The 132760-nt window shown below is 38.9% G+C and overlaps 4 protein-coding genes and 1 pseudogene across 9 annotated transcripts; 1 reads left to right on the forward strand and 4 right to left on the reverse strand.

Moving 5' to 3' along the window:
* Positions 1-24866: 24866 nt before the first annotated feature.
* TMEM267 (transmembrane protein 267) lies at positions 24867-55945 on the reverse strand. Of its 4 annotated transcripts, XM_060146050.1 has the most exons (4): positions 52752-52808; positions 44533-44655; positions 43409-43796; positions 24867-26314 (listed from the first exon to the last, which is right to left on the reverse strand). In XM_060146050.1, the coding sequence occupies exons 3-4, from the start codon at positions 43718-43720 to the stop codon at positions 25979-25981; spliced, it is 648 nt and encodes a 215-aa protein (XP_060002033.1). In that variant the 5' UTR covers positions 43721-43796; positions 44533-44655; positions 52752-52808; the 3' UTR covers positions 24867-25978. The 4 variants fall into 4 exon arrangements, with proteins under 4 accessions (XP_060002033.1, XP_060002031.1, XP_060002034.1 ...); XM_060146048.1 differs by lacking the exons at positions 44533-44655; positions 52752-52808 and adding an exon at positions 55813-55945; XM_060146051.1 differs by lacking the exons at positions 44533-44655; positions 52752-52808 and adding an exon at positions 45861-46841.
* Positions 45670-48117, forward strand: LOC132518298 (kinetochore protein Spc25-like). Its single transcript, XM_060146299.1, has 2 exons — positions 45670-45698; positions 47367-48117. Exons 1-2 carry the CDS (start codon positions 45670-45672, stop codon positions 48115-48117), a joined length of 780 nt encoding a protein of 259 aa, XP_060002282.1.
* A 1888-nt stretch (positions 55946-57833) lies between the features above and the next one.
* Positions 57834-89582, reverse strand: C3H5orf34 (chromosome 3 C5orf34 homolog). Its single transcript, XM_060146052.1, has 13 exons — positions 89513-89582; positions 85622-85855; positions 85380-85469; positions 82412-83055; positions 80225-80326; positions 76606-76729; positions 70765-70856; positions 69521-69590; positions 68691-68861; positions 68179-68273; positions 66478-66576; positions 63199-63239; positions 57834-58102 (listed from the first exon to the last, which is right to left on the reverse strand). The coding sequence occupies exons 2-13, from the start codon at positions 85814-85816 to the stop codon at positions 57909-57911; spliced, it is 1917 nt and encodes a 638-aa protein (XP_060002035.1). The 5' UTR covers positions 85817-85855; positions 89513-89582; the 3' UTR covers positions 57834-57908.
* Positions 89583-94368: 4786 nt separating this feature from the next.
* Positions 94369-123799, reverse strand: PAIP1 (poly(A) binding protein interacting protein 1). 3 transcript variants are annotated; one of them, XM_060142927.1, is made up of 11 exons: positions 123777-123799; positions 122264-122433; positions 115710-115895; positions 112222-112334; positions 108355-108466; positions 106598-106723; positions 105332-105438; positions 102337-102454; positions 101526-101580; positions 97011-97104; positions 94369-95546 (listed from the first exon to the last, which is right to left on the reverse strand). In XM_060142927.1, the coding sequence occupies exons 2-11, from the start codon at positions 122360-122362 to the stop codon at positions 95453-95455; spliced, it is 1104 nt and encodes a 367-aa protein (XP_059998910.1). In that variant the 5' UTR covers positions 122363-122433; positions 123777-123799; the 3' UTR covers positions 94369-95452. The 3 variants fall into 3 exon arrangements, with proteins under 3 accessions (XP_059998910.1, XP_059998907.1, XP_059998908.1); XM_060142924.1 differs by lacking the exon at positions 123777-123799 and adding an exon at positions 123027-123543; XM_060142925.1 differs by lacking the exon at positions 123777-123799 and adding an exon at positions 123273-123542.
* On the reverse strand, positions 104119-105170 carry LOC132517874 (phosphoglycerate mutase 1-like; annotated as a pseudogene).
* Positions 123800-132760: the final 8961 nt, after the last annotated feature.

A 132760-nucleotide genomic window follows, 5' to 3' on the forward strand; every position in this document is an offset into this window, starting at 1 on the left:
TGTGGGGCAAAGTCAGTTGCGCTGGGCACGTCTTTCCTACCTTCGTTAGTGTTTTGGGTGCTTGATCTATCCGTTTCTCATGCACATAGGTAAGAAATCTTACACTGTTGTTGAGATTATGTCAGATTTTTTTTTTTCCTTGCCAGTCTGTCAGCTTTTACAATGCATCGCTTGGGGTTATATTTTCAAACGCGTACAAGTACCCTTCCGGTATGCAGCCGGGATTGGAGTAGAAGCACTAGCCTCGGTTGCCAAATTTAAAGGGGCGCCAAAAAACTCAGTAACGAAGACAAGTCACATTTTAATGCAGCATTTTTAAAAATAAGAATACAAAGACATATATGATGAATGAAATACTGCAATTTTAAATAAAAACAAAATTCGACCCTGCGCTTGCACGACTCATCTCGGTCACATCACTTCCCCACCCTATTCTCAGCCTTGGGTGAACCTTCTTGGTGAATTGATTGTACTTATCCTTCCCTAAGATTCCTCTAGGGCTATTACAGACTTTTGCGTAAATTCTGTTTTTCTGATATTAATAGCGTGACACTAAACTTTTGGTTAAATTTATCCATCTTATTTTGTATTTTCAGTCATCTTTTTTCTTTGCTTTTTTTCCCCTTCGGTTGGATTGATAAGTTTAATACATTTCCTTCAAAAGTTTTTTTAATGAAAACTTAGGCTTGGTTAGGTCAAGAAAAAACTTCCCTGGGAGAAGAGCAACAATATCTCATACAAATCTTTTTGAGTTTGAATCAAGTATTATTTTACAATGAAGGTAATTGCCACATCAGTACAATTCAGCAGCGTTTATTGAGCGCCTGCCTTGTGTCAGTCATTGTTCCAGGCACTAAGTATACAAAAATTAGTGAGTCACTGTACCTGAACTCAGAGTCCCTACCTTAGCAATTTCCTAATATCTTAGAAGACCTCCTTGCTGCATGTGACATTTTTACCCTTTCCGTCCTAGAAATTTTCCATATCCCTGATTTTCAAGACATTAAATTCCTCATTCCCCTAATACAGTCATTCCTCTGTATCCAACTGAGGACGTTATCTCCTGCCACTTTAAACTTACTCCTTTTCATTTTCTCATCTCATTTAACCATCGTTTACAGTTACCCAAGCCAGAAACCCGTGTGTCTTTCCATCCTCCTGCACTCCACAGCCAGTCACAAACACCTGTAAATTTTACTCCCTGGACATTTCTCAGATTTGTCTCCCCCTTTTCGTCCCTGTTACCACTGCCCAAGTTCCAAACCTCATCAGTTTGCTCCTGGCCAACTGACCCTCCCAGTTGCCTCTGTTTTCCCAGTCTTGCTCTTTCCCCACATGGATCTGAGGTCTCACAACGCCCTGTGCTTTTCTGTCTTTACCATATATAAAATTAAGCGTTTACACGACTGTCTTTTGACTGTGAACTCCCTCAGCATACCTTTATACCCACACCACATAGCACAGTGCCTGGCATTAGTGCTGAATGTCTCTTGAGCTGATCTAAACTCTGTTGTAGTCTTATATCATGTTTCCTTTTATCTTGTTTTAAGGCTTTTAAATATTTTTCCTTTTTTAAAAAATAAGATTATCGTTTTTTGATCAAGGTCTTATGTCCCAAGTGTCCTAAAATTACACAGTGCTTTTCAGAAACATACCATCAAGTAATTAGGGGTCAATTCAGTATGATGAATCATTTGTCCATTATATTTAATTTTATATAATTAAATATTATATTTAATATTTTAAAGATGATGATATTAGTATCATTAAAAGCATTTTGTCTTATTATAGTGTTATTGCCGTTGATTCTGTTGGTTTTGGGTTGTCATCATTGTTTCCAGTATTAAGTGTCAGAGTTGGATGGTTAATGGGAATGTCTGTCCCTGATTTGATTTTATGTCTATGATCCAGTTTTAGTCAGTAACTAGAAGGCTTTAAAGATTTCCCTACTCAAGACCTTTTAAGACCAGCACTAAAACACTGCACATCAAATTTGGATATAAAGATTAGATTCTGGGTTTTAAGGAAAGGATTCTGTTAATGTACGGAGGTGACCCAGTTTCCTGTCTTCCTTAGATGGATGGCTAAGTACGGTTCCCAGAGCTCCAGTATGGTTGTCCCTTGGGGGCTTATTAGAAATGCAGTTTGAAAAGTACCAGTACAAAGAATTGTAAGATCGGATCTTAACAAACGGCACCGCGAAACAGAGGAAAGCTTCAAGTGAGCTTTATTAGGGAGCGCTGCCGGGCGAGGTTCACTGGTCCGAGAGAAAGGGGCCAGAGAAGTTGCACCCGGGCGAGGGTTGGGCAAGATTTTATAGGGGAAGAAGGGAAAGGGGTGTGGTGAATCTGGGAGGGCGCAGGGTATTCCTTATTTGGTGGTCTTTTCGGGTATCCTGGGGGACCGTTAGTCCCGCCCCTCGAAAGGCGGGAAGGCTGGGCCGGGTTCAAAGACCCCAGGTCAGTTCCTGGAACTGGGTGGTCCGGAGAGTTTCGGTCTGATGCAACCTGTGAATCCGATTGTGTTCCCCTGCTTCGGGCCAGTTAGCCTTACAAGAATACTTTATGGAACACACAAGAAAGGAAACAGAACAAAGGTACATGCCATTGTTAGAGAAATATTCCCAGGATAAAGATAAAAATGATAAGAAAGATTCACTTGGCTGCTGTCAGTATCTCAAGTCCATAAGTGTAACTTAAGAATGGCAATAGGTACAAAAAATTTTTTTTTAATTATAAAAAGAATGATAGTAGTTAAAGAAATGTTCCAAATATGGTTGGGGACACATTTCCCCTTCCAGTGAACTTCACACCTTAATGGAGCCACTCACACTGTGGATGCCTACAGACAAAGGTGTCCACTGCTGTCACCATATAGGCAAGAAGGGGTCACGAAGATATGATGCATGAAGCTGCTGTGCCCAAATAAAGTTCTCCCAGAGACTTCTTAGAGCCCTGAGATAATGTTTGTGTAATGGAGAGTGAATGAGGGTTTTTCTTTAGTTAATCTGAACAGATTTGGTCACCAGTACTTCTTACATCATGGACACTGGAGTGCTCAGGGGGTAGTCTTGAAGGGGGTTAGGTAATTTTTTGCCATAGAGACATGCTGACAGGCATTACTGCACAGTTATTAGGTGTGTGGAGACAGACTACCAGGTTCAAGCCCTGGCTCTGCCACTTACTAGCTGATGTTGGGTGAGTTACTTAATACTCTGTGTCCCAGTTTCTTTATCTGCAATATGGAGATGGTAATACACCTACCTCATGGGGTTGTGAGGATTGTATGAGTTTATACATTTAAGTGCTTAGAACAGAAGTGACAAATAGTAAACAATAAATGGAAACAAAAAAGACATCATCTGGAGGTCAATATACAGCACAGTGCCAGCTCCATAGTAGGTATCCCGGTGTCTGAGTGTTTGTGGAATGTGTCCATTGTCAGTGTATTGCCCCTTAGCTTCAAATTCACCCTTAATTGCCTATTCTATGAAATTAAGATGGGCCCTTGTAGTGTAAGTGCCTGAAAGCCACCTTTTTTGATTGTAATGTAAGTGCCTGACATTAAGCTTTTGATTGCCAAGGCACCCATTTCAGAGGCATCCACAGAATAAACATATTGTCAGCTGCACAACTAAAGAGCCAGACTGCCCCATCCTTGGCCCCCTCTCCCTCCAGTGAGACACCTCCCTGTGAAGAACTTTCCCCTGCAAACTGGAGGGCAGACCTGGTGGTTTTTTTTTTGCCATTCAGTGAGCATGGCTGTGCCCTCCAACAAGGTCTTGGTCTCAGCTGGGCAGGGAAGGGGTGCAGGATCTCTTCCCTGAGTACTCTATTTTGTCCCGGGAAAATCTGCTATTCCTGTATGCTTTTAGTGTCCTCTTTCTAGCCTGTCTCTTGTTATAGTTGATAATTTGTTGTATTAAACTTCTGCTGTTCTAATTATTGTCTGGTTTCTGTCTCTTGATAGGACTCTTAATTGATAATGAATGAATGAAACTTTAATGTTCCAAGAAGTTTGTTGTCTGTTAAGATGAATGATGCAAACTTTTAAGAAATGACTATATGTGTTGTACAGATATGCTGTTACCTATGATTAAGTGGAACAAAATATAAAGCAGTATGTAGATTGTGTTCTGTGATTTATAAGAAATATTTATATTTGGACATTCAGACAACCAAAATATAGGTCATTCACATGACCAAAATATATTTCTCAGATATATTTGATCTTCAAATATACGTGAGTTCCTGGCTCACAACTCCCAAAACGCTTGGAATTGCCTTTTAATAAGAGCAATGGGAGCATCTTTTGTTAAAATATTTGGTTTTCTTGTCCTCAGTTCCCGAAAATGCTTCAAACCATAAAGGTGAAATGAGTGTCTGGTCATTATTGGTAATAAGCCCTTTCCACCACAACTGGGTTCATGTTAATGAAGGTAACTTTTGCAAAGCGCCTAAGGATGCGGGCTGGTTAGGGTTGGAGCTTTTAGTTCCACCCGGATTTACAGGGAGGAGAGAGGGGCTGGAGGTTGAATCAATCACCAATGGCTGGGAATTCCCTGGCAGTCCAGTGGTTAGGACTCCTCGCTTTCACTGCTGAGGGCTCGGGTTCGATCCCTGGTCAGAGAACTAAGACACCACAAGCTGCACAGCATGGCCAAAAATAAATAAATAAAAATCACCAACGGCCAATGAGTTAATCAATCATGCCTATGTAATAAAGCCTCCATAAAAGCAAAAAAAAGGAGGGGGTTTGGAGAGCTTCTATGTTGGGGAACCAAAATGCTTCCATGTGCTGCCGTGCTGGGCCCAAAGCTCCACAGGACAGAAGCTCCTTTGTTCGGGACCTCACCCTATGTATCTCTTCACCCAGCTGTTGATTCATATCCTTTGATATCCTTTGTGATAAATCAGTAATCTGGTGAGTAAGCAGGTTTTCCTAAATTCTGTGAGCCCTCTAACAAATTAATCAAACCCAAGGAGGGAGACCATTGGAACCACCCATTTATAGCCAGTTGGTCAGAAGCACAGGTAACAATGTGGGCTTGCAATTGGCACCGGAAGTGGAGGGCAGCCTTGTGGGGCTGACCCCTTTGCCTGTGGAATCTGATTCTATCTCTGGGTAGATAGTGTCAGAATTGAGAGGAGTTCAGTGTTGTTTGTTGGTCTGGGGAAACCTACACACATGTTGGAATTGGGTACAGGAACATTTTCATGGTCCTATTTAATGTTTTTAAAAATCTTTGTGGTTATGCGTGGTTAAGCAGTTCCCCAAGTTCATGTAGTTAGAATTCTGACCTGGCGTTTTGGAGTCCAAAGCTCACACTCTTCCCAGTATGCCAGCATTTCTTAAACTGGGTTTCATAGACGTCTGGGGATGTGTTCTCAGGATCCGTGAGCTCTCCAGACAATGCCTAAATTTAATATTTCATCTCAATGATAATCTTTACATAGACATGTTCTGGACCTTCTGGAAGACCATCTTAAAGGAGCACTTGCAGGACATTTGAATTTTGCTTTAAGTTTATGCTAGTGTTGTTACCAAGTCAGATACTATCTTAATTGTCCCAGGCCAATAAGAAGAGAACAGAGTGGAGTTTCAAAATGGATTCATGCTAAGGGAGGGGCAAATTATACCATCAGGGTTCAAACAGAAAAAGATGGTGGGGAAAAAAACACTTCTTATTCTGAACAGGGTAGTTAATGCACATGAAACTCAAAACCTGCACCTCGAGTATCAGTGCTATATTCATGTTTGGAATAGCGATTTTCGTTTTGGCCAAACATTAACATTAGGTTAAATTAATATTGTTGCATTTAAATCTTCTTGGCTTTGTAGTTGTGGTTTTATTTAAATTTTAAATTTATTTTGGTTTTACAGTTGCAGAAGATACATACATAAACACATATATATGGGGTTTATACCTAGTTATATGTTTATACATCAAGTGATGTAGTAAAATAATTTAAAAGTCATCATTGAGAATAAAGAGAATGTTTTTCTTTAAAGGGGCCCATATATGACTGAAATTTGAGAAGATTGCTATTATAAGAAGCCAGTCTGCTTCTCTAGATATAGAAAAGGACATTAAAAAAAACCAAACAAACCTGAACTACATTATAAAGATGATGATTGGGTTTTTTTTAACCAAATCTAGATGCTAAATCCAATAATGTTATTGAACTCAGGGAAATCAGGACCTATTGTTTTAACTAAAGGGCACACTTGGAGAGAAACTGAAGGGCAGATTTACTGGGCACGTCTTGTCTGGCTTCTCAGGAAGCACTCCTGGTGAAACAGAGTCCCAACTGTTCAGAACAACTTTCAAGCACAAATGTATATTCTTCCAACCCTCCTTAGTGAGTCTTCTATGATTAAAACAAACAAAAGATAAAGTTTTCTTTTAGGATGCAAGCAGCAAGTCCCTAGCAAGTATCTCTAATCAGGAGCCATCCTGCACTGAGAAAGTAGGTTGTCACAGGAAATTGGAAGAAAGCCAATTTGGGACTTAAGCAAAATCCCCCAACTTGTATCTGCTGGACAAAGTGGACCCTTAGTCTTTAACGCACAATAAAAACAACAAGGCCCACAAAGCCCTAGGTTGTGGCTTTAAATAATCTGGCTCTTGGCCACTGGATGATAGACATTTTTATGGAGTCGGAATTGAGTTCTGGGAGCCGGCAGCCACGTCAGCAGGTGTGGAGTATGCCCTATCTTTGAGGAGAATCCAGGGCTTCTAATTATGGGTAAGTCAACTGCTCCCTGATTTATGCAGAATATTTTGGGGATGCCAGTTACTGAGCCATCACATCAAGATGGACACTTCAGGCACCATTAAGAGAATGGAACATTTAATGCCTCAAAAAACAAAATGTATTTCCCAAAGTCCCACACTGCCATGGGCCACTTCCCTATCCCCTCCCTCAGCCTGAGACAATTGCCAGGGCCATGTATACCTCCTTCCCTGCGCTGCTCAGTATTCACTTTCCTCCCTCCCTCCCTCCCTCTCTCCCTCTCTCCCTCTCTCCCTCCCAACCTGACCTTTCTCCCAGCCTGAATTCATTACAACCTCCCGCAAGGCACCTGAGACACACAGACACTTGAATGGACGTTTGGCACGGAAAGCAGTGGGCTTGCCCCTCAGTTCCACAACTGTTCTCAGGCCTACTCTCATGATTTTAATCCCGACATCACTTATTTTTAAATAAGAAAGCTGGAGCTTCCCAGACAATGTGATTTCCCTGTGACCCAAACTGCCTTAGGAAAAAGCCCCAAGACGAACCCAGAAAGTTACTGTTGGGTCTCCTCAGCTCTTTCTTATCATCACCAACTGTTCCTTTTCAAACACCTCTGTGTTTTGTGGTCCCACCCTCTCTGCCAGAGCTCAGTCCCATGCAGACCTTGGCCTTGGGTCTGGCAGGCTTCCCTCATTACCCTGCCCCCTCCGCCGGCCCCTCCCTCCCTCCTCTCCTGGAGGAGGGCGGCTGCTGCTCCTGCGGCTGGATTATAAAATAGGCCCGGAAGCTGAACGGGGAGTTGTATACACTTTTATTTCAAAGCTTTATGTGAGAAAAAAAAAAAAACTGCATTGCCAAGACTAGGAATAAAGCCTTAGCTGGTAGACTTTTGTTTAACAATGGGGGTGAGTCCTAAAATTTTAATGGTGAAATTGTCTGAAAAATTTACAGAAACATATAAACTGAAAACCTTTTTGTTTTGCTAAGATAAGTGGCTAGAGATGAAGAACTGTGCTCAGTAATAAAGCTCAGTAGATTGGGGCACTCTATTGGGAGTCAGAATGATAGCCACCTCCAGAGTAGGACAGAGGCTGGTCTGCTCTAGCTAGTTCTTGCCGGGGAGTGTGGAACCATTGTTGCCAGACCTGACTTTTCAAGAGAAGCTCTAAAATCTAATTCATATGTGTGTATATATGAGTATGTGTATTTGGAATCTGTCAGTTTAAAAACGTTGTCTCGGGACTTCCCTGGTGGTCCAGGGGTTAAGACTCCGCGCTTCCACTGCAGGGGGCACCCGCTCGATCTCTGGTAGGGGAACTAAGATCCCACAGGCCGCCCGGTGCGGCCAAAAATAAATAAATAACATTTTTTTTAATTAAAAAAAAATGTTGGCTTAATTTTTCAAAAAGCAGACCAAACAAAACTTACATTTCACCTTTTCTGAATTTAGAGACTCTATTCAGGGTAAAGTTTCAGAAAAGAAGACAGTGGAAAAGAGTCAAATCAGTCAAGTATTAAATACCTATATTTAGGGTTTCCTAAATACAGTAGAAAAGATTGCCTCCAGTCCAGACGCAGTTATAGTCTCCATATATATGCTAGCAAATCACAATAGAAGTTCTCTTTGATATAATTTGTATGGTTCAATCATCTCCTTTATCCTGTGTCCCTTTGGTTTTCAGTAACCACAGGGCTGACTTTGATCAGAAAGCTTGCAACTTACCAAAACATAAACCAGAGGTGCAGTCTGTCTTTCTTCCAGGAATATGCACACTTGTATTCAGACAGTTCAGCAGGTCAGGGTAAGGGGGAAGACAGTTGAATAATAGGGGCTTTCCTCCAGCCTCTACCCAGGGATTCTCTTAAGATACTATCATCAGAAAAGAAAGCACTGCTCAAAGTTGCACTGGTGGCAAATTACTGATATTTAAGTGCAAATGAGGTTCCTTCCTGAAATTGCCTCTTGGAGATGAGGAATTTAAACCAACGCCACTCTCACGTAGATAATTGGAAATCTGACCCCTAACTGCAGAAGTACCTCACTCCTTCCAGCTCCATCTTGGAAGGCAGCCCCCCTCCTTCCCCTGGAGGCTTAGATAGCCAGCCGGCCACTCACCTTCCGAGGGCTGAAGAGCCACCCAGGCAGCCAAGGCCACGAGAGCGAGTCCTGTCCGCTGCATTCCTGCCTGCCCCAGCAGCTCGACAGCACCGCAGGTGAGCCTGTTAAGATCAGGAAATGAGGCTAAAAGTGCCCTTGGGTGCAGAGAAAGAGCGTGGAGGAAAGCAAGCCAGAAAGCTCCACCCTGGTAGGTGCTAGGGTACCTCTTTCTCATGTTTCTTTCCTTGAAACCAGGCTCTTTCTTAAGACCAGACCTGTGTTCAGCCACCTGAGGGATCAGGTGATGTCTGTGGTGATCTGACCTCTGGTGAGATTGCTGTGAGTTTGGAGGTGTGCATCAGTTTGGGGACCATTAAAAATAGCTACCTACATGAATTCCTCCACAGTTATAAATCAGAATTTTGCAGTAGAGAACCAGTGATTTGAAGTTTTAAAAAGCTCCGTAGGTGATTCTGATGGATACCTCTATTGAGAACCATTGCGTAAAGGAATCAGTTTTTTAGTAGCTTATTGAAACTGAGTTTCTAGGGACAAAGGTGGCAAGTCATAAAAAACATTATCTGGTGGAAAGATGGGAAAATTCAACCCCATTCTGGTCTTGGTCTGCAGCCAAAGTGTTTCCAGTGAGGCTGTTAGTTTATTTAGGAGAAAGGTAATAAGACAGGTAGAGGGGCTATGCCTGGTAAAAAAGAGCCCCAGAGCAGGTGTGAGCAGGCATGAGGAGGTGTGGGCTGTAGTCCAGCTTTGTCACTAATCAGCTTTGTGAATACAGCTATAGGGTAGGCTGAGGGTAGTTGGGTTCTAATCCTGCCTTTTCTACTAACTGGTTACATAACCTTAGCAAATGTTCTTAACTTTAAATAAGAAGGCAGGCTGGATGACCTCCAAAGTCCTGCCGTGCTTCCTCTAACTGCACTGTCTCATGCAGTAGCTTCTTGTCCATATGTGGTCCTTTAGCATTTGAAATGTGCTAGTCCAAATTCACATGTGCTATAAGTGTAAAATACACACAGAATTTCAAAGACTTGGTACAAAGAAATATAAAATATCTCGTTAATAATTTTTGTATTGATTATATGCTGAAATGATAATATTTGATATATTGAGTTTCACAAACTATATTATTAAAATTATTCACCTGCTTTTTTACTTTTTTTAATGTGACTACTCAGAAAATTCTAAATTACTTATGTAGCTTACACTATATTTGCATTGGGCAGCGCTACTTTATAAGGTCAAGAGCTCGAGGTCAGAATTGTCCCCCAGCTGTCAAGTTGTGGTACTTAACCAAGCTCTAATTTCACTATCAAGAACTGGAGTTATAATACAATAGGAAATGGGTGCTTTGTGGGCACAGGGCTAGGCCAAGAATGGGAAGACCTAGTCATGCAGAGCAGCCGTTCCAGACTCTGCCACTAAGCAAAGGTCTTAAGACTCTTGCTGAAGTTCTCGGCTGCAGAGGTGACTGTCAAGGCCCATGAAGCTATATGCACCCACCACAACTGAGCAGCCTCTGGACCTAGCAGAGGACCAGGTGCTCTGAAGGTGAGTCAGGGAAGCTGCACAGAAGTTATGTTCTGAAACAGCCACAGTTAAGAAATTATTTTGATTTACAGAAACAACACAGGTACATAAACATTCAGTCACCAGCCTGCCACTGTACCTGAAGTTCCTGCCCTAAGAGGCCTTCTTGAGGGTGGCTTCTGTGCAGTAGAAAAAAGCCTCTGTTCAGATGAAATGAAGGATGACTATTGGGTAATAGGAGTGATTTTAATCAAACAGGAAGGCTGGGCTCGGTTTTGATGAACCTGGGATTAGACAGACCCTGTGTACTTTTTCGAGAACTCTTACTTGTTTCTCTATTTAACAGGAAAGCTTCCCTTTCACTGTGTGCCTCTCTCCTCTGCTAGGAAATGTCACCATGGGCCTTCCAGGAAAAAGACCTAGGGACAGAATCTGGACTTGGAGAGCACAGGGGCCCCTCCTTGAGTGTCACAGGTTATTAGTACTTTCCCTCTCCTTCCTGGGGGTCACTGCTGAGGTGGTGGCTTGGGTAGTGGTAACCTGAAGACAGTTGGTGTGGTTCGTGGAACCAAAAGCATTAAAGCTTGCACTTGTGAAATTACCACCTTTAGAATGGCAGCCTTGGGGCAAGGCATTAAGTCAGCCTGGTGTTAAAAAGCAAACCTGACATCCACCAGCAGATCAGTTTGACTGGGGTGAGGGCAAAATTGGGATGGGACTTTGTCTGGAGAGAACATGGTGCAAGCTGTAATTCTGGGGTGTGTAGGTCTGTGTGTGACAGGGTGTTCACTAGGCAGATGTGGACCAGAATTAACTGGGAAGGAGTTTCAGGAGTGGTATCAGGGCTTCCCTGGTGGCCCGGTGGTTGAGAGTCCGCCTGCCGATGCTGGGGACACGGGTTCGTGCCCCGGTCCGGGAAGATCCCACATGCCGCGGAGCGGCTGTGCCCGTGAGCCATGGCCGCTGAGCCTGCGCGTCCGGAGCCTGTGCTCCGCAACGGGAGAGGCCACTTGTGTGAGAGGCCCGCGTACCGCAAAAACAAAACAAAACAAAACCGAGTGGTATCAGAGCAACTTTGATTATTTAAATATTGTTATCTGGGCTCAGGGCTTCTACAAAACCAAATGAGGAGGAGCCTGGGAAACGTATGCCTTTAGGACCTAGGGGAAAGGTAGTTGGAGGGTAGAGCAATAGAATGAAACAGTTTGAGTACAATCTAAAACTGTATGGTTTTGTGTTTTCCATTGTCCTTGGCAAAGAATACCAGGTTGCAAACTTAAAAAAAAAAAAAAATTTATATATACACTCACACACACACACACACACACACACACACACACACACGTGCACATACATATATTTTACTTTACCCGGAAAAACCAAATCGTTTTCACTTTAAAGAGAAGTAAAGTGTGAACCTCCGACTGTCATAAAAATACTTGATGCCATCCAGGCCCTAGAAATGGCCAGTTTGGGTTAGGGAGATGAAGATTTCTAAACAGTAGCTTTCACAAAATAAAATTAATTTCCCTTGAAGATTTGTCTTGAAATAAGTATATAGATTGATATTTTGAAAATCATGTCAACTTTTATTTTTGTTTTATTTTTATTTTTTGGCCACATCACACGGCATGCAGGATCTTAGTTCCCCGACCAGGGATCGAACCCCTGTCCCCTGCAGTAGAAGCGTGGAGTTCTAACCACTGGACTGCCAGAGAAGTCCCCATGTCAACTTTTAAATGTCCTAGAAGAATTTAAAATTTAATGGGCTCCTCCATTAATCTTTGGGTGATGAGAATAATCACCTTTTAACCTCTGTGATATGAAGAGCCAAACAGGGGTCTCTGTTTCAAAACTGAGCTTCAAATACTTTATGGTAGGCTCTGAGTTACCATTTTTGAATATAGTATGTTGTTCCTTCTGATTATAAAATTATATTGGGTCCACTGTAAAAAAATTGGAATATGTAAAAAAATATAAAGAAGGAAAATGTTTAAATATCCAGAAATAAAGTTTCTTAACCTTTGGTGCATATTCCTCCAGTGTTATTTCTGTGCATATTCATTCATTGAATAAACCTTTATTTGGGATCTACTCTTTTTTTTTTTTTTTTTTTGTACGGTACGCGGGCCTCTCACTGTTGTGGCCTCTCCCGTTGCGGAACACAGGCTCCGGACGCGCAGGCTCAGCGGCCATGGCTCACGGGCCTAGCCGCTCCACGGCATGTGGGATCTTCCCGGACCGGGGCACGAACCCGCGTCCCCTGCATCGGCAGGCAGACTCTCAACCACTGCGCCACCAGGGAAGCCCAACATTTGGATGTTTATCTTTTTGATTTTTTATCTGTAAGTATAGTTTATTCTTACAAAAATAGAGTCATATAACACTTTCTGTTTTGTGACTTAAAAAAAATTGAAGTGTAGTTGATTTAGAATATTTTTATAGTAGTTTCAGGTATACAGTATAGTGATTCAGCATTTTTATAGATTACTCTCCATTAAAAGTTATTACTAGATAATGGCTATAATTCCATGCTATGCAATATACCCTTGTTGCTTATCTATTTTAGACATAGTAGTTTGTATCTATTAATCCTACGCCCCTATTTTGCCCCTCCCCCCTCTGTTTTGTGACTTTATATTAATCAGGAATAGCTCTCCATAGCCAAACCTATGGATCTGCATTGTTGTTGTTTTTTAATAAATTTATTTATTTATTTATGTCTAAGCTGGGTCTTTGTTGCTGCACGCGGGCTTTCTCTCGTTGCAGAGAAAGGGGGCTACTCTTCGTTTCGGTGCGCAGGCTTCTCATTGTGGTGGCTTCTCGTTGCAGAGCGTGGGCTCTAGGCGTGCGGACTTTAGTAGTTGTGGCACACGGGCTTACTTGCTCCACGGCATGTGGGATCTTCCCAGACCAGGGCTCGAACCCGTGTCCCCTGCATTGGCAGGTGGACTCCCAAACACCACCACCAGGGAAGCCCTGTATTGTTTCTTTATCTTGCAAGGGTTTAATAGTATTCAATCACATGGTTTTGCCGTAGTTTATTTAGTAGATTCTACTCAGTTTTTGGATATTTAGGTAGTTTGGTTTTTCCCTTTTCTGGTATTTATTACTATTACAGAAATGCTATGATAATAAGTTCTATACACTTTCTTCATTCATCTCAAAATTTTCTTAAATAAATTCTTAGAAATGGAACTTCTCAAAGGGTATGCCCATTTAAGTCACTTTTTAATGTATATTGCCAACTTATCTCACACTGTTTTATATACGTGTGTGCCTCTGCCCTCCAATAGAGTGGGGCTCAGTTAGGACAGGGCCTGTATCTTACTCATCATTATACCCCCAGTGCCTCATTCAGTGCTCAGCAAATACTAGAGGCTTAGTGTTGAATGAACAAGAAATTGGATTATTCGAACAAGCTTTCACTACATGGGCAAAATCTTGCCAATGTGGTCACAGATGTCCACGGTTGGTACTTGTGGCCTCTTCTGAATATCTATAGTCTAATTGGTAATAATATTTCAAATATACATTTCTCAGAAGGAGTTGTTTTCTATACCACACAGAAAACAAAAAAATTATGCATTGAGTTTTCCTTAAAGCATGGAGGACGGTTAGTTGTAAAAATACATATCACCAGGGAATTTGTATGCTTGAAACAAGGGTCAAGGGTGAATGATTGAGTGAGTGAGAGAGTGAGTATGTGATATTTCAGAAACTTGTATTCTTTAGAAATGAGTTAGAACATCTTTCAGCTGAGATGGCTTTTAGGAGAGCCATGCTAGGTCTCTTTCAGTGCCACAGTTTCTGATTTATACTCTTAACTAAATGTTTGATGGGGCTGGGTATCAGGTATGCCAAAGTAAACAGAGCAAAGAATGCAGGACTAAGTAGAAACAGTATAACCTGAGAGCCTCAGTAGGGAATTTCCTTCTCACTGGATTTCTTATTCCTGGTTAACACTGTAGTTTCTGTTCCAGACTTAAATTTATAACTTTTCTTTTTTAGCATTCATGCTTTCCATATATATAAATAATCCAGATTCAGTCCAGTATCATCAGTCTTTTATGATGGTGAGGTACAGAAATATAGTGACTTGCCTAAGATTAGTCAATAAATTGGGAATCAAAACAGAATAAATACCTCAAGCTAATAAAAACAAAAAGAATCTCCTCAGGAAAGTCTGAGAAAGAAGAGCTGTGAGTGATGACTAGTCTTTCTGGATGTTAAAATATATTGTAAATCTACTATCATTAAAAGAGTTACAGTAGACACAAGACACCAGTGCATAAATCCAGAAAATATAACGAGTGAATTTACTACGTAGTAAAGTTAGCATTTTACATCAGGAAAAACTGGATTATTCAATGAATTGTTTGAAACAACTGGTTAACCATGTGAAAAAAAAGTTGAGGCTTTGAATTCCAGATGTATTACATATTTAATGTAAATAAAATATAAAGGTATCCAAAGGAAATATGAACTTAAAAAAATAGAGCAGGAAACAACTTTTTAAGCATAAAACAAGACTCAGAAGTCATAAGGAAAAGAATGAAAAATCTGACTGTACAAAAAAGTGAAATTCTGTCATGGAAAAATAAAACTCTATAAAAGACAAATGGCATAAAGTTGCACGTGGAGGGGGGTGACATTGGTCAGACAACAGACAAAGGGCTATTATATAAAGAGATCTTGTATATCAATAAGGAAGAGGCCAGTGACTTAATGGAAAATTTGGCTGTGGATATGAACATATAGTTCACAGAAATAAGGCTTATAAACATTATTCAACATTATTCAACATTCAAAACTATGTAAACAAATAAAAAGAAAACAAAGTGAGATACATTTTTCACCTATGAGAGTGACAAAGGTCAAAGTGTGTTAGCAAGTATCTATTTATCACAAGTGGTTAGAAGGAGTGTGATTTGGTGCAAAGTCTTAGGACGTTAGTTTGGTAATACCTATCAATTTAAAATGAAGACGTAAGAGTTTGACTATTGGAGTTTATACTACAGACACATGTATGCAAAGATGTAAGCATAAGAATCTCATTGTAGCATTTTTTAATAGTAAACTATTAAAGACAAGCTGCATACCTATCAGTAGGGTGCTAGAAAAATAAATCATGGCACACAACACGATGGACTTTACTGTAGCAGTAAAGATAAGGTGTTGTAAGTAAAGGTCTCTGGTCTGTAAGTGAAAGGAAAAAAAAAGTGGAAAGCAGTGGAAAAATAGTCTTTCTTCTCTACTTTGGCAGACTAATGCCCAACCCCATCACACATTTAATTACAGAGTGTAAATCATGAAACCACCTAAGCACTTAAGAGGACCTATCCTGTCTCTCCTAAAAGCTGTTTCAGCTGGAAGATGTTCTATATTGTTTCTAAAGAATACAGATTTCTGAGATAACATACTCACTCACTGCCCTTGGCCCATGTTTCAAGATATATATCCATATTATATATATATATATGTACACTATATATATATCCTTGTGTGTGTGTGTAAGAAGGAAATACAGATGCATGTAGATGTTTTCATATGCATAGAAAATTTCTGGAATGATGAGACACAGGTTTTTCCTAGTGGTTGCCTCTGAGGAGGATGAATGTCCAGGGTGGTAGAAAAATCTACTTTTCATTGTATATACTTTTTTATGGTTTGAATTTTTACCAATTATATTTGTTTTTATTGCTGAATAAGATTAGCACAAACTTACTGACTTAAAACAACATCTGTTTATTTATTGGCTCACAGTTTCCACGGGTCAGGAGTCAAGTATGATTTCTTACCTGGATCCTCTGCTCAGCATCTCACAAGCTGCAGTCAAAGTGTCAGCCGTGGTTGCAGTTTCTCCTGAGGCTGGGGGTCCTTTCCGAGTTCCTGTGGTAGTTAGCTTTCATTTCCTCACAGTTGTTGAACTCCTGGTGGCTGGCTTCTTCCAGGCCAGCAAGAGAGTCTGATCTCTAGGTCCTCTTTTAAAGAGCTCTTTTTAAAGAGCTTACCTGATTAGGTGAGGTCCACCCAGGATAATCTCCCTTTTGATTCACTTAAGGTTAGTTTTAGGGACTTTAATTACATCTATTGACTAGAAGCAAGTGACAGGATTCCATGAAGCAGGAGTCACTGGGGTTTTAGAATTCTGCCGAACACACCAACATTACCAACTATAAGACCACCATCGCCACCACAGCAATATCCAATCCTTATGTAGAGCTTATTTCATAGTGGGCACAGTTCCAAACACTTTGCACATATTAAGTCACCTAATGATTAGCGCCATCCTATGAAGTAGGAACTGTTGTTACCTTCATTTTATAGATAAGGAAACAGGCATGAGGTTAAGTGATTTACCCAAGGTTGAAAGCTAGTAAGTATTGGAGCTAGCATTGGAACCCAGGCATTCTATGTTCAGAGTTCTGTGTTCCTTACTACACTATGTATACATTTTTCAAATACAGTGGTAAAAAAAAAAGTTTTTGACTGAGGCTGCATAACAAATATGCCAACACTTGTGGCTTAAACAACCACAACATTGGGGAATTCCCTGGTGGACCTGTGGTCAGGACTCCATGCTTCCACTGCAGGGGGCACGGGTTCGATCCCTGGTCGGGAAACTAAGATCTCCTGCATGCCACGTGGGGTGGGAAAAAAAAAAATCAGCGTTTATTTTGCTCATGAATCTGCACTTGGGGCAGTGGGTGACTCACATCTGCTCCACTCAGCATCACCTGGAGTAATTTGAAGGCTGGGAGCCTGAATCATCTGGAGGGCTTATTCCCATGCCTGGCAGTTCATGCTGGCTGTCAGCTGGGGACCTCGGTTGGTCTCTGCATGGGTCTCTCCATGTGACTAGTTTGTCTTCCTCACAGCCTGGTGGCTGGCTTCCAAGGAGTATCCCATGAGCAAGAGAGTGAACCAGGTGGAAGTTATATGGCCTTCTATGACTTGTCTTGGAAACTTATGCAGGTTCATTTCTATTGCATTCGATTAGCTGGGGCAGTCACAAAGTTCTACACAGGTTGAAAGGAAGGAGAAATAGACTTTACCTCTCGATGGAAAGTGGCAAGGCTCTGGAAAAGCATGAGAACCTGAAATATTGCTGTGAACTGCCTCTAAATGGGTGATTAATGTATTCCTCTATCTCAGTGCTAGCTTGTACCCAAACCACCCCAATAATTTAGCAATTCTTTAAAAGCATCAAAACAAAGGCCCCACAATCTTAAATAATAAAACATCAAAGTAATGTCCATCTTTCTTTTTCCTGTGTTTGTGCTCCTAGGTCACCTTTCCCCTTGCATTTCCCTTAGGGTGGAGAACAAATGAAATTTTAAGCTCCCACCAGGTCTTTGCTGCTGGCTTTGAACCTGGATAATTATATTTTCCTTTTTTTGGCTGACATTTCAGGAAAGAGTCCTGAGTTAGGACTGTCAAGGACATGTCAGCGCATATCTTCTAAGAAAATAGGGAAGGGTGAAATAGATATAACCATTCAGTCATTCATTCAACAAAAAATGTACAGGCATACCTTGGAGACACTGGGTTCTGTTCCAGACTGCACAATAGAGGAAGTACAACAATAAGGTGAGTCAAGCGAATTCTCTTGTTTCCTGGTGCATATAAAAGTTATGTTTAAACTATACTGTAGTCTATTAAGTATGCAATAGCATTATGTCTAAAAAAAATGTACATACCTTAATTTTAAAATACGTTATTGCTAAAAAATGCTAACCATTATCGGAGCATTCAGGGAGTCATAGTAACTACAAAGATCACAGATCACGGGCCACCATAACATATAATAATGATGAAAAAGTTTGAAATATTGCGAGAATTACCAAAATGTGACATAGAGACACATAGAGTGAGCAAATGCTGGTGGGAAAATGGCACCAATGGACGTGCTCAACGCAGGGTTGCCAAAATCTTCAATCTGTAAAAAATGCAGTACACATCTGCAAAGTGCAATAAAGGGAGGTGTGCCTGTATTGAGTCCCCACCTTGTGTTGAGCACAGCTCTAGGGAAAGAGTAAGAGGTGCAGACAGTGTGTTTGCCCTCAAGGAATCCTTGCTGGTGGAGGGAGAGTGAAAGAAAATCAAAAATTACAATGTTAATTCCTGTGATAGGTTCTGTCCTATTCTGTTCCTCAGGGTGAGCCCTAGGTTACTCTGAAGTGGGGCAAATCAAAACAAGCACCCTTACAGGTCTTCGGTGAATCTTCGTCTTGTCTGGGATTGATGCTTCCTAGAACCCAAGTCCTCAAAAAGGAAGGCTGCTCTTGCATTGGTAATGTAGTTCCCAAACTGTGTGCTGAGGCCCACCCAGGTGCTGAAACGAACTCTTAGAGGTGCTGTGGGATATTCTCAATTATTGAGAGACATACAAGGACAACTGTCGGATGCCACTCAACTACCACTGTGAAGTCATTTGGATCCAACCAAATAACAGGCACTATTTGGTATTTCTTTTGGCCTAGTGGTATGTTGAAAAAAATTACTGAGACATTAAGGACATCAACTGTAAACCAAGAAAGTTTGGGAACCTTGAGTACCTCATCTATCAATTTTCCTGATATTTCTCTCCGCAGGGAACACATTGTTTGAGCCATTCCTTCTCAGGGGCAAGGCTTATCACCTGGGCCTCCTTCAGGGCCTTCTCCCTGGGCCTTCAGAGGGCATCCTCATTTCCCACCTCAGTGCCCCGTTTCCCTCCCAGCAGCCCCCTCCCCTCGGCGCTCTGCCGTTTCACGGTCCTCCGCACAGGCGCCAGCACCTCCCTATGGAAATAATCCAGTCTCTGTCCTCACCAGTGCTTTGAGACTTGCAGATTTTGCATCCCCGTCCTTTCCTCCTCTGCCCAGTTACTGCTGCCCAGCAAAGATGGGTGTGGGGGAGAAGCTGTGCAGGGTTAGGGTTGGTTCAACACCCCAAGATTAATTCCCATGCGAACCCCTGGTGAGATGAGAAAGTCCTAACACTTTCATTCACATATCTCTGAACTGGTTTCTTGTTAATTAATATCCTGGGGCTGCTATACTAAGATAGCATTCGCCTTGCCAAGCATCCTGCATTGGTAACAAAGGGTGCACATCCAGATCTGTTCTAGTTACAAGACTTCTCCTCTGGACTTTGTAGTGGTCGTGGTGACGGGGAGTAGTAGGACCAGGAAAGCATTTAGCCTGCATCGTAGTGTGATAGCCACAAAACAGAGGGAGGCAGAACACTTTACTGAAGTGGAACCCTAGCTCAACCTTGGAGGCTGAATTGAGAGGATTTAAATGATTTACTGATAGGACACACTTGTGGTGAGTCTTGAAGGGAGAGTAAGAGCTACCCTGACGCCTGAGCGGGGAAGGAAATGGCTTCCAGTCCAGCATGTGCACAAAGGTGTTGTGGAGCACGGTTCATTCCAGGCACCGCAGAGAGTCCAGTGCTCCATGTAAAGGGGCCAGACCCGAACCAAACAGCTGCAATCAGCGGGAGAGGGACCACATCCCTGGTTTGCTTAAGGTAGGGGTGATTTTGCTTACGTAGTATTTCTAGTGTTTTATTCTTAGATTATGAGTAGCCAGATTCAGAGGCAAGTGGCACCAAGAACATAGGCTTCTTTTTTTTTTTAAATGTTGAGCCTTCTTTCAATTTATTTTATTTATTTTATTTATTTTTGGCTGTGTTGGCTCTTCGTTTCTGTGCGAGGGCTTTCTCTAGTTGCGGCGAGCGGGGGCCACTCTTCATCGTGGTGCGCGGGCCTCTCACTGTCGTGGCCTCTCTCGTTGCGGAGCACAGGCTCCAGACGCGCAGGCTCAGTAGTTGTGGCTCACGGGCCCAGTTGCTCCGCGGCATGTGGGATCTTCCCAGACCAGGGCTCGAACCCGTGTCCCCTGCATTAGCAGGCAGATTCTCAACTACTGTGCCACCAGGGAAGCCTGAACATAGGCTTCTTATTGCTGTTGTGCCTCTAACCTCCAAAGTTCTTCATGGGAAGGCCGCATGATTACGTGACGGCAGTTAAAACGCAGGAGCCCTTGGATTGAGCTCCCAATTAGAGTCTCCAGGAAAAAAGGCAAACCTGATCATGCCAACCTCAGGCTTAAACCTTTCAATGCTTCCACATTGCCCTCAGCATAAATTCCCAACTTCTTAACAGGTAAACAAGGTTTTCCAGGCCCTAGTCATGGTCAGCTGACTGCCATCAACCCTCACCACTCTCCCACTTCAAACACCCTGCTCCAGCAATGCTGAATTACCTACAATCTGGAGTCTCCCAGGCTTCTGTAAACACTGTTCCCTCTGCCTGTGGGGATCTTCCCACCCACCTCCCATCACCTCACTCTCACCTTCACTGGAGCTCTCCTGCTTTTCTTTTAGTTTCAGGGAACCCCCCTTTCTTCCATAGTGGGACCTCAGAGGCCCTGCGCTTGCTTATTGCAGCACTTAACACGCTGTACTGAGATGTGCTGTCTCTTGTATGTCCCCACTACTAGCCTAGCTGTTCTTTTAATGTAGAGATTGTCATTTTCACCATTAGAACATTAGTTTTTAATTGAAAGCCTGCAACACAGCAGGAATACATTAAACATTTGTTTCAGAGCTGACTGAACCGGTGTTATGTGAGGGTAGGTATTGTGTTCATTTTCACCCAAAGGAATGCTGAATGTTTTACTGGCTAAGAATTTTATGAATTTAAATTCTGCCCCCCCCCCGCCGCCGCCACGGAGCATAGAGAAAGGGTATGTATGAAGATTCAGTAGTTCCACACGGAAAAAAAAAAGAGAAGTAACAACCAAAGGTGTTAATAGCAGGGGAGAAAAGGACATTATTATCCCAAGGTTAAGCTTAACTCTGACAAGTTGGAGGTCATTTCCCCAGAAACTGAGGATGCCCATTACTAGGACAAGGAGATGAAGATTATAGAAAGAGCAGGAAGGGAGTCTTGGAAAGCACCTGGCTTATTCCTGATTGGCTTAAAAGAGGACGAATGACTTGTTCAAAGACACCAGGGCTAGAATCAAAGAGTAAGCGGAATAAATGGCCCCAAAGCTCTCTACATCCTAATCCCCGGAACCTGTGAATGTTACCTTACACAGCAAAAGAGGCTTTGCAAATGTGATTAAGAACCTTGAGATGAGGCGTTTATCCTGTATTATTCAGATGGACCCAATCTAATCACATGGGCCCTTAGAGCAGAGAATCTTCCCCAGCTGTGGTCAGAGGGAGACATGACTATGGATGGAGGATCAGAAAGATGCAATGTGAAAAGGAAGCTGACCTGCCATTGCAGATGGAATAAGGGCACCACAAGCCAAGGAGTGCAGGCGGCAACTAGAAGCTGAAAGAGGCAAGGAAGCTGAGCCTCCCCTAGAGCCTCCAGGTGGAAGGCATCCCTGCTGATGTCTTGATTTTAGCCCAGTGAGAGCTGTGTGGGATTTCTGACATACACAACAGTAAGATAATACATTTGTTTCAAACCACTGAGTTACAGTAATTTGTTACAGCATCAAGAGAAGAGTAATGCAGGCTACACACATCGTAAGCAGGCCAAATAGGCAGGCTTCCCATCTCTTGTCCATAATTTCTTCTCACTCTTCTGTAGTGTTCTTATCCTTTAGAGATCTTGTGGGAGTTATCTAATCCCATCTCACTTGGGTTGATATGTCGAGGTGGGAGCAGAGGGCTTGCGGAGTGATTTGCTCTGGGTTTCACACCTTAGAAATGGCAGAGCCCTTTCTAGAAAGATTGGCCTGGGGCTTGTACAACATTTTGTGAGTCCAGATTGACCAAAGGCAGCCTTGTGCCAATCAGTTTAGAATCTAGAGAAACGACACAGTCTTTGCTGGCCATGGAACAGGCCTAACACTGAGAGACTATTGTTATTGACTCTGGGCAAACAGCCACAGAGCTCCAGGAAGAGGGAAGTATGGTATTTACACATGGCTTTCCAAGAGCAGGGCCTCTGCCGCATACATTGTGGTCCTGATAGGATCTCTTATGAAACTTCCAAAAGCTCCAGTTACTCCCTGCGATTGCGTGAAATAGCTCAGGGTAGCGAGGTTATGACCACTGTCATTTAGATATGCCACCCCTGTATGCGGTCTGTTATGTAACCACTATACCACATATTTACACTTTATTTAACACCACCCAGACATTTATGGAAAATTTTCTCTGACTTCCACTTTACGTGCATGGTATCAATATTGCTAATCTGAGAACCTGGACAGTGCTTAAATTAAATCAAATGAATATTGAATGAGTAAGGATGTGTGAATTCAGTTGGGTGCTTTCTTTGCGAGCTCACACAGGTATTTGAGGAATATCAGAGTGTTAGAGCCCTAATCTGACATTCCCCTCCTTTTCAGGCCATCATGGGGCAGACGGAATTGGAAGGCTGCCCAAACCTTGAAGCAGCGTTAATTAGCGCTGCTGGGTATATAAGCCAAATAACTCCTTGCAAGATCAGTCAAAAGGGTAATATGCTTCAGAAACCCTTTGATTATTATCATGATCCCTGGGAAGTAAAGAAATGCCAAGGGACGCATGTGGCAATGCTGTGGATTTACGCAAAGTGCAAAGTAACTGTGGAGATGGATTATTAACAAGAGTTTCTCAGATCAGTGAAATGCTGTGCACTTCCTGGCTTGTGGCTGGATCTAACGTGGGCAGATATTCTGAGGCTCGGCTTGTCTAGTACAATATTTGGGAAAAAGTTGTTGGGCAGCGAGCAAAGTATTATTAAGTACCCAGTCAAAGTTAGATAGTATGAATTGTAGTAGGCCAAGTCAGCATGGATCCATAACTACTTTAAAGACATGTAATCTAAAGGAGAAATGGGGAAAGCAGGCTGTGGATTATTCTGGGTTGGCTAATTGGATAGCACACAAGAAAGTCTGGGGTATTAGGGTATTGACATAGTAACTTACACACTGCATATGTGGAGCCAGGACAGAATTAAATGTACCCAGAAGCGGGCTGGTGGACCTGCTGACAAAGGAAGGTTAAGAAAAATTAAACATATCAGTAAGGCAAAGAGTTGGCTCAATGAAGAGAAGGGAGGGGAGAAAAAGGAAGTTAAACAGGATGTGTCTAGAGCAGTGGCTCTTAAAGGATGGTTCCTGAACAGCAGCATCAACATCAATTGGGACCTTGCTGGAAATGCAAATTCTCAGGACGTACCAAGTCAAAATTCTGGGGTGGGCCTCAAGCAATCCCTGTTTTAACAAGCCTTATAGGTGATTCTGATGTATGTCAGTTTGAGAACTACTGGTTTAGAAAAAGGAAACAAAGTTGGAGCTCTCCTAGATGAGCAGTGTCACCTAAAAAGGAGGTACAGAGGCCTACTGTGCTGGTGGATGGCTGATATGATGTGATGAGAGTTAGTGGTACAGAAGAAGAGGAGATACTGAAGTCCCGATTTCAGGTGAGTCATCTGATGACTGAGGATAAAATCAAGGGTTAGAATAAAAGGGAAAAAAGTGATCCAGTTGCTCATATCATCAAAGAAGGTGAAACTGAGTTTTAGAGGGTAGCATGTGAGGGTGAAGAGGGTTTGGAATAAATAATGAGATATCAAAGGAAGAAGACAGAATTGTGTTGGACAAATGGTTTAGCTGTGACAGTGAGCAAGTACCAGAATAGCCCCTATTCCTCTACCCTTCAGTTGGGAAAAATGGGAAAAACAAAGTAATTGTTCCACCAGCCAAAAGAGAAAGGAGCCAAGAAGTATGTGTCTGATTGGGAGAAAGAGGGTGGCTGCCTGGGAGAAGAGAGGTCTAAGTTAAAGAAAGGAGGTGAGGATAAATGGGAGTTTTAACCATACACAACTGAGGTTCTTAGCCCACCACTAAAAGAAAGTAGGCTTGGGATGAGTAGAAAATAGTTCAGTGGTGGAAGTTCTCCTGAGTAGCCAGCATAATGAACATGGCTCAAGAAAACAGTAGATCGGGAGGTCAGATCAGTGAAACAGCCAAGAGAGAACACTAAGTGAAAGGAGGACGTCTGGAGAATGGAGAAAACACACCTGTGCAAAGAAGATACAATCCAACTTTCAACATAAGTTGTACTGAAGCAAACTCTTTCTCTAAGAAAGGGGACAAAATGGCGGCATGGGAAGTTGCTTACTATAGCTCTAGAGGTTACAACTACAGCTTTCAGAGACCACTTAGAGAACAAGGAACATTTCTGATGAGGTAGGAACAAAGATAAAGATAAACCCACACTTAAAATTTTCAGTTATTGTTTAAGCAAGGACTCATGGTCAAAGTGAGTTCCCATTCTAATAAAGTTAGGACAACCCCCAAAATGTCAATGTGACATTCTTAAATAAGGCCTTATATTTTTATGATATTCATTTGTTTAATATGGAGAAATTAAAAAAGGGAGAGTTTTGTGATTTAGTCAGAAAGAGTTACACAACATATATGCTTTATTTCCAGGGATTTCTAAAATCATATGCTTTTTAAAAATCTCTACCTTAATCAAATTTACCCCCACTATATAATGTTTACTATTAAACCAACTAAATTGACAATAATTGCTCTCAAAAGACAATAATACATTGTAAGAGCTAATAAATTATAAAATATAACAGATTGCAACCAATTGCTTAACAACAAAAAGTAAAGAGGCTGACCCTTTATAACAATTTACAGAACTCTGTTTAACTTTGGATAAGGCACTGTTTCATCACTTCTCAGAGGTTAAGGCACACAGTCACCAGCATTACAAACACAAATGTGTAAGAAAATCTGAAGACAGCAGCTGGTACAAATGCTACCAAAAAACAGGTGCCTTTGGGGCACTGATTGTTATGTCAAAGTATATTAAACTGTGCAAATGTAAAACTTACAGCAACTCAATTTTCCTTCTCTAATAAAGGTTAATCATTTTTAACAGAAGATAACCTGAAAGAACAAAGGAAAAAGTCAATTTCCTAAAACTACTTTTTTGAAAAAAAATTGTTTTGTCTCTTAGTATCAGGCAAATTTTAAAAAAATGATTTAACTGGTATAATATTTTAGAATAGTATGTAAACAAATTGATAGCAACTAAAACAATTTTAATGGCACATTCAGGAGTTTACATTTGAAATGACATTATTGGTTAGGTCCTTTTTTGTGGATTTTATGGTTATGAGTCAAGTATCAATATTTTGTTAATGTTAATTTTAAACAAATATTTTGTTAAATTTAGTTATGTTTTTCAAAACAGTTAAAACTCCAACACATGAGATTTGAGGGCAAAGATAATGAAAAAATACTACTTTGGTAGAATGTTACTACAGTCAACATATTATAATAATTATTTCCTAAAGTTATTTCTGAAACAATAACCTAGGTCTAATGTTACTGTCTTTTAAGAATATTATAACATAAGTGCACAAAAGCAGTTTCTGCCAGTAATCACAACTCACTAAAGCACTTGGCAAATTAAACTTCAGTCAGGAACAAAATATATGAAATAAAGAAATGTTAGTATTCATTATACATCTTATAATTAATATAAGTACCTAACATGTTTTTAAAATTCACTTTAATGTTGGCTGTCATTATCTCAACCATTGGTTCTTTAAGACTGCCATATGGTTATCTCAGACATCAATATAATTTCCATGTTTTGAAGACATCACTTGGCTCGTCCCTGTGAAATACATAACAAATGAACAGATGTGAGGTAAAGATGATGTGATTATTACATAAAGCCAAAATGGCAAAGGAGAAGTTTCTCCAAATGGGCATATCCACAAGCCATGGCGAATTGCATCTCGAATATGGTGTGAGGTCCAGGATATAAATAACATCCAGGGAAGACAGCACCATGAATCTTTGAGCTTGAAAAGGTGCATCGTAAACTTCAGGGTCAGAACCACAGCGGGTATCACAGTAGAACAGTGAAGGAAAGGTCTTCGTGGAAGAGTAATAGCAGCCTGCACAGGGAAAGCGGTAGCTAGTATCATTTCCTTCTTGGCAAACAAAATTTTATAGCTGCTTCCTAATATTGTAACCATCTGTTTTCCTGCAGGCTATTGGAAATGCAAAGGAAACGTTTTCTATGCCACCTCCTCCAAAAACACTTTGCACTAAAAATGAAATCACGATCTCAGGAACATGTGATTAATTTTTAAAAGCTTCCTATTATTTACTTAGAAAAGTCACAATACAAACAGTTTATATCCTAAATATATGGTTGGTGTAAACTTGGACTTTAAAAAAATTGTCTGGGACCTCTAAGAGTATTGAAAAAGTCTCACAACTGAATAAAATATTCTTCAATTAAACTTTTTAAAATTGAAGTATAGTTGATATGTAATGTTATATTAGTTTCAGGTGTACAACATATATTTTTATTGATTATACTCCATTTAACGTTATTATAAAATACTGGTTATATTCCCTGTGCTGTAAATTACATCCTTGTATCTTAATTATTTTATACCTAATAGTCTGTACCTCTTAATCTCCTTCCCCTATCTTGTCCCTCCCCCCACCCCATTCTTCAATTACTAAATGCATAAAAGGTGAGTATTTTTGTTGTAACCTTTTATATTAGCCTTGAATACTTTCAGAATTTATTTATAACAACATTTAGAGGCAGTATATTATTTTAAACAAGTATTTGAAAGTTGAGTTAAATAAACCAATAGCATTTCTAAACCATTGTAAAAATGTAATCAATATCTAAACAAATGAAAATTTCAGGCTTAACACCTGAATGATCCATGAGTAAGGTTTCATTCTCACACATTCTAAAGGCTAATTTCCAACTAGATAATTTCTAATAAAAATAAAGCTGAAGATAGAGAAGATTGCCTGATTTGGAATCTCCCCACACATCTTCAAAAACACTACAGAACAACGACAAATAAAACTATACCAAGCCCCACTTAGCATAGCCAGAAGTCAGAGAATGCCCAAACTTCAATTACTCTAAAGTATTAAACACCAAGTCAGTGAGCACTCTCTCACACTCCCCACTCAAGCCAAAAAAAACTGCATTGAAGAAAGATGAGGGGAAATCTAAGATTGATCTAAAGTTACCACTAGAAAGAGAAAGTTCAACCCAAGTGTAGGGTCCTCGTACATAAGAGCACTAACTACACAGAAAGGACTTAAAAGTGGGCATGATTCAAGGCTCTGAAAAGCATTAGTTTTCCAGGAGAAGATGGTACAAAGGAAGGGAGAGGTAGCCTTTGGAGACTCGGGTGGTAAAGGGAAAAAAGAAGTAGTAAAGGGAAAAAAGAAGTAGTAAAGGCAAAAGTCAGGTTCCTATTTTTTAAAAAATAGAGGACACAACCTTCCCACCACATTAAAAAGAAAATCATCCATTAAAGAGACTGTACCTTGCAACACTGTCAAATCAGACCAACCTTAAACTGGGTATCTTGTAAAGCCACTCCTTAAACCAGTATTCTTTAATTCCCACCTACCCGCTGAACATCAAAGAGTTTATTTATTCTACATTCCTAATTACCTCTCCCTGCTCCTCCACATTTTTAGTTGTTTTATTTTTACTTTGTCAGAACACATAACATTTCTGTATTATGCCATTTTAGCCTCCACCTTTGTTTTTAAGTTATATACCCACAATATATCATGCTCCTCAATAGCAGCGTGGGATGGGGGGCGGGATGGGCTACAGTAATCAGTACTTGGAGGAGAGCAATAGCCTCATGTTGAGATGATTAGCAGTTGTGCTCTGGATGTGTGGAGGGATACTGACTATTCACAATTTCATTTGTGAAGTCTATTTCTATTAATAGTTGCTAAGGAAGAAACAAGAAGTTTCTGTTGCTTGCCTAATTTCTAAAATATTCTAATTTCTAAAATATTCATGCAAATTTTTCATTCATAGATAAATAATAAAACAAAGACATATCATAAAATTATACAAGTAAAAATAGATATCTTAAAAATAGAAGTAGCGACCCACCACCAGTCCCTCCCATCAGGAAGCTTGCACAAGCCTCTTAGATAGCATCATCCATCAGAGGGCAGACAGCAGAAGCAAGGAGAACTACAATTCTGCAGCCTGTGGAAGAAAAGCCACATTCACAGAAAGATAGGCAAAATGAAAAGGGAGAGGACTATGTACCAGATGAAGGAACAAGATGAAACTGCAGAAAAACAACTAAATGATGTGGAGATAGGCAACCTCCCAGAAAAAGAATTCAGAATAATGACACTGAAGATGATCCAGGACCTCGGAAAAACAATGGAGGCAAAGATTGAGAGGATGCAAGAACTGTTTAACAAAGACCTAGAAGAATTAAAGAATAAACACCTAGAAGAATTAAAAACAAACAGAGATGAACAATACAATAACTGAAGTGAAAGATATACTAGAAGGAATCAATAGCAGCATAACTGAGGGAGAAGAACGGATAAGTGACCTGGAAGACAGAATGGTAGAATTCACTGCCGTGGAACAGAATAAAGAAAATAAGAATGAAAAGAAATGAAGACAGCCTAAGAGACCTCTGGGACAACATTAAATGCAACAATATTCACATTATAGGGGTCCCAGAAGGAGAAGAGAGAGAGAAAGGACCCAAGAAAATATTTGAAGAGATTATTGTCGAAAACTTCACTAACATGGGAAAGGAAATAGCCACCCAAGTCCAGGAAGCACAGAGTCCCAGACAATATAAACCCAAGGAGAAACATGCCGAGACACACAGTAATCAAACTGACAAAAATTAAAGAAAAATTATTAAAAGCAACAAGGGAAAAATGACAAAAAACATACAAGGGAACTCCCATAAGGTTAACAGCTGATTTCTCAGCAGAAACTCTACAAGCCAGAAGGGAGTGGCACAATATATTTAAAGTGATGAAAGGGAAGAACCTACAACCAAGATTACTCTAACTGGCAAGGATCTCATTCAGATTTGACAGAGAAATCAAAATCTTTACAGACAAGCAAGAGCTAAGAGAACTCAGCACCATCAAACCAGCTCTACAACAAATGCTAAAGGAACTTCTCTAAGTGGGAAACACAAGATAAGAAAAGGACCTACAAAAACAAACCCATGACAATTAAGAAAATGGTAAAAGGAACATACATATCGATAATTACCTTAAACATAAATGGATTAAATGCTCCAACCAAAAGACACAGGCTCGCTGAATGGATACAAAAACAAGACCCATATATATGCTGTCTATAAGAGGGCCACTTCAGACCTAGGGACACATACAAACTGAAAGTGAGGGGATGGAAAAAGATATTCCATGCAAATAGAGATCAAAAGAAAGCTGCAGTAGCAATACTCATATCAGACAAAATAGACTTTAAAATAAAGGATGTTACAAGAGACAAGGAAGGACACTACATATGATCAAGGGATCAATCCAAGAAGAAGATATAACAATTATAAATATGTATGCACCCAACATAGGAGCACCTCAACACATAAGGCAACTACTAACAGCTATAAAAGAGGAAATCGACGGTAACACAATAATAGTGGGGGACTTCAACATCTAACTTACATCAGTGGACAGATCATCCAGACAGAAAATTAATAAGGAAACACAAGCTTTAAATGACACAATAGACCAGATACATTTAATTGATATTTATAGGACATTACATCCAAAAACAGTAGATTACACTTTCTTCTTAAGTGCACACGGAACATTCTCCAGGATTGATCACATCTTGGGTCACAAATCAAGCCTCAGTATATTTAAGAAAATTGAAATCATATCAAGCATCTTTCTGACCACAATGCTATGAGATTAGAAATCAATTACAGGGGAAAAAACGTAAAAAACACAAACATATGGAGGCTAAACAATACGTTACTAAATAACCAAGAGATCACTGAAGAAATCAAAGAGGAAATAAAAAAATACCTAGAGACAAATGACAATGAAAACACGATGATCCAAAACCTATGGGGTGCAGCAAAAGCAGTTCTAAGAGGTAAGTTTATAGCAATACAAGCCTACCTCAAGAAACAAGAAAAATCTCAGCTAAACAATCTAACCTTACACCTAAAGGAACCAGAGAAAGAAGAACAAACAAAACCCAAAGTTAGTAAAAGGAAAGAAATCATAAAGATCAGAGCAGAAATAAATGAAATAGGGCTTACCTGGTGGCGCAGTGGTCAAGAATCCGCCTGCCAAGGCAGGGTACACGGGTTCAAGCCCTGGCCCAGGAAGATCCCACATGCCATGGGGCAACTAAGCCCAGGTGCCACAACGATGGAGCCTGAGCTCTAGAGCCCACAAGCCACAAGTACTGAGCCCACGTGCCAGAACTACTGAAGCCTGCGTACCTAGAGCCTGTGCTCTGCAACAAGAGAAGCCACAACCATGAGAAGCCCGCAGACTGCAATGAAGAGTAGCTCCCATTCACCACAACTAGAGAAAGCCTGCACAGCAACGAAGACCCAACACAACCATAAATAAATAAATAAAAGAAATGAAATAGAAACAAAGAAAACAATACCAAAGATAAATAAAACTAAAAGCTGGTTCTTTGAGAAGATAAACAAAATTGATAAACCTTTACCCAGACTCATCAAGAAAAAGAGGGAGAGGACTCAAATCAATAAAATTAGAAATGAAAGAGGAGAAGTTACAACAGACACTGCAGAAATACAAAGCAGCATAAGAGACTACTACAAGCAACTCTATGCCAATAAAATGGACAACCTGGAAGAAATGGACAAATCCTTAGAAAGGTAAAACCTTCTAAGACTGAACCAGGAAAAAACAGAAAATATGAACAGATCAATCACAAGTAATGATTTTGAAACCATGATTAAAAACCTTCCAACAAACAACAGTCCAGGACCAGATGGCTTCACAGGTGAATTCTATCAAATATTTAGAGAAGAGCTAACACCCATCCTCTCAAACCTTCCAAAAACTTGCAGAGAAAGGAACACTCCCAAACTCATTCTATGAGGCCACCATCACCCTGATATCAAAACCAGAAAAAGATACTACAAAAAAAGAAAATTACAGAGCTTCCCTGGTGGCGCAGTGGTTGAGAGTCCGCCTGCCGATGCAGGGGACACGGGTTCATGCCCTGGTCCGGGAAGATCCCACATGCCGCAGAGCGGTTAGGCACATGAGCCATGACTGCTGACCCTGCACGTCCGGAACCTGTGCTCCACAACGGGAGAGGCCACAACAGTGAGAGGCCCACGTACCACCAAAAAAAAAAAAAAAAAGAAAAAGAAAATTACAGACCAATATCACTGATGAATATAGATGCAAAAATCCTCAACAGAATACTAGCAAACAGAATCCAACAACACATTAAAAGGATCATACACTATGATCAAGTAGGGTTTATCCCAGGAATGCAAGGATTCTTCAATATACGCAAATCAATCAATGTGATACACCATATTAACAAACTGAAGGATAAAAACCATATGATCATCTCAATAGATGCAGAAAAAGCTTTTGATAAAATTCAACACCGATTTATGATAAAAAGCCCTCCAGAAAGTGGGCATAGAGAGAACCTACCTCAACATAATAAAGGCCATATATGACAAACGCACAGCAAACATCATTCTCAATGGCGAAAAACTGAAAGCATTTCCTCTAAGATCAGGAACAAGACAAGGATGTCCACTCTTGCCACTATTATTCAACATAGTTTTGGAAGTCCTAGCCATGGCAATCAGCGAAGAAAAAGAAATAAAAGGAATACAAATTGCAAAAGAAGAAGTAAAACTGTCACTGTTTGCAGATGACATGATACTATACATAGAGAATCCTAAAGATGTCACCAGAAAACTACTAGAGCTAATCAATGAATCTGGTAAAGTTGCAGGCTACAAAATTAATGCACAGAAATCTCTTGCATTCCTGTACACTAACAACGAAGGATCAGAAAGAGAAATTAAGGAAACAATCCCATTCACCATTGCAACAAAAAGAATAAAATATCTGGGAATAAACCTACCTGAGGAGGTTAAAGACCTGTACTCAGAAAACTATAAGACACTGATGAAAGAAATCAAAGATGACACAAACAGATGGAGAGACATACTATGTTCTTGGATTGGAAGAATCAATATTGCGAAAATGACTATACTACCCAAAGCAATGTACAGATCCAATGCAATCCCTATCAAGTTACCAGTGGCATATTTTACAGATCTAGAACAAAAAATCTTAAAATTTGTTTGGAGACACAACAGACCCCGAATAGCCAAAGCAGTCTTGAGGAAAGAAAAACAGAGCTGGAGGAATCAGACTCCCTGACTTCAGACTATATTACAAAGCTACAGTAATCAAGACAGTATGGCACTGGCACAAAAACAGAAATATAGATCAATGGAACAGGATAGAAAGCCCAGAGATAAACCCACACACCTATGGTCAACTAATCTATGACAAAGGAGACAAGGATATACAATGGAGAAAAGACAGTCTCTTCAATAAGTGGTGCTGGGAAAACTGGACAGCTACATGTAAAAAAACGAAATTAGGACACTCCCTGACACCACCCACAAAAATAAACTCAAAATGGATTAGAGACCTAAATGTAAGACTGGACACTATGAAACTCTTTGAGGAAAACATAGGGAGAACACTCTTTGACATAAATCACAGCAGGATCTTTTTTTATCCACCTCCTAGAGTAATGGAAATAAAAACAAATGGGACCTAATGAAACTTAAAAGCTTTTGCAAAGCAAAGGAAACTACAAACAAGGGAAAAAGACAACCCTCAGATGGGAGAAAATATTTGCAAATGAATCAACAGACAAAGGATTAATCTCCAAAATATATAAACAGCTCATGCAGCTCAATATTTAAAAAAAAAAAAACCAATCAAAAGATGGGCAGAAGACCTAAATAGACATTTCTCCAAAGAAGACACACAGATGGCCAAGAAGCATATGAAAAGCTGCTCAACAGCACTAATTATTAGAGAAATGCAAATCAAAACTACAATGAGGTATCACTTCACACCAATCAGAATGGCCATCATCAGAAAATCTACAAAAAATAAATGCTGGAGAGGGTGTGGAGAAAAGGGAACCCTCTTGCACTGTTGGTGGGAATGTAAATTGATACAGTCACTATGGAGAACAGTATGAAGGTTCCTTTAAAAACTAAAAATAGAACTACCATATGACCCAGCAATCCCACTACTGGGCATATACCCTGAGAAAACCATAATTCAAAAAGAGACAGTACCACAATGTTCATTGCAGCACTATTTACAATCGCCAGGACATGGAAGCAACCTAAGTGTCCATCAACAGATGAATGGATAAAGAAGATGTGGCGTATATATACAATGAAATATTACTCAACCATAAAAAGAAATGAAATTCAGTTATTTGTAGTGGGGTGGATGGACCTAGAGTCTGTCATACAGAGTGAGGTAAGTCAGAAAGAGAAAAACAAATACCATATGCTAACACATATATTTTGAATCTAAAAAAAAAAGTTCTGAAGAACCCTGGGGCAGGACAGGAATAAAGATGCAGACATAGAGAATGGACTTGAGGACACGGGGACAGAGAATAGTAAGCTGGGATGAAGTGAGAGAGTGGCATTGACATATATACACTACGAAATGTAAAATAGATAGCTAGTGGGAAGCAGCTGCATAGCACAGGGAGATCAGCACAGTGCTTTGTGACCACCTAGAGGGGTGGGATAGGGAGGGTGGGAGGGAGACACAAGAGGGAGGGGATATGTGTATACATATAGCTGATTCATTTTGTAATACAACAGAAACTAACACAACATTGTAAAGCAATTATACTCCAATAAAGATGTTAAAAGAAAATATAAGGATCAATACATGCACTATGCTATACTTTATGTACAGTATCTCATTTAATCCTAGAAATAGCCCTATGAGTTAGGGATTATTTTATAGAGGAGGAAACTGGGACTTAGAGAGACTAAGTAACTTCCCCACAGTGTGCAGTTATCAAGTGGCAGAGTTGGAATCTAATACTGGATCTGCCTGACTCTATGGCTCATATTCTTAACACTACTGCTTATCAATGAATTAGGGAATAAATACAGTATACAGCCTAAATGTTTTTTAAGAATTACAATAGAAATACTTAAATTCTAGATGAATGCATTTATAAATTACACTTTTCCTTTTTTGTTTTTGTTTCTAATTGAAGTACAGTTGATTTACAATGTTGTGTTAGCTTTAGGTATATAGGAAAGTGCTTCAGTTATACACATATATTTATTCATTTTCAGATTATTTTCCATTATAGGTTATTACAAGATATTGAATATAGTTCCCTGTGCTCTACAGTAGGTCTTTGTTGTCTATCTATTCAATATTTTCTATATAGTAGTGTGTATCTGTTAATCCCAAACTCCTAATTTATCCCTTCCTCCCCCACCTTTCCCCTTTGATAACCATAAGTTGGTTTTCTATGTCTGTGAGTCAATTTCTGTTTTGTAAATAAGATCATATCATTTTCTTAAGATTCCACATATAAGTGATGTCACATATTTGCCCTTCTCTGTCTGACTTCACTTAGTATGATAATCTCTAGGTCCATCCATACTGCTGCAAATGACATATTCCATTGTGTGTGTATCTATCTATCTATATATATAGATACACACACACACACACACACACATATACATACACTGCATCTTCTTTACCCATTCTTCTGTCGATGGACATTTAGGTTGCTTCCACATCTCGGCTATTGTAAATACTGCTACTATGAACACTGAGGTGCATATATCTTTTCAAATTAGAGTTTTCATCTTTTCTGGATATATGCCCAGGAGTGGGATTGCAGGATCATGTGGTAGCTCTATTTTTAGCTTTTAATGGAACCTTCATACTGTTCTCCATAGTGGCTACACAATTTACATTCTTACCAACAGTGTATGAGCGTTCCCTTTTCTCCACATCATCACCAACATTTGTTATTTGTAATCTTTTTCATGATATTCATTCTAACAGGTGTGAGGTGATATCTCACTGTGGTTTTGATTTGCATTTCCCTGATGGTTAGCAATGTTGAGCATCTTTTCATGTGCCTGGTGGCCATCTGCATTTCCTCTTTGGAAAAGTGTCTATTCAGTTCTTCTGCTCATTTTTTGATTGGGTTGTTTGTTTTTTTGATATTGAGCTATATGAGCTACTGGTACATTTTGGAAATTAATCCCTTGTCAGTTGCATCGTTTGCAAATATTTTCTCTTATTCCATAGGTTGTTTTTTTTATTTTGTTTACAATTTCCTTTGCTATATGAAAGTTTTTAAGTTTAATTACATCCAATTTGTTTATCTTTGCTTTTATTTCCACTACTCTAGGAGACAGATCCGAAAAAATATTGGTGTGATTTAATGTCAAAGAGTGTTCTGCCTATGTTTTCCTCTATGAGTTTTATAGTATTTGGTCTTATATTTAGGTCTTTAATCCATTTTGGGTTTATTTTTGTATATGGTGTTAGTAAATGTTCTAATTTCATTCTTTCACATGTAGCTGTCAAGTTTTCCCAGCACCACTTACTGAAAAGACTGCCTTTTCTCCATTGTATATTCTTGCCTCCTTTGTGGTAGATTAATTGAGCATAAGTGCATGGGTTTATTTCTGGGCTTGCTATCCTGTTCCATTGATCTATGTGTTTGTTTTTGTGTTAGTACCATACTGTTTTGATTACTGGAGTTTGCAGTATAGGCCGAAGTCATGGAGCCTGATGCCTCCAGCTCTGTTCTTCTTTCTCAAGACTCTTGGCTAATCAGGGTCTTTTGTGTTTCCAGACAAATTTTAAAATTATTTGTTCTAGTTATGTGAAAAATGCCATTGGTATTTTATAGGGATTGCATTGAATCTGTAGATTGCCTTGGATAGTATGGTCATTTTAACAATATTGATTTTGTAATCCAAGAACATGGCATATCTTTCCATCTGTTTGTGTCATCTTCAATTTATTTCATCAGGGTCTCATAATTTTCTGAGTACAGGTCTTTTGCCTCTTTAGTTAGGTTTATTCCTAGGAATTTTATTCTTTTTGATGTGATGGTAAATGGAATTGTTTCTTTTTTTCTGTTTTTTATATTTCATTGTTAGTGTATAGAAATGCAACATATTTCTGTATATTAATTTTGTATCCTGCAACTTTACTGAATTCATTGATGAGGTTTAGTAGTTTTCTGGTGGCATGTTTAGGAATTTCTATGTATAATATCATGTCATCTGCAAACACTGACAGCTTTACTTCTTTCCAATTTGGATTCCTTTTATTGCCTTTTCTTCTCTGATTGCTGTGGTTAGGATTTCCAAAACTATGTTGAATAAAAGTAGCAAGAGTGGACATCCTTGTCTTGTTCCTAATCTTAAAGGAAATGCTTTCAGCTTTTCAGCATTGACTATGATGTTAGCTGTGGGTTTGTCATATATGGCCTTTATTATGTTGAGGTATGTTCCCTCTATGCCCACTTTCTGGAGAATTTTTTAATAATATATATAGAATTTTATCAAAAGCTTATTCTGCATCTATTGAGATGATCATATGGTTTTTATTTTTAAGTTTGTTAATGTGGTGTATCACACTGATTGATTTGTGGATACTGAAAAATCATTGCATCCCTAGGATAAATCCACTTGATCATGGTGTATGGTCCTTTTAATGTATTGTTGGAGTCACTTTGCTAGTATTTTGTTGATGATTTTTGCATCTATGTTCATCAGTGATACTTGCCTGTAATTTTTTTTGGGGGGGTATCTGTGTCTGGTTTTGGTATCAGGGTGATGGTGGCCTCATAGAATGAGTTTGGAAGTATTCTTTCCTCTGCAATTTTTTGGAACAGTTTCAGAAGGATAACTTTTCTCTATTTGTTTGGTAGAATTAACCTGTGAAGCCAACTAAGCCTGGACTTTTGTTTGTTGGGAGTTTTTTTTTTAATTTATTAATTTATTTAGGCTGCGCCGGGTCACAGTCGCGGCACACGGGATCTTCGCTGCAGCATGCGGGATCTTTAGTTGCGGCATGTGGGATCTTTTAGTTGTGGCATGCAGGCTCGGGCTTCTTAGTTGTGGCATGAGGACTTCTTAGTTGTGGCATGTGGCCTTCTTAGTTGCAGCATGTGGACTCTTAGTTGTGGCATGCAGAGTTAGTTGCAGCATGCGAACTTTTAGTTGTGGCATGCATGCGAGATCTAGTTCCCCTACTAGGGATCGAACCCGGATCCCCTGCATTGGGAGCATGGAGACTTACCCACCGGACCACCAGGGAAGTCCCTTGTTGGGAGTTTTAAAATTACTGATTAAATTTCAGTACTGGTAATTGGTCTGTTCATATTTTCTGTTTCTTCCTGGTTCAGTCTTGGGAGACTGTACCTATCCAAGAATTTGTCCATCTCTTAGAGGTTGTCCATTTTATTTGCATATAGTTCCTCATAGTAGTCTCTTATGATCCTTTGTATTTCTGTTGTGTCGGTTTTAACTTCTCGTTTTTCATTTCTAATTTTATTGATTTGGGCCCTCTCTTTTTCTTGATGAGTCTGGCTAAAGGTTTATCAATTTTGTTTACATTTTCAAAGAACCAGCTTTTGGTTTCATTGATCGTTTCTATTGTTTTCTTCATGTCTATTTCATTGATTTCTGCTCTGATCTTTATGATTTCTTTCCTTCTACTAACTTTGGGTTTTGTTTTTCCTTCTTTCTCTAGTTCCTTTAGGTGTTAAGTTAGGTTATTTATGAGATTTTTCTTGTTTCTGAAGGTAAGCTTATATTGCTATAAACATCCCTCTTAGAACTGCTTTTACTGCATCCCATTAGTTTTGGCTCATCATGTTTTTGTTATCATTTGTTTCTAGGTATTGTTTGATTTCCTCTATTTCTTCAGTGATTAATTTGTTGTTTAGTAGCATACTGTTTAGCCTCCACATGTTGTTTCTTGCAGTTTTTTTCCTTGTAGTTGATTTCTAGTCTCACAGTGTTTTGGTTGGAAAAGATGCTTGATATGATTTCAGTTTCCTTAAATTTACCGAGGCTTGTTTTGTGGCCTAGCATGTGATCTGTCCTGGAGAATGTTCCAACTTGAAAAGAATGTGTATTCTGCTGCTTTCGGATGGAATGCTCTCTATATATCAATTAAGTTCATTTGGTCTAACGTGTTATTTAAGGCTTGTGTTTCCTTATTGATTTCTGTCTGGACGATTTGTCCATTGATGTAAGTGGGGTGTTAAAGTCCCCTACTATTATTGTGTTATTGTTGATTTCTCCTTTTGTAGCTGTTAATATTTGCCTTATATATTGAGGTGCTTCTAAGTTGGGTGCATATATTTATAATTGTTATATCTTCTTCTTGGATTCATCCCTTGATCATTGTGTAGTGTCCTTCTTCGTCTCTGGTAACAGTCTTTATTTTAATATCTATTTTGTTTGATACAAGTATTGCTATCCTGGTTTTCTTTTGATGTCTATTTGCATGGAATACCCTTTTCTATACTCTTGCTTTCAGTCTGTATGTGTCTCTGGATCTGAAGTGAGTCACTTGTAGGCAGAATATATATGGGTCTTATTTTCGTATCCATTCAGCCACTCTATGTCTTTTGTTTGGAGCATTTAGTCCATTTACATTTCCGGTAATTATCTATATGTATGTTCTTATTCTCATTTTGTTAATTGTTTTGGATTTGTTTTTGTATGTGTTTTCCCCCCTTTCTTCTTTCGTTCTCTTGTGATTTGATGACTATCTTTGGTGTTGTGTCTGGATTCCTTTTTCTTTTTGTGTGTATATCTATTAGAGATTTTTGGTTTGCAATTACCATGAGGTTTTTGTAAGAGTCTCTCTCTCTCTCTCTCTCTCTCTCTCTCTCTCTCTATATATATATATATATATATGTATATATATGATTGTTTTAAGTTGTTGATCTCTTAATTTCAAATGCATTTTAGATACCCTGCATTTGTACTCTCCTGCACTCACAATTACTGCTTTTGATGTCATATTTTACATCTAATTGTTCTGTGTATCTCTTAACTGCTTATTGTGGATACAGATGATTTTTACTACTTTTGTCTTTTAACCTCCCTACTAGCTTTGCGTTTGGATGATTTCCTACCTTTACTGTAGGTTTGCCTTTACCATGAGTTTTTCCTTTCATAATTTTCTTGTTGCTAGTTGCAGACTTTCCTTTTTGGCCTAGAGAATTTCCTTTAACATTTGTTGTAAAGCTGGGTTGGTGGTGCTGAATTCTTTTAGCTTTTGCTTGTCTATAAAGCTTTTGCTTTCTCCCTGAAATCTGAACAAGACCCTTGCTGGGTGGAGTGTTCTTGGTTGTAGGTTTTCCCCTTTCATCACTTTAAATATATCCTGCCACTCCCTTCTGGCCTGCAGAGTTTTCTGCTGAAAAATCAGCTGATAGCCTTACGGGAGTTCCCATGTATGTTATTTGTTGCTTTTCCCTTGCTACTTTTAATATTCTCTATCTTTAATTTTTGTCATTTTGATTACAGTGTGTCTTGGTGTCTTCCTCTTTGGGTTAATCCTGCATCGGACTCTGCAATTCCTGGACTTGGGTAACTATTTCTTTTCCCACGTTAGGGAAGTTTTCAGCTGTTATCTCTTCAATATTTTCTCAGGCCCTTTGTCTCTCTCGTCCCCTTCCAGGACCACTACAATATGAATATTAGTGCATTTGATGTTGTCCCAGAGGTCTCTTAAACTGTCCTTATTTCTTTTCATTCTTTTTTTCTGTTCAGCAGCAGTGATGTCCAGTATTCTGTCTTTCAGCTCACTGATCCATTCTTCTGTATCATTTAGTCTACTATTGATCCCTTCTAGTGCATTTTTCATTTCAGTTATTGTATTCTTCATTTGTTTGGTTTTTCTTTATATTTTCTAACTCTTTGTTAAAAACTTCTAACTTTTCACTCTGTGCATCCATTCTCCTCCTGAGTTCTTTGATAACCTTTACAATCATTACTCTGAACTTTCTCAGGTAGATAGCCTACTCCACTTCACTTAGTTCTTCTGGGTTTTTATCTTGTTCCTTCGTCTGAAACATATTCCTCTGCTGCTTCATTCTGCCATAGGTTGCTATTTGCATTTTTGTGTATGTGGTAGGTTAGTTACATTTCTCAACTTTGGAGAAGTAGCCTTTTGTAGGAGACATCCTATGCATCCCAGCAGTGCACTCCCCTCTCATCACCCAAGCCATATGGTCTAGGGGTCCCCCTAAGAGGGCTGTGTGGGTCCTTCTTTTGTGTTGGGCTGACTATGTGGGTGGCCTGGCAGGCTTAGTTGGCTCTTAGTCCAGTTGGTTGCCAGGCCCTGTCTTGTGTGGATGCTGCTGGCTGCTGTTTAGCGGGGCCTGGTCATGAGGCAGCTGGCTGCAGAACTCCATGGGGCCCTGTGGCTAGTGTTGGCTTACTGCTGAGTGGAGTCAGGGTCCTGAAGACACTGGGGCTATTGCCTACCCACTGGCAGGTGAAGCTAGATCCCGGGGTTAGTGCTGGACTACTGGCAGGCAGAGCTCGTTCCTGGTCTGACTGCAGGGCCCAGGGATCCCAAAGCGTGTTTCGTATCACTGGCTGGTGGGGGGTGGGCAGTTCCTGACACATTTGGGTATAGTGTGTGGAGTGTCCCAAAGATTGCGTTGGCATGCTAGTGGGCAGGGGCAGGGCCCAGCTTGTCTCAGGGTCAGGTCTGGCTTGCTGTTGGCAGGCTTGGTCTGCAGCCTGAAGGACTGTATTTTTCTGCTACTGGCGTGTGCCCCCTGGTGGGTGAGGCTAGTCTAGAGACTAGTATAGGCTTCCTGGTGGGAAGGGCTGGTGCCCGCCCACTGGTGGCTAGAGGTGGGTCTTGGCTGTCTGGTGGGAAGGGCCATGTCTAGCCGTGTGTCTGGGTCAGAAATCTTTAGGCAGACTTTCTGCTAATGGGTGGGGCTATTCCCCACCCAGTTAGTTGTTTGGCCTGAGGCATCATTGGCACCTACAGGCTGTTGGGTGGGGCCAGGTTTTGGCACTAATGAGCTAAGATGGCAGCCCCCAGCAGCAGTATTTACACATTTGAATATTTTCCAATATCTCTGCCACCAATGTCTATGTCTCCAGGTTGAGCCATAGCTGCCCCGTCTCTCCAGGAGACTCTCCAAGACCAGCAAGTAGGTTTGGCCCAGGCTCCTATCAAATTAACGTTTTTGCTCTGGGTCCCAGTGCACATGAGATTTTGTGTGCACCCTTTAAGCGTGAAGTCTCTTTCCCCCAGTCTTGTGAGGCTCCTGCAATTAAACCCTGCTGGCATCAAAGCCAAATGCTCTGGGGGCTTGTCTTCCTGGTGCCAGACCTCCAGGCTAGGAAGCCTGCCATGGGGTTCAGAACTCTTACTCCTGTGGGAGAACCTCTGCAGTATAACTATTCTCCAGTTTGTGGTTCACCCACCCAGGGGGTATGGGATTTGATTGTATCACGAGTCTGCCCCTCCTGCCCATCTCGTTGTGGTTCCTTCTGTATGTCTTTAGCTGTAGAAGATCTTTTCTGGTAAGTTCCAGTCTTTTTCGTTGATGGTTGTTCTGCAGATAGTTGTGATTTTGGTGTGCTCATGAGAGGAGGTGAGCTCAGGATCTTTCTACTCCACCATCTTGGCAGTTCTCCTAAATCACACTTTTTACCAACTATTTGCAAGGGTGTGTCACTTAACATACTCATTTAATCCTCACAACAACCCTATGAGGGAAGTAACGTTACAATCCACATTTTAGAGATGACAAAATTGAGACTTAAGGAAGAAAAGTGCTCTGCTGAGACCATATACTAGGATTTAAACTCTGTTCTTCTAATTCCAATCTTAAACAGCAATGTTATGCTGCCTCTACTTATAGCAAAAAAAAAAAAAAAAAAAGTTAAAATTTGTCTTCAATCAGGAATTACTGATTCCTTACTGATTAAATTTCTAAATAAGTGAGACAACCTCTGAGAAGTACCTGGTGCGGGACTTGACACATACTGGGAAGAACAAAAGATCATTTCTTATTCATTCAACACATGTTTACTGAACACCTACTAGGTAAGCCAGACAGTGTTCTAGCCAGTGGTGAACAAAGCTAAGTCCTTGCTCTACAAGTTTGTATTTCTTTCCTGATGTGTTTATAGATCATAACTACACAAACAGTAGGTAAATCTGTTGACACTTAGAAAATATTATCTGAACTGCCATTTTAGGTTTAAATACTAATAGGTCACTGTATAAGCTATACTAATAGGTCACTGTGTAAGCTATACCCCTAAAGCCTCAATGAAATTCCTCAATTTCTCCACCAGGGACTGTGTCCTGATCAGCCTGCTGAAATGCACACCTTGGCCTCAAGAGGGACTTGAGGAATGAATGAATCCATTACAGTCATTCCCCAGGCCTAGGAATCATCTTAAAGCTATTCAGCTGTTATGGAGCACATAGGCACGCTTCATATTAACTGTAAAACATGAAGAATAGGGGAAAATTTTAAGTGTGGTCCTAAAGAAAGAACCTTGATACAAAAAGGACTAGGATGGTCTTGAGAATGACCCCCATTACTTTAAAGCACTTAGCTAATCTTACCTTCAAGACTTGGGTAATGGATAAACAACAATATTCTATTTATAGCACAGGGAACTCTATTCAATATCCTATGATAAACCATAATGGAAAAAAATATTAGAAAAAAAGAATGTATATATACATGTAACCGAACCACTTTGCTGTACAGCAGAAATTAACACAACATTGTAAATTAACTATACTTCAATTAAAAAAAAAAAAGACTTGGCTAAACACATCCTCTGTAAAGCCAGAATGGAACTCCTTCGGTACAATTAGTGAGCCCTTGCTCTGGGTGCATCCACGGCACTTTGTGATGCCATATAATGTGGTCAGCAACATGTCTGTGCCCTCAGGGAAGTACTCGGTGCTCAAAAAAGTTGGAAGAATGGGCTTTCCTGTTTTAAAATAAGGCTAATCTTCTCTAGCTCTAAGTAGAATGATGCTGTGAAGATAAATAAAATGATGTTAAAAAAAATGAAAGACCAGAAAAATTAAACATATAGGTTTCTTACCTTTAAAGATAGGGATCCAGCTAGAAAAAAGTGGTCTATATCAATAACAGAGGCTAAAAATCCAGCTAAGACGATTTCTCCAATGTCAGTCTTCTTCTTGATTCCAATGACTATTGCCCATGACCACATGCCAATCACGCCATGTACTGAATTATCTGAGAGTGCACGAAGCCAGTCATTTCGTTGAATTATGGAAAACTGAAGAAGTCTGTCAGCTACTAGGCAGAAAATGCCCAGACCAAGGCTGGAAATAAGAGATTCAGTGCTACAAGACTGGAGTAAAGCATGGGTCTTCTCAGTCTCAGATGCCATCACAAATGGTATGTCAATATATGCTAAAAGCCATCAGGAAACAAACAGCTTATTCTTGTTTACATTCCCAGTCACCCTAAAATAGAAAGCAGAGAAAATGAAGATTATGGGCTGCCATTATAATATATAAACAAAACAATATTGAGAATAATTTTACAAGTATAAAACCAAGTTGTAAAAACTGGTATTTCTTTTTCTCTTTAACTGTTATCAGTAATTTCATTTTATTTTTTCCAGCTTTATTGAGATATAACTGGTACATAGCACTGTGTAAGTTTATCTTACACAACATGATGATTTGATATACATATGTATTGTGAAATGATTACCACAATAAGGTTAGTTACATTCATGACTTTACATGGTTACCTTTGTGTGAGTGTGATGAGAACATTTACGATATACTCTCTTAGCAACTTTCGTATTAAAAGAAATGGTATTTCTTACATTTATATATAATATGCCATGTGGCCCAAAGAGAACAGATTAGCTTTGTAGGAACAACAGTTTAGATGGTAGCATGTATCAAGGGAAATTTAAGAAAGCCCACTGACTAATCTACTACTTTGAGGTCATCAAATGGTTCTTTCTTTCAGCAACGCAGTGGGGATCCATTGCGTCTGTGTACCCAGCAACTGCTTTCCATACTTTTTCTGATAACAGCATCCACTTCCCTTGGGAAAACTGCTCATCAAAATACCCAAACTCTGGAGCTGACCAATTAGAATTCCCTGTATCTCTTATTAATAGTAGTGATTAACAAGCAATTACTAATTAGTAATAATTTTATAGTAGTGATTAGTAGTGATTACTCTGCTTATGAAGGTGACCCCAGCTGGGCGAATCAGACTCCCTTCCAGAATTTTCCCTAGTGGAGCTGATGGGGAAAGTTCTTTTTCTTCTTACAGACCATGGACTCCACTACATGGGACAGCCTAGGAAAAAAGAATCATAAGGACATCAAGTCCTCAGGTCCAATCTCTAAGGTTCTCAGAGCTGCCCTGGTTCCTGCAGCTCACCTTTCACCTTCCATGAGCTACCTCAGGATTTTCCCAATAAGCCCCCTTTTCCTTTCTGTTACCTCTAACCAAAGAACCTTAACTGACATAAAAAGGCAATCATAATTCTGAGTGCTTGCCTGGCATAGAATATTGAAATCACTTATCTAGTTAAAGTTATCAACATTGTGTGATACGTGAAGTTTTTGTATTGTTTTGTTTTAGTTCTGAGACTTAAAGAATAACTAAATGATTTATTGAGAATGATTCAACCTCCATTCTGTAATAAAAACTATGCATAGCTCATTGTATATATTCTAAAATTTATAGGGAAATGCAAAAGACCTAGAATAGGAAAACACCTTTAAAAAAGAACTAAGTTGAAGGACTTACACCATCTGATTTCAAGTCTATTATAAAGCTACAGTAATGAAGAATGTGGTATCGTTATGAAGATGGACAAATATATCAATGCAACAGAATAGAGAGTGGGATCACAAATAGATCCACACATAATGGTCAATTGATTATTTGACAAACATGCGAAGGAAAGTCAATGGAGAAAAGATATTCCTTTCAACAAATGGTGCTGGAACAATTGGATAGCCATATGCAAAAATAATGAACCTCAATCCATACCTTCCTCCCTATACAAAAATTAACTCAAAATGGATCACAGACCTAAAAGTAAAACAAAACTGTAAAACTTCTGGAAGAAAACACAGGAGAATATTTTTGTCCTTGGGTTATACAAAGAGTTCTTAGTGTCAGTATCAAAAGCTCCATCTGTTTTAAAAAGTTGATATACTGAATTTCATCAACGTTAAGAACTTCTGCTCTTTGAAAGACAATGTTAAGAGAATGAAAAGACAAGACACAGACTGGGAGAAAATATTTGCATATCTCATATTTGATAAAGGATTTGTACACAGAGCAAAGAATTCTCAAAACATGATAACAGAAAAACAGACCGATACAAAGTTGGGTGAAAGATCTGAAAAGGTACTTTACAACGATGATATACAGGTGGTCAAGAAGCACATGAAATATGTTCAACATCATTCATGATTAGGGAAATGGAAACTAAAACCACAATGAGATTCCAAACATAACTATTAGAACTGCTAAAATTTAAGACTGACCATTCCAAATGTTGACAAGATGTGGAGCAACCAGAACTCTCATACACTGCTAGTGGAAATGTAAACTGATACAACTTTCCAGTTCTGAAAAAGTTGAACATACTTCTACCATATGACTCAGTCATTCTATTCCTAGGTATTTACCTACGAGAAATGAGAGCAAACATCTGCACAAAGACTTGCACATCAAAGACGTGCACATCAATGCTCATAGCAGCTTTCTTTACATTAGCTCCAAGCTGGAAACAACCCAACTGGATAAACAAAATGTGGAAAAAAAGAAATAAAAAGAAACCAAAACGTGAATCATACAAAAACATGAATGAACCTTAAAATAACACTAAACCAGACCAAAAAAAAAAAAAAAAAAGATTACAGTCAAAACCCATAGAACTGTATAACACAAAGAATGAACCCTAATGTAAACTATGGACTTTAGTCAATAATAATGTATCAATATCGGTTCATTAATTGTAACAAATGTGCCACAGTCATGCAAAAAGTTAATAGGGAGAAATGTGTGCAGAGGTAGAAGGAATATATGGGAACACTCTCTACTCTGCTCCATTTTCCCGTAAACCTAAAACTACTATAAAAAAAAAGTCTATTTTTAAAAAGTAAATAATTGAAGCAAGTATGTGAAAATGTTATAATTGTTAAATTTAGGTAATGGATATACTTTAGTTCATTATACTCCTTTTATGTTTGAAATTTTCATTTAGAAATATTGTTTTAAAAGAGTACATAGTATGATTCCATTTATATACAATTCTAGAAAATACAAACTAATCTAAGTGACAGAAAGCAGATCAGTGGTTGCCTGGAGACTGGAGGGGCAGGAAGGATTCAAAAGGAGCATAAGGGCTTCCCTGGTGGCGCAGTGGTTGAGAGTCCGCCTGCCGATGCAGGGGACATGGGTTCGTGCCCTGATCCGGGAAGATCCCACATGCCGCGGAGCGGCTGGGCCTGTGAGCCATGGCCGCTGAGCCTGCGCGTCCGGAGCCTGCACTCCGTAACTGGAGAGGCCGCGGCGGTGAGAGGCCCACGTACCGCAAAAAAAAAAAAAGGAGCATGAGGAAACTGGAGGGACAGATACGTTCATCATCTTGATTGTGGTAACAGTTTCACGGTTCATAGTCTCATACCCACATCAAAACATATCAAATCGCACATTTTAAATATGTACAGTTTATTATATGTCAATTATACTCCAATAAAGATGTTAAAAAGTTAGAGAAAACATTTTATTGTCAGTAACAGTAGCAGCCTTTCATGTAAAAGGAGCATCTGAAAACAAGAAAGAGATTATGGGGATAAAAAACCTGATGGCCCAAATAAAAGTCAATAGAAGCAATGCATAGTAAAATGTATGCTTCAAAAAACACAATTAGTGAGTAAAAATACTTTCAAAGAATTTTCCCAAAGCTTGAGGGAGAAAAGAAGGACAAAGAGGTGGGCATTGAAAGAAAAAACAAATTCAAAAAAATAAAGAGAGTTTTGAAATAGGAAAGTTGGCGCGGCTGCGGGATCCGATTCTGGAGACCCGCTGTTGGCTGGTATCACATTGTCTTTCAAAGTGGTAGAGGACGAACTGGCACTATTCGATAAAAGCATAAATGAATTTTGGAATAAATTCAAAAGCACTGTCAGTGACACCTCCTGTCAGATGGTGGGCCTAAGAGATACCTACAAGGATTCCATTAAAGCATTTGCAGAAAAGCTGGCTGTGAAATTAAAGGAAGAAGAACGAATGGTTGAGATGCTTCTGGAATATCAAAATCAGATCTGCAGGCAGAATAAGCTCACTCAAGAAAAGAAAGAGAATTTGTTGAAGTTGATTGCTGAAGTAAAAGACAAAAAGCAGGAACTGGACGCACTGACTGCAGATATCCAGGACCTTAAGGAAGAATATGCTAGGAAGAGGGAAACTATTTCCACTGCTAACAAAGCTAATGAAGAGAGGTTGAAAAGGCTACAGAAATCTGCAGACCTGTATACAGGTCGACTTGGACTAGAAATTCGAAAAATTTATGGTGATAAGTTGCAGTTTCTATTCACTAATATTGACCCTAAGCATCCTGAGAGCCTATTTATGTTTTCCCTGAGCCTAAATGAAGCAAGGGACTATGAGGTGTCAGATAGCGCTCCTCATTTTGAGTGCCTAGCAGAATTTCAAGAAAATGTAAGGAAGACCAACAATTTTTCGGCTTTTCTTGCCAATGTTTGGAAAGCTTTTACTGCTATTGTTTATAATTAATGTATAAATAGTATATAAAAACCGTTAAAAAAAATAAAAATATAGAGAAAATCCTTAAGAGTTTCCACGTCCAAAAAAAACATCATCATCAACAATGGTTATCTGCAAAAGAAAGAGAATGTGATTAACATCAACACCAAATATTGTGGGACAACAATTACAGAGCTCTGGGAGAACAGGACTATGACAATAGGGTTCTAAACAACTAAATTATGGCCCCTACGTGACAACTGCAAATTTTAAGATTTTTACCTTAGAAATTATAACACTTTTATATATGATTTCTGGGGAAAAAATAAGGAGCAGCACTTCTAAATTTCTAGGGGAAGAAGAGAGGAATACAGAAAACTTGCTCAATATAGCAAAACAGAAAAGGAAAAACATGAAGAAGAAAATTTTACTCCCACCCCCACCCACCAAAAAAGTAAAAAAGGAAACAAACACATCAAACACAAATACTATAATATATGTGAATGTATTAAATTTCTCTATAAAGGGACAGATTGGAACAGAAGTAAACATCTCCCAAGTTACTGTTCATAAGAAAACATCTCAAACAAAAAGTCTTAGCAATACAGAAAATAAAGAGATGAGAAAATACATACCTAGAAAACACAAACAAAATTAAGCAGCTGTGGTAATACTACCATCAAACACAATTTATGGCAAAAGACTTAGTGGGACTAAAAGGGATAAAATATTCAAGTCATAGTAAAGTTAGATAAGAAGATGCTTACATGTCAAATCGTGCTTACATGAATGAGGTCAAATAGCAAAAAAAAAAAAGATATAGACAGTCTGAATAATTTAATTACAAATTTTATTTCATATACAGGTCTAAAACTGTGTATATTACATAGAATACACATTATTTCCAAATGTCTGTGGCTCATTTATAAAATTTAATTACACATTTACTCATCCACAAGAAAAACTTCAACAAAATCTAAAAAGTGGAAATGTTCAGGCCAAATTCTCTGACCACAATGCAGTATATAATTCATCACTTTTAAACTGCTTAAAAGAAAAATAGTGACCTAATTAGCTCGAAGAAACTAAGCTTAAATGGTGGTGCAAATAATTCAGTTAGAGCCAAAAGACTTGCTTACTTTTCAAGTGTTTATGCTCTGTAAACATTTCTGGAAAGAAAACAAAAGCTCAGAGAGCAGACTTTGTCTATCTGTTCACCACTATCTTTTAGCACACAGTGGATGCTCAACAAGTGTTTATTGAATGAATTAAATAAAAATCATCATACACTGTATCTGTTATCCACCAGGTATTGCCTATTAAATGATTAAATGGCATTTAGTAAAATGTAGCATGTGTTCCTGGAAATCTCCATTTTTAGCAAGTGCAAATACCAGGTAATTCTTATGTTCACTAAACATTAAGAACTGCTAGGTTATAAGAAACCAAAATGAATGAAAACCAAGAAACATTACCTTTAAAGTCAAAACAGTACAGCTATTATAATATTGTTCTGGCAGTTTTAATCAATGTAATGAGGCAAGGAAGGGATAGAGGGAGGGAGAGAGAAAATGTATCATTACCTTATCAGGAAGAAAACAATTACATTAGTTTGTAAGTGAAATGACTGCCTATCCAAGAGAATAAATTGAAAATTGTTAGAATTTAAGTTGCAAAAGGCGGCTAATTCAAGATAAATTATTAATATACCAGCAATAATCATAAGGGGAAAAGACAGGAAAATGAACATTCACAACAGCAATAAAAATTCAAATATCAAGGAATAAACTAAACAGGTAATGCATGTGAGGAAAATGTCAAAACTGTACTTTATCAATCAGCTATTTAGAGCTCTGGTGGCTTTGTGCTATGTTAACGCAGCTAAGTTGGAAGGACATTTCTGAGAATCCCCTTCCTTTTATAGTTCTCTGTAGTGCTGGCTACAGGAGACACTGTACATGGGACTTGGCGGGCAGAAGTGAAGCAGCAGCCACACTTTTTAACTCTAAAGGTTGGTGCTGGACGCACCATGGAGCTCGCACGTCTTGCTGCTGATCTGTCAGCTCACCTTGCTGGCATGAGCGAGCAGCTAGGCCTGCAGCTCCTTCAGCCTTCACCGTTATCTTCCTTCAGCTTCTCCAAATCCTGGGCCTGCATGTGCAGCCCCAAGGTCAAGAGTGCCAGCCTCTCCTGCAGGTCACCCACAGCATCAAAACTGGATTTGGTGAGAAGCCAGTGCAGGTTCCATTCTGTCCTTGTTCTCATCCACATCTACCTTCCCCTCCCGACTTGCTGCAGCTTCAGGTTCAAAAACAGACTCAGAGGCAACGGCCTGCAGTGCCTGCCCTCCGAGCCCCACGATTACAGCGGGTCTAAACTTCTTATTCCTTAGCACGCAAAGTAGTTCTGTTCCTTTGATGGAACTTTACTGATACAAGAGCCAGACCATTTTACTGAGGAAGAAGACAACATGGATGGTATTATCCTCCTCAAATTAATCTATAAATTTAATGTAACTCTCATCAAAATCATAAAAGGGATTTTCTTTTAGCAACTTCACAAAACATTTTCAGATTGGCAGTCGAAAGAGCTAATGCCAATAAACTTGCAAAAGCAGAGTAATATGAATACTGAAAGGTAAATGCAAAGTCTGAGACAGGTCAAGTGTGTGTTTGGGGAAGGCGGAAATGTATGTATAATTCCAAATTGGTAAGGAACAATTATTTCACTCAGATCCTGTGTCAGTTAGGGTTCTTAAGTGCACGGAAGAGAAAGGACTCTAAGTAAAAGCAAAAACCATTAAAAGGATATTGGGAAATCACAGACTTGCCAGGTTTCAAGAACCAGGCTTCAAACTCTGCCTCAAGCACCTCAGTGAAAATGACACCAGACACCTGTGGTGAAGACCTCTCTGCCCCCGAGCCCAGCTTACACTGCCTGACCCATCACCACATATTATCATTGGCATTGCTGCTAGTACTGCCCTATCTGCTGCTGTCATAAAAGATTCTTGGCATATTTGTTTCTTTGCTCTCAAAACTTGGAGTTGGGGGCTTCCCTGGTGGCGCAGTGGTTGAGAGTCTGCCTGCCGATGCAGGGGACACGGGTTCGTGCCCCGGTCTGGGAAGATCCCACATGCCGCGGAGCGGCTGGGCCCGTGAACCGTGGCCGCTGGGCCTGCGCGTCCGGAGCCTGTGCTCCGCAACGGAAGAGGCCACAACAGTGAGAGGCCTGCATACCGCAAAAAAAAAAAAAAAAAAATACTGATAGACATAACTATATAAAAATGTAGACTTCTGCATGTCAAAATTAAAGACTAATAAATGGAGGAAATTTTGAACATTTATGATGGAGAAAGATTAGAAGCCCTACTTATTAAGGGCTTTTAAAACTAACAAGAAGAAAAAATACGTATCCCAATAATAACATGGCAATGTCTATGAAAAGGCAATTTGGAAAAGAAATAAATACAAACGGTCAAAGAAAACTATTAAAAGATTTCAACTTTATTGGTAATCAATTGAATTTAAAACAATGAGATTTCAACATAAGATTGACGAAAGATTGCTAATGATTTGTTTGTGGTGGGGAAACGATCACTCAGTATTAGCAGTTGTATAAATGGTATAACTCTTCTAGCAGACAATTTGACAATATGTATCAAAAATGATTAATAAATGAGCAAACACTTGACTCAGGATTTCCAATTCTAGGAAATTATCCTAAGAAACGAATTAGATAAATACAAAGAGTTAAACATGGATGTTCAGCACAGCATTGTTTATAATAAGGAAAAATTAGAAACTATGTGTCCAAAATACAGGGCTAGTGAAATAAATTCCATACAATTATGCAGTCATTAAAAAAATACTTATTCCCATATTTGTTGACATAGGAAATGCTCAATAGATACTAAAATTTAAAAGGTAGCCTAAAAATAATATGTAAAATATTACATTTTTGTTAAAAATATGTACATATGCATAAAAAATCTGGAAGGCTGTTCATTTGGCTTGTCTCTCACTAGTGGGCTTACATGTGATCATTACTTTTTTTCCCTTTTCTTTGATTTCATAAAAATTTTTAATGTTACTATCATGAAAACAAAACCAATAAAGCTCCTTTGAAAAGTTAGAAGTAATTAATAACTTTGACCATGATGCTAAGCTCAGTTTCTTAAAGTATAATTTTTAAAAATGTAGAAACATATTTATAACATTATAAATATTAATAAAATATTAGAATATATAACATTAATAAACATTAATAAAATTGTATGCAAATCTCACGTCAAATTTATAGTATAATATAAAAATAATGTATTTACATTTATGTATTAGTTGGTACCTGAAAAGCCTGTATGAAAGATTTCTGTATCTCCAGATGAAATAAACTTATGCAGGTTCCTTTAAGTTTTTTTATTAGTGTGAAGAATACTTGCTTTGCAGAGAACAACTATTTTGTTAATGACAATGGAATCTAAAACCATCCTCAAATTCTTAGTCATTTGGAAAAATGAAAATTGTTCTCTAAAGCACTAAGATTGAGTTATAGTCTACAGATTCTTCCAGGATTAGGAAATAATGATTTCAAGATACTTTCAACCAAGAGATATGACCAAAATGCAAAAGAAACCTCCAAGGTCATGAATCCTTTCCATATACCTTAGGATTTATAGTTCCACACATCATGAATCAGGTCTCTGCTTTGCAAAGTAAACATCTGACACCTGAATGGATAAAGAAGTCAATGTGTTTAAAGGCTCAGTGCATATAATTTTAAAGTTTATAAAATATTCCTTTGAATCAAAGATAATATCATTATCCCCTTAGCTGGATGGGAACTGGGACACAGAAAGCTTGAATTAATGACCAAGCCAGAGAGGTACAGCCGCAGAACAATATCCCCCACGGTAAGCCGTGGCCTGTAAATTAGCCCTAAGAAGAAAGAAGGCCATTCAGATGGATGAGTTGTGAGGAGAACGTAGGCTGGGCACAGTATACACAGAGGCCTAACAGAAAAGCTCTTCTGCCGCTCAAACTATGCTTCTGTATGCATTTAATTGCAAATTTATTGTCAAGTCTCATCCTAGAAAGCAGACAAAAGGTCATTATACACCTAATTGCAAATTGCATGATGTCTCTATAAAGCCATTTCATTACATCCATCTTCTTTTACTCACTAAACAATTTTTGTCATTACTAAATATATTTAAATGTACTCACCTAATGTTTTACTCGATGAGTTCAGATACAAGAAAGGATCGAGTAGCTAATGAAGTGTCAGGAGCAAAGTGAAACATGAAAAGATCACTTAAAGTATTTAAATGATGATCCAAATTTAAAGCGACGTGAAAAAGAAAAACTTACTGTTTTCCAAATGTCTATATACTGTAGTAGTTTACGAATAGGAACAGATACACATAATGGGGCAGCACAAAATGCATTTTAAATGGAAAGTTTAAACAGCTTGCTTGATGAGAGAGGAACAAAAAGCTCACCTGGGCAAACTCAGAAGCAGATCCTTTCAGCCCTAGTCAAGCCTACAGATGCCTGCAGCACTGCCAACATCTGGACTACAACTTCATGAGACCCTGAGCAGAACCATCCAGCTAAGCCTCTTCCAAAAATTCTGGCCCAAAGGTACAGTGAGATAATAACTGTTTACTGTTTTAAGCCTCTAAGTTTTGGGGTACAGTAATTTGTTATGCAGCATGGATAGCTAAAACAGTAATTTCTCTTTTCAAGAAAGGTATAATTATGGTCCCAGAAACACAGTTCCGACATCTATTCCACTCCAACTACTGGTGCAGATATTTAGAGTAGATTCTGAGTATGAGACAGTAATTTAATAGTTGTACTTCCTCTTATTTATTGTCTCTGACTAGAACACCTAAGTGTCCCATTTTTCTTCTCTCTGCTTCCTTTTTCCACTTCCTGCTCCTCCCGCATAAATAGAATGGACTCCAGAACCTCTTAAACTGTAAAATACCTTTATTTTACATATTCACTTTTGTTGGGTAAGTTCATTAAGAGCAGTAATTATAATTTTCTTAAACTTGTCATGCATGAAGTTAATGTGCTCAAGGTGTTTAATATTTCATTATACTAATACAGGGGGTAAGCAGGTTAGCAATCCTCAGCCTGTGAACTGAAGATATTATTTGGAATGATTTCTGCCATAACAGCCAGTTACCCAGATCATAAATGTCTCTCTATGACTTGAGGGAGCCATTTTCGGCAATGGCCAAACTCTGCCACGCACCATTCCTGTAAGAGTACTTTGCCATCAACTATGGGGTCTTCAAAGTATACCTAGCAGTAATCCTCCCTTTCCTTAACTCGACAAACACATACTTAGCCAGTTACTTTACACACTGTTGTGCATGGTTTGTTAATAATCTCTGACGTTATTCCTACCAAAAAAATAAGAGGTAGCAAATTCCCAACAGAAATGTCCTTTTCTGCTTCACCCCTTCTCCCCCACCCCAAACCCCATCACAAATATTTACAAAAACCTGAGGAAAAAGCACCGTCTAGAATCCGAAAACTGCCTTTATTATGCTTTACAAATAAGTCCTCTTCAATGAACTGTAGTTGCTGTGAAACTTAATATATATTTACTTTCTTTAATGCTATAGTACTCAAAGCAGATGCCAAATCTAATTCAGCTAATTTGCAAAGAAAGGAAACACAAATCTTGCTCACTTTCACGGATACTCTTCGTAACCTGCATGTAAAATGTTTCTTTCCTATGACAATTACAAATACATACGATTCTGAATTTCAACAAGTCTTAGCAAATTCCCAAAGTCATTCTTTCCTAAGGTTGGCACGATTCAATAATTTTTAAAATGTCGATTAAGAAAATAGGTGGAAAGCCCTGGCGTCTGCAGGGAAGGGAACAAGTTACAATCTCCACAATCACCCCTCCCGGGAGCCTGGGCGCCTTAAGGGCCCTCGTGGCTGGTAAGGTGGCAATGGGCAACTCTGGCAAGATCGCCGGCAACCCGCCCAGAGCCAGGGAAACGCCAGGGGCGCGAAGCCTAGGCGAGGGCTTGACGCCCATGGGATCTATAAGGCGCGACGAACCAGGAGGGCCGTGCAGGGATCGCGCAGATCCCGGAGACACCGGCCAGTGTCTGTCGAGCACGCCCCACCTGCTCTCGGGTCCCATGCGACTGCCGCCCCTCCACGCCTTCCCCATCGGGAAACTGGATCTTCTAGACTTCAGGTTCAGGTGGTCCCCGCCTCCGGCCTGCCACCTCAGGACGCAGTTTCGCGGCGTCCATACAGTCACCCCCCGGCCCGGTCCCTTGCTGAGGATCAGCCTCACCCACCGTCCGCTCCCCAAGCTGAAACAAGCCAGCCGCGCGAACGGTGGCTCCGCCCCTCTACACCCGCTTCCGTCGGTACCATAGAGACGCCGGCCGCGGGCCTGAGCGGCTCTAGCCCGCGACGCAGGCCGAGAGGACGCCGGGATACTGGTTCCACTCTAAGCGGCCAGGAACGCGGCTTAAGGGCTCTTAAGACGAGGGGTTGGGTACCTCGAGTTCCCCTACCGTCGTGCTCCCCAAAAGTACACATTTGGGACGACGGGTGGGAAGTGAAAAGTGCCTTGTTGGTTCCCCTCTCTCGACCCTGAGGATTCATTCTCGGCTTAGCCGGCGCCGTTCACAGCGCACCCACGCGGCGGCGGGAAGCCGGGGACGCGAATTAACCTCACCGAATATGGGACGCGCGGGCTTCTGCCCAGAGGTGCCGCCGGCTGTCCCGGAGATGTAGAGATGTTTCCGACTTCCTGCATGGGATCCTTTAGGGTGGGCGTAGGAGAGAGTTTTTCACTCCGCAAGACCGGGCGACTTCGCGGCCCTTACGCTCCTCTGTGGCGCTCCACCGCCCTCTTGGGGAGCTCTTGATAATTACTCTTTGGCGCTGTGCGGTATACGTTGGGGGCAGCTTTTTCTTGTGGACAGCAGTGAGAAGGCTAGAACGCTTAATCATGACTACTGAATGCCCAAGAGTCGGAAAAAGAGACAACATAAAGGGTGGCTTGACTCTGATTAACTGGACGGACAAGGTGCAGCTTGTTTAGTGGGTCTGTGGCCAGTTCCCATCCCGACTCCCTGCCTCGGAGTGGTGGCTGCTCTGTGAGCACCACGGAGACATCGAGCTTGACATGTGGCTCTAGTAAGCACTGGGCGAAAAGCGGGGGCTCAAAGAGGAAAATTTCTTTCTCCTTCCTACCTGGTTTCTCAAAACAAGTGTTGGATGTAATGCAGGGGCGGCAATGGGATTATATTAAGTACATAGTTGAAGGAGACCATAGAGAATCCGAATCTTCTATCTCAAGCAAACTTCTAGGTCTTTCACGGAACCTTAAAGTGTGGCTGAGTTTCTGTTACAGAACTTTTCATTGCTTGTCACACTCTTGGTTCTTAGCCAACGGGAAAGACTCAACTGAGGGAGGAAATTATACATATTTTACCTGCACAGCTTAAAAGCTTATTAAAAATATTACTGAGCACATTAACCACAATATTGGGTGCTTTTAGTCATGTTAAGAACAAATATTTTCTGTCTGAATGCAGTAACAGTTTGGCATTACCCTTATGGCAGCATGGGTGCATTTCTTATAGTCTAGGCTTTCTAGAGTTATTTAGGGACAACATAGGTGGTTTCCTGCAACCAAAACAGAACTTAGTTATTTTCTCTGTGGGCAGTCTGCTGCCCAAAGGGACTGTTCATTACACAATACATACTGAGCGCTCTCAATATGCCAGGCACTATGCTTGGTAATAAGACTATAAAATAACTTTATGGAGCTCAAGTTCTAGTGGAGGATATAGACCACAAAGAAGTAAGTTGAATGACTGAAATATGTGCTCTAAAGGAAGTAAACATGGTGATGTAATAGTAATTGGGGGAGGCCCCTCTGAGGCAGGGATATTTGTGCTGAGACCTGAAGGTGGCAGGGAGCCCACTGTGAGCTAAAGAGAGCATTGTGCCCATTCAAATTGCTTACATTACCTCTCCTAACCTACTACACTCTGCTTGCTTTGCTATTTTTCTCGTTGTTTCCTCTGTTGCTTCTTCTCTTTTATGTGAAGAGACTGGTCTTTTCAAGAAATCATAAGTTAATTTGAACATTTCTGATTATGTCTGGTATAATCTTGAAGTCCTTTTAGATGTATGGTTTTGTTCTTTCCCAAGAGACAGGTGTAATACATAGCACTTTTGGTGAGCTCATTCCTCTTTTGGTTTCATACACTTTGTAGCATAAATCTTTGGAGATGTTCAAAACAAATGAAAATATCTGGTACATGAGATAGTCCAGATAAAATTTAGTCTTAGCTAAAGTGCTCGATTCTTAGCTTGAAGCAATATTGCCCACATTAAGGTTTTTTGTTTTGTTTTTTTAAGATCTAATTCTCTTTTCATGGTTCTACTGAAAAATACTTGGAGTAGAGAGACTAAATAGCAAATGATCAATGTACACAATTCTGCATAAGTAAAAGGAAAGAAACTTGATTAATAGTGAATGCTCCACAAGACAAAACAGCAAAAACTACAGTTTTATAAAATTTTTTCTCAAATCTGAGATAAGAAATTGTTCAAATTTTTAAAATAGTTCTTTATTAATAAAATATATATTTTAAAATTTACAAGTTAGGTAAAATACCTCCAAAGTTAAATGTCATTTCTCATAAAATCATTGTACAGAAATCATATATATAATTTCTTGGCTTTCTAGTAATTTTCTACCAGTCACTTGAAATAACATCCTCAAGGTTTAATAATATATTGTAATAATTCCATATTTCACCTTTTAGAGTTTGATAGAAGACAGTCAATATCCTGAAGGATTTCAGAGGTTTTTTTCAATGCCACTGATACACTCTTTTCATTAACTTCTTTTAGCAAGTCTTCTGAAGATTTTGGTTTACAATGATCCAAAGACTGTTCATTTTTCTTGTTAGAAATCTGGCTTAGGACACCACTGTTCTCCAATAATACTAAGTTGCTTAGTTAAGGAGCTTTTTCCCCATATTTTTCATTATAATTGTTTTTAATTCAGAAAGCCTAGCCTTCATATTAAAATATTATTTCTCCATTGGGAGGAAGATCTCTTGGATTCACAATAGAGTTGGGACTTCAGAATTTATCAAGTCTATCCCTTATAGATGAAGAAACTAGTTAAGACTATAAGAGGGGGAAAGGAAAAGAGAGTATGTATGTCTGTATTTGGATGGAAGTTCGGTGACAGGGAGGAAATAAAAGAATTAAAACCTCAGTAACATTTCTTTAAATGAAGAAGTGATATGGGAATAAAAGGGAACCAAAGTAGGGGTGAGAGGAATACAAACAATCTGTGTAGGGTATTTTTAACTTAAAACATCTAGAGTGAAAAGAATCTGTCCTCTGTTGCAGAGCTACTTTATTATTTGAATAGGATTATGGAAAAATAACAGGATAAAAGAAATTTAGATGATTGGGATAGGAATGTACAGAACAAAAGGTTTAATAAGAAAAAGAAGTAAGAGTCCAGTCCAAGTTGGTGATGTAGGAGGTTCCTGAACTCACCTCCTCCCACAAATGTGACACTGAATCTACAGCTACACATGGAGAAATTCTCGCTGTCAGAAATCCAGGAACTACCCGAGTGACTCCTATACACTGAGTGAATAAGAATATATCCACAATTAAACGGGTAAGAAAGGTTGAGACACACTTTCAATATAAACCCCACCCTTAGCACAATAGGGGGGAACTCACAATTCCCAGCTTCTTCCTGAGGAGTAAACAGTTTGCCCCAAGATCTAATGCTCCAACTTTTAAGACTCCTAAGTGTGGGACAGGCCCCTAAAACTTCTAGTTCTGAGCAGACAGAAACACCCATCTCCCAGTCTTTCCCTCAAAGAGGGCTATTTGCATACTTTAAAAGCTGCTGCCTGAGGTATGCCTATTTGCATGTTTTAAAAGCTTCTAATTTAGCATGTGCCTAGGGGCTGAATGTGATCCTCCCTGGAGACTCAGGAGGCTGGCAGATGATATCTCCACATTCTTTCTCTGGCCTACTCAAGGTTGCTGCTATCTCCCTGGAAGGAGCTTATACACAAAAGAAAATGTCAGTGAAACAAAGAGCTGGGTTTTTTTTTGCAAAGATAAAATAGACAAACCTTTAGCTAGACTTAACAAGAAAAAAGAAAACTCAAACAAATAAAATTAGAAATGAAAGAGAAATCACAACCAATACCACATAATACAAAGGATCATGAGAGACTACTATGAACAATTATAGGCCAAGATATTGGACAACCTAAAAGAAATGGATAGATTCCTAGAAACATACTGAATCCAGGCTGATTACTAGTAAGGAAATTGAATCAGTAATCAAATACCTCCCAACACAAATGGTTTCACTGGTGAATTCTACTAAATATTTAAACAAGAATTAATACCAATCCTTCTCAAACTCTTCCAAAAAATGGAAGAGGAGAGAATATACCTCAAAACTAATTTTACGAGGCCACGGTTACCCTGACAACCAGAACCAGATAAAGACACTACAAGAAAAGAAAATTACAGGCCAGTATCTCTGATGAACATAGATGCAAAAGTCCTCAACAAAACATTAGCAAACCAAATTCAACAATATATTAAAATGGTCATACACCATGATCAAGTGGGATTTATTCTAGGGATACAAGGATGGTTAAACATATGAAAATTAATGTGGTATACCACATTAACAAAATGAAGGATAGAAATCATATGTCAATAGATGCAGAAAAACACTCAACAAACTGGGTATAGAGGGAACATACCTGAACATAATAAAGGCTATATATGATTAGCCTACAACTAATATCATATTCAACAGTGAAAAGCTGAAAGCTTTTCTTCTAAAATAAGAAATAAGACAGTAATGCTCACTCTCAACCCCTTTTATTCAATATAGTACTGGAAGTCCCAGCCAGAGCAATTAGACCAAAAAAAAAAAAAAAAAAGAAGAAGAAGAAATAAAAGGCATACAAATCAGAAGGGAAGAAGTAAAGCTGTCTCTATTTGCAGATGATATGATATTATATATAGACTCTGCTAAAGTCTCCACCAAAAATCTGGTAGAACTAATAAATTTAGTAAAGTTGCAGGATACAAAATCAATATAAAAAAATAAGCTGCATTTCTATACATTAATAATGAATTACCTGGGCTTCCCTGGTGGCGCAGTGGTTAAGAATCTGCCTGCCAATGCAGGGTACATGGGTTTGAGCCCTGGTTCGGGAAGATCTCACATGCCGTGGAGCAACTAAGCCCGTGTACCACAACTACTGAGCCTGAGCTCTAGAGCCCATGAACCACAACTACTGAGTGCACGTGCCACAACTACTGAAGCCTGCGTGCCTAGAGCCCATGCTCTGCAACAAGAGAAGCCACTGCAGTGAGAAGCCCGCACACCACAACAAAGAGCAGCCCCCTCTTGACGCAACTAGAGAAAGCCTGCGCACAGCAATGAAGACCCAATACAGCCAAAAATAAATAAATAAATAAATAAAATTTCTAAAAATAAATAATGAATTATCAGAAAAAGAAAGTAGGAAAACAATTCCATTTACAATTACATCAAAAAGAATAAAATACCTAGGAATAAATTTAAGCAAAAAGGTGAAAGATCTGTACATTGAAAACTATAAAACATTAGATGAAACAGAATAAGACACAAATAAATGGAAAGATATTCTGTACTCATGAATTGGAAGAATTAATATTGTTAAAATGTCCATACTACGCAAAGCAATCTACAGATTCAATACAATATTCAATGTATTGAACAATACAAAATTCTAATGGCATTTTTCACAGAAATAGAACAAACAGTACTGAAATTTGTATGGAACCAAAAAATACCTCAAATAGCCAAAGCAAACTTGAGAAAGAAGAACAACGCTGGAAGTTTTCTGATTTCAAACTATGGTAATCAAAACAGTATGACATTGGCAAAAACCAGAAATATAGATCAATGGAACAGAATAAAAAGTCCAGAAATAAAGTCACGTATGTCTGTAATGGTCAATTAATTTACAACAAACAGTCAAAAATATACAATGGAGAAAGGATAGACTCTTTAATAAACGATGTTGGGAAAACTGGACCTCTACCTTACACCATACACAAAAATCAACTCAAAATGGATTAAAGACTTGAATGTAAGACCTGAGACCATAAAACCCCTAGAAGAAAACATAGGGTGTAATAAACTCCTTGACATCAGTCTTGGCAATGACTTTTTGACACCAAAAGCAAAGAAAACAAAAGCAAAAATAAACAAGCAGTACTTGTCAAACTAAAAAGCTTTTGCACAGCAAAGGACACCTTCAACAAAATGAAAAGGCAACCTATGGAATGGAAGAAAATATTGCAAATTATATTTCTGATAAGAGGTTAATATCCAAGATATTCAAACAACTCATACAACTCAATAGCAAAAAAAAAAAAAAAAAAAAAACAATTAAAAAATGAGCAGAGGAACTGAATAGGTACTTTTCCAAAGACATACAAATGGCCAACAGGTACATGAAAAGGTGCTCAACATCACTAATCATCATGGGAAATGCAAATCAAAACCAATGAGATATCACCTCACACCTGTTAGAATGGCTATCATCAAAAAGATAAGACATAACAAGTGTTGGTAAGGATATGGAGAAAAGAGAACCCTTGTGTACCTTCGTAGAAATATAAATTAGTACAGCCACTGTGGAAAACAGTATGGAAGTTTCCTCAAAAATTTACAAATAGAACTACCATATGATCCAGCAATCTTACTTCTGGGTATATATCGAAAAGAAATGAAAACAGTCGGGGCTTCCCTGGTGGAGCAGTGGTTGAGAGTCCACCTGCCGATGCAGGGGACACGGGTTCATGCCCCGGTCCGGGAAGATCCCACATGCGGCGGAGCAGCTAGGCCCATAAGCCATGGCCGCTAAGCCTGCACATCTGGAGCCTGTGCTCCGCAACGGGAGAGGCCACAACAGTGAGAGGCCCACGTACTGCAAAAAAAACAAAAACAAAAACAAAAAAAAAAGAAATGAAAACAGTCTATTGAAGAGATAGCTGTACTCTTTTGTTCACTGCAGCATTTTTCACAATAGCCAAGATATGGAGACAACCTAAGTTGTTGGATGAATGGATAAAGAAGATGTGGTACATATATATACACACAATGGAATACTACTCAGCCATGAGAAAGAAGGAAATTCTGATATTTGTAACAACACGGATGGACCTTGACGGCATTTTGCTAAGTGAACTAAGCTAGACAGAGAAAGACAAATACATGGTGTCACTCATATGTGGAATTTTTTAAAAAGTCAAACTCATGGAAACAGAATGTAGACTGGTAGTTGCCAGGGGCTGGGGGTGGGGAAAGAGGGAGAGGTTGGTAAAAGCATATGAACTTTCAGCTATAAGATGAATAAGGTCTGAGGATCTAATGTATAACATGGTGACTGTAGCTGATAACACTGTGTTGTATGACTGAGGTTTGTTGGGAGGGTGGAAATCAGATGTTCTCACCACCATCTACCCCGGGAGGGTTGGTGAGGTAGAGGAGAGGAGGAAGATAGATATGTGAAGTGATATATGTGTTAATTAACAAGATAGGGTGATCCTTTTACAATGTGTATGTGTGTCAGGTCACTATGATATACTATTTAAGTATCTTATAATTTTTTCAATTATACCTCAATAAAGCTGAAATTTTTTTACAAATAATAGTATATAAAAATCCTACAAATTTAAAAAAAGAAAGAAGTCAGAGATAGTTCTCAGTTATAATTTAGAATATAATTATATAAGTGTGAAAGTCTCCATAGGACATCTTAACCCCAGTTCACTGTCCTTTGCTGAGTTAAACCCAATGAAAAGTACAAATGCTAACATGATGTACCTCCTATAGACAAGATACATCTTAAATTACAATCTTAAATATTATTCAATAAAGCTCTGTAATATATAAGTATGAATTAATATAAAGTAGAGTCATGAATTAAGCCTACAATGGAAAGAGAGAAATTATGCAGGACAATACATTCTGTTTAAAGGATACAGTTAAACTTCTGTATCTTTTCAAGTTCAGAAGCCACAGACCTGTGCAAAAAAAACCTCATGCTAGTTGTCTGATTCTTTTATATCCACAATATTTCAAATGAGCATACTTAATTTTTCTTCATAAAGGTTAGAATTTTTGACATAAGAACCTAGAGGTTAAGAATTCTCTTTATATTGGCTTTATTTAGCAACAAATCACCTTGATTCAACTGATGCTTACTGAGTGCCTTTCATGAGTAAGGCAAGTGAATAAAAGTCCTCCACCTCCAGGACTTCTGAATTAAGTATTGAGGTTTGAAGGTAATGAGCCTTCCTGCTACAACTCAGTACTGACATGGCATATCTTCTACTTTCCTCCTCAAGGTTTACTAAAACTTTAAAAACCTACTAAAATCTCATCACTTCTATGAAAGAAATACTCTCTCCTTTGAATTCCTACAGCAGTATGTTAATTAATCATAAACTTCTTTGTAATGCTTTCTCTTGAACTATTTAATTTTCTGATCTTCATACCTAGATAGTTTCTTTGGAGGAGAAGGGATCTTACACATATAGTTAAGACCTCATTTATATGGAACTCTTAGGGAATGGACGGTCTCCAGGGCCAACTTTTTATACGACTGAATTAGGTGTCAAAACATAATGACTACTTTCTATTAAATTTCTTCTGGAATAGACTACCATTTCATTGTTTTCTTAAGCACAGTATACTAAACATTCTCTTCTTGACTTGAAGGGTTAATATATGAACATCAGCCCTTACCATGTTCCACAGAAACAGATATTGGGGCAACTGGTGTGGGATAGAAGGCTAAATGTACACAAATCCAGCAGAACCTCTTATGTGCGTGTTCTTTGTGTTTTCCCTCATCACTAGATGAAATATGAGCAGTGGCACACAACTAGAAAATAGTGTAACTGGACTAGCTCTGCAAAATTAATGAGGACATTCATGCTAAAACATCTCTTTATTCAAGTCACTAGAAAAGTCTTTTCACAGCTCACAATAGGGTATACGACTTGTCTGCTTTACTGGCAGACAATGGACCATACACAATGGACCACATGCACCTCATCAGCCCACACTCTTTCCTTGTACTCCAGCCTATGAACGGAGAATAAAAGAGATCTTTCATCATTTTAAGCATCTGTAGTAAAAACCTGGATGTGACTTACTCCAAAACCCGCCGACTCTTCATCATTGCAAAACATACTCCCCCTGCCTTTTTTAAACATGAGACACATTTTCTGGGTACACCCAGAACCATACAAACTACCTTTAATGCTGTCACTCATATGATAAACCAACGTCTTATAAAATATCTCCTGTATTATTTTTTGACAAGCATTCCTATTAAAAAGTTGAACGAGTAAGCTAATAATATAGGGTGAGTTGGAAATAAAATATTGAAATACAATTTAGGTAGTTGTATATTATGTTTACAGCTGAAATACAATTTAGGCTGTTTATTATGCGATCTCTTCTCTCCCTTCAACCTATCCACTTTGACAAGAAAACAAGAATCATCTGATTCTTGTGGAGATGTCTTAGGCTTTGGGAGGGGAATGGAGCTGTTCAAGTGCTGTATCTCCCCTCCCCACTCCTCAATTCCTGTCTCCCCTCTGCTCCGCGTTGCTTCCACCCATAGCTGCTTTCACCAATCTGTACTTCTCTTACCCCCTCACTTCTCAGTTTGTCTTGACAGTTATCCTCTTCTAAGCTTTCATATAAAAAGACTAGCATTTTACAAACTTTGCCAGCTGAGCAATGATGAAGTAACCAATTTTATAGCCATGTACAATTTCCCTTTCTTCCCAACTATGTTTTTTGCTAGCTATTAAGGCAACTTTTCTGCTCCTCTACTGTAGCTGAAGAGCGGGACCTGGAAAGCTGAATCCTTAAGATATCTGGATATTCAAATAACATCTACTGATTTGATTGTACCTCTTTCTCTAAGTAACTTAGGAAAAGGTGATAAGAATCAAGCTTATTGTATATATATTTTTTCACCATGCACCATGCACTAAGACACCTTACAGCTTACTTTATTCTTTTTATTTATTTATTTGGCTGTGCCAGGTCTTAGTTGCAGCACGCAGGATCTTTAGCTGCAGCATGTGGGCTCTTAGTTACGGCATGTGGGATCTAGTTCCCTGACCAGGGATCCAATCTGGGCCCCCTGCATTGAGAGTTCGGAGTCTTAACAGCTGGACCACCAGGTAAGTCCTCTTACAACTTACTTTAATTTAAAGCTTCCTAAATTGTTCCTGATATCCTTCTTTTCCAATATAATCAGATTATACTCTTGCAGTGACACTAACCTTCCTAAGGCTCTTTCTTCCTGTCATTTTTCCATATAGGAACTTGTAATTCTATGAAGTCTGAATTCCTCTATTGATTACAAGGTCTATTCCTATCCATCAGAGTCACACTACACCCAAGCAGGTAAGTGTCTGCTCCATAAAAACTAACTTCTTACTACTCCACAAGCCAAAATACCCTTTTTTACCTCTGCCCTTGCTTCCTCCCTAAAATGTCTTAATTTCCCTAAATATTCCTTCGGAGCCCAGTTCTAGTCCCCTACACACTGAAAGGCACACAGGAGGGACTGAAATCTTGCTTTATTTGTTGATTTATCAATTAATTTGGGGGAGGCAATTAATATAATAGAAATTATTTAAAAATCAACTTTTCCTGAAAGCTTGTTATGTTAGTCAACATTTTATTTCCTTTAATACTAAGATAAAAAAATATATATCCTCTAAATTTTTCCATAAAGTTTTCAGGATGAATTTATTACACTAAAAGAGTCACCCATTTTGATATGAAGTTTTCAAATCTTCAGATGAAATATACTATGATGAAAGGTAATAAATGAGATATCCAATTAAAGATATTTTCAAGATTTAAGCTATCGGGCTTCCCTGGTGGCGCAGTGGTTGAGAGTCCGCCTGCCGATGCAGGGGACACGGGTTCGTGCCCCGGTCCGGGAAGATCCCACATGCCGCGGAGCGGCTGGGCCCGTGAGCCATGGCCGCTGAGCCTGCGCGTCCGGAGCCTGTGCTCCGCAACGGGAGAGGCCACAACAGTGAGAGGTCCGCGTACCGCAAAAAAAAAAAAAAAAAAAAGATTTAAGCTATCAAAACATCATAGGAGTTAAATATATTTAACTAAGAGAAAGTTTTTTTGGGAAAAAGAGTTTACCTTTTAACATTTTAATTTTTGAGGATTACTTGGCTCTTCTACACAGATTAAGTTTAAAATAAATACAAATACCAGTTTTCTTCCGGAATAGAAGATGAAGGATGTGTAGGCATTTCTTTCTGACTAGTCTGGGTCAGTCTTCTGCACCATGATATTACCGTTGTCACATATCTAGATTGAATACATTAAGACAGATATTTGAAAAATGAACTTGTAGAATATTTATAAAAGCATTTAAAAATTGGAAAAATCATTAAGACGGTTTGGGAAAAAAGAATAAAGAAAAAATTCTAAAGTAGGGCAATTTTTAAATCGTTTTCATTGGAAAAAGAAAAAGCAAGTTTTTCTCATTCATCAGGAATAAGATGATTTACTCACATATATGATTAATAAAGATGAGGTTTAAGAATCAGAACACAGGTTAACACTTGGATTTCATTCAAAGTTCTAATACCTAAATTCTCCTTTTAGTTTTTCAAAGTAAAATGAATTTCATTAAATTTTATCATGAAAATGTCTTTACACACAAGACTAAGTGAGCATTTACTTTCTAAAATTTAAACCAGAACACACCTGTTAATGCACACACACACACATCCAGAATTACATACAACTCATCAAACACACAAAACAAGTATCAAGTTCAATAAAATGAATGATTTGGAGTGACTGGCTGAAATAAATAGTTAATGTTTGCTAAACAGACACTATCTTTTGAGGCAAATTATTCAAACTAGCAATGAATGTTGGAGCATTTAAACCAAAATGCAATAACTCCCAACAGAAAAATAAATTCAAGAGGTAAAAAAGCAATTGTTTTGTGAACATCCTCAAGTAAAATCACTAATATGTCAAGAACATCACAAAGAGAATGATTATTATAACAAATTACATAAGCCAAAAGAGAAAAAGTATATTCATAAAAAGCTGATTTCAAGAATCTTCTCCATTTTTTTTTTTTTAAAGTTCCTTCTATTTATTTATTTATTTTTGCAGTACGCGGGCCTCTCACCGCTGTGGCCTCTCCCGTTGCGGAGCACAGCCTCCGGACGCGCAGGCTCAGCGGCCATGGCCCACGGGCCCAGCCGCTCCGCAGCACGCGGGATCCTCCCGGACCGGGGCACGAACCCGCGTCCCCTGCATCGGCAGGCGGACCCCCAACCACTGCGCCACCAGGGAAGCCCGAATCTTCTCCATTTTAAGAATAATCGTTAGCTAGTTTGTTTTATTTCACTTTACAGAAATAATACATAAGTTTAGTTATTTGTGGCTGTAAGCCTTAGTTTAAATTGGTTAGGGGATTAATTAGTTAACTGGATAACACAGCTGACCACAGTCCAACCTCCACAGCAAGCCAGTTATATCTATAACACATTTCTTTTGAAAAATCACTAGAATACAAATGGAAATGATTAAAGCTGACCTGATCTATTTAGTTATGCTAGAGACCAATATAACTGTAAACCCTGAAACCTGCTGAGGAATTCCCTGGAGGTCCAGTGGTTAAGGCTCCGCACTTCCACTATAGGGGGCGTGAGTTCGATCCCCAGTCGGGGAACTAAGATCCCACAAGCCACACGGTATGGCCAAAAAAACAAAAACAAAAACAAAAACAATGCAGCTACTGAAACCCGCTGAAATGACTTTATGCATTTTCCACATGGAAAAACTAAAAATATATACAACATTTAAATAATGTTTTTATGCTTCCTCTCTGTCTAAAAGGAAGTTGTTTACTAACATGAAATTATTTTTTTAATTGCTTTCCAGTACCTTTCATATGGTCCAGGGTGTTGAATCTGAAATAACTGATTTTGTCCGTCAGGAAAAGTTAACTTACACCAATCTAAATTGAGACCTCGATTTACCTTAAGAAGCAAGAAGGAAAGGTAAGTTTTAGTATTCTAGAACTGAAAAACAAAACCTTCTTTTTAATTAATTTTCAGTAAAAAAAAAAGAAGTAGATGAATCATTAAAACTTTATTTTGACTAACTTAAAAGTTTTATTTTACATGGGATATGGGTATTATTTAACCACCACCCTTATATAGATAATTATCAAAAGAACAAAAATACTAGTCCCTCTCTCTATAATGAGTTACCTTTATAAAAATGACGATTTGTCACACCTTTCTGATTTCTGCTAGGAAATCCAATGAGATCAGTAAAGCCTCTTGACAGATTTTATACTTCAAAAAATAGAGATACTGTGGTACTTCATTTTCTATTTCCACAGATTAAAAATAAATAAATAAAAAATAGATTTCAGTCTGAAGTATAATTACCTGTCTCTTTTCAATAAGAGAGCTGAAATTCCAATTCAGGGTTAGAGTAATGCCATCTAAAAAGACAGCATGTACTTTGTCATCAGAGTATGCAAGAAATCTTCCCACGTTGGGTATGAACGATTCTCTCAAAAGCAAAGGCAGTATATTGCTATCATTTATCCCAGGTACCTAAAACCAGAAAATAAAAATAGCAGGAAAGACAGTTATCCACTAATAAGATTGAAATGATTAATGAACACTGAGGCAATTTCAGATTCTCATTCAGAAGTTGAATATTGTAGAACCCTTATGGATGTTTTGACTTTTCCAGAAGTGGCTACCCAAAAGAGTCTATTGTAAGCAGATTAAGTACTAATACCTTTGGAAAGTCACCATTCTGCTGAACTTTACATAGAAAATAGACAAAGATTAGGAACTACAGCAACATATAGGTTTATAATCAAAGCAGTATAGATACAGAAATCAAGGTCTGAGAATCACTTCCTCCAAGTCAGCATTAAAAAAAATTTACTTTTACAGTTATGGAAATAGAATGAATACTGTAATATGTTTCAAAATAACTATGTTTTCACATACTTCAAATCCAATCAATTCCCCTGTCCTCCCCCTCTAAGAAAAAAGAAACAACAAACTATATACAGTAAAAGTATAACATAAAAGCCCAGTTTTGCAGTGTTTATCTATTAAATGGATTTTTTAAATAAACCAGTATTAATATTACAAAGACTTTCTCACATGACTTAGATGAAAGTAATTTGAACTTATATGTATGTATACAAATAATAAAGCAATTAAAAATATCTTGCTTTTAAAATAATTTAAGATACCATTTTCCAGCAGCATATATGATAGTTATGGCTTAAAGAAAGCTTCATCTTGGCACAATGCTGAAGAATTCTGTCAACAAGAAAAATACTACTTAAACATTTGCAAATAATGTCATTTTCCAATTCTAGCAACCCATTCTCACTGCTATACAACATTTTAGGCAAGTAACTCGTTTCCACAAAAATACGTTTGGACCTCTTTCTTCCTTAAGCCCCTAGAAGGGAACTACTACTGTTGCTTCCCTTTGTGCTAATCTTACATAATTAAGGTTATTCCTCTAATTTTTAGCAATGAAATGACTCCAAATGGAGAAGATTTTCAGAATTTGCTCCTTTTTAAGAAGTGACAGATTCACAGCACCTGAAAGGTTTAGCATAGTCTAAGAGTGGTGGGGATGTGAATCAACTGTCCCTAGAAAATCAAATGACCAGTTCTGCTCCTTCAAATCTACTTTAGAAGTTGCTTAAACATAAGTTTATAAAACAAATAATTTAATTCAACAATCCACTTTCATTCCTCTCGGTGCCACAGACTGATTAATGAATTAAAAAACATGAACCAAAGAACCAAACTACAGTTCACCTTCTGTTCATTCTCAGAAATCGTTATTACTCCTAGGATAATAAAGAAGTATGAAAATTCAAATGTATCATCAAATCTTCAACTTGATTCCAAGGAACAATAATGATGCCACACTTACCTAGAGAAAAGGCACTTATTTTCTTCCAGCAGTTGCTTGCCATATGTGGATGTTTCTCCATATTTAACTTCAAATTTCAAAGCCAGAAGTACTTTTTTTTTTTAAATAATTGGGATTTTGTTGTTGCTGTTTTTTTAATCTTTATTTATTTATTTGGCTGTGCCGGGTCTTGGTTGTGGCACAAGGGATTTTTGTTGTGGTATGTGGGATCTTTAGCTGCGGCATGCAGGATCTTTTAGTTGTGGCATGCAAACTCTTAGTTGCAACACGTGGGATCCAGTTCCCTGACCAGGGATCGAACCTGGGCCCCCCTGCATTGGGAGTGTGGTAGCCACTGAACCACCAGGGAAATGCCAAGAAGTACTCTTATAATGACATTGTGATCACTTTATTTTATAAATGATGAGACCAGAAAAGTTGACAGATTTTACTAAAGACATTTCCACTGTACCCACCAATTCTTAATCTTATCCAAACCACTAGAAAATGTATCAAGTTTCTCAGACACATAACACTTGATTCAGTTGAACATGAAGCACTTACCTGGTTGCCTGTTTAATTAGAGAACAAACGGAAAATGGACTTCCTGGTCTATCTGGAGGAAGGTTATTTACTGAATAAGTTTTCTCTTCTCTCTGAAAATTAGTTTAAAAAAGATTCAATAATAAATTTTGGCCATTATTACTTAGCTATTTTTTTTCCTTAAAATACGTATTTATACAGTGAAAAGGCAAGCAGTTATTTTAAGTTAATCAACAGCCCATAAAAGGTAACTTTAAAAGGTATTTTATGATGCTTTTCCATTTTCCCTTTTTTTTTAAAAGTCTAGAATTCCTCCTATCATAAGTTATCCTACTCAAAAATTACATTCTAATAGCCTATAACTTACTGCTCAATTTAAATCTTGGCTGTACTCAAATTAATGAACTAATTTCCCTGTGCATTAACAGGAAACCTACCATAAGCCCCTTTTTCCCTTTAGACAGAAAAAAAAAAAAAAAAAAAGGTGGCGGCAGCTAAATAGGCTTAAAAAACTGTTTTAATTACTATTTTAATTGAATGACTATATCATTTTGTTGTATTTTATTAATGGAAGAACAATTGCTAGTTTGTGTAAGACAATATTATTATTTACAAGCTCAACTTCTTGAATTAGAAAAAAATGTTGTTTTGTTATTCCCTCTGAATTTCCTCTTTCTGAGACTCTTTCATGCTAGTGTTTACCAGGACTCTGTCTCCAGCCTTCTCTTCTGATTTCCTGTTTCTTCTTGGGTAATCCCAGGAGGGTCCAAAACTGTGTTCATAATAAATATCACAACAGCAACAACTAACATTTATTAAACAGATGATACTATGTGCTAGGTGCCATGCTATGTAGTTTACAAAGGATTATCTCATTTACTCCTCAAAATAATCCTGAGAGATATGAACTATTAATGTCTATTTTTTAGATAAGGAAACTGAGGCTTGAGGGCTAAGTAGTAGTAGAGGTCTGAATTGAACCACAAGAGAGTGTTGCCCATACTCTACCATCAGTGAGAGAAAATAAGCTTCAAAGTCAGAGCTGGATTCAAATCACAGGTGTGCCTTTTACTACTATAATGATGGGCAGGTTATACAAACTTGTGTTAAGTCTCAGTGCCTACAACCTATGAAATGGGGATACTACCTACCATCCACATTGTCCCGAGGATTAATAAAATAATACATATATAAAGCAACTGGGACAGAATTTAGTCTATAGTATGGTACTCAAAAAATAATCTCTCCTCTTTTATCCTAGACTGTAGACTTGAATATCTAAATATCTACTGGATATTACAAAGACATTTCAACTTCAACATGTCAAAATGAAATTACCTTCCCTTCAAAATCTGCATTTTTTCCCCTCCCTCCTACTTCATATTTACCTCTGGTATGTCAATCATTACATGTTATTCCCTCTTCCTAGAACTCAGCTCCCTGCCTCCATCGCCTCCCTTTGTCTGACTAACTCCTACTTTTCCTTCAGCATCAGGGAAGCCATTAAGGAGGTCCCATACGCTAGGTGAAACCCCCTAGTTATGTCTACAAGCACAGAAAACCTCTATTCCTGCTTCTTGGTTTCCATTACAATTTCAATTTAATGTTTTATACTTAATGTTGGTCTTCTCTGCTAGAATGGAGCTTTGTGAAGGTAGGGGCTGAATCTGTTTTGCTGATCTCTGTATCCTCAGCATTTATTAGCACAGTGGGCTAAGTCACATGGTAGGCACTCAAAATATCACACCTTAATTATTTATGTCCTTCTCTATCAGATACTGAGTCCCTCGAAGGTTCTTGTCTTTTTCCACTGCCTAATTTCATCAATTCTAAAATGCTTATTTTTCACAATTTAACCTCTCTGAAATAAAGATGCATCTTACAATTAAGAGTTTCTTTCAATTACTATCAGGCAGATGGGACTGAACTATAATAGAATTTAAATCTTTTATGGAAATCTCTTGGTAAGTTCAAAAAATGCCATCATCAATACACTTTCGGTTTAAAAATTTTTTTGGTTTAATCCAGTGCCTGGTACCACCACTCATTGATTAATTCAATAACTTGGCATCATTTTCAACTCCTTCCCCATCCCCAATATCCCGTTCAGTCATTAGTTCTGTCTCCTTAATATTTCTTGGGTCGATTCTTATCTTTCCATTCTCATTACCACTGCCTGGCCCTGATACTTCCTTCTCTGCACTACTATACATGTCTTCTAACTGGTTCTACAGCTTGAAGTGCCACTGCTTCCCCATCTCAGTTCATCTTCCTCTGAAAAGACCTAACAAAAATATGATGTCACTTCCCTACTTAAATCCTTCAGTGGCTCTCCAAAAGCAATAGGGTTTCTCATGCTCCATTAGTGAACTGGCTCAACTTGGTCTAATCTCTTCTGTGGACATTTCCCCCACCATTCTACCTCTGTTTTAGTCTACTACAGCCTACCACAGCATTTTCATTTCCTTAAACATTCCATACTGGCCCCAGACTCTTGCCTCCAGTTAGATGACATTTATCTACTGTTCTATGCACTAGCAAAATAGTGTGTTGAACAAGACAAGGCTTACCTCTAGGTGGGTTAGTTAGTAAACAAACACTGATCAATATGAAAATGTCACAAAGTACTAAATGCCAAGAAGAAAAAAAGAGGAGGGTACCTTGATAGGGAGTGTCATAGGTAGCTTCTTTAAGCTGGATAGTCAGGAAAAGCTTCCTTGAGGAGGTGGCATTGAAATAGAAATTCTAATGACAAAAGGCCAGCCATGCAAAGAGTTGAGCAAGAACAGTGTTCCCTTAGCTATATGCTCCTCTAACATCCATCCCTCTTTTGCATAACTCCTCCTGCCATGTCTTCCTCCAGAAGGCTTTCCTGGAGCCTCCCAAACAGGGTCAGGTACGCTTCCTTATGTGGACCCAAAGCACCAAGTGTTTATCTCTATGGAAGCACTTACACTGTCAGTCCCTGTCAATCTTTCCTCTTTAAATTTTTAATTATACAAGCAATGATACATTACTACATTTTGCGGGGGGGAAGAGTTCAAAAATATAAGATTTCAGCCCCTCCTGACTCTTCCTCCCTCACAAAATCCCAGATTCCTCCCCAAAAGTAACCACTTCAGTTTAGTTTTTATCTGCCCAGATCTTTCCCTGTGCATTTACACGTGTATTATATACAGTAATATAATTGGGTTTGGGGTTTGTTTTTTGTTCTTTACACAGAAGATATCACTGTACATCTTCTCATGCAACTTTTTTTTCACTCAACAGCATTTTGGAGATCTTTCAGTATCTGTCTTTCTATGCGTCTACATCTTCCTCATTCTTTTAAACTGCTTCCAACATTCCCACGACCTGATCACCACAGCTTATTTCACCATTTTCTACTGATGAACATTTAGATTACTTCCAGTTTTTTGCTACTACAAACAAGACCACAGTCCACATCCTTGGCCATGCTTCTTTGTATATATGTGCTCATAGTTTTCTAGGATAGATACCTTAGAAGCAGAATTTCTAGCCAATTTTACTTGGTATTATCAAGTTGGCCTTCGTGAAGGCTGAATCAATTTACACTCCAATCAACACTATGAAAGCACCCCTTTCCCCCATACCCTTGCTGGCAGTAGATATTATCAACCTTTCGACAATTTGATGAGTGAAAAATATTATATCATTGTTATTTTAATCTGCATTTCTTTGATGCAAGTAGTAAAGTTGAACATGTTTTCAAATATTATGGGTTACATGGCATAATCATTCTTATCCTTTGCTCATTTTTCTGTTAGGTTTTTTTCTGGTCTTTTTATTAATGATTTATAGTGTACAATATTTTCTTCCAGGCCTTTGTCTTTTTTACTTTATCTAATTTAACAAAAGTTAAATATTTAAAATTTAACATACATTTAAAAATTTCAAGCTGATCAAACTTTTCTTTATGCCTTCTGGTTTTGTGTATTGTACTTAAGAAGGCCTTCCCTATCACAACACTATAAACACTGTCCTTCTATTTTCTTTTAATATATATAAAGTTTGGTTTCTTACATTTAGCCCTTTAATCCACCTGGAATTTATTTTGGAATATGGGTTAAAGTAAGGAGCAAACAATTTTACTCCCAAAAGAAAGCAAATTGTTTCTAAATCTTTTCACTCAAGTAGACAGAGAAGAATGAATGTGTTGCTCACTGGAGTCTGAGTGTGTAAAGCCCAAAGCAGTCCACCACAAAGGCACAACTAACTTGTCTGGAAGTTTTGTTTTATCTCCAAAGCACATGTGATATGTTTGCTTCAGTATAAAAATTATCACCCCCTCCCCACGACACCTTTGAGTAAAACTGAAGCTCCAGGAAGATGTTCTGTATTTGCCTTGTAGTTGTTTGAACTCTCGATACATAGCAGTCAGTAGTGTGGATGTATATGCATACCCATTCTATTTGCCTGTTTACTGAATCATCTCATGCACTACACACGTGCGCGCGCACACACACACACACACACTACTGGTCATGCTTTCATCTCATTTGCCTGTTTGCCTGACTGACTGACTACTAGACTGTGAACTCTTGACTGCAAGAACGCTTCATCTTTACCCAGTGCTTAACAGAGTGCCTGCCTATGAATGTTCAATTAATATTTATTGAATAAATACTTTCCTACAAATAGACTTCAGCAGGGAATCTGCTCTAATATATGCTAAAATATTTATGAATAAAATGATACTTGGGATTTACTTAAAAATAAATAGGAAGTGGAGGGGGCAGTGGGAAGTATAGATGGAACAAGCTGGGTAATGGGTACATGAAGATCTGTTACGCCAGTCTTTCTGCTTTTGCATATGTTTGAAATTTTCCCTAGTTAAAAAAAATCTGCTCTAGTTTTAAGTCTTCTTCCTAGCAACCGTGATAATCTTATCACTCAAATACTCTGTAATAGAGAAAGAAAACGTATTATGTTCCATCCTGCGAAGCAAAGCTGTGTGATACTATAGTAATCCCTATAAAAGGGTGGATTTCAAATGTCCGACTGGGAACAAGCAAATTTAGACTATTAACAAAATTTCCACATGATTACATTTTGGTCTGATATATTAAATAGATCATGTTATGTTTCACTGTTTTCAACAACAGAACGATCCTGTTCAATGTTCTAATTGTATATGAAGATTTAGGAGTTAGAGGTGTTTTAAATATGCAAGCAATTGTATGTGGAGAGAAAAGAATGTGCTCTTTAATATGCAAATATTAATTCAAAGAAGTATACTGATTCCAAATAATATTGCTGGTTTCAGTGTTTCCTATTGATAAATTCTATGACAGAAGAAATTTAATTTCTGATTTAAAAACAAACTGCTTGGGCTTCCCTGGTGGTGCAGTGGTTGAGAGTCCGCCTGCCGATGCAGAGGACACGGGTTCGTGCCCCGGTCCGGGAAGATCCCACATGCCGTGGAGCGGCTGCGCCCGTGAGCCAAGGGCTGCGCCCGTGAGCCGCTGAGCCTGCGCGTCCGGAGCCTGTGCGCCGCAGCGGGAGGGGCCGCAGCGGGAGGGGCCGCAGCAGTGAGAGGCCCGCGTACCGCAAAAAAAAAAAAAAAAAAAAAAAAAAAAAAAAAAAAAAAAACAAACTGCTTAGGCAAATGGATGACAGAATGCTGGATGAGAATACAGCTAAAATAAGGCGGTTAGTAATTACTGTGCCAATGCTGGCAGTAAGATTATATTAATTCTCTAGACTAAGAAGTAGTAGCAAGAAATTTTATAGAAGATCAAATTTCCCATATATATATACATATATATATATATTCAGAATTATTTATAAACAGCCATGTACCAAAAATCTTCTTGAGCTGAGACCTCATTGTCAACTTACCTCTTCTGATCCTTCTTGAATGGAATAATATATAAAATAGTTTCCCAAATAAGCTCCTTCTGATTTGAAAACAGATCCATCTCCAGGATAAACCTCTATTGAGTTCATATTTTTGTGGGTAAGTCTAAGGAAAAGAAATAATCATTAAAAAAATATTTTTCTCATTGAGATTAACATATAGATGATGGCAATCATATTAAAAAAAAAAAGGTAGTATGAGGGGTTTTTTTGCCTATCTAAAAAAAATGGATAATTTCATACTCTGCACATCAAACAGCTAAATTAATTTTTTTGAAAAAAATAAACAGAACACCCAGAATTGGTTAATGTATCTATTTCAACTAAGCTCAACTTCTAGAAGTCAGGCATCTTGTCTTATCATCCTGGTATCCCACTGCCACTCACAGTGGCTGGTACATTATAGTCAACAAAGCAATGCCCACTGCATAGGAGTTAAATATGACAACTCCAGAGCCTAAAAATAATATTATTCTGTAAAAATGAAACTAGTAGAATCAATACCTGATGGATGAGGTTAGCCATGTGTAAAAGTAGCCACCCCTAAGAGAAGGTGACTGTACCTGGAGCAGCCAGGTACAGTCAAGGTATTGGGTATATAATTTATAAAAACTTAAGCCAAGTCAATTTTATCGAAACATATATGAAGAACATATTGTCAGAAGGGGTGGGTTTAGGTCTCATTTGTTTATTTTTGTTTTTATTTCCATTACTCTAGGACACAGATCCAAAAAGATATCACTGCAACTTATCTTTTGAACACTCTTTGGAGTGTTCTGCCTATATTTTCCTCTAGGAGTTTTATGGTTTCCAGTCTTACATTTAAGTCTTTAATCCATTTTGAGTTTATTTTTGTATATAGTGTTAGAGAATGTTCTAATTTCATTCTTTTACATGTAGCTCTCCAGTTTTCCCAGCACCACTTATTGAAGAGACTGTCTTTTCCCCATTATATAGTCTTGCCTCCTTTGTCATAGATTAATTGACCAGAGGTGCGTGGATTTATTTCTGTGCTTTCTATCCTATTCCATAGATCTATATGTCTGTTTTTGTGCCAGTACCATACTACTTTGATTACTGTAGCTTTGTAGTATAGTCTGAAGTCAGGGAGCCTGATTCTTCCAGCTCCATTTTTCTTTCTCAAGATTACTTTGGCTATTTGGGGTCTTTTGTGTCTCCATACAAATTTTAAGATTTTTTTGTTCAAGTTCTGTGAAAAATGCCATTGGTAATTTGATAGGGATTGCAATGAATCTGTAGATTGCCTTGGGTAGTATAGTCATTCTAACAATGTCGATGTTTCCAATCCAAGAACACGGTATATCTTTCCATCTGTTTGTGTCATCTTCAATTTCTTTCATCAGTGTCTTACAGTTTTCGGAGTACAGGTCTTTTGTCTCCTTAGGTAGGTTTATTCCTAGGTATTTTATTCTTTTTGATGTGATGGTAAATGGAATTGTTTCTTTAATTTCTCTAAGTTTCTCTAAACCTAATTAAACTTAAAAGCTTTTGCACAGCAAAGGAAACCATAAACAAAACGAAAAGTCAATCTATGGACTGGGAGAATATATCTGCAAATGATGCTACTGACCAGGGATTAATTTCCAAAATATATAAACAGCTCACACAGCTCAATATCAAAAAAACAAACAACCCAATTAAAAAATGGGCAGAAGATCTAAATAGACATTTCTCCAAAGAAGACATACAGATGGCCAACAGGCACATGAAAAACTGCTCAACATTGCTAATTATTAGAGAAATACAAATCAAAACTACCATGAGGGTGCTTCCCTGGTGGCGCAGTGGTTGAGAGTCCGCCTGCCGATGCAGGGGACATGGGTTCGTGCCCTGGTCCAGGAAGATCCCACATGCCGCAGAGCGGCTGGGCCCGTGAGCCATGGCCGCTGAGCCTGCGCGTCTGGAGCCTGTGCTCCGCAACGGGAGAGGCCACAACAGTGAGGCCCGCGTACCGCAAAAAAAACAAACAAAAAAAACCCCTACAATGCAGTATCGCCTCACACCAGTCAGAATGGCCATCATTAAAAAGATCACAAATAACAAATGTTGGTGAGGATGTGGAGAAAAGGGAACCCTCCTACACTGTTGGTGGGAATGTAAATTGGTGTAGCCACTATGGAGAATAGTATGGAGGTTCCTTAAAAAACTAAAAACAGAGTTACCATACGATCCAGCAGTCCCACTCCTGGGTACATATCCAGAAAAGACGAAATCTCTAATTCGAAAAGATACATGCACCCCAGTGTTCACAGCAGCACTATTTACAATAGCCAAGACACAGTAGCAACCTAAATGTCCGTTGACAGATGAATGGATAAAGAAGATGTGGTATAATATACAATGGAATACCACTTGGCCTTAAAAAAGAATGAAATAATGCCATTTGCAGCAACATGGATGGACCCAGAGATTATCATACCAAGTGAAGTAAGCCAGACAGAGAAAGACAAGTATCATATGATATCACTTACATGTGGAATCTTAAAAAACAAAACAAAACAAAACAAATGAACTTATTTGTAAAACAGAAATAGACCCACAGACATAGAAAAGAAACTTGTGGTTACCAAAGGGGAAAGGGCAGGAGGGATAAACTGGGAGTTTGGGATTAACATATACACACTACTATATAAAAAATAGATAACCAACAGGGACCTACTGTATAGCACAGAGAACTATACTCAATATTTTGTAATAATCTCTAAGGGAAAAAAACCTGAAAAAGAATATATATATATATACATACACACACACATACATATATATATACACACACATACATATATATGTATAACTGAATCACTTTGCTGTACACCTGAAACTAACACAACATTGTAAATCAACTATACTTCAATAAAAAAATTTTTTAAATAAAAGTAACAAATAAAAACAAACAAACAAAAAAGAGAAAGGGGTGGTTTTCATGCAGGAAAAGGAGACCCCCAAAGAACAAAAATTTCACAGATCTCTTCTAGCACTATTTACAGAAGTGAAACTCTGAATCTAGCCAACACTAGTATTCCAGTCACTAGCGAGGTGTACTTTGTGGTAGAATAGGGATAATTCAATAGAATAGTGCAGACACAGAGGAGACATTCAGTGAATATTTGTGGCATGAATGGTGGCTGAAATCTCTTCTAGGCTAGCTAACTTCTCCTCTAATTCCATGCTCAACACGCATCCTTCTGGCATGACTAATTCAGATGACTAGATCCCCTATTGCTTGGAAGGGGTATCCTAAATAACTGGCAAAATATTTCATTCACAAGCAAAACTAATTCCTCATTGGCTTTGGAGTTGTCACAAAAATCTTGTGAATATGGGTAATGTGAATTAGTCACAGACATCTATGTGGACTAATAAAATTATTAATTAAAATTTATTCAGTTTTAATTAAATTTAAATTTAATTTAATTTAAATTTTATTAGTACACATAGAGATCTGTAAAACTCAGGGCCAAACACAGGAGAATGGTGGCCCCAGGCAAAACTGTACTCACGGGGGAGTCTATCCACAAGGGTAGTCCTATATCCTCTGTGACATTGCTAAATAGCTCCAAATGCAACACAAGTGCCTTACCTATAGGTGATACCCTTGTACCAAACCACTTTCACTAGTTCAGGATAGGAATATTCTTCTTCAACAAACTGTCTCTGTGAAAGTGAATCACAAAACTCCCACCTGTGAAGGACAAAATACAAGCTATTAATTCTGGTTGCCTAACATAATTACCTTTAGAAGTGAACAGAACAGTGATACTGTAGTAAGAGTTATTTCTTGCTTAAGTCATTAGATCAAAGAAAAGTAAAAATTAATATGAAAGTGCATTAATGAAATTTAAAACTACAGTTGACCCTTGAACAACATGGGGGTTGGGGGCACTAACCCCAGTGCAGTAGAAAACCGAGTACTGTTATCTCTGCCTCAAAAACAAAGGAGTTTATAAATGACTCACCCAAGGGCAGGAAGCTGAAACAGTTTGGATAAAATCAGCACTCAAACCCTAGTTCTGTTGATTCCCCAAATTGTGATCTCTAATCGAACACAAACTTTCCCCCCATACTTAGTTCATTTAAAGATCTGAAAAATAAAAATACAGCACTATATTTACTGAAAAAACCTGTGTATAAGTGGACCCACACAGTTCAAATCCGTGTTGTCCAAGAGTCAACTGTAATCTTATTTTTCATGTATTTTTCTTAGTATTTTTAATAATCTCATTATTGAATCTCAGCATAAATACATAAATTAAGTTTCACTAACCTGTAAAATTTAGGATTCAAACAATAAATATTTACTGAAATATCTATGGTGAGCCAGGCACTGTGCAATACACACTATGGATATGACACCCAAGAAAGCAGACATGGTCCCTGCCCTCAGTGGAGATTCTATCTAGCAGGGACATAAAGTAGTAGATACTGAACATAAATAAAAGAGAATTACTGTATGCTATGGGATTGTATAGAGCCTAATCCAATCTAGGGACTTCAGAATAATGACCCTAAGGAAGAAAGGCTTATTTATGCTAAGACCTGAAAATGAGCATAAGTTAGCGAGCTGAGAGAGATAAAAGGAGTGTTCCTGGCATGGAAAGAGTAGGTGCCGTGGTAAAAGAAAGCTTGGGCAAGAATTCTATGGACCGCAAGAAGTCCAGTTTATCAAGAGTAGAGAAAGCAAGGGCAAGAGTGGTGAGGATTACAGACCCACGAAAAGACCATATAACAGAAGGCCTGTTAAGCCATGCCTAAGGATAATGGATTTCAATCAAGGCCAGTGGCAAGTTATTGAAAAACTGTTAATTTAGAAGCATAAATCTCTTTTGATGTGTACTTATAATACCGGAATTCCCAATTCTAACTACATAATCATGACAAGGCTAAAAATCATTCCCATTTTTTGTTTCCAATAACAAATATGTACTCAGAAGACTGCCTGGGATCATATCCCAATTCTACAAGCACTAGGTGTGAGACTGTGCTTGAGTTATTCAACATTTCTGTGTCTCAAGTTCCTCTACAAAATGGGGTTGGTAATAGTACCTACCTCATAGGGTTACTATGAGGACAAAATAGGTAAAGTATAACCATGCCTGGCACAAAGTAAGTGCTCTGTGTTAGCTATTATCATTATTACTACACTACTTATACAGAGTCATGTTACAAATCTATAACCATGAGGCTATTCATTTCTTAGTGAAGGTAAAAGGTCTGTACCTAGCCAGCCAGAAGCCTCTCCATGTTTATCCCTGTTGAAGATGGACACATTTACAGTCAGTTAAGCAAAGACAAGGGTGTCCTCTGAGGCTATGTATGAAAGAAAGAACCCATGATCACACACGTCAGGTCCATGCTCCAGCAACAGAACTAACAGGTTCCACTGAGCAGCAGCGGATGCTTCCCAGGGCTCGCTCCCACAGAGCTCTGTGCCGTCACTTACCACACTTTAATAATCTTTTCGGTGATAGTGACCCTTACTAGACTCTAAGCTCCTAGAAAGCAGGGACTCTTCATCTCTACAGTCTCCATGCTTAACAAAGTATCCAGTGTAGTCAGCCTTCCACCAACATCCAATGCATGGATGTGAAGTAAGAAATATAAGCAACACATTAGCCGGGGACATTATTTACTATCCGTTACAAGCAAAGTTTTAGATCAACTGAACTTTCCTTATGAATGGTATCAGATGATTCCGAAAGAAAAATGATCCTTAGGTAGGTCTGGTTCTGACAAAAGCATTAGGACAAATAAGTCATTCTTCCATTACCTGTGCAGGTGTGGGACAGGACAGCTTAGTAACAGGGCCCTGGGAAGAACAGAAACTTCTTTTCCTCTTTCCTCAGAAACGTCAGAAGTTAAAATTCTCTTCTGGGTGATATCTGCATCAGTTCCAGACATATTGCTGATTTTATTATGAAAACGAAGTGCTAAAGACAAAGGATATTCCCATTCCTCCGGACAGGAGGCCACTGACCAGCACTGCTTTACCCACGTGTATACACACGTGTCTTTTGTCCCAGGTGAAGACAGTGCCTCCCTCCCTTCAGTTCCATTTACACAACTCTTCTCTAAAGGTTCTTTGGATTTCGTGATCTGATAATGAAGTTCATTTTCTTTATTCTTCAGTCTCTGTCCTGAAAAACTTCCATATGTACAGATTTTGCCAGCTTTTTCAACTAATTTGTCCTTTTTGGCTTTATTATTTTTTTCTGACAGTACTATAGATGAGTCTGGCTTCTGGCTTACTTTACACAAAAAATGTACTGTAAATTCATGCTGAGATTTGGGCAGGCAAAGGTATGCGTGACCATCTAAAGATGATATCTTCACAGTGCCACTCTGCATACATATCATGCCACCATCAGTATCAAGATCGGGCCATCTTACTTCTGAGATGTCAGTGAAGATACGCTGAGTTGAGGGGAGAAAAAGGGGTGGTATTTTCTGTTAACAGTTCAATTTTTCCATACATTTGATACTTACATATTACTTAAGAAAGCTCTTAAAGTTTTGTGTTCTACTACCTAGAAAGAATGAAAAATGTCAGCCTATATATGGTTTTCCAGAGAGCACTGGATATTGTTAAGATTATTTCTTAGAAAAGTAGACATAAAACACACACACACACACACACTCTCTGACAAAAAGGACAGAAAAGAAGAAAAAGAAAAATCATCTTGGTTATATTTAATGTTAAACGTATTTTGATTTAAAGTGTACACTGCATCAGAGATAAATAGATTTGCAGCCTCTCTCCAAAAGTCTACTCTGAAAAAGAATATAAATGAGGGAAGACCAGCACTACTGTATGAAAAACAATCATAACCTAAATGGTATGGAACCAGCATAACAATCACTGACAGAACAATTTAGAGAACACAGAAACAGACTCAACCGTATCTCAAAATGTTACATACGATAACATAAGTTTTTCAAAACAAGGGGGGAAAGGGGGAATTACATATTTAATAAATGGTACTGAAATTATTGAACAGCATTCGGGAAATGCTACCTCAAAGGATTATCACATGGACTAAACAGGATAACATGTATAAGGTACTCGTCCTACATAGCACCCGGTACAGCACACACTAAATTCTGGGTGCCTTAAAGGGTAACATTTAAAAAAATCGAATTACTCAAAGGTAAACTGATCTGGACCAACAGCAAACAGATTCATAACAGGTAACAGTGCCTGTTGCATCTTTTCATATAAGATAAAAATGGCAAGTGTCACATAACAGTCTTTTAATCAGTTAAGCTTTTGCCAATTTACACATTTCACCTTCCATTTATATAAAACCTTAGATTTACGAAAACTACTGTCAAGAAAGCCTGGTAAATTTACAGTGCTATCTATGTGTACAGATGTTAGTGTGCTAAAATTAAGGGAAGTATTCATACCATTTGCAGCAACATGGATACAACTAGAGATTACTGTACTAAGTGAAGTAAGTCAGAAAGGGAAAGACAAATACCATATGATATCACATATATGTGGAATCTAAAGTGTGGCACAGGGCTTCCCAGGTGGCGCAGTGGTTAAGAATCCACCTGCCAACGCAGGGAACACGGGTTCGAGCCCTGGTCTGGAAAGATCCCACATGCCGCGGAGCAACTAAGCCCATGCGCCACAACTACTGAGCTTGTGCTCTAGAGCCCGTAAACCACAACTACTGAGCCCACGTGCCACAACTACTGAAGCCCATGAGCCTAGAGCCCGTGCTCTGCAACAAGAGAAGCCACTGCAATGAGAAGCCTGTGCACCGCAACAAAGAATAGCCCCCACTCGCCACAACTAGAGAATGTCTGCGCTCAGCAACAAAGACCCAATGCAGCCAAAAAGAAAATAAATTAAAAAAAAAAAAAGAAAAAAAGAGTCATGTACCCCAAGGTTCATGGCAGCACTATTTACAATAGCCAGGACATGGAAGCAACCTAAGTGTCCATCGACAGACGAATGGATAAAGAAGATGTGGTACATATATACAATGGAATATTACTCAGCCATAAAAAGAAACGAAATTGAGTTATTTGTAGTGGGGTGGATGGACCTAGAGTCGGTCATACAGAGTGAAGTCAGAAAGAGAAAAACAAATACCGTATGCTAACACATATATATGGAATATATATGGAATCTAACACATATATATGCTAACACATATAAATGGTTCTGAAGAACCTAGGGCAGGACAGGAATAAAGATGCAGACATAGAGAATGGACTTGAGGACGCAGGGAGGGGGAAGGGTAAGCTGGGACGAAGTGAAAGAGTGGCATGGACATATATACACTACCAAATGTAAAATAGATAGCTAGTGGGGAGCAGCCGCCTAGCACAGGGAGATCAGCTCGGTGCTTTGCGACCACCTAGAGGGGTAGGATAGGGAGGGTGGGAGGGAGACGCAAGAGGGAGGGGATATGGGGATATATGTATATGTATAGCTGATTCACTTTGTTATACAGCAGAGACTAACACAACATTGTAAAGCAATTATACTCCAATAAAGATGTTAAAGAAAAAAAAAGGCAGAGAGAGAAACTATATAACTTCTGTGTCTCAATGTACAAAATATCAAAACACCCTAGTCTGTGGAAATATATAGGCCTATGTGTTCTATAGCAACATGTCTATGCTCAAAGTGTCATGAAGAAAAAGACTAAATATTAAACTACCTGTTTGTAATTACTTGTCCTCAAATATTTGTTTTAAAAATGAAGTTTAAAAAATATTACCATTTTCCTTTCAGAAGGTATGATGCTTTCAGATAAAAAAGGGCAAGTAGCAAAGGAGTTACGGAAATCTAGGGCTCGCTGTAGCTGCTCCTACAAAAAGAAATACAAAGTAATTTAAAAAAATGATTTGAAAATCAATTTAGAATGACAGTAATCCGGAATACTAACTACTTTCCATATTCTGGCCACCTCAACAATATTTTAGTATTAAAAAGAGTAGTTTTTGTGTCATCTTTACTTACTCGGTACGTGCTAATAACAAAGTGTGTCCTTTGGCGAATTCTTTCTGGTTGTTGTAAAGGATGTGCTGAAATAGGAGGTGCTTTTTCAAATAAAAATTCAGAGCCACAGGGAGAAAGCTGCAATCTGGAACCATCAACATATTGTACCTCCACTGAGTCATCTTCATAAAGTACTATTTGCACTTCAGCCGCCATTATTGTGACTATGGCTAAAATGTCCTTCCAAGGCAAAGGCTGAGGAAATAAGAAATACAGTAGCACCAAATAGTTCTCTTCATGTACAAAAGTTCTATCAAAATAAGTGAACATAAGCAAAACACAAAATTGCCATTGCATTTACTTTTGTTGAATGAAAAGTGATTATCTTGCTATACACGCTTATGTGATCTGAATGCCTTCATTAACCCCAAGGGCTCTACTTCAATGTGGAAGATAACTGAGAGGGAGATGGCCCACTAAGTTATAAATGCCCTTATCATTTTAGTAGCTTTACTTCTGAAGTTTAACTTCTGAAAACTGTATGCTCAGTATCTCATTTCAAATAACAAGCAAATTCCATCTTTGCAAAAAGAATACAGCAAATCATTTGTAGGACATGTAAAAGGCAGGCCAAAAGTAACTATTAGGCCTAAGGGAAAAGAACACCTGGATTCTTGCCCCTAGCCTGGCATTAAGGAAGTAGATCCATGTCACGACTCAGAAAGCTAATTAACCAGCTAGTGTCTTAGATTCATCCTTATTTCATTGAATTCAATTTCCTCTTCTTTACCTCTGAAATGTCTCTGTATTTTCACTTACGCTTTCCATATAGGTGTGACGGAAGGGGAATGGAGGGCTGGGTTCTAACTCCACTAGCTCATAGCTATAAACCACAGGTTGGCTGGGTTGGTTGTTTCCTTATTTGTAAAATGGGGGTAACAGGATCGTTGTGAGGATTAAATGAGACAACATGTATGACAGTGCCAGGAGTGTGAATGTTGCCTTGTAGGAGCTCAGTAAATTTTATGATTCTTTCTAAAACTAACTCCATCCCCTTCTAGGACATCATCTCCTTCTGTTACTCAGGTGATAAAGTTTCACCTGACAGAAAAAAAAAACTTTCCATGGATACCACTTTCCCCAGTTTACCTCTATTTCCTACCAATAAACTTCTCAGGTATAGTATCCACTCAGTGTCAGCTTTCTCTCCCAACAATCTTCGATGAATTGCAATCCAGCTTTCTCCTCCACCTCTCTACTGAAATTGTTTCACAACGGTTACCAGTATCTTCCTATACCCAATGACTTCAGTCTTCACCCTACTAAACTGGTCAACGTGTGACAATGTTGTCTATCTTCTCTTGCACCAAACTTCCTCTTCCTCTGCCTCTTATTTTTTTTAAAAAAGGGTGGGGGTGCGCCATGGTCCCTCCTCCACCACCCCCTCTATATCTATTGCTCTTTTTAGTTTAATCATTCCTTTTCTTCACCATTCTCTCAAATCAAGGATTCATCAGCACCTGACCTTAGTTAGTCCCCATTTCATCTCTTCTTACTAGATACACTCATGTTGCTTTTATGCCCACCCTTGCTTTTAAAAAAAAATCTTACCCCTTTTCAATGTATATAATTAGCTACATATGATATAGCCTATAATCTTTTGCAGAATATGTCAGCATATAAGTAAATATTAAACCAATATTAAATGATCTCTCCTGAGGAAATTCACACAACTTTAATCATTTTCTTTCTCTAGAGAACTTCCAAATCTACCTGACCTCTCTCCAGAGCTTCCAGTTGCCTGCAGGACCTCTCTTCATGTCCCTGTTCCACAGATACATCAAACTCCACATGACTAAAATGGAACTTAATCACTCCCACCAAAAGCAGACTTCAGTAATACCCCCTAATTCACTTTCACTCAACCCCCGGAGGCCAGTCTACAAATGGTAGCTAGAGGGACCTTTTAAAATAAAAATGAGATCTAACCCTTCTTGACTTACAACCCAACATTTGCACTTAGATAAAACCTGAATAATTTTTTTAAATTAATTTATTTTATTTATTTATTTTTGGCTGCATTGGGTCTTCTTTGCTGTGCACGGGCTCCCTCTAGTTGCAGCGAGTGGGGGTTACTCTTCGTTGTGGTGCATAGGCTTCTCATTGCGGTGGCTTCTCTTGTTGCGGAGCACAGGCTCTAGGCACGCGGGCTTCAGTTGTGGCACACCGGCTCAGTAATTGCGGCTCACGGGCTCTAGAGCACAGGCTCAATAGTTGCGGTGCATGGGCTTAGCTGCTCCTTGGCATGTGGGATCTTCCCGAACCAGGGCTCAAACCCGTGTCCCCTGCATTGGCAGGTGGATTCTTAACCACTGCACCACCAGGGAAGCCCCAAACTCAAATTCTTAACCACAGCCTATAAAAGCCATACAACCTGCCCCCATCTACCTCTCCAATGTCATCTTCTACCTCTCCAATGTCATCTCCTAACCCTCTCCTCCTTTTTCAGGACAACTTAGCTACGTTGGCCTTTTTAATGTTTTTTTAAGAAAGCTGTATCACATGTCAGAACCTTTGCACTGTTCCTTCCGCCTAGCATGTCCTTTCCCTGGCTCATCACATCGCTGGTTCTTTGGCACCGTTAATATCTCAGCACAAATACCTAACTTCCTCAAAGGCCTAATTTGACCAGTTAAAGTTGTTCCCAACCATCTCCCAATCACTTTTTAACCATTTCATCGTTTTTCTTCATAATATCTATTACTATCAAAACTGTTCTATTTATTTACTTGCTTTTAGTCTTTTCCCACTAGGACATAAACTCCATCAGAGCAGGGCCCTCATCTGTCTTATTCACAGTTCTATCCCTGGCACCTAAAACAATACTTGGCCAATAATAAGGGTGCAATAAATTTTTTAAAATGATAAATATATAAGTAATATATAAGAATATATAAGTGAATTTTAAAATTCTTGCTCCTCCTGAATTTGCAATTTGAGTTAATGGCATCTCAATGTTAGCAATATTTGATTTCTCAGTGTTTCCCTTTACATCCAAGTAACAAGTCCTGTTGATTTTGTCAGTCTCCCCCATAAATCTGGCTCCTCCTTTTCCTATTTCAGGCCTCAACTTTCCCCTCCATTCCTGTAGACTGTCTGGGGCCTTTTTCCAATTTTTCCCCTCTCCAATCCATTTCCAGCACTGCCCTCACAAGTAACTTTCCACAACCCGACCATACCAACCGCTTTACATCACTTGTCTACATACTTGTTAAACGGCAATAAATATTCATAGCAATAAATATATTTATATTGCAGCTATACGTATCATATATATGCATGATATCAACTTGCTATTTCTGAAAAAAACAAGTGCAGATACACAGTTGGAAAACATTTTCTGATAACAACTGGAAAAAGGTCTTTATCTTTAGCCAAGTTTTCTTTTTTTTTTAACAGCTCATTGGGGTATAATTGTTGTTTAGATTATTTAAATAATCAAGCATACACAAGAAACAGTAGAAATGTCTAAAGTTCCTGGCATCATAAAAAAAATAATCCAGCTCCAACCTAAATTTCCAGCGTCATCTCTACTGTCTTATTTCTGTTTGTGTTTTCACTACCCAGCACATTACGTCCGAGTACATTTAACGATCAAAACGCCACAAGTTTGTTCTTGACATAAACGGGAACCTCATTTTTCAAAATGCGCTATCTAGTTACAGAAAAAGCCTCATCAAAACAACAACCAACATCTTAAACTCACACAGCAAGCAGTTCTGAGCTGAAAAGTGGAAATGAGGACAATCAACGGCCCTTGTGCTTTTAATTTGCCAAAATGGTCGGAGTAGAAACGTCTGCGCCCGCCCACGACTGCTTCTCGAGGAATTTGTTTTGAGTTTAACAAATTACCAGCAAGTTATGTTTCTCGATGAAAGAAAACAATCATAACCGAGAGGAATAAGGCCACAGGGAGAGTATTTGGCGGTCTTTCGTCGAGTCAGAGGAGCGGAGGAGCAGCGGCAGCAGCATCGACAGCTCTGACCCCGGAGAGGAAGCGAAGGCAAACAGCTGCGAGTCAAACCTTCCCGCATCCTAGAAAAGCCGCCCCACTTTACAAATGAAGACCGGAAGTCCCGACCTGACCCCGCCCTCCGCTCGCATCGGGGAACGGGACCGGAAGTAGGGGAGGCGGGGGCTCCCAGTCCGGAAGCTGGTCCGCTCCTCTCCGGTTTTTACTTCCGGTACCCCACAAGGAGCTGGTCTGACCTGGTTGTTTCAAACCTGGTTGGGACTTGCATTCTGATGGTCTATCCGAGATAGCTACAGAGGTATAATTTAGTGGAGTAATGGTTATTTAAATAATCTAAGCAATTATACGTCAATAAAGCTGTTAAAAAAATTGGGCAAAGATAGAGACCTTCTTTTCCTAGTTTGGTATCAGAAAATGACTTTCAACAGTTTCTCTGCACCTTTTAAATCTTTTTCTACAATGGCGAGTGGACGCGTCTGCTATATTTATTTATTTCCATTAAAACAAGTATTTATGGAGAGCCTTTTACGTGCTGGGCGTGCTGGGGATAAAGCAGCGAATGAGACCCAGGGTTGAGGATGGGGGCTAGAGATTAACTGGAAAGAAACGACTGGACAATAATTTGATCACAGTTGTGATAAGTGTTCCTAAGATAAAATACAGAGGTCTGTGGGAGTATATAGTGGGCAGACCTAACCTAGACTGAGGAAATATTTTCACTGAAATCCAAAGGCTAAGTAGGTGTTAGCCAAGTAGAGGGGGAAAGTGTTTCAAGCAGAGGTAACAGCCTTGTGTTAAGGCTCTGAGGCCCAAAGGAAAGATCTGGCCCCTTAAAAGGGCTGAAAAAAAAACCCAGTTTGGTTTAAGAATGATTAAAGAGAAGAGAGAGGCTCTTCTTAGGGGAGAGAAGCCTGAAATTGGGCTATAGAGGTAGGTAGTACAGATTTATGAATTATGGACTTTATCTTAATAGCAGTGGTAAACTATTACAAGGGCTTTAAGCAAAAGGTGGCAGCACTAAGGGATTGAAGTATAGCTCCTTAAATTCATCTCCATTTTTAAAAGTCTGATATGCAAATTGACCTCAATCTTATGTAAAGTGTAATAAGGGCATCCTCAGACAGCCATGTTTTCATTGATCTGTAACATCAGTTTTATTACACAGTGCTAACTTAGGTCCTATCCAACTCCCACCTTTTCCCCCTCCAGTGTATAAGAACCTCCTATATATAAATTCTGTCTACTACAGAGGGGTTTTGTGGTGCTTTCTGTACTTTAGAAAAATTCCTGGAACTGCTGAATAGAGAGTGGATTGTAGGATATGAGAACAGACGTGTGGAGCCCAGTAAAAGGCTTTTGAAAGAGCAACAGGAGAGATGACGGCAGTTCGGACTCAAGACTGGACAGTGAGAATGGAGAGCATAGCTCCAAGAAATATTTAGGAGATCAACTCTTTGGTCTTGGGGATGATTTAAGAGTAGGAGTTAAAAACAATTCCAGGGGTTTCTGATTGGGGAAATGAGTAGGTGTCAGTGCGATCAACGAGAGAGGGGAATGTAAGAAGAGTAAATTTAGGGAATAGTATGACAAATTTTGTGAGACCTCCCAGTGGAAACAAGTTAGTAAAGGTCTAGAATCAGGAGATTAGAAATAAATATGGAGGTCAATGGTGATAGATGCTAACTGAAGCTTCAGAAGATGAAATAGTCCAAGGATATTGTGACATGAGAAAAGAATGCTTAGGACTGAGCTTTGAGGAACACCAGTTCTTACAGATTAGGTAAGGGAAAAGAATCCCCCCAAACACTGAGAAACAGCACAAAAGCTAGAAAGCAAGCTATTGTATTCTAGATGCCTGGGTGTATTCAATTTTGGTATCTTGCCTAGAGAACAAGCTAAAGAATGAAGTCTTTATTCAACTTAATGACATGGACGTCATTATTGACTAATGAGGTCTGTTGTATATAGTGGTGGCAGAAGCTATAGTGGGTTTGAAGAGCAAATGGTTAAGGAAATGGGAAAACACTTGAGAAGTCTGACTAGGAACCAAAGATAGGGCTGTAATTGGAGAGAAATGTAAGGGCCAGATTTCTTTTGATGAGAGGAATGGCATGGTCAACAGCTCATGCAAAGGGCCGATGCAGAAAGATTTTTTTAAAAATTACAGACCAAGTAACAATAGAGTTCATGAGAGTGAGAGGGCATGGGATTCAAGCACATGTTGAATAACTGGTTTTTAATAGGTGGAGGGATACTTCTTATACAGGAAGAGGAGGAATGAAGTACATGCAGATGCACTTGTATACATTTGTCTGGTGGCTTTTTTTTTTTTCCAGGGAAGCAAGTCTTTAGGGAATAAAGGGGCAAGCAGAGTAGAGAGGGTTTGAATTAAACAAGAGAATGAAGAAATAGTAAGATTACAGGCAGCACTGACAGCCTAAATGAAGGTGGTGACTATGAATTTATAGCAGTACAAACCTACCAGAAACATGACCTCCAGATGCTTGGATGCAGCAGCAGTGTCCAGTTCGTCCAGGGCTGGCATTTTGCTAGGCTTACACAATACAGCAGTAGCATACATGACCTTAAATTATTTACATCTGCTAAAGTCTAGTCAGCCAAAGACCACCAGGCTCAAGCCTGTAGTCTGACAAAATATTTGACATGTAAGGAAGGAAGCACACTTCAGAGGAAACACAAATGGTGCTCTCCACAGGGGGAGGAGGGCGTCATCGTTGTAAGGTTTGGGTTCCTGCTGAAGAATTCTGAGGAAGCTCTAAGGGAAGAGAGACCACTTCCTGGTTGGATGCTGTTTCTGCACAGGATTAGAAGCAGGGTTTAACTGAGGGACTGGCTGTTATCATGAGGTGAGTGCAGTTTAGCAACTGGGTATCCCCAGTAAAAGATGGGTGAGGATAGCAAAGCAGGTCTGGAGGCATCATTGTTAACAGAGCAGCGGTCACACAAAGAGGTGGTCATGGCCTTGGGGAAAAATGTTTCCTGTTAAATTTGCAGCTGGCTTTACCTGTGTCTGTCCTCCCAGACTGATTAATAGGCAGGGCTACTTCCTTCTTTTTCAGTACGAGCTAATTTTCAGTCCTTCAGTCCTGGACAGGTTTTTACTCTTTTACACCAAGATCCTCTCTCGATAAATGTGACGATTTTTTTTATTAAACAAATTACAACTTAATCCATACTCTACTGTCCTCCCTACAGGTAAGATTGAATGGAATATCTAATCATAGAATTGCCCCTGCTTTCTGACAGCATCTAAGCTAGAGTGTACCTCCGGTTTCTTAGGCCCTCTCCCAAATTATCCAACCAAAGCCCAAATCCTATAAGTTCTTTTGAACACCCTCTTACTGACATACCCCACAGTTCCGCATGGTGTAAATTCTGCCTCACAACAACAAGTACTAAACCCAGCACATTCAGGTACAGGTATGGTCCTGATAGTCTTTGGCTGAAGAGTACTGACAATACAGAGGATCTGAGTTGATGACACAACTGCCAGGTTCAGACTAATATTTGCACTTTGTTACCAGACACGAGACTAACATTCACTGGCACCTTTGTGTCCTTGCTCATTAAAGATTTGTACTATTAGTCCCTGTTACAAAAGACTTACTGATCCCTATTTCTGTTGAAGATATGGCAATCCTAAAGGCCAACTATCGTGGCACACGGCCAACTCTTCCTTTCAGTATGTACTGTTGCAGCTTTAAAGCATGTCCACACATTCTTTGAAGGCCTTCTATCTGATACAGCTTTATAGCAAGCGTCTCACTCAGAACCAAGACACTGTAGCAGAAGTAATGCTGCACGCAGCTTCCAAGGCAGCTTCTTCCAGGTCTTTTGCAATGGCCCCTCAACGCCCAGCTGCCATGTTGCAAGAAGCCCAAGCCATGTGGACAGGCCTTGTGTAGGCGGGTCTGGTCGAGTGATGGCTTCAAGTCATCTCAGCCCGGTCATCAGCCATGTGAGTCAAGACGACTCCAGATGATTAGAGCCTCCAGCTGTTGAAGCCACCCCTCGTCCTTAGTTTTCCCAGCCGAGGCCTCAAAACACTGCAGGATAGAGAAAAGCCACCCCTATTGTACCCTGTCCAAATTCCTGAGCCACAGAAGCATGAGCATAATAAAACGCTTATTGTTTGAAGACACTAAGTTTGGGTGGTTACTTAAGTAGCACTAGTAATTGGAACATACTGATCCTGTTGGTAGCTGTTTTGAGTACAGCAGCAGTTGGTGACAAGGAGCTAGCAGATAAAACTGGGTGGTTATGCACAGAGCGACTGGGCAAAGTTTAAAGTATATTCAGTTAGCATATTCTTGGCCCCAGTCTAATGTCGGGCCCCTTCCCTACACCCCCTTCCCCCTATCCCTCAGACTTACAGTGAGCACAATCTTTAGAGAACTGCACATTAGCCACCATGTTAGGAGCCATTCTGAAAAAAAGAATTCTGACTATTACAATTTCCAAAAGCCCCAATTACATATATATTTCTCTTTTATAATAAGGACACTAAAGAATTTTAATGTTTTATAATTGCTGTTTTTTTCTGAGTAGATGTATATGTTATTGAAACTCTTGTTCAAAGAATATCTTCTATCCTAGTATAGTTTCTCTGATTTCAAATCTGAACTTTATGATGTCATGTAAAAAAGTTCAACAGAAACTCTTTAAAATACCAGGATACCACTCCAAAAACTTAGAGGAAACAAAACTATTTAAATTTTATTTTTAAAGTCTAATTTTAATCCAGACCAAACAAACAAGCAGAAAAGTGAGAAAGCTGATTGTATAGGCAGACACAGATGTACCAAATGTAAAACAGTGGGTTATTAACAGAACTATTTACATGCATATTTACAAGCAATCCTTTTGTACATTAAGTTTTACTTTTAGTTAGTTGGAAAAAGATTTTTGACATTGGTAAAAATATTAATTAGGTAGGGCTGAGGTGGTACCACATTATAGTAATAAAAGTATTAGAAAAGTGATTCTCAAGGTATAGCAATTATAAAGCAGATGAAAACTTGAGTGACAAAGATCTAGTAAAATTCTCTAGTAAAAAAGTCAATGCAACTCATGCTATAAAACAAAAATGAGAAAGTCATATAAATAAAGCAGAATAATGTTCCAGGCTTTAGGGTAGTGAGGTTAGGTGAAAAAAACCAATTCTAGAATTGCAGTAAATCCTCAGTGAAGAATCTTGGTTGTTTAGTTGGGAGTTCTTAGTCTTTTTTTTTTAAGCCATTTTAAAAGCCCTTGGTCTCAAATAGCATCTGGATATGTGAATCAGTTGTTAATGATATATTCTAAGACTTCAGTGCTAAAGATATTCATGATTCTGATTCATATTTGAAACTCAATTCATTGAGACACTAAATGTAAAACTAAGTGAAAGCGATAATACTCATATCTAAAAAAGGATGCTACATTTTGCAGTAATATGTATTTCCAGGCCAAGAATTTTTCCCTCAAGGAAAGTAGAATTTAAAGGATAAGCTTCTAACCAGCTAGCAAAATTTACTTTCGACATTTTTCATTTTTTTCAAAATCGATTTTATTGCAGCCAAAACAGTGGAATTAACTGTACATAATAAACTATTATATATATATACACATTTTAAGTTATAGGGAATAAAGTTTATTTTGGCAGAGAGTGTTAAACAAAATTAAAGTTGCATACATTAGTAACATAACTCAACATCCTTAATTTGGTATAAGTGTGACACATTTTCTTGCTTTCCTGTGTTCTGCTAAATCACCATAACCTAAACTGCTTTATAAAATTGATATGCTGAAATTTAATTTTACTGTTTTCGCTTACGCTCTGATTCCAAACAAAACTTTTCATAAGCTTCTTCTATCTCTGGGTCCATCTCATCATCAATATCATCCAAGTATCTGTGAAAGAAGCATATACGACAAGTTTAATGTTTTTTAATTCAGAAAATGTCTAAGATACTACGCCATGAAAGTAAATATGTGTCTCCTCACCGCCCCCCCCATGACCCTTTCTACCAACATGTAACAAAACTATCTTGCCAATCCTACCAATTGCTGATGGGTCTTTCTCCTTCTTCCTCTCCCATTTCTAGTACAAGGCCATATGTTGAAATGCCACAAGTTCATTAGGGCAAAGAGAATATAATGCTTACCAAACAAAACTTTAGAGGATAACCTGAAATTCAATGCCAAGGGCAACTTTAATTTCCAGTAGTATACTCTCGGCAGGGCTGAACCTTCCTAATTGTGCTTGGAAGCACATCCCTGTATTTTTTTCTATTAAACTAGTACATAAAAGTATGTTAACATTAGAAAATCTTACACTGACTTATAATTAAAATGTTACTACTTAGAGACAGAATAAAGGTGGTTCATTTTTTTTTTTAAACCTACAACACATGAGATGGGATAAGAAAAACTGAAGCCACAGACTTAATTTATTTCCACCCTCCACTTATGAAGAGGAGAATCCAAGTAGCATGTCCAAATTCACATGAATTGTTAACAGAACTGGAACTAAACCTCGTAAGTTCTTGGTCCTTCCATATACAAAATGCAGTACGGTCTAACGATAAATGAGTAATACAGTAAAAGTTTATTTTATTACAAAGAATGGCAGATGAAGATTGAGAGATGAGAACAGGACTATAATTTATATATGTCTATCAGTCCAAACATTTTTATATAATTATCTATGTTTTAATTTTAATCGTTTAACAGCTAAGCTTTGAGCCTTTTACTATGTGCCAGGGGGCTGTCTCAGTATTTATGTATCTCATTTAGTTCTCAAAAAAAACTCAAGGAGGGGTCTACTATTCCTATTTAATAGATGGAGAAACAGGCACAGAACTTACCTAAGATCTTACAGCATTAGTTACTTATTTAAAGTCTTAGGTATAATAATAGTATTTATTTTATAAAAACTAATTGTTTGAATATGCTACATTAATAGTTTTTCCACCTTAACTATATTTAATTTTCAGAACCATAGTGTTTTCTCTAATATGATTTTCTGAAAATTTTTGGTAAATAACTACTACATATATACCACTATAACACCATTAAATCAAAATGCACATTCTTTCATCATCTTTTCTAGTCTAAACTCCATCTACAAACTGTGGCCACAGAAATTTCACAAAGAAAGCGGCTACAGATGAGAATTCCCTGGCAGTCCAGTGGTTAGGACTCCACACTTCCACTGCAGGGGGGCCGGGTTCAATCCCTGGTTGGGGAACTAAGATCATGCTGGCAAGCCACGCGGCATGGCCAAACAAAGCAAAACAACCCCCCCACCAATTAAAAAAACCCAAGAAACAACCCAAAAAACCCCAAAAAAGAAAGCAGCTAAACAGAACTTACGGATCACCAGCCCCTGATAAATCTGTTCCATTTTCTTCATAATCTGGAAAAAAGTCTTCTCTTTCAAGTAACTCTTGATATTTCTCTTGGTAATCTACAAAAAATAAAAAATTTTAATGCTGAAAAATATTCATATGAAATGGCCAGTTATCCCTAAAAATGTTTTTAATATTATGGCTTTTCATTTAAGCAGATACATTTAAATAACAGCAAGGTTCCAACTACATATTTAAGAATATCTTTTACAAAACTTATATTCTAATTGGCTTGCTTTATCTCTCCCCGCCCCCAAAATATGCTCATAAATTATACAGTTGGCCCTTTAGGGTCACTGACCCTCCACACAATCGAAAATCCACATATAACTTAGCCCGCCCTCCTTACACACGTTTCCTTTGTATTCGCGATTCAACCAACCCTGTGTAAGTACTGTAGCACATATTTAGAGAAAAAATCCACATATAAACAGACCTGTGCAGTTCAAACCTGTGTTGTTCAGGGGTCAAATGTATATTTAATATTCCTCTAAATATAAGATGGAAATCAAAGCCACTATGAACATAACAGAGTACATTTCACACCCAGTGTGCATGCTGTTTACATTCTCTGCTGCTTCTTTCCATCAGACAAGATATTGTCCTAACTTGTTGGGGAAGAACATGTTTCTTCCATACTACTGTTTTTCCTTCCACAAGGAGGGATTTCAATCAAACCTACTAGTTTCTGGCTCCCCCATTACTCCTTCCCAAGGAGGTAAAATGAGCTACCTGGCTGGCAGGTAAGAGCCATCATTGCTTGAAGTTTCTCAATCAGAGGAGGCTAACCTAGCAAATGTTCTGAGCATAGGAGATTTTCTTTTCTTCCCTCTCCTTAGAGACAGCTGGAACGTAGATACCTGATAAATGTTTCAGCTATACTAACTTTCCCTTGGTTGGGCTCTTCTAAGGCAATAACAGGTGATATTATAGCTCTCCATCTGCCAACTGTCTTAAGCAGAGTTACCGAGTATCTTTTAAGATTAGCATGTGTGTATGAAGTCCTTACCTCTGAATAATAAAATGGGTCAGTGTATATTAAAACTAGTTATCTTACAATTAGTTTCTTATGAACAACAGCTACCTCAAATTTTGAGAGGATGATGTAATTACATTTAACTCGATAGAGACCATGTTTTTCCAAGATTGTCAGTCTCTATAAAACTCTAATTCTAGCTTAAAGGGTTAGTGATATTTTGATACCCAATCTTGGCAATTTGGAGACAATTTTAACTATAAAACCTTCCTGCAACAAATACTTAAGGCAACAGATAAAACATTCTTTTAAATGTACGAATGAGTTCACACACACACACACACACACACACACACACACACACACACACACACACACACACACACACACACACACAATCAGGTCACCAGATGACAGAAACGAGAAGGGAACTGAAAGCCATACATAACTACTGCAGCTGGGAGGCTGATAGACCAGGTGGTATTATGAACAAAGGGTTTCGATTTTAAAACCCACAGAAGGTCAGAAAGCAAGGCCTTGAGTCCATGTGAAACAGAGAGATGGAATTCATGCCCCAAGTCCATCCCACCAACACAAAGGCTGAACATTCAAAGAACTGGTATTGCAAGCAAAAGGTGAACCAAGGAAAAACAAAAAACACCTCGGTGGCAAAGGGAGATGGCAAAGAAGCTTGCTTGTCTCTGCCTGGGTTTGGAGTGACGACAGAAGTACTCTGAAGAAACTGGTTCCCCAGAGAATTTTTAACAATGGGCCTGCACTTCAAATTTCTATTATCCACATAAAGAATCCCTACGACAAGAAAATAGAAACTTGTTCCAAGCCAGTATTACCGCTGTGGCTCCTGGCACAAGCAAATATAAACCCCCCTTTGGAGAGATGTTCCTACAATCCAAGCCACAAGTTTTCATAAACAAAAACAAACAGGCGGTTAAAACGCTGGAGCTGTCATGAAGGGCCATAGTATATGCAACTTAACTTCAAATGATTTAGAAAAAAAAAGTGAGTGTGGAGAGAACAAATAATAAATGGAGTAAACTGTTGAAGGTACATCTGAGTAAAAGGTAGATGGATGTTCTTTGCACAGTTTTTACTTTTATAACTTTACTGTAAGTTTGAAATCACTTCCACAAAAAAAGTTTAAGAAAGACAGTTAAATATGAGACTGCAAAACAAGAACACAACATAAAGCATTTTGTATATGACAATTAGAAATAACAGGGTTAGAATGAAAAGAAAACAAAAATATGAAGCAAAAATAAGCATGTTTAGAATGATGAGAAAAAAAGGACTCAAAACTTTAAGATCAAGATACTTTGAACAAAATGCAGAAACAAAATTCAGTTTGAAAACCGAATTGAATTTCTATAAATAAAACAGCCACTAGAAATAAGTAGGAAAAACAGATTGGACAAAGATGAAGATCGAAGAACCAAAATGAATCAAGGTAGCCTCAAAGAATAAGGGACGAAGGGAAATTTGTCTCACCAGACACAGCAAGATTTACAGTAGGTAAGAATAATTAAGAATGCAGTATTGGTGTCAAGACAAACAAGAAGAAAGATCCACATTCATGGACACAGGAATAAGACACAAATCTACAGGGAGTTACATGGTACACAGAGGAACGTTTTGTCCAAGAGAGGAAGGATGACCTGTTGCTGAGATGAGTAACTATAGAATATTTAAGTCCTACCATTTACCACATATAAAAACTAGCCAGATGGATTAATCACCTAAATATAAAAAGCAACAAGGTTTAGAAGACAATGGAATTTGATCATAGTAAGGAAACTAAGTCACAGAGAGCACAAACAAGACTTTAACACTCAAAGCTTCTAAGTGACAACACATGAAATGGAAAGACAGCACATACTAGGAGAAACTAAGGATCACTTTCCAGGCCATGTAAGTAATTACAAATCAGTGAGAAAGACAAATGATCCAACAGAAATACAGGCAAAGGACACAAACAGGTGATTCTCAAACAAAGAAATCAAGAGGTCAATAGAAACATGAAAAGAAATTCACTACCACTAGTAGGGAAATAAAAGTTTACAATTTCATACAAACAGACTGACAAAAAAATAGGTCTGGTATCAATAAGTGTTGCCAACAATGGGAAATAGGAACTTTCACATGTTGCTGGTGGGAATATTAAGTGGTATAATCATGATGGAAAGCAGTTTAGCAACATTTAGTGAAGTTGAAGATGCATATAGCCTATAATGTAACAATTCTACTTCGTTACCCTAAAGAAGTTCCTGCATGTGCACAAAGATTCTTAAAGATGTTTGCGCAGCACTGTGGGTAGTAACGAGTGTGAACCAACCAACCATCCACAAGTGGGAGGGGATCCATAAACTGTGGTTTACTCTGAGTAGGTTATTATTTGGCATTTAAAATGAATGAACTAAACCTATATATATATCAATCAACATGAACACCAAAAATACTGAATAAAAAATAAGTTGCAAAAAGATGTGCACAATAAGGCACCATTTAGGTCAATACTGCTGTGTATGGCAACACCTATCATTTACAGTCATACGTGAAGTAAAAAGACAGCACAAGGACACCAATGTCAGGACGGTAATTACCTCTGTGGGGGGAAGTTATGGAAGGACTGGACTTGAAGGTGAGGTATCAATTATAGAAACAGAGAATGGTTATTACTATCTATAAAGGGTTTTATTTCTTTGAAAAGACCCAAAGTATATATTGATAAGTGAAATTGGTTCAATCTTGACAGTGAATCAATATGCCCTTTTTTGTGTGTGGTTTTAATATTTTTGAATATTTCATAATTTAAAATTGAGAAGTTAAGCGGCTCTTCTTTCTACCCCTTTGTGCTAGAGGCACAGGACAGTCAGTGCCTGCTATCCAGAGGAAACAAATGGGAAAATTCTGATAAGCTGGTTGTAAGTTTGTGCAAAGTGGGGAAATGTTCTCTTGCTCACAGTGCAGTTCTGTTGATCACAATTAAAGCACTCATTCTATAAAACGGCTCTTTTCTGGGAAGGGAAGTGTGCAGAGATTTAGATTTTAATTAACTGACCCACCAAATATTAATAAGATTCACAATTTTTAGTATCTGCAAGTATTAACCTGTACCAATGAAAGCTGCTGACTATATAGTGAACTACATAGTATAACTACCCCTTCCGCTTTAACTACCTGAAAGTTTAGAGTATAAAAACAAAATATTAGAGGAAATATAAAATAAAAATGCTTGCATTTAATTGAGGGATTCTTCCAATCCTTCACTGTTAGGGTGACAAGACACTATATACTGAATCAAATGTTCGATGTGAAATGGTTCCAAGTGGTAACTATAAGAATATTCTAGTGAGACAAACCTTTACCCTATATTTTAGAACGATGTGAACTCTTCAAAATGCTACAACTTTGTGCCAGTGAGGGTATGGTTTTCTGTAATTTACTTTCTTACCAAAAAATGGTCGGAAAATGACTGAGACAACATACCTGGATCAGCGGCAGTGAAAGGAACACCATCAGATGTATAAAATGTTGGCTCATTCTAGGAGGAATCAGAGCGATTAAAACATGTTATCATTTCAGAATTGCTTTTTTAAAGCACATTAATTGAGCATGGCTGATTTCATTCATCTGTACCTGATAATACAAAAACAAGCAAAAAACTAAATTCCTAGCAGCCATTTTCATTTCACTGGGAAAGTCTATGGTCTTCAGATTACTATTCTATTATCTCAAGTTCTTGTGGGTCTAACCCCACCGTCTGCCGCCTGTCACACCCTTGGTGACTTGGTGCGTCGTCGTGCACTGTGATTTAGTGTCAGCTGATTTTTAGTTGTGGTTCCCACCCCCTGCAACCATTTTTTTCTTTAAGTATTTCCAAGACTGGATTGTAAGAGCATTCCTCCATAGTTTCTTTCTGTTTGATCCTGTCGAGAGCTTCAGGGCATCACTGGCCTGGTAACCATTTTCGTTTTCTTAATTTACTTTACTACAAAATGCCAAGTAAAAGTTTGAAATGCAGGACTTTGATCATGAATTCTCTGGAAAAACTGCTTTGAGGAATCCCTACACTCACCCAAGTCCAAGTCAAACCTTATTCATTTCCCTTGCCATTGAATGGCTCTTTGTCTAGTCTACCCTTTCACTGAGGATTCCTTCCATGGCTGCCATGTGACTCTAAGCCAGTGAAAAGAGTTATTAGGTATTAAATTCTGAGATAAGTTTATGTAACTTATCTACAAATTGCCAAAATTGAATTCAAGCAATAACCAAATTTAAAATGCAAACACTGGCATACCATAAAATAATTAGGATCATTTTCAGGTGTTGCTTCCCTGTATGTTGAAGTTGCATGGACTCTACCCCAGTTACTTGACCGGAGTTCTACAAGCTTCAAGAGCATCTGTTTTACATCTCTGCAGACAAAAGTTGAAAATGAGTTAAAACGAGCAAGTGTCATTGTGCTCTAATATATCACAGATGCCTAAAACGTTGTTTCAAAAATTTAACATGCTTTGATATTCTAGACATTTCCTTTAATAACACAAATTTATCTTTAAAAAAAAAAATGCACATCACTCCTTTACTATACTGATCTGGAAAAAAGGATCTAGTACAGTTATGCTCAAATGCGTACCGGGCCCAAGTGGCAGGCCAGGCAACTGGAACATGATTCAGAAATCTGGCACAGTGAAAGACACACCTGGACGTGAGCAAGAGGCATTTCACTACCATAAAATAATAAGGCAGCGGAGGGATTCTAACACGTGAGAGGATGAACTCCTACACCTTGGAGATCAAGGAGCTTATCCCATGTTGGTGTAAGGAATGGCTCATTTTCTGATGACCACACGTGGGAATATTTCAACAGTCATCAGAAACCCCAGAAGGTTTTTTTTTTAATTATATAATTTTAAAATCTACAAACAATAAGTGCTGGAGAGGGTGTGGAGAAAAAGAAACCCTCCTGCACTGTTGGTGGGAATGTAAATTGATACAGCCACTATGGAGAACAGTATGGAGGTTCCTTAAAAAACTAAAAATAGAACTACCATATGACCCAGCAATCCCACTACTAGGCATATACCCTGAGAAAACCATAATTCAAAAAGAGACATGTACCACAATGTTCATTGCAGCACCATTTACAATAGCCAGGACATGGAAGCAGCCTAAGTGTCCACAGACGAATGGATAAAGAAGATGTGGCACATATATACAATGGAATATTACTCAGACGTAAAAAGAAACGAAATTGAGTTATTTGTAGTGGGGCGATGGACCTAGAGTCTGTCATACAGAGTGAAGTAAGTCAGAAAGAGAAAGACAAATACCATATGCTAACACATATATGTGGAATCTAAAAAAAAAAAGTTCTGATGAACGTAGGGGCAGGACAGGAATAAAGACGCAGATGTAGAGAATGGACTTGAGGACCCGGGGAGGGGGAAGGGTAAGCTGGGACAAAGTGAGAGAGTAGCATTGATATATATACACTACCAAATGTAAAATAGATAGCTAGTGGGAAGCAGCTGCATAGCACAGGGAGATCAGCTCGGTGCTTTGTGACCACCTAGAGGGGTGGGATAGGGAGGGTGGGAGGGAGACACAAGAGGGAGGGGTTATGGGGGTATATGTACACGTATAGCTGACTCACTTTGTAACACAGCAGAAACTAACACAACATTGTAAAGCAATTATACTCCAATAAAGATGTTAAAAAAATTAAAAATTAAAAAAAAATTATATACTTTTTTGTAAAAGTAAATACAACACATAAACATCCAGGATTGATCCCAATCTTCTGCAGGCAGGGAGGAAATATTTGTTTCAATCGCCACGCATATTACATTCATTCTCCACTGGAATGACTACAGCCACCCAGTCACCTGACTACAGAATAATACAGGACCGGCCCCTGGGAACATAAATAGGCTCTCTTGTTTTCCCTCATTGGTCACGCCTAACATGGTTCCCCCAACCCTTACTCAAGCAGGTCCTTAGTAATAGACAAAGCATTAGCAACCCCCCGCCCCCGAATTACTTCCTGTCCACCCTCTTGGACAAGTCTTCCCTTGCTTGGACTGACAACCCTGCCCCAGAGGTGCATCCTGACTAGACTGCATGAAGGGAGTGGGTCCAAGAGAAAAAAATGGCTAATATGAAATTGGGAGCCACTGGTCCCCATCTGGATCTACAACTTACAGATGCGGTCAGTTTGATATGTGTAGGGGAGAAGTGCAGAGGAATGGGATGGGCAGGGAGGGTGTCCTTGGGAGTAGTTTGTCTGCTGCTCACCCTCCCTTCTTGGCCTTGCCCTGGGCAGCCACAGCGTCCATGGCTTTACACACAGTCTTCTCATCCCCCAGGAACTGCACAGGCGTGATGGCCTTCATGTTCTTGTCCAATTCACGGTCAGCAGGCTCAGCTCCATGATAAGCTCTTCGGAGACCCTCTCTGCTTGACAATGCCCCTGGAGGCGGGTGCCGTGGGCTACAGCCAATACCCGTTTCCCCTTCTTGATCTGGGAAACTATTTCTTCCTTCCAAAAGGGCAGAGCTCTGGTAATAGTATCCTTCAGACTCTCACGGGAGGGTAGCTAATCTGCAGTGAGGTCTCCATGCCTTCGATTCTCACTGATGCTGCTGTGGAAGGGATGACTGGGCTCCACTGGAGGTAGTGGGACTTCAGAGGAGTGCCTTCAGATCTTCATTGGGCCTCGCTGCGCTTGGCAGTGGTTTCTGCTTTACTGAGGCCAGAGCCCTCACTGCCGCCCACTGAGGAGCCTGTCCTCGCCTCTGAGAGCCACATTTGGTCAACGGCACCCAGCACTGTCCAGAGGGTCTGACGTGCTCTCTTACGCACTGAGGTGAAGTCTACATGCTCGCAGCCCACTGCCTGGCTCCTGCTGTCTTTTTTTTTTTTAAGACAGGCTTGAAATTTATTCCATGTAACTGTGGCTATATATGGTTCTTAAAGGCAGTGCGATCCTGCTAACACTTTTATACCTCCAACTGGACTTACAGTAGTACTTTACCCAAATATTTATTGAGCTTAAAAGTATTAATCATTTTATTTTTAATGGACTCATATTCCCCCAGGAATATCTTAACTTCTTCCATTCATAAGCATAATTGAAGAAAAGTGGTTAGGTGAGCAGAAGCCATAGGTAAAAAAAAATTTCTGTAGATCTATAAAGAGTATTCTGATGAAGCACAACAGAATAAAAACAACCCCAAAGAAAAAGCAAGGAATTGAGATCTACTGGCTGTCTATATTACTTCTTTTCCTACCTGCTGCAATTTGCGTCTAGGACAACATTTTCAATTCTCTGAATAACTTCTTCCATATCAGTCTTTCCTTTTTCCTTCCAGGCATCTTCTAAAACTGACCCTGTCAACTAAAAAAGCAAGTATCAGTAAAATAAAGAATTCAATAAAGTACAGAAATTCTAAAAAGATATTAGTAGTAGTTCAAGCATTCTTTAAATAAGATGAATTTAGCAAGTTAAATATTCCTAATTATTTTCTACCATCTAATATTCAGGAATCGCTATACTTTTTCTTGACAGGGAAAAGGAATGAACTATAGCAGAAGTTTAATCATAGGCTTTATATGCCAATGATTGTATGGCATGTTTGCTATATGACCAAGGCTATAAAATTTTAATCAACATATCACTTTTTGAAATATGCAACATCCAACAAGTGTAGAAACTCAGAATTTAAAAAATACAATCAGGAAAAAATGAGTTAAGGATATAAGCAGGTAATTCACAGAAACTAAAAAAATGGCTTACAAACAAAAAAAGGCTTTAATTCACTAGTGATTTTAGTCACAGAAATGCAAATTAAAATGAGCTTTTTGTTTTTACTCATCACGATGACAAAATAAAACCTAGGATTGATTCTCTCCATCACTGATAAGGATATGGGAAAAGAGGTATACTCATTCACTGTTGGTGGGAACACACTCTGGTTCAGCATTTGGAAGGGAAATTTGGCATTACTTATCAAATTAAGGTATACATGCTCACTGAGCCACCAAATCTATGGGTAAGAATTTAAGTTACATAAACAACTGCATATATAAAGATACAATGAAAGATTACTGACAGTGCTACAGTGGCTAAACTGAAAATAACTGCTCAAGGATGGAATGCATAAACAATGTGCATGCATACAATGGAACACTGGGAAGCTACTGAGGAAAGAGCCATGCAAAAATCCAAGACCTTCATTTGGTGGCGAAAAAGCCAGCCACATCAGAGTAAGATCTTACGAGAGCATACATGCAGATAGAGGAAGGGAAAGAAAGGGACTTTACGTATGGAGCGGAGTGAAGGACTTCCATTTTTCACTTTTAAATTTCTTATATTAAACAATAAGTATATATTGCCTTTCCAATATTAAATTTGAGAGTAAAGTAAAATGTCAATATTTAACTTAAATAACTAACTCTTGGATCTATTTGTGCATTATATGTACTTTCCTTCCTCTAAATTATACACTAAAGGGATGAAACAGTTACATTTTAAGAAAAAAATAAGTAAAACCTACCTTCAGTAATTTTACTGCACAAATTAAGTTGTCGTCCATAGGATTAGAAAAGAGGGCATTCAGCAACTCCCGAAGACCGACCTGAAGAATGTCTGCCCTTGTAACCTGCCCATTTGTTCCTTTGATCTTTTGGGGAGAAGAAAATGAAAAGCAACTATGCCAAAATATAACACAGATATACAAATGGTCTAACAAAGTGCTGGCAAAATAAGTGTTTTAAGTTAAACAATACAAAACATATGGTCAGGGTCTTCCCTGGTGGTGCAGTGGTTAAGAATCTGCCTGCCAATGCAAGGGACACAGGTTCGAGCCCTGGCTGGGGAAGGTCCCACATGCCGCGGAGCAACTAAGCTCGTGCTCCACAACTACTGAGCCTGCGCTCTAGAGCCCGCGAGCCACAACTACTGAGCCCACGTACCACAGCTACCGAAGCCCACACGCCTAGAGCCTGTGCTCTGCAACAAGAGAAGCCATGACAATGAGAAGCCCGCGCACTGCAACGAAGAGTAGTCCCCGCTCGCCGCAACTAGAGAAAGCCCGCGCACAGCAACAAAGACCCAACACAGCCAAAAATAAATAAATAAATTTATATATATATAAAAAAAATATATGGTCAGGATAATTTAAGCCTCCTTTAATATTACCGCTTCATAAAGCAGTCTCTAGCCTATTAACACCTTTTTGGGAACACAGAGCTTTTTTCTGCTTTTTATACTATTTAAAAATACTCTAACTTGCATCAGAATACAACATGTATCTCAGCTCTCTGGCTTGAAGAACTGTAGGTTCAGGAGCCATGCCTTATCTTTATAACTCCCACCACACATATCATGACTTCTACATAGGAAGTTCAACTGCGTTCTTAAAGTGACAATTCATTTAAGGTACATTTTATATTGGTGTTCTTATTTGGCTTATACAAAAATAAACTGAGAAAGATTACGGCATGAGATTTTTTTAAAAATTAAGGTTATCTGTGGTAAAAAGGGATAGTAAATTAGGCACGAGATTGCACAAAGACCTTTTAGATGCACTGACTGAGATGTACATTTGACGGTGGATTCGTGTGTCTTTTCAGTGGTATTTACAATACTAAGTCCTCAAATCAGAGTTTAAGAAGGTATACCGATATCTGGGACTAACTAGTTAAAAAAAAAAAAAAATCAAGCAAATCCATTACAAAGTAATATTCAGCACTTAATGTTGCCTCCCAACAAGCATATACTCAAGTATGCCACCAATTTAGCTGTAGACTTTGTACAAATACATTCTATATAGAAGATTAATATATAAAATAGGACCAAAAAGAACTACTGTAGGTGAATTAGGTGAAAAAAAAACCCAAAAAACACAGAAACTCTAGTCTCTCCCCTCTTCAAAGTTTTATGCTCTGCAAGGCAAGTTGCTTTTGGGTCACCATCTGAAAGTCAACATACTAAATGTGCTAATATTTATGATACAAGGATTCAAAAAGGTGTGACTGTCTGTATTCCAAAAGCTTGAAATCACATGTAAACCATGGCTTTCCAAAAGTACATAGCTTAGTAACTATCTCTCAACACTGCCCATGAACAGGAAGACAAAATGGTACATATGTTCCATTTGAGGACAGATACTACCATGAGTAGGTACTGAGACTATTTTCTTTATCTCCCATTTCACTCTTAATGTTATAAAAGAGTAAACACAAATTCCTTATTGAGATCAATTTATATTCTCAGGCTTTGTCAGTACTAAAAAGAAAAATTTCTCCTCACCTCCAGGTTAAGATAAAGTTCTCCCAGAAAGAGTACAAATGCATGGAATCGTTTTCGAGTCACTTCGTCCCCTTTTGCAGCTTGATCTTTAACTTCATATTCAGTCCGACATCTAATAAAGACATACCTTTTGTAATCTCACATTGCTTTGTTTTTTAAATAGTCAAACAAGATGACCATTTGTCAGTTTGGTTGTTCACAAGCAATACAGAGGCAAGTACAATGCACCAACACTCTGATTTTCTGTAATAAAAAGTGTTCCTGTCTATTGTAGTGATCAGAATATGTACTATCTTTTCATACAAAGATTCCTAGTTTTAAGAAACTGATACGAATAGTTGAAAATAAACCTATTACTAGAACAAATTGTAACAAGTTACAGCTACATAGATTTCATGAGGTTCGTTGTATATTGGCACTAAAAAACAAAACAAAACCCCTCACTGCCTCACCTTATTTATTGTCTCATAGGCTTTTTAAGAAAGCACTGTTTTTATGCGAAGTATCCCTAAAATATTCTGCTCTTGCTGAAATACGAACTTTGAACAGAGCTTTAAAAAAGATATATAAATACAGATGACGTCCAACTAAGCTGAAAATGAATTCTTATTAAGCCCATTATTCTTAGAATTTCTATTATACGAATCAGAGAAGTGAAGTAAGAGGAGGAAGTCCCCAATTGAAACCACACAGAAACATAGAAGGCAATTAATCTGGTCTTTGTCTGGGTCTTTGTTTCTAATAGAGACTAAAGGAGTCAATTTATTTTCCCTTGTTTGATTTCTCCCTGACTTGGTGCATTCACCTTAGAGCTTACATAGCTCTTATTATCTAAAATAATCACAATAAGCCTGTCATTGTCTATACCAATGAATTATGGTGTCAGCTGTTACTAAAACGGATTTTTAAAATTTACTTTTAATGTTCACCATTTTGGTGTTAAGATTTTTTTATTTTTATTGATAAGGTGTAAGAACATTCTAGAAAAGTCATGCGTTTTATAAAAATGATTTTGATAGTTCTCCTTTTAAAGACCAAGGGAGCAGCTTATGAAGGCTTAATGGCTTTCATACCTGAGGTACCAATTTAAAAAAATTTTCAAAAAGAACCTAAAAAGTCATTTCTTGTCCAAGAATTTACCTTGGTTCAGTTTATGTATCAATCATAAACCCAGCTTAGCTTATTGTGCCAATGCTTACAAGCTATATTAAATGAGCAACATCTGCTGTTTGAGTCAGACATGGAAAGATATTGGTCATCTTCTCATACATATTAATTCCTCATCAGAAAAAAAGTTGGGATATCTATAAATAGAACACTGGTTAATAATGGAAAGGATCAGTTAATTAATGCCAATTCAGTTATCCAAGCACCTTGTTGGCTGCTTTCCTTTCTGTCTTTCCTTTTATGACTTTTCAGGTAAGAGCTTCGATGAAATGACCTTTTTGTTTTATCAACGCCATTACTATTAGATTATATATTAATATATGTTAATGTACGTACAAATGCAAATCCCTACCCTTGTACATGGTTGATTATCTAGGTGAGAGGAAAGACTCTAAAACTTTAAGCTAAAGACTTTCAATTATAAAAGTAATACATGGCTATTTCAAAAAGGTTAAAACAGAAAAATATAAAGAATAAAGACACTGCAGCCCAGAAATAACTGCTGTGAAGGTAACTTCTATCTGTTTCAAAGTATTCTACATTTTTAAGTTAACAGAATTATGATCTTTTCACTTGTTATATGATTAGTGTTTTTCCATGTTGATAGCTTTGACAGTATCCTAGTACTAGAGAAGCACACACAGGGGATACAGAGTCAAAAGAGCCAGAAGAGTGATTCTCAACCATGACTACATAGTAGAATCACTTGGGGAGATTTATAAACCATGCCCACACTCTCCTTCAGTCTAATTATATCAGAATTTCCAAGACTGGGAGCTTAGCTCCATTTTAAGTCTCTAGGTAACTCCAAGGCAGAGCCAGGGGTGAGTAGCACAAGGGAAGATAAGCAAGCCTTTCTACCATCCTACCTCCTCAAAGTGCCAACTTTCACATCTTTCCAAAAGCTATAATTTGTACTTTAATGATTAAGTAAGGTTGGATATTTCTGTAACTTTGTCATTTATATTTTTCCAAACTGCACCTATCCAGAGTCATTCCAAATACTTCTATTAAAAATAGAAATATTTCTGGCCTTTTTCTTACTCATTCCTAAGAGGCCCCTCTTTTCATATTAAATAAATGAGCTCACTGCCATGTTGTTACAAATGTCCCTATTTTTACTTCACTTCTTATAAATTTATGACCCCTCCAATATTATAATCTATATGAAATTAAGTTTAATCTCTTGTTTTAGGGCCTGTAGGTATCATGTCTTGCTTAAAATGGCTTTACCAACCTAGTATTTTTGTTTGTCATTTTTTCCCCTAGTATTTACTGTTTCAGTTTTATATCTGAAATATATTTTGGTGTAAAGAATGAGACAGGAACCCATCTTTGTTTTTTTTCTTCCCAAATGACTAGCCAGTTATGTCAGCAGCACAATTTGTCTTTTACTTATGTATCTGAAGTGTCACCTTCGTTAAAAGCTTAATTTTCAAGTGTCTCTGGAGTGTACTTTTGGAGTCTTTATTCTGTTCCAGTGCAGTTTAACCACACGATGGAATACTTTGCAACCATTAAAAGTATCTTTAAAGAACTAACAGGCAATCTCTAATAAACTCAAAGACAACCTTGTTATTGAATAAAACAACTCAGATTATAAGAAAATTCATTTCCCTACATTAGCTCATTAATTCAATGTCATCCCAAAACATAAATAAGTAACAACATTTGTGTAATTTCACATGCTGATTCTAAAGTTCAGAGAAAATAAGCATGCAAGAATAGCAAAGAAGACTACACACACACACACACACACACACACAGACACACAAACGAATGGGGAACTAACTAGACTAGTGTGAAAAAAATGAGAGTTTTTTAATAGCCTGGTAATAAAACAGGAAGAGAACAAGTAATGAATGGAATAGAATGAAAGTCCAGAATCAATGCAAATATAAGGATGTAGTGTGATAAAGGCAGCAGTTCTAATAAGGAATGGATCATTCAAAAAAGTGGTATGGGAAAAATTGGTTAAACATGTGGCAATAAATGAAATTAGATCCTTACTCAAGCCAAAAGTACTAAAAAATATGTAAAGTGACCATTTTTAAGATCTTGGAAAAGGAAAAGACCTTTCTAGGCACAAAACCAAAGGCAGAGACCATCATAAGAAAAGGGCATATACATGACTATAAACTTAATACTATACAAGTAAGAATGGTCTGCCCTTGGACTTCCCTGGTGGCGCAGCAGTTAAGAATCCACCTGCCAGGTTTCCCTGGTGGCGCAGTGGTCAAGAATCCACCTGCCAATGCAGGGTACACGGGTTTGAGCCCTGGTCCAGGAAGATCCCACATGTCACGGAGCAACTAAGCCTGTGCACCACAACTACTGAGCCTGTGCTCTAGAGCCCGCGAGCCACAACTACTGAGCCCACGAGCTGCAACTACTGAAGCCTGCGTGCCTAGAGCCCGTGCTCCACAACAAGAGAAGCCACTGCAATGAGAAGCCCGCTCACCACAACGAAGAGTAGCCCCTGCTCACTGCAACTAGAGAAAGCTCCTGCACAGCAACGAAGACCCAATGCAGCCAAAAATAAATAAATAAATAAATTTTAAAAAGAAAGAAAGAAAAAAGAATGGCTGCCCTATTCTCCCCTGCAACTTTCTATAAAGAACAGTCTTTAGCAAAGAAGAATGGTCAAATTCTAGTACATTTAGAAGTAGTTTTCCTTTAATTTCATATATACACACTAACCTTTGAAGTAGCAATTGGCGGAAGTTGCCACTCTGTGGGCTAATTGTCAGATGATGGGACAGGTAATTACAGAGGCGAGCTCCCATGTAAGAGAAATTTGGGATAGATGTGGCCTTTCAAAAAGAAAAAAGTTTTATATGACACAGACACATCAAGTTATTAATGCAAACACTTAACAGCAATATTCTAAAGAGGAAAAACATTCCTGCCCCCAAAACTGTACAGAAAAATGTACAAGTCATTTGTAATTGTTAGGCATAAGGATATTAACTCTCCCTCCCAACCTTACACCAAGAACCAGAATAAGTACAAAGAAAAACATTAAGGTAAGTTCTCCCCACCATTTACCCGTGGTTAGCAGAAAGCAAAGAGATAAATCTCTCTTTACACCAACTAATTTTTGCACAAAATATGTACATGTACCCAGTTGCATAGTGCCAATTATGAAGTATATTTGCCAAACTAATGATCTGTGGCATTTCTCAGGAATAGGATGGCACCAACTTTGGCATCTAGCAGTCCAGAACAAGAATCCCAGGCCTGTTTTGTGACCCTGGATATCTCTAAACCTCCCTGAGCTTCAGTTTCTTGATTCCTAAAGAGGTAATTAATGGTACCTGATGCAAAAGATTAACACTTCAACAACACTCCAAACACTTGGGGTAATAAAAGAGGAAATCAAAAGAAATAAGCTATTTTTAATAAGAAGACAGTGGAAAAACACTGAGTATCAAAGACTGTGTGACATAGCCAAAGAAGTACTCAGGAAGTTTAACTTTCACTGCAGTTTTTAAAGAACAGTAGAATACACACATTAAGAGGTTAAGGGACTTGGCCAATCTCACAAAGGTAGTAGTTTACCAGAGTCTAGATCTAACAAATGGCCTGATGCCCCTCCAATCCTATGTTGGGTCTAGTTACTCATGTGCAACCTTAGACAAGTCATTTAACCTCTGTTAAGCTATGTATAAAATGGGGATAAGAGTAATACCTTGCAACCACTGAGGATTAAATGAGTTAACTACAGGTCAAGTGTTTAGCATTGCCTGGCATGGAGTAAGTACTTTATAGTTAGAACTTTTTATTTCTAATTATTTCCTTGCTCACACAGGACCCTGTACATTTCTCAGCAAGGAAGAAAGACTGATTCCTCCTGACATTCATGTATGTACCCCAAAAGACTTGAAATTCAAAATTTATACTTTTCCCATTATTGGCATTGCCTGTTTTCCTTTACTTTTAAAATTTAAAGTAAATTTAAAGACAACAAGGCTGGTCATTAAAGTTTCCTGCCTCCCTGCTATACCTCAATTTTACTTCCATAGACAACCACTTTCAATTCTTTCAGCTGAAAAGGTTTTAACCTCCGTATCTCCATGGTCCATGATTTGAGTTTAGCCATTTCTTACTAGCTCCCCACGAAGGAAGATAAGCATTTACTTTTCACCCTGTTTAACCTTACTTCATTCCACTATGGTATAACTGTAGATACACCATGATTTTTTTAAATAGTTTTGTGTTTCCCTTTACAGTTGTACCATGTATTATGCTGATTTCTCCTCTCTTGCACAACCTTGTTTTCCCTAGACTTAATTTTTTCTACTTTTTAAATATATTTCTCACTGACTTCTCATTAGTTTTTTCTTCTTAATATCTTCAAACATAAGGGAGTGTCCTCATCTTACCAGGGAAGTCTCTCCTGGAGCATTCTGCCCGATTCCAGTGAAGCCTTGTACCTCTAGGCCTACTATGTGCATGGCTACTATCTTGGGATCTCCCTTCACCATCATCTGGATGATTCACTTAGCTTCTCCTGTAAAATTCCCTGTTTCCTAGTTCCCATGTCTTCATCCTTAAATCCTCCTTTTGGTGGAGTACCTCCTTCAATAACTTCAAGAAGGATTATGATAAAACTTCAAACTGGTTACTCAGTGCAAAAAGATCTAGACAGTCTAATTTTTTTTAGATGTTCAAGCAATCTTTTTAGCCTCATTCCATCCTTATCCTAGAACCTTTTTGGAGATTCTGCATCATAAATCAGGGCGATTCTCGACTTTCCCCACTGGCTTGGAATTCAACTTTTAAAAAAATCCGCCAGGTCAGTTACCACTCACCCATCTGCGTTCTAGTCTCCAAAATGGGTACTTCTATCTCCTTTCGCCATATAAGTCCTTATGGGCTTTTGGTGTTCTAAAATCCCCACACTGTCATTTTACAGTAGTATTTGGTGAGGAATCAAAATTGAGTATGTAGGTTTAATCTGCTTTTTTTTTTTTTTTTTTTACTGTTGGTAAATCTATATCACTGACCATAGAATGGTAGAACTTAAAATATATGAAGCGTTGGCTTTGAGACAATCACAGAAATTGTAGTTTGTTAGGTTAGAGCCTTTCTAACCAACCCTGATATAATACGAGCATAATAAGAACTATAATAATATAATTCTGATATAAGAACTATAATCAAGCAGCCTATTGAAGAGCTGAAACTAAATAGAGCCAGAAAAGCAAAAAGAAAACAGTAAAATTCTTCCATTTTCTTATCTAATATTCCTTTTTAATCCATTTAGATGGCAAAAGTAGGAATCAGTACAAATAGAGCAGATCTATCTTCCTAAAACCTCAAGCATTTTTAGAAATCTAAGAGTTGGTCAGGTAATACTGAGGTCCAGTAACAATCCAGAACAAACTGGAAAAGTAGTCAAATGAAACACGAGGTAGGATTAAGAAAACACACAAAAAAACAACCTGCTATCATAAGTCACCCTCACATATATTCCCAGTTTGAGCTGCTCTTTCAGCAATGACTGAAACAGAAATATAACCTTTGGTGGCGTTTATCTCCTACTCTGTTTTGGCCAGCCTCCTCACTGACCTTAAATTTGTCTTCAAAATTGAGTGTTGTCTATTTTTTCCCCCTTAAAATAGCATTAATGTGTCAGTGACCAATATGCTAGAATTAAAACTAAACTTTGTGTGAACAACCTAGACTGACATTAGATTTTTTAAAGGAATTGAGATGTAAATCCTTGAATTTTTAAAGACAAGCAGAAATGTTAAGACTTAAATCAAGGTGTTTTGTGGTCCTTTTTTTTTTTTTTTTTTTTAAATAAAGAATCATTTGTGAGGCAAAAAAGTTCTCCCATGACTTTTTTTCTCCCCTACTCCAATAATGGCAGATCCTTATAAAACAGGGGTTTGGAAAAAAGGCATGCTACTCATGTAGTGGCCTCAGAAGTGTCCAAAGCTCCTTCCAACTGCCTGTACAGAGCCTTGGCTACACAGGAAAATTTGCAGTCTGGCTCTAGTCCTGGATCCCTAATTACAGAAATTCTGTACAACAGAGACTTAAAAGCTCTCATGAACCATAAAGAGTCAAGGAGTGTGGAGGCTGGTGAACACGTACCTGGCCTCCCTCAAGGAGCAGCCACCACCTTTGGGCATCAAGGAAGCTATCCAGTGATTGCCCCATGCTATTAGCCAACCTACCTGTTGATAGATGAGTTCCACAAGTTCTTGCAAAGCATCATCTGTTGTAACCCAGCCATTCAGTGTCTCTGCAAACTGTTCAATTTCAGTTTCAAAACTGCCAGGCTGCTCTGTAAGATGATTCAAAAAATCCTGAACATATTCTGACAAAGTGGGATAATCCTCACAACCATCCTCATAGGATTCCTATAGATCAAAAGGTTAAACATAAATTAATCCATGCAACTGGCTAAAAAAACATGAAGCAGCTTTGAGTTGGGATGTCTCTAGCTCAAATTATATTTTTTAAGAATCCTTAACCTGATAAAATGTGTTATTTTCTTCAAAAAGTTAAGTCCACTTCTTCCTTGCCCAATAGCCAAAATGTTATAATAGAAGGGCTTCATCTCGCTGGGTAGAGAATTGTCTTCTCACCTCTGGTAGATTTACAAGACGGCTGAGAAATAAAGTTTAAACCAACATTTCATTATAATACCAAGATCAAAATTAAGATTTAAAGATACACTAAGATCCAGGATTTGTTTCAAAATGGGAGGGGGAGAGGGACCAGAGATATAGAAACAAGAATGGCCACCTGTTGCTAACTACTGAGGCCATGGGCATTCATTATACCATTCTCTATCCTTGTAGATATTTGACAATTTCTATATTGAAAAAAGAAGTTTGTCATGTGTCAATCCCCAAGGACATGGAAATAAATATATAGTTAAGTGACTATAAAATATCATAGTGTACAGTGGTAGGAGACTTGCTATGTCCAAGTTTCCAGCCAATCTTGATAGTAGCAACAGTTTCCAATTAATATCTATCACTACCACCCCAATGTTCATAGCAACATTATTTACAATAGCCAAGGTACGGAAGCAACCTAAATGCCCATCGACAGATGAATGGATAAAGAAGATGTGGTACTTATATACAACGGAATATTACTCAGTCATAAAAAAGAATGAAATAATGCTATTTGCAGCAACATGGATGGACCCAGAGATTATCATACTAAGTGAAGTCAGTCAGACAGAGAAAGACAAAGATCATATGATATCACTTACATGTGGAATCTAAAAAAATGACACAAATGAACATATTTACAAAACAGAAATGGAGTCACAGATGTAGAAAACAAACTTATGGCTACCAGGGAGGAAAGGAGGGAGAAGGGACAAACTGGGAGAATGGGACTGACATATACACACTACTATATATAAAACAGATAACTAATAAGGACCTACTGTATAGCAAAAGGAACTCTACTCAATACTCTGTAATGACCTACATGGGAAAAGAATCTAAAAAAGAGTGAATATATGTATAACTGATTCACTTTGCTGAAACTAACACAACATTATAAATTAACTATACTCCAATAAAATTTTTTTTAAATATACCACTATCACCTTTAAGTAGTTCCCAACCTTTTAATTAAAAGAACACAAAACCATATTTTAGTATTATTTAATTTTTAGAGAGACTTACAGCCAATAAAAATTTCTGGGAAGACAGACAAGGGATAATAGTAGTTACATCTGGAGTGAGGAAAGATTTATGTTATAAATACAGACCCTTTATTATGAAATTGTGAAAGCAGTTAAGCATTATAAATGCATGTATATTAAATAATTACTTAATGTTAACCACAAACGTGTGAATTTTACAATTAAAAACTAGTTTAAGTTTCTGATATACAGTTTAGAGTTTTACAGATTTGTAGTATCCTACTATTAATGACAATGAAAAGCAGGAAGTCTACAGGTCCCAGTTGATGGTACTGATTTCTTAACTGTTCCTATCAAACATCATTCATTGTGGCAAAATGCAGTTTAGAACACTGATTTCAGTCTTTTTTTTTTCCAAATAAGCATAACTCTTTTAAGAGAATTTGAAGTGTGAAAGTAAAAGAGGAAAGTAGAGCTGTTCTGAAAAAAGCTGAAAAGGGGATCCAGGGCCTGTTGTTTCAAGCAAAAAGGGAGACACAGTATTCTGAACAGATGAGCACTCCAATGTGTTTGAATTAAAGCTTGTATTAGTTCTCTAGTACCAGATTTTTTAAAGTATACATTTCTTCAGTCTTCAATGTGAAGTCAAATGGCTTCCAAGCAGAGGAATATTTAAGTTTTATTTTTCTTAGAAAGAGTTCTGTGACAAGAGGTTAGGAGGGACATCAACTAGAAAACTCACTTCCGGGGGGAGGCGGTACATATGGGGGGATAGGGGTATATGGGAACTCTCCGTACTCTCCAATCAGCTGTGCTGTGAATCTAAAGCTGCTCTAAAAAACAGTCTATTAATTAAAAAAAACAAAAAAGAAAACTCACTTCCCAGTAGGTACTTTGAATACACTGTCAAGAGATGAGAACCTAATCCAAAGCAGTGGGCTAAAAGGAAATGATCACTTAGGTGGAATAGTCGAGACTATTTTAGTTAACTTGATTGGAAGCGGGCAAGAGTGTGAAAGAGGAAAGTGAGTCAATACACCACAAGCTTTTAGCCTGAGCAGCTAGTTAGAATATAAAAGTATAAGAAGAGGTTTGCAAAAGATAAATTCTTTTTCGTTCTTGAGTTTGAATGTGAGATCCTCAGAAAAGGTCAAGACAAATGGAAACACAAGCCTGGAGTTAAGAGGAAGAATTAGATTCCAGAGTTATCAACAGGCAGGTTGGTGATGGTCAGATTCTAGGGGATTCTAGTATCACTAAGGGAAGTAATAAAACAGAAGACAGAACCTCAGAGCCTGCAGTCTGAGGGAAGGAGGAATGGTCTCAAAGTTGGGAGGATGAAGTACTGCCACAGAAGCCAAAGGAAAAGGTAAATGAGGAGAGGTGCTCATAATAGCAAATGCTACAGAATAATGTCATTGGTTAAAATCTGAGAGAATGATGGTTGCAGAGTCTTAGGAATCAGAACTATGCACACAGAGAAAAAACCTGAGTAAATTAGTATCTTAAATATTCAGTTTTTATAAAAAGGAAGAAATCCTGAAAGACTGAAAAGGTACCCTTGGCACCTAGAACAGGACCCACACTGGGAATTAAACCTTATAGATCATACTGTGGTCAACAAAGTCTATTTAGATGAGGTTTAAGAGGACGATAGATTTTAAAACCCAAACAACATCAGCATCTGTCACAAAAATAATATCAGTACAATTAAGAGGATCAGTCTGCAGAGGTTTGAACGGTCAGTGAGAAGTAAAGTAGTACCAACAGTGAATAATTTTTCATTTTGGAGAATATCACTATTGAAAGGCAGAAGAAAAACTGGGCAGTAAGTTGAAGGAGGATGTTCTTAGCAAAAGCTGGGATTTTTTTGTGCATGTGGGGGGGGGCGGGTTGTCTCTTAATGAATGCTTTATCAACTCCTATGTGGAATTTTTGGTTCTCGTAAGTGAACCATGATTAAGTATTCAAGATGTAATGGCTTACCTGAGAAGAAGCAATGGCCAGTAATAGATGGATACAGCAACTCATTGGTAAGAAGGCATGGTAAGCAGTAAAATTCTAGCAGTGGGATTAGAGGAAGGATTGAAGATAAAAGGCTTGGAGTTTTAGAAGGGTTATGAAAGCACAGCAAAAGACTATCAGAAAAAATTTAAAAAGCATGCATTCTTGAGAGCAGATCCAGCTCAATGATACCAGGCAATAGCTTCTCATGTGTGTAACAAAAGCAGACTCAAGGAATTTCTGGAAACCCAGCTAGGAGACCACTAGAATAGAGGCTCTACAAAGACAAGAATTTTTGTCCATTTTATCCACTGCTGTATCCCCAGCCCTTGACTCGTGGTAAGCATTCGACTTTTATTTTATTTTATTTTTGGCTGCGTTGGGTCTTCATTGCTGCACGCAGGCTTTCTCTAGTTGCGGCGAGTGGGGATTACTCTTCATTGCAGTGCATGGGCTTCTCATTGTGGAGGCTTCTCTTTGTTTCCCAGCACGGGCTCTAGGCGCGCGGGCTTCAGTAGTTGTGGCTCACGGGCTCTGGAGCGCAGGCTCAGTAGTTGTGGCACATGGGCTTAGTTGCTCCACGGCATACGGGATCTTCCTGGACCAGGGCTCAAACCCGCATCCCCTGCATTGGCAGGCAGATTCTTAACCACTGTGCCACCAGGGAAGCCCTCAACTATTTCTTAATGAGTGAGTGACTTTGGATTATGGTTACTACAAGGAAAAGTTTCTCTCATAACCAGATTTTATCCTAAGACTTGGGAAAAAACAAGGATTTTGCTGTTCTGTGACTAACTGGATTGAGAAAAACTCCTAGCTTTGACAGAGGGTAAAAGGGTAAGGCCCGAAAATTTATCAGGGCAGGGGTAGCAAGCTTGAATGCTTATAGAATCCAGGTGGATTACAGGCAAATGAAGTAAGCCAGTGAGCAAATTACAGCTTACACATTCTATATAAAGGGGCTGCCTCTATTCAGCTCCAGCCAACTCTGCTCTACCAAAACAGCAGTCCAGTATGGCCAGATCTTACGGATTTCAAAAGAAACCAAAAAATTCAGATTTGCAATACCTAATTTAAGTACTGGTAAATTATAAAGCCCCTTTTAAAAAAACTCAGGGCCAAAAAAGACACACCTGCAGGGTACACGTGAGCCACAGGCTTCCAGTCTGCAATCTTTTCTGGCAAAATGAGTGCAGCAGGATCTCAGGAGACCAAGGAGCACCTAAAAGATGGCCGTGGCTCAAAGGAGGTGGACTAACAGGGCTCAACACACTGCTCTCAGGAATCACTTGAACTATGTATAAAACTAGTTGGCAAAGAACTGCAAAAAAAAAAAAATTGCATCCCTCCCACCATAAGATAGCCCAAATCAATAGCAAGACAAACAAATGAGGAACATTTGTGGTTCTTAAGGTAAGTATCCTTAAGAGTTATTCAACTACTCACAGCTCTCCAATGGTTCCTTTCTTCTCTAAGCCAAATACAGTTTTGGGGCAAGAATCCAGCTGCTCTCATTTCTACTTTACCTGATTGATGGCCCATTCCACCCCAAATCAATTGCTCTTCCTACTATGCCTATATTTTCCCCTCTCCAGCCCCAAGGTTCTTCTTAATGCAGTCTAAGATGCATGAAGTTTCTAAAATATGGAATAAAGCTTTCCCATGCTTTCTATCAAATATGAAAGTCAAGTCCCCCCATTCTCGCCCCAAAAGTAACAAAAAAAGGTGTGCCACCATTAGTTGATCAGATACATTCAAATTAAAAAACTAACACCCATCCACCAGAATGGCTAAACTTAAATAGCAAATACCTAGTGCTGACAAGGAATTAAAGCGACTGGAAACCAAACAGTACTCAACACATACATTGGAACAGTCTCTTTGGAAAAATATTTGGCAGTCTCTACTGAAGCTGGCTACCTTGAGTCCCAACAACTCCACTCCTAGGTATATACCAAACAGAAACAAGGGCAAATGTCCACCAAGGCATGGACAAGAATAGCAGCCCTAATCGTAAAAGTCCCAAACTGAAAGCTACCCAAATGCTCATCAACAGACAAATATTCACACAATGGAATGCTATGAGAATTAGTCACCTCCAATTACATGCTACTATATGGATTACTTTTGATATTGAATGAAAGAAAAATATATTTTATATGACTCCATTTATATGAACTTTGAACAGAGGCAAAACTATTGTTCAAGCAAAATAGCGGTTACCTTTGGAGAGCAGTAATGATTAGAAGGGGACAGAGCGGGCTTTGGGGGTGTTGATAACTTAATGTACACTATTCTGTATATTACATGTCAAAAAATGAAGACCGGAAAAATAGGACTTATGCTAAAGTATTATCATTTCTTCAATCCAGAATGGTCCCTGCCCTACTTATCTATAATTAATTGCTATGCATTTACATAGCACAACAAATTCCTTTCTATATATCCCAATCGTGCTTGGTGTTTTTTCCTGCCATTTAAGTGTGATCAATTTCTAAAATTCTTACGTTATTGACAAAGATGACTCTGAAAGTTTAAAACACTTTATCAAAAGTTTAAAACACTCCATCAAAACTCCCTACATTTCTACATAACTGTTAATTAGAACCAGAAACACTTCTATTTTAACATAACAGAGCCCAGATGTGTATTTCTCAACATTCAAAAACCTACCTGAATTAGTCTGCAGCAAAACCATTGATAATTTACCCTAAAGCTACCAATGAATATTCAGCTGTCCTACTAAAATCAAAAATTAACTTTGCCAGGCCACTATTCTATAGGTTGTCCATAAAGTCAGGACACAGACTTTAGTTTCATAGACTGAAGATGTCCTTGACCACCTTAAATTTATTAGACTAGAGATGGTCTATAGATGCTGGAAATACAGCAGTGAACAAAATAGACAAGATTGTCTACTCTTAAGCTTACATTCTGATATCTTGAAAATAATAACTACAAAATACATTCTTGAATCAATTGTTTCATGATTTCAATAAATTCATACAATGTTTTATGTGTGGTACAGAAAGCACACCAGTATATTGATAAATGATGCAATAACCATATTATTCCAATAATATTAACCTAGAGTTGCAGTAAAAGTGTACTTACTGTATAATTAGAAGAATAACTTGATGGGTAAAATTCAGGGGCGTTCACGGACAGCTTAGACATTAACACAGGAGCTGCAACCACCTGGGGTTTAGCCATTGTTGACTCCGAATTCTGCTGTGGGCTATTATCCTGCGAACTAGGTGGAGCTCTCAGGGGCCTCGTTTGTTCTGAGAAAGGAAAAAAAAAATCGGTGTTAGATGCGTTCATTCCCTTGTATAACAACTTACTGTACACTGAGAAGCCATCTGAGCAGGGATGGTTTTTAAGTCAAACAAGAACCCTCACGAAATTTAAGGTTATCGCCAGGATATGCGCAGAGAGCCTACAAAAAGGAACAACAGACTTGCTTTAGCTCATTTATGAACAGACCTGCTTCCTTAATAAACACTTGAGGGCTTATTTTTCCTTTTTTTTTTTCTTTTTAAAGTCGGTTAAAAAGAGATGGTTGCCCGCCTAAGGCCTCCCTCTCGGGGGCTGGGGAGGGGGAGGCGATTTTTACTTCCTCCCGGGACAACAGAACTCAGGAGACCGCGCACCGGACCCCTCCCCCAGCCCGGGCGCACAAAGGATTCCAGCGGCCACCTTCCAAACCCCGTTCCGGGCCCGTCCCCACCCCGTAACAACCGGGTCCCTCGGGGAATGCTTTCGGGGAACCGGGAGTAAAGAGGAGACAGAGCGCCGCCCTCGCGCGCGCGCGCGCGGAGGGCCGTGGGGAAGCGTTTGGCCCAGGAGGACGGGGTCCCCTAGAGCGGCTCCGTACCTGGGAGCGCCCCGGGCCGGGGAGGCCTCTGGGGGCCGGCGGGGACCTCGCACTGGGCCCCTGGCGGCGGGGCCGTCCTGGGCTGGCGCAGCGGCGGCGGCTGCAGGAAGCCCGGGGCTTTGGGCTGCGGCGGCGGCGGGTGCCGCGGCCGCTCAGCAGGCCCAGTTCCGCTCGGGAAACCGCCGCCCTCAGGCCCGCCCCCTCCGCGGCCCAGGCCCAGGCCCCGGCTCCGGCCCCGACCAGCACCTGGGGCCCGATCGAAACCGTCCGACATGCTCCTCCTCCTCCTCCTCCTGCGGGGGCCACCGCCGCTGCGCTCGGAAGAGGACGCCGGGAGAGGCGTCGCAGCCCGGCTCTCGCCGCCGAGCTCACTGGGGCCTCATGGAGGAGGGCGGCGGGCCCCTGCTCGGCTCCTCCGCGCTTCGGCGGAGCGGACGGCAGCTTGAGCACCCGCCAAAGCCGCCGCACCAGAGCGCCCGGCCCCCACGGCTACCCTCCGCTTTCTGATTCTCCCCCAAAACCCAGCTCCCCCGCCTTCGGCGCGTCGGGGGCGAAGGCGGGTCACAGCGGCCCCCCGCGGCCCGGAGGCCCCGTTCGCGGCGGGCCGGCGGCCGCGGTCCTGCAGGCTGCCGGGAGAGGGGCAGCTAGACCGCTGGACAGCCCTCCTCGCCTCCGGCCGGGCGAGGGCATGTCGGGCGAGGGCCGGGCTCGGGGCGAGGGCATGTCGGTTCCCGGGGCGGGCTCGCTTACCCCTGGCGGGCCCGGCCTACATGAGGTTCTATGGAGAGAAGTCACTGACGGTTGATGCCAGGAAAATAAAAATACGGGGGGAGGGGCGTGGAGCCAGAGCCAGGGTTCGTGGACGCGCACCTCCGTGGGCGCGCAGGTGTGTTCAATGACCCGGCGCCTGCGAGACCGGAGGACTAGTCGGGAAGGGGGCTCTGGAAGCTGCTCTGCCACCTGCTACGTGAGCTGCGGGGAGGGGAGTAGGAACAGAATCAAAAATGCCCCCCACCCCGGCCCATCTCAATTCACTGTAGATATTTATCACAGTAGGTCACACTGTGACCAAGCTTTACTCTCTTCCCTTTTCTCTTCCCCTCCAGAAATTTTAAGAAAATACCCTACCTTTCAGTGAAACTCTCCTCCTTTTCATCTTTTACCAGTGCTGTCCAATCAAAATATAATGCGAACCACAAATGCAAGCCACTTATGTAATTATAAATTTTCTAGAAGGCACATTACGCGCGTGAAAAGAAACAGGTGAAATTAATTTTCATAATATAGTTTACTTAACCCAGTAGATCCCAAATGGTATCATTCCAACATGTAATTAATATAAAGATATTAATGAGAGTTTCTCTTTTTTCATACTAATCAAAATCCAAAGTGTATTTTACATTTTCTGCAATTCTCACTTGGGATTAGGCACATTTCAGGTGCTCAATAGCCCCCTGTGGCTAGTGGCTACCGCATTGCACAACAAAGTTCTAGACATTATTTATGTGTAAATTATTGTTTTAATCAGTCCTGATGGTAACTAAAGCCAAATGAAGGATGAATATAAGTAATGAAAAGGAGGGTAAAAATGATTTCTTTACTGTTAGGTTGAAACATCTCCACAAATTGATTGTAGCCCTGTATTTTAAGCAAGCCTTAATGTTTTTCACCATTGTCATCTTGAGAATCATTTCAGTTAAGAAAACTCTTTTTAACCATTTTCTCTTCTTGCTAATGAAGAAAACACTGACATCTTCACCCAACTGAAAGAGGAAAATGGCTCTAATGAAGGCAATCGTGAATAACTGATTCATGCTGTTGATGGTTGGCAAAAATAATGAAGTCAGGGAAGGAAGCCAGCAAAAAGTGTGGTTCCTTGGTGTTGAGAAAGAATGTAGGGTTCAGGGCTTCCCTGGTGGCGCAGTGGTTGAGAGTCCGCCTGCCGATGCAGGGGACGCGGGTTCGTGCCCCAGTCCAGGAGGATCCCACATGCCGCAGAGTGGCTGGGCCCCTGAGCCATGGCCGCTGGGCCTGCGCGTCCGGAGCCTGTGCTCCATGGCAGGAGAGGCCACAACAGTGAGAGGCCCGCGTACGGCTAAAGGAAAAAAAAAAAAAAAGAATGTACGGTTCAAAGTAGGCCAGAGCTTTACTTTGGATCCTGGCCTAGACCCTTAATGCCTGTGCGGTCTTGGGTAAGTAAGGGATTTAGCTTCTCTGGGCCTCAGTTTCCTCATGTATAAAGTAAGTATGTTGTAGCACTGAGCATATATTACAAAGACAGGACAAGATTACAATTTAAAAATTAGGTGAGGTAATGCCAATAACATAAAAATCCATTTTTTTAGGTAGTCGTCAGTCACTTCTTGCCCAGTCTTTTGTATTGCATAAGAAAGCCCCACAAACTGTACGCTCAACAACAGTTATCCTATATGTTCCACTAAAGCAGATGCTCCAATCCTGTCCCAGGCTTTTGTTTGCATTCACCACCCTTTATTTCCCCTTAGAACTTTTATGATGGCTAACCCCTTTTCCTTACCTAAGACTTTCTTATCTGAGGATGAGGCTATTCTGCATCCATGGTGACATCAGGGTATCTTTACAGTCCCTTTTGTTAGATAAGTTAGATAATTGAGATCTTGTCCTTCGCCTCTCCCTATTAACTGTTATATAACTTTAGCCCTATTCTCATGACATATGAAAAGTGGACTTGCAGACAACATGGATGGACTTTTTTACACTGTTGCTCTGATTCTCAGGCCTTCAGATTCGGACTAGAACTACACTACTAGCTTTCCTGGGTTTCCAGCTTGAAGACATTAACTCATGGAACTTAGCAGCCTCCTTGAGCACATAAGCCAATTCCTCATAGTAAATCACATATATATATATATATATATATATATATATATATATATATAAGTTCTCTTTCTCTGAAGAACCCTGAGAAAGAATCTGATATTCAGAAGTGGGGTGCAGCTGTAACAAATACCTTAAAAATGTGGAAGAGGCTTTTGAACTGGTTAATGGGTATAGGCTGGTAGTGGTTTTTGATGCATGCTAGAAAAAGTCGACATTGCCATGAAGGGGTTGTTAATGGTAATGCTGGTCAGGGCTGAGAAAGGAAAAGAGGAGAGCTGTAGAGAAAGCTTCCATCTTCTTAGAGTATACAAATAATCATGTACAGAATGTTGTTAGAAATATGGACACTAAAGGTGATTCTGATGAGGTATCAGACAGAAATGAAGATGTTTTTGGACAACGGAGAAAAGGCAATCCTTATTATAAAGTGGCGAAGATCCTCTCCAGCTGTGAACCTGTGAAACCAGCTAAGTGATGTGCTTCCACCCAGTCTGTGGTATTTTTGTTAAAGCAGCCCAAATTAGGCATTTATGCCAGAGAAATGAAGATTTATGTTCACACAAAAACCTGTACCCCAATTTTTATAACAGGTTTGTTCATAATAGCCCAAATGGGGAACAACATAAATTCTTTAACGGGTGAATGGTTTAACTGTGGTATTCATACCATAAAACACTATTCAGCAAGAAAACCACTGATAAATGCAGCTTTGATGGCTCTCAAGGGAATTATGCTGAGTTAAAAGAAAGTAATCTCAAAAGGTTATTGTAGGGCTTCCCTGGTGGCGCAGTGGTTGGGAGTCCGCCTGCCAGTGCAGGGGACACGGGTTTGTGCCCCGGTCCTGGAGGATCCCAGGAGGATCCGGGAGGATCCCGCGTGCGGAATGGCTGGGCCCGCGAGCCATGGCAGCTGGGCCTGCGCGTCCAGAGCCTGTGCTCCACAGCAAAAAGGTTATTGTATGATTCCATTTATACATGACAAAATTATAAAGGTGAAAAAATTATAAAGATGGAGAACAGTTTAGTGGTTACCAGGGATTAAGGAGGGGGTGGGGTTTGGAGAGAAGTAGGTGCGGCTATTAAAAGTATGAAGAATCCTTGCGATGGAACTATTCCGATCTTAACTGGTGGTGATCACACGAATCTACACATGTGATTAAATTGCATAGAACTAACTACATGTGTGCACACACACATACACAAATGAGTGCATGTAAAACTAAGGTGGGTGTATTGTATGTTGTCAGTTTCCTGGATGTGATATTGTATTATAGTAATGCATGGCTATGTAAGACATTACCATCAGAGGAAACTGGGTAAAGGGGAAATGAAATCTCTCTCTATTGTTTCTTACCGCTGCATGTAAATGTACAATTGTCTCCAAGTAAAAAGTTTAAAAAATAAGCCTTATTTCATTTTATTCCATCACTCCCAACTCTTTCCTAGCTAATTCTGTTCACTTTTCCCTGCCCAAATCATCATGGCAACTTATATATCATTTTAAATTAATGGGGGCCTCATTAACAGAGAGAAGAATTAACTGATGTGTTTGTTCTCTTGGGTCTCATTTGTGTGAATTATCTTCCTCTCCTAGTCTCTTGGGCCTGCTATGAAATGTAGCCCCAGCCAGTCAGCACTTGACTCCCATCTGGATCAGGGCTCCATTCCATCTTCAAGAGCCAGGAGATTGCCTGGGATTCCCCCAACATCTAGTGCACACGTTGGTTTAATGTTGATCTCTTAGCTGGAGTATAACTCCATGAGGATAAGAATTCATTTATTTGTTCCTTCAGGAAATATTTATTGCATGTCTACTAAATGCCAGACACTGTTCTAGGTGTGAGGATACTCAGAGGTGTGAGATTAGTAGCTGTGAAGTGTATGAAACTAGAAGCAGGAAGGCCTGTTTGATGGCTGTAGCAGAAATTCCGGTGAGAAGTGATAATGGCTACTAAGGTAATGGTTGTGGGGTTGGAGAGAAGGACCAAATGCAAGAGATGTTAGAAAGAAGCTGACAGATGTGTATAAGGCATTAAAGAGAGGCCTGAGATAAGGATGACTCCCAGGTTTCTGGCTTTGGTGCCTCAGTCCCAAAGAGTGAGAAAACCAGAGGAAAGCAGACTCTCACCGAACAGGGGCCTCTCACTAATTCCATTTTGGACATTTCATTTGGCACCCGGAGTGTCAAAGTGGAATTGTTCAGTCAACAGTTAAGTCATGGACTTGGAGTTCAGAGGGATGTTGCCTAGAGTTAGAGATTTGATAGCTGAAGCCACAGGAAGAAATGAGGTAACTTAGGAAAAAGTATATAGAGGCAGAAGAGGAAAGAGAAGCACCAAACTGAATGGTTAGGTTGAAGAAGAGGAATCTGTTTACTCTGTTTACATAGGACAAAAACTGAGAGAAGACAGTGAGGAATAGAAGATTAAAGACGGAAAGCCCAAGAGTGTCAAATTGTGTGGAGATGTCAAATAAAAGTAGGATTCTAAAGAATCCAGGAAAGCACACCCACTCCCTGAGTTTGAGCCCCTAAGTCACTTAGGCAGCTGTGTGCTGTCCGAGGTCATTACAGAGCTGAATGAACAACCGCCTCTGGGAACCACACCCTCCTTCACCAAGCCATCTTCTGACTATAGTTTGACTATCTGGATAAATTTGCATTTTGAGAGGAAAAATAACAACAATAATAGCTAATATTTAGCACCAACTCTGTTCCAAGTACATTTTACATGGATTATCTCATTTAATCTTCAAAACAACCCTATGAGGTAGGTTCTATCACTTACCCCATTTTATAGATAAAAACACTGAGATTCAGAGACTTTAATTAACTTCCCTAAGATCACATAGTTAATGAGCAACTCAGTTTTATTAAGAGTCTACAAACTGAGACAATATGCTATACTTTATCTCCAGAATAAGTGGATGACACTGATACAAACATTCTATTCCGTTTGGGCTATATTTCTCACTATAAATTAATAAATAGGCATTCCAGTGATATTAGCAATTGGAATAATATAGATTTGTGAGTGATTTGGGTGCAAGCAATTGCCAGTATTAGGATGTATAGACAGCTCTAAGCTTGACTGTGAAATAAACGGGAGAGATATGAGAAGTTTGCAAGACAAGTGTATTAAGGACGTTTTTGTTGCTATTATGGGTTTGTTTTGTTTTGTTTTAATGGGAGAAAGATTAGTTTGTTAGCCAAAGACAATGAGGTAAGGGAACACATCAGGAAAAAGGGGGGGGGGAAATTGAGAGATTAAAGGACCAGAGGAGGTAGCAGTTCATAAACTCAAAGTACAGGCAGCAGGAATAATTTGAGATGGGAGAAAACTATGTCACTAAGAAATGGAAGCAAATGCAGATAAACTGCAGGAGAGGGAAGGTGCTGGAAACTTCAGACGGTCTCCATGTTCTCAGCAAAAAAGAAGGACATGTCTTTACTTTGAGGATGGGAGACATAAAAGAAGGGACTTGAGGAGAGTGGCAACAGTTGCAAAAGCTGCTCTGGGAGAGGAAGCTGATGAAGAAGGGGGAGTGCTCACAGGAAGATAGCTGGGTGGTACCGAAAGTCCCCCTGAGGTTGGAGACCAGGGACTTGTAGGGGCAACACTCTGAACAATTACGTGACTTTTCTCTAGCAACTCTTCCCACCCTGATGTGGAAACTGAGAAGCCTGTTAGTGGGAGTGTAATTTCATGATGCAGTTAAGGCAGAAGAATAAAGGCAGAAGGGGCTGACAGGCTGTTCATGGTTTCAGCTAGCTAGAGGAAGGGTTGAAGATGAGGGTGATAGATTGGAAGGAAAAGGGGGATCAAAAGAAAGAAGTAAAGGAGTTGGAAAGAAAGTGGTGGTCCAAGCATGAGATATGAGAGTTAAAAATTTTAGAGGAAGTTCTGGTGAATAGTTACAACGTACAATATTCTACTAATTGTACAATTCAACTAATTGAACTGAAGTGCTTGCTGGCCAGCAGGAAGGTAATGTAATAGCTGGAAATGCTATTTTCAGCGTTGAAATTTGGCATTCAAAAAACAATTAGGAATGTCAGTGTTTAATGTATAAATGTCAAGTATGAGGCATGTTCTGCTTCCCTATCTCTGGCACAGTGTACTCATTGCCCTTTCTGTTGGCATCTAGATTCTATCATTAATATTTTACTACACCTGCCAGGCTTATTTTTTGAATTAAATATTTTATTTTGAGATAATTGTTGATTCACGTGCAGTTGTAAAAAATAATACAAAGAGAATATTTGTACTCTTTACCTACTTCTCCCCAATGGTAGCATTTTGCAAAACTATAGTATAGTGTCACAACCAGGATATTGACATTGATACAGTCAAGATACAGAACATCTTCATCATCATAAGGATCTCTCCTGTTGCCCTTTTATAGTCACATCCACCCTCCTTCTTAACTCTAGAAACTTCTAATCTGTTCTCTATTTCCACAATTTTGTTATTTCAAGAATGTTTTGTAAATGGCATCATACAGGTATGTAACCTTTTGAGACTGACTTTTTTTCTCTCAACATAATTCTCTGGAGTTTCATTTAAGCTGTTGTGTGTATCAATACTTCATTCCTTTTCATTGCTGAGAAGCATTCCATTGTAAGGATATACAACAGTCTGTTCAACCTGTTGAAGGACATTTGGGTTGTTTCCAGTTTTGGACTATTATGAATGAAGCTACTATGAACATTGATGCACAGGTTTTTGTGTGAACATAAATTTTCATTTCTCTGGGATAAATGCCCAGAAGTATAATTTCTGGGTCATATGCTAGTTGCAAGTTTAGTTTTTTAAGAAACCACTGAACTGTTTTCCAGTGATGAGTACCATTTTACATTGTCATTAGTGATGTGTGAGTGATCCAGCTTCTCCCCATCATCACCAGCATTTGGTATTGTCACTATCTTTTTTTTTTTAGACATTCATATAGATGTGTAGTGATGTCTCATTGTGTGTTTTTTTTTTTTTTTGCCGTACGCGTGCCTCTCACTGTTGTGGCCTCTCCTGTTGCGGAGCACAGGCTCCGGATGCGCAGGCTCAGCGGCCATGGCCCACGGGCCCAGCCGCTCCGCGGCATGTGGAATCTTCCCGGACCGGGGCACGAACCCGTGTCCCCTGCATCGGCAGGCGGACTCTCAACCACTGCGCCACCAGGGAAGCCCTCATTGTGGTTATAATTTTCATTTCCTTAATGGCTAATGATGTTGAACATCTTTTCATGTGCTTATATCCCTCTTTGGTGAAATTTTTTTTATGCCTTTTGCTCATTTTCTACTTGGATTTTTTTTAACTGTCGAGTTTTGAGAGTTCTTTATATATTCTAAATACAAGAGTCCTTTGTAGATCAGGACAGAATTTTTTCATATTGAGTTTAAGATATATGTGGATATCCCAGTGGAAATGACCAGCAGGCAGTTGGCTGCATGAGTTTGGAGGTTAGGAGAGAGATTGGGGCTGGACATTAAGCTCTGGGAGTTGTGATAGCACAGTTGACATTAAACTGGAAGGAAGACAATATTAGAGTTAAAAGGAAAGAGGGCCAAGAGAACATTTGCAGATTTAAGCAGTGAAAGAACTGAGAAAGAATGGTTAAAGAAGTAGGAGCAGATAGGAAAGTGGTAAGATGAAAACCAATGAAAACCAGAATCTGGTTTTTGCTTTTTTGTTATGGGCAACATCTAGCATTAAAAAGAGATCTAAAAAGAGATGACGTTCACAAAACTGCTTTAAAAGTATTTGAACTAGAGTTTTCATCAAATGCAACATTTAAAAAGTTAAGTAATAATATCCCTCCAGAAAGTAGGCATAGAGGGAACTTACCTCAACATAATAAAGGCCATATATGACAAACCCACAGCCAACATCGTTCTCAATGGTGAAAAACTGAAACCATTTCCTCTAAGATCAGGAACAAGACAAGGTTGTCCACTCTCACCACTATTATTCAACACAGTTTTGGAAGTTTTAGCCACAGCAATCAGAGAAGAAAAAGAAATAAAAGGAATCCAAATTGGAAAAGAAGAAGTAAAACTGTCACTGTTTGCAGATGACATGATACTATACATAAAGAATCCTAAAGATGTTAACAGAAAACTACTAGAGCTAATCAATGAATTTGGTAAAGTTGCAGGATACAAAATTAATGCACAGAAATCTCTGGCATTCCTATACACTGATGATGAAAAATCTGAAAGAGAAATTAAGGAAACACTCCCATTTACCATTGCAACAAAAAGAATAAAATACCTAGGAATAAATCTACCTAAGGAGACAAAAGATTTGTATGCAGAAAACTATAAGACACTGATGAAAGAAATTAAAGATGGTACAAACAGATGGAGAGATATACGATGTTCTTGGATTGGAAGAATCAGCATTGTGAAAATGACTATACTACCCAAAGCAATCTACAGATTCAATGCAATCCCTATCAAACTACCAATGGCATATTTCACAGAACTAGAACAAAAACTTTCACACTTTGTATGGAAACACAAAAGACTCCGAATAGCCAAAGCAACCTTGAGAAAGAAAAACGGAGCTGGAGGAATCAGGCTCCCTGACTTCAGACTATACTACAAAGCTACAGTAATCAAGACAGTATGGTACTGGCACAAAAACAGAAAGATAGATCAATGGAACAGGATAGAAAGCCCAGAGATAAACCCACACACATATGGTCATCTTATTTTTGATAAAGGAGGCAAGAATATACAATGGAGAAAAGACAACCTCTTCAATAAGTGGCATTGGGAAAACTGGACAACTACATATAAAAGAATGAAATTAAAACACTCCCTAACACCATACACAAAAATAAACTCAAGATGGATTAAAGACCTAAATGTAAGGCCAG

This window comes from Lagenorhynchus albirostris, chromosome 3, assembly GCF_949774975.1.
Source record: "Lagenorhynchus albirostris chromosome 3, mLagAlb1.1, whole genome shotgun sequence".
Classification (NCBI taxonomy): Eukaryota; Metazoa; Chordata; class Mammalia; order Artiodactyla; family Delphinidae; genus Lagenorhynchus; species Lagenorhynchus albirostris.

What these genes read in the sequence shown, in the direction of transcription:
- TMEM267 (XM_060146048.1), bottom strand. Translation starts at nt 43,720, where the DNA reads ATGGCATCTGAGACTGAGAAGACCCATGCTTTACTCCAGTCTTGTAGC. An exon ending in CTGGATCCCTATCTTTAAAG is followed by an intron (nt 26,315 to 43,408) that starts GTAAGAAACCTA and finishes TTCCCTGTGCAG; the next exon opens with GCTGCTATTACTCTTCCACG.
- C3H5orf34 (XM_060146052.1), bottom strand. Translation starts at nt 85,816, where the DNA reads ATGGCGGCTGAAGTGCAAATAGTACTTTATGAAGATGACTCAGTGGAG. An exon ending in TTCAAGAAGGATCAGAAGAG is followed by an intron (nt 70,857 to 76,605) that starts GTAAGTTGACAA and finishes ACTAATTTTCAG; the next exon opens with AGAGAAGAGAAAACTTATTC. An exon ending in TCTATTCCGGAAGAAAACTG is followed by an intron (nt 63,240 to 66,477) that starts GTATTTGTATTT and finishes TTTTTTGCACAG; the next exon opens with GTCTGTGGCTTCTGAACTTG.
- PAIP1 (XM_060142924.1), bottom strand. Translation starts at nt 123,300, where the DNA reads ATGTCGGACGGTTTCGATCGGGCCCCAGGTGCTGGTCGGGGCCGGAGC. An exon ending in GTTATTCTTCTAATTATACA is followed by an intron (nt 115,896 to 122,263) that starts GTAAGTACACTT and finishes TTTGATCTATAG; the next exon opens with GAATCCTATGAGGATGGTTG. An exon ending in AACTTTATCTTAACCTGGAG is followed by an intron (nt 106,724 to 108,354) that starts GTGAGGAGAAAT and finishes TCTCCCCAAAAG; the next exon opens with ATCAAAGGAACAAATGGGCA.
- LOC132518298 (XM_060146299.1), top strand. Translation starts at nt 45,670, where the DNA reads ATGATAACAGAAAAACAGACCGATACAAA. An exon ending in GAAAAACAGACCGATACAAA is followed by an intron (nt 45,699 to 47,366) that starts GTTGGGTGAAAG and finishes GTTTTGAAATAG; the next exon opens with GAAAGTTGGCGCGGCTGCGG.